The 115,566-nt window shown below is 33.8% G+C and overlaps 5 protein-coding genes, 1 long non-coding RNA gene, 2 other non-coding genes and 3 pseudogenes across 12 annotated transcripts; 9 read left to right on the top strand and 2 right to left on the bottom strand.

Annotated features, from left to right (window-relative positions):
* The first annotated feature begins 23,186 nt into the window (after positions 1–23,186).
* TRNAN-GUU (transfer RNA asparagine (anticodon GUU)) lies at positions 23,187–23,260 on the top strand. The gene has a single exon. It is a non-coding gene; the product is annotated as a tRNA-Asn (tRNA).
* Positions 23,261–25,203: 1,943 nt separating this feature from the next.
* On the top strand, positions 25,204–25,277 carry TRNAN-GUU (transfer RNA asparagine (anticodon GUU)). Its single transcript has one exon. It is a non-coding gene; the product is annotated as a tRNA-Asn (tRNA).
* A 7,726-nt stretch (positions 25,278–33,003) lies between these two features.
* Positions 33,004–36,114, bottom strand: LOC131610322 (DET1- and DDB1-associated protein 1). Of its 4 annotated transcripts, none has more exons than XM_058882235.1 (5): positions 35,960–36,114; positions 35,583–35,676; positions 33,834–33,888; positions 33,463–33,524; positions 33,004–33,292 (listed from the first exon to the last, which is right to left on the bottom strand). In XM_058882235.1, exons 2-5 carry the CDS (start codon positions 35,664–35,666, stop codon positions 33,218–33,220), a joined length of 276 nt encoding a protein of 91 aa, XP_058738218.1. In that variant the 5' UTR covers positions 35,667–35,676; positions 35,960–36,114; the 3' UTR covers positions 33,004–33,217. The 4 variants fall into 4 exon arrangements, with proteins under 4 accessions (XP_058738218.1, XP_058738216.1, XP_058738219.1 ...); XM_058882233.1 differs by having other exon boundaries at positions 33,834–33,891; positions 35,960–36,113; XM_058882236.1 differs by having other exon boundaries at positions 35,583–35,683; positions 35,960–36,111.
* A 9,209-nt stretch (positions 36,115–45,323) lies between these two features.
* Positions 45,324–46,257, top strand: LOC131614892 (uncharacterized). The gene is made up of 2 exons (XM_058886429.1): positions 45,324–45,556; positions 45,654–46,257. Exons 1-2 carry the CDS (start codon positions 45,324–45,326, stop codon positions 46,255–46,257), a joined length of 837 nt encoding a protein of 278 aa, XP_058742412.1.
* A 4,597-nt stretch (positions 46,258–50,854) lies between these two features.
* On the top strand, positions 50,855–54,415 carry LOC131610321 (transcription initiation factor IIB-2-like). Its single transcript, XM_058882232.1, has 7 exons — positions 50,855–51,455; positions 51,618–51,642; positions 52,548–52,677; positions 52,755–52,888; positions 53,019–53,107; positions 53,904–53,980; positions 54,164–54,415. Exons 1-7 carry the CDS (start codon positions 51,103–51,105, stop codon positions 54,295–54,297), a joined length of 942 nt encoding a protein of 313 aa, XP_058738215.1. The 5' UTR covers positions 50,855–51,102; the 3' UTR covers positions 54,298–54,415.
* Positions 54,416–58,899: 4,484 nt separating this feature from the next.
* Positions 58,900–62,329, top strand: LOC131612629 (disease resistance protein RGA2-like). Of its 2 annotated transcripts, none has more exons than XM_058884390.1 (2): positions 58,900–61,602; positions 61,721–62,329. In XM_058884390.1, exon 1 carries the CDS (start codon positions 59,001–59,003, stop codon positions 61,599–61,601), a length of 2,601 nt encoding a protein of 866 aa, XP_058740373.1. In that variant the 5' UTR covers positions 58,900–59,000; the 3' UTR covers position 61,602; positions 61,721–62,329. The 2 variants fall into 2 exon arrangements, with proteins under 2 accessions (XP_058740373.1, XP_058740372.1); XM_058884389.1 differs by having other exon boundaries at positions 58,900–61,621; positions 61,721–62,326.
* Positions 62,330–62,880: 551 nt separating this feature from the next.
* LOC131610320 (putative disease resistance protein RGA1) lies at positions 62,881–66,388 on the top strand (annotated as a pseudogene).
* Positions 66,389–73,060: 6,672 nt separating this feature from the next.
* LOC131612628 (putative disease resistance protein RGA3) lies at positions 73,061–77,027 on the top strand. The gene is made up of 2 exons (XM_058884388.1): positions 73,061–75,901; positions 76,034–77,027. Exon 1 carries the CDS (start codon positions 73,247–73,249, stop codon positions 75,881–75,883), a length of 2,637 nt encoding a protein of 878 aa, XP_058740371.1. The 5' UTR covers positions 73,061–73,246; the 3' UTR covers positions 75,884–75,901; positions 76,034–77,027.
* A 12,101-nt stretch (positions 77,028–89,128) lies between these two features.
* Positions 89,129–89,663, bottom strand: LOC131612626 (uncharacterized). The gene is made up of 3 exons (XR_009287443.1): positions 89,530–89,663; positions 89,353–89,432; positions 89,129–89,262 (listed from the first exon to the last, which is right to left on the bottom strand). It is a non-coding gene; the product is annotated as an uncharacterized LOC131612626 (long non-coding RNA).
* Positions 89,664–91,969: 2,306 nt separating this feature from the next.
* On the top strand, positions 91,970–96,038 carry LOC131612625 (putative disease resistance protein RGA1; annotated as a pseudogene).
* Positions 96,039–100,208: 4,170 nt separating this feature from the next.
* LOC131610319 (putative disease resistance protein RGA3) lies at positions 100,209–103,839 on the top strand (annotated as a pseudogene).
* The last annotated feature ends 11,727 nt before the right edge of the window (positions 103,840–115,566 follow it).

The raw sequence follows: 115,566 nt of genomic DNA, 5'->3' as shown, positions 1-115,566 counted from the left end.
CTTTACTTTAATCTTTTATTTAATAAATTTTCATTTTAAGTCTCTCATCACGCTATGTTAATTACATCGATCATTTTTATTAAATTTTGTCAAAAACGGTTAATTTAGACATACATGACACTCCAACTAATATTACTTTGGTTGATATGAAATTATTTTAATTGATTGGGAATATTTTGTCATAATATATGAAGCAACCTTCTTCTCTCTTTCCCAAAACTTAGTCGTCATCTCTCTCTCTCTCTCTCTCTCTCTCTCTCTCTCTCTCTCTCTCTCTCTCTCTCTCTCTCTCTCTCTCTCTCTCTCTCTCTCTCTCTCTCTCTCTCTCTCTCTCTCTGAAGAAGTGAAACATCACCATTAATAACATCAACAAAACCTTAACCTAGTTTTATGCTTTTGTTGTAGGAAATCACTGTCTCTCTAATTTATATTCAAAAATCAAACATCTTCATTCCAAACCTACTCTTATTTATAGCAAGCATCAAATCTATTATTTTGTGGAACTTACATTGTAATTTGTGTTAGGGTTTGTGCGGTCTTGTCTATTATGAACCTCTCTAATATCATCTTGATAGAAGAGTTTGGTGTTTCTATTGAGTTGTAAGTTTTGTGTTCATTCATAAGCTTTTAAACATTGAATGACTCTGTTTTAGAAGTGTGTCTTCTAATATTTGTAATTGATCATCACGATTGTGATTGAGGGGGATTGAGGAGGGTCTCATACCTAGGTGAGTCTTAGGTTGAAGTTAGCACGGGTAGTGATTAAGTGAGAAATTTGTAAACCAGGTGTAGTTTACGTGTGAATCAGAGTTTGTTTGCATAATACTTTGAATTGATACTATCATAGTGGATTTATCCCTGGCTTGGTAGCCCCCTGAGTAGGTATTGTTGATACCAAACTGGGTGAACAGTTACTTGTGTTCTTTAAAGTTTTTGCACTGCACTTTTATATACCTTGTCATTGTGTGTTGTTTAGAGATCATTGTCTTGACATCTCTTAGGACATCTAAGATCTAAACACCAAAATTTCAATTGGTACCAAAGTCGGCATCCTGCTCCAACTCTAGGTGAGATTCGGGGAAGATACTTTCTGGTACAATGGACAAGGAAGGAGGAGGGTTCTTGAATATACCACTTATCTTGATGGAACCAACTATGACTATTGGAAAGCTCGCATGGTGGCTTTCATTAAGTCCATAGACGGCAAGGCCGGGAGAGCTATTATCAAAGGCTGGAGTCCTCCTAAGGTTGAAGACAAAGACAATAAAGTGACTGTCAAGGATGAGGCAGACTGGGATGAAGAAGATGATACAAAATCCCTGGGAAACTCCAAATCATTGAATGCCTTATTCAATGTAGTGGACAAGAATATCTTTAGACTGATAAGTGGTTGTAGTGTTGCCAAAGATCTTGGGAAATCTTGAAGACTGCACATGAATGAACCTCCAAGGTAAAGATGTCAAAACTTCAACTTTTTACCACTAAGTTTGAAAACTTAAGAATGAAAGAAGATGAGAGTATTCAACTACTTTGGAAGTTTAATGTCAATTGGAAGATTAGGTTTTATGTACTGTCATTTTGGAAGTTTATGCTACTTGTAATGTCATTTTGGAGACTATGTATTATGCTAGATGTAATGTCATTTTGGAGACAATATTTTATGCTACTTGTAATGTCATTATGTTTTTATCCTGTTTTGATTCAAACTAATTCAACTCAACCATAATTCATGGTGAAGGTTAACATGGTGATGAAGTTAACTTTCTAGTCCATCATAATGAACAATTAAAATACATATTATAATAGGTTAGTAAGTTTTCTAATAATTTCTACAATTAGCCAATAGATTCAATAATTACATTTGCATTTTCTATAATTTACATAAACACCCCAAAAGTTATAAAATTATTTAATTGTCTAAATGAGTATTATAAAAAAAAAATTTACATTCATTCATTATTTTATCTATTCATAAATATGGTACTTTTTAATGAATAATCATGTTTTGTTGTTTTGATTGATTATTTTGTTGTGCATCTTAAAAGAGATAACTTACCTTTTTTTTTAATTATTCATAAAGTTACAATTTTTATTTTGCTGGACATCTGTTTAGATTGATAGATTGAGTTGACTTATTAATTAAATAGCAGTTACAACTTACAAGGGACTATTATCCTTGCATTAGCATTTGGATTTGCAAAAGAGTGATATATATGATATTTGTATCAATTAACTATTATCCTTAAAGAGAGTTAGAACTTACAAGGGACTATTATCCTTAAAATTTAAAAATTAACAATTTTACAAAACTTGTTTGTATCAATTAACTATATATGTATGATATTTGAAAAAAAAATTAATAGAATTTAAATATAATTTGTGATAAATATTAGGGTCTAGTTAAAAATATATGTTAATATGAAAGTGTAAATAGTTGTTTCTTTACTTGAATAGTAGGTCACCCATAACAAATCTTAACCATTGAATTTGTTTATTATTAAATCTATGGTTATTTTAGTTGTTCTCCATGATGGAGAAATAACTTAACTTCACCATATTATCCTTCACCATAATTCATTATGCATCAACATTACATGTTCATCTAATTGAGATAAACATCAACATTACAATACAACATTCATGCTAAAACTTTGACACCAAATCTTGTTGTTCTCATTCATTTCAAATCAAACATTTTGCTCACATAAGTACTACAACAATTCCAAAATAATACAACATTCATGCTAAAACTATGACAAAGTAAACCCAAGAACATAAGTACTACAACTAGAAGAGCTAATTTCTTCCTTGTGTTTTGCAACTTGTTCTTCAAATCTTCCATCTCCTTGGAACTAAATCTTGACCCAAATTCTTCCTGGATTTGCAGTAAATTTAGAAACGAACACCTTCATTGACAGATCGTGTCCATATTTAGGAGATATTCTAGCATTAGATGACATGCTATTCTTTGAACTTCCAGCCATTACACAGAGAAAGGAGCAAGAAGAGATAGCTATCTGAAGAAAAAAAGCGGCGGAGGATTGGAGTTTGAAGGAGGGAGAAGAAGACGATAATCCCAAATTAGGGTATTAAGGTTATGTTGGGTTAAACAATGAATTTAATGGAAAAATGTTTTTATAAAAATAAGTAAATCACAGATGGAATTAATATTATGTTACAACGTGTCAATGCCACGTATGCTGATTGGATGAGTTGGTTTAATGAAAGACCTAAATAGTTGAATCTTTAAATGATAAGGTGGGAATCTTTTTTTTTTGTTGCGGGTTTTTTTTTTCAAATATCGTCTAAATGGGAGGGACAAATTAGCTATTAACCATTTTTTTTTTGAAAGCAGAACTGTTGAAACACATCTTTACACTTAGTCTCACATCAGTAGATTTAGGATATGAACACCACATCAATACTTATAAAAGAAAATGCAAGCGTTCTTAAAATTTAATTTAAAATGTCTTCATTTAAGTTAGACGGGGCCTGCATTTACAAGGCCTAATTCACTCAAAAATGAAAATGACATTTTAAAAATATTATCTTATTAAACAAATAGGAGATTAAAGTAAATTTCGGTTCAACTTGTTTGGCCTGCCAAACCTCTACTTTTGATAGGTTGTTTCGATTGGATACCGGTTTTCTGGTCATTTTATCGGTTCAACTATAGTTCGGGTTTTATTGATGTTTGGGTCGTACATAGGTGCAGTTCTCAATTTAATCGGTTGAACTGGCCGATCAGATCCGATTTTTATTACCATGCTTATCACAATTCAAACTTAAATAATATTAGGGGTAAGTCTAGAAGAACGATCATAATCCATAGTCTTGTCTTTTTATTAACTATTAAATCTATTTTTAAATCTACATGAAACAAAACTTTTACGATCACCTTAGATAAGCATAGTTGCAGTAAGATTTGGTAATCACACTTCTCCATGTGGGATCGATACTTTTTACTACTTGACACAATCGTGCACTTGCAGTTCACACAAATCACTGAACTCGGGAACATACTTCGCATTGCGTAGAAGGAACTCATGATCATTGAATATTTTAAGTTTGGTCAAACCAACATTGTGAACCTTGCAAAACTAATTGTTACTAAGTCAAACGACTTCACCATATTCAAACTTCAAAGTCTTAAAGTATTCTTTCATTATGCACATGTGATAAGACCATTATGAGTCAAAGGCCCAACTCTTTTGAGTTTCCAAACTCGGACACTAGAAATGAACCAATACTCTCATAACTATTTTCATATGAAGAAACTATAATTTAATTAAAACATTCACTGTCCTATCTATTTGGAGAAAACTTATTGAAGTGACTAGTTTTCTTACAAATAAAGATTTTTAACCTCGACTTATCAAACCTATAGATTTAGACATCCCTTTATGCTTGTCGCACGCTCGCGAAAAATGAACAGAGTCGCCACCAATATATTTATCCCATAAGGGAAAGGAATATCAGGAAACCTAACAAAGGAAGGAACAGGGTCTTGCGACCAGAGAATCAAGGTACGGGAGTCGGTTACGCAAGGGGAAGGTATTAGCACCCCTCGCGCCCATCGTACTCGATGGTATCCACCTATGTCTGTTTCTATCTAAAGGGTGTATAACTATGTCTATGTCTAAATGCAAAATGAATGCAAAAGAAATACGGGGAAAAGAAGGAATTATTTACAAGTGTGCTCGTTCAAGCCCCGCGACTTGATGCCTACGTATCCTTTTCAGGAATCAGAGCGCCGTAGTTCGGCTCCATATTTTCTGTTTGTTTTTTGTGTTTTTTAGTTGGGCGGAGTTAACGTTCGCGCTCTTGCACAAGGGGACAGCCTAGGATGCAATGGAGCGGAAATAACGGTGCCCTTTAAGAAAGCGAGAGAAGAGAGAGAGAGTTTGAGTGTTTCGAGGAAATCCCTTAAGCAAGGGAAACTCGAGTTACTCTTTGGTTTGTGTTTTTTAGAGGTTGGGAACTTACGCCTGAATGGAACCCTTAAGCAAGGGAAACTCCAAGCACTCGAACATCCCTTAAGCAAGGGAAGTTACAAGTTTCCATTCCCTTTTTATTAGTCAAAATATTTATTAGTCATTTTTTATGCGTTTTCTTGGTATTTTTTAATGGGAGATTTATTCAAGTATTTTTAAATGGATTAAAGTTGAAAAAGAAAAAGAAACTAGCCTAAGTAAACTAGCCTAATATGAATGGGAATTTCTACCTAATATTATCATGGTCTCTACCTAAGGTTAGGGTTTAAAGAAAGCATGAAAAATAAAGCGGTAAGTAGAATATTGAAAATGGCATGAAAAGAACAAGTCAAAATATAGCACAAAAGTGAATTAAAAGTACTATTATTTTTATGGTGTTTTTATGAAGGAGAAATCAATTAAATGTCAAAATTAAACTAGCCTAAAACCTAATTAAGAAGCTAATATTTTTAGTGATCGTTTTTATATGACAAAATATGTATTAAAGGTCTAAAAAGATGGTAGAGAATTAGTTTTAATCACCAAAAAGAAATTGAGAAAAATCTAATTAACCTAAATAAAGATGATGGGAACAAGGGGTGTGAATAATATGTTGGTGCAGTTAGTAACATGGGTGCATGGCCCAGGAACTGGCCCAAGGATAGTTTTTGTTTGATTTTTCTATGGCAAAAAGAGTAACGATGGGTTTATGGGGGGTGCAGTTAGCAGTAATGGCCCAGAATGAATTATATTGATCCAGTTATTTGTTAGTATTCAGAACAAAAACAATTGAAAAGAAAAAAAAATAAAAATAAAAATAAAAAATAACGAAATTAAGTCTGAAAGGGAATTAGGGTTACCGGATGCGACGATTAACCTTCTCAAAACGGAATTCTCTTCTCAAGGGCGACGGCGGTGGCTACTCGTTTCTTCTCCGATGATCCCCTTCCGCCGCGACCTGCGAAACACAGCAAGCTCCGCTCCCTCTCACCTCTTCTCCGTCTCGGTTCTCAAACTCTCGCTCTCACTCGCTCCACCCTCGCCTCTCTCGTCTCTGATTCAGAGTCGCGTGGTGCTCGAATCGCGTGGATGACGATGATGAAGGCTCAATGATGATTGGTGCTCTTGTTGTTGTTACTAAGGTTGAAAACGCGTTGCGATGACGGAAGAGGTTGGACGCGGTTCTGATTGATGAGGATATACTGAGACGATACGAAGATGTGTTTGTTACTGCGTTGCGATGAAGATTGAAATTGATGACGAGGTTCTCTCATTCCTCTTCAGAATTGTGATTGAGGTTGGTGAATCGACCGAGAAAGATGAAGGCTGAGGTGTCGTTGGAGATGAATGATGGCTTCTGAGATGATGAAGATTGAATGCGAAGATTCGGAGAGTTTGTTACATCCTTTTCGGTGAGCTTCTTTCCCAATTTTCTCTTTCGTTTTTTTTCTGTTTTTGATAATTCTTCCTCTCTTCTGATTTTCTTGCTTCTTTTCTGTTGAGGATGATGATGGTGATGGGATTGAAGTGTGGCGAGGAGGATGATGAGTTTGAAGTAGAGATGAAGAGAATGAGAGATGGTTCTGAACGGTGGTCAATGGTGACGGAGGGGAAATTTTCTGAAGCGTGAAGGTTGAGGGATGAAGATGATGATGTGATGAAGAATGAAGGAGATGAGAAGAAGATGAGAGGAAGATGAGAGGAAGATGATGAAGAATGATGGTTGAGAGATGAATCGAGAATGGAGGGAATGGCCTGAACTTTTTACTATGCACTTCTTCTTTCAACGTTTGCAAGCGAAACGATGAGGAAGCTTGTGCTTTTTCTTCCGGTCCCTTGTAGGTAAGTGAAATTGTTCTTTTATATGTGTAATGATTGGATCATGATGACGAATCCTTGAGTGTGGGACTCGGAATTACAACTTCCACTAGATTTTCTAATTTCTTGAATGTGGGACTGTGTTAGACTATTAGTTAAAATTCTGTTATATGCTAGTTTGAAGTTAAAAACAGTTAGGAGAGGTTATAAACTGTTAGTAAGGGATGGTTCAGTTTGTAGTTGTATGTTAAAAGCTGTTAGCTACTTGCTGTTAGGGCATTCTTCTTATTTCAACTGTAGAATCACAACGTGAATGGGTCTGTACAAGTCGGGCAGCTAGTATGAATTATAGGTATGCCCTTTTGATATGTGGACTTGTATGAAGTGGTTTTGAATTGAATGCAGTAAGTATTTTTACACTGGAATGTATGTTGAATTGTATGTTTTTGGTTTTGACTAGTTTTTGGACTCTTGTATGTTTACAGGTTATGATTTTGGTGGACAAGGAGCATAGTGCAGAATTGCTGCAAGTATTTCAAGCTTTTGACACGGTTTGTGGATGTCGGTTTGAACTGAATGTATGACTGATGGTTTCAATGTGAACCGAATCTGATCCATTAGCACATGTGCAGGGCTGTAGCTTCCTTGGTGATGACGGGTGCTCGGAGTTGGAAATGGGACTGCAGATTAAAGGCCGAGACCGAAATTGTTGCGAGGTGAATGATAGTCTTTTTCGTTTATGGATTTGAATTTGATAGCCTTAATAGAATCCTGTTAGTTCCTGTACTAGATTGTTAGAATGTGGTTAAAGGTTAGTTATTTGCTGTTAGATGAAGTTATGGAATTCTGTTTGGGAATTGTTAAAAGGTCTAAGAGGTGAGTTATGGAAGATAAAAGGAGGTTAGGAAACAGTTAGAGATTATGGTTGAGGTTAATAAGTAAGAATGAGGACTGAATGTGTGGTTTTGGAATGAATTGGGATGTGTATTGAATGGTTAGTGATTCTGGTTATGTTAGTTTGAAACTGTTTTGAATGAATGGAACATTTATTCTTGGTTAATGATGCAGGTTTGATGTTGATATTTGAATGATGACTTGATGTAGGTTGGTTCCTTTTTCGAATGCAGGACAGACTGTTCATCAGAGTTTTTGGAGCACAGTGAGAGTGGAATATACGGAGTGTCTCGAACCGACTTTGTGGCTGCACCTGTTGGTTTCTCTTGGCTGCTGTTCATGCGTGTTATGTTGATTTTCAGGCAGTCCTGGTTCAAACAAACTTTACTTGGCACGCACAGCTTTGGTGCGTATTGTTCAAAGCAAACTGAAGGCAAAACAGAAACATGGTGGTATTGAAATCTCATTGGAAATAGGTTTTAGGATAGTGTACAACCTTGGTCAACTGCGGTCAAAATATGATTTCTTTTGTAATTTCCAATTTCGATCTTTTTGTAATGTATCTTAGAACTATATGATGGATCCTTAACCCTTGTAATGAAACTTGGTAAAGTAGCAGGATTTTGTTTGTAATGGAACACATTTTGCAAATGTTTTTTTTCATGAATGAGATTGTGATGACGTGGACCTTGGGGATGCATAAGTCAATTTAAATCTCTCCTCCAATGCTTCGATTTTGAATTTCAATTTTCTTTCACTGAAAGGAAACGTGTGAAATGATCCACCAAGTCCCAAATGAGTAGTGTATCAATTCATGAGTAGTGTATCAATTTAAACGAAACCACTTGATTGCCTTTAATGAACTCCACGATATTTGCAATACTTCTGCCAAAGTCTTTCATTGAGAAATCCAAGCAAACATTAATTGAACTCAGACAACCTGTACCACAAGTGAGCACAACAAAACCCTTATGAAGATAATGAGATTTTGGCTCAATAGCGTCTAATTGAGAAGAGGGAAACCCGACATCTTGTATAATAAGTAGCAATAGAGGATCCTTAATCAACAAGACTTTTGATCCCAAGCCAAATTTATTTATTAATGATGCATGATATGTTGATGTCCTAATGGGAGGTATGTACATGAGATTATGAAATGCATAAGCCTAAGCCAGATAAAAATAAAGGGGTAGGACAAATTTGGGGTATGACAGCTGCCCCTATTTAATCGTCTTAAACCTGAAGGTGAGATTGGCGTTAGCCTTTCGAACATTCAAGGTTTAAGAAGATTAAATACCAAAACCATAAATTTGTCCTAGAGAGAAGATGGGGTAAGTGTTATCCTTATTTTTGTTTTGATATCTGCTGGGGAAAGAGAAATTTTGTTTTTTCTGGTGGAATGATTTATGGATGTTATGGTTGAATGAGGAAAGAGGACAATGACTTGATGGGGATTGGGGATTGGTTTTATAGTAAGAAATTATGGATGAATTGGTGATTGTCAGGCGAGAACTGACTTCACCATAAAATATCAGACGAGGACTGAAAATGAAAGAAATGATTTGCCAGGGCGAGGACTGGACTTTGAAAAAGGGTTTGCCAAGGCGAGAATTGGACTTTGAAAAAAGTTTGCCAATGCGAGAATTGGACTTTGAAAAAAGTTTGCCAAGGCGAGAATTGGGCTTTGAAAAGAGTTTGCCAAGGCGAGAATTGGACTTTGAAGAATGATTGCCAATGCGAGAATGGGCTTTGAAAAAAGTTTGCCAAGGCGAGAATTGGACTTTGAAAAAGTTTGCCAGGGCGAGAACTAGACTTTAAAAAAAGTTTGCCAAGGCGAGAACTGGACTTTGAAAAAAGTTTGCCAAGGCGGGAATTGGGCTTTGAAAAAAGTTTGCCAAGGCGGGAATTGGGCTTTGAAAAAGTTTGCCAAGGCGGGAATTGGGGTTTGAGGAGATTTGTGATGTAGTAGCAGATATCAATCGGAGTTTGTAAGGACAACTTTTTATGTGGGGAAGTACCGCCGTCTTGATTGAGTGTTGATTTGTATTATCTGGCTTATGCTTTGTATGCATGTTTGAATTTTTCTGTGGCGTAATGCTCCATTTTGATGGATATGCTATGCTTTTGAGGATGCAATGTTATATGCAATGGAAACTATATGCAAAGTGCCAAATAAAGGCATTAGTGATAGAGAAGCAGGCTCATTGGGGTCCGCTGCTTATTTTCTTGAGACGCCGTTGTGAGTGGGCGTTGGAAACCTTACAGTACCAAAGATTATTGGCAACTACCTTGAGGGTTGGAATGTAGCTTTGTTGGGGAGGAAGTGACTTCATTTGACTTTCCCTACATCTTGAACTGCTTGGGGGTGGTGAGCTTGAGGAGATTCCCTCGATTCACCATACTAAGGGTGAGAAATCCAGATAAGGAGACCCGGTTGGGGAAGTGGAGCAACTCCCATGAGAAATAAACTCATGTGCTTGGGGAGAAACCATAATTCCAGGAGAAATAAACTCCTATGATTGGGGAGAGACAATACAACTCAAGATTGTGCCCCAAGCGCGGGCCATGAAGGAATTTGCCCCAAAGGATCCTTGGAGAGATTTATCAAATCTCGACGTAACTGCCCCAGATTGGTTGAACTTAAGAGAGATTCCTCGACTTGATTGCCCCAGATTGATGGAAGCTTGGATGGATGCCTCAGTTGACAGAGTCTTCACACAACTTGCCCCTTGGAGTAGTCAGCCTTTGAAGTGAATGGCTCATAGAATCGATCAACTCTTTCTGCAGTTGTTCATTGTTTGATCTTCCTTGATGTCAAGTATTTATTCACAAGTAAAAGATGGTTGTTTTGAAGATGATAATCCTAATGCAATGTTTATGCTAGCTTCAAAATCAAAATTATTGAAATGATGTTTTGACATTCAGTGTTTGAATTATTCGTCATATCGATATCGACATAAATGGTAAGCAAACATCTAGGAGTCAGTTTTACGCAACTTGGTATAGTATGCTCTTGAAACAAACCCTGCTTCAATTAGGTCTTTTAAGGGTTGTAACGCGGCCTGGTTCACGGTTTTAGAAAGAAAGGATTTAAGGCTCAAAGTCTAACCTAACCCACCCATTCTTCGTGATGTTCTCCAGTCCTAAGTTCAACTTAACCTGATACGAGCGTTCATCCTTCAAGAGGAGTTTGAGATGATTGAGGAACCAATGAAGTCTTCTCGGACATGGCAGTCACTCACTTTCTTTTTTGGTGTCTGATCACACAACTTTCTTCCTTTAATGAGGATATTTATGTTGTAATTCTCGTTTTTCGCTTCTGCTTTGCCTTTCTTTTTTGTTTCCCTAACTTTTGCCTGGACAAATTCTTTTGAATTTTATTTTGGAGTCCAGCGGGATGCCCTAATTTTGCCTAAGTCACTTGTTTTCAAGTTGTTGACTTAGCGGGCTCTTTTCTTTTCTCTTTTTCAATCCTTTCTTTTTGAATAAGTCGTGTGATCCTGAATCTCTGACTTGTGGGAGTGATTGTGACTGCCTTATTCTCTGATTGACGAGGGATTACTATTGTGGTATTGACTTTTCTAAACCTTTTGAAGGATAACCATTGTTGTATCCTTGGATGCAAACTCTTGATGAATTTTGATTGCTCGATCAGGTTAGTTGAACGCTACCCTGCCCCTGGGTTAAATGAGAGGTTTTTTTTTTTTGTATAGAAAAGAAACTCCTACTTCAAGGCTCAAAGGGGTTAACGAGGGTCTATCTCCCTTATATCTCCAGTGTTTGGGGATTTGGAACAATGCCTGTACATCCTCAGCGGGGTTTTATTCAAAAGCACGCAATTAGATATTTTTGCATTTTTATTTTTTCATCATTCTCCTTTTGATATTTTTTGCTTAAACCAGAGTTTGATATCGATAGACAGAAATATATGAGTGAACACGAATGGATTGATTCGAAACTAGCATATGCAGTGCCTTTTTATTTTCATTAAAAACAAACAAGTTTTACATGGAAGCAACATTTAACAAAACAAGGAAAATGACAGATGAAAATGCAGAAATGAATTGATGATTGCCATTGTTGAGGAGGCTTGACTCCGTCTGGGCTTGTTGATCTTGAATACTTCCTGTAGTTCCTTCCGAACACTTCAGATTACTTCAAAAGAAAATTCCAACAAAGTCACCCAGGAGTTGTAAATTTTGTGTTACTTTAGGGATTCGAGCAATGCGAGTGATGCAATGCTCAAGATAAGAGTACGTCTTGCTTATCCCTCGTGCGGGAGCCCCAAGCATAGATGTTGGAGAGATATTCACCATCAAACACGGAAGAACCTTGCAAGTTCATCAAACTTAGAAAAGCTATCTTTTGTAAGGAAAGCTCGAAACACCAACTGAAACACCAACCCTCAGGGATTCAACTGAGCACAAGAACCTTGGGAAGGAGAGGCGCTTTTATTATTATCATATCAACGAGTTTAAACAGGGAATTTGTTGATTTTTGAGACTTTCTAAAATCCAGGCTCTTACTCGGGCAAGGGAATTCCATTCACCCACATGTTTCCTTCCTGAAGGGTTATATGCCTCCCATCAATCAACTGTTGTACTTTGGCTTTGAAAGCGTTGCAGTCCTCAGTTGAGTGCCCTGCCGATCCAGCGTGATATCCACATTGCACATTAGGGTCATACCCAGGTGGAAACGGTTGTGGTGGAGGCTTTAGAGATTTGGGAACCACCAATGAGCTTTGAACTAGAAATGGAAGAAGTTTAGTGTATGTCATAGGAATCTGGTCCAAAGGAGCATTTCTTCGTTCCAAATTACTTCTAGGTTGGCGTTGATTCGGATGACCTTGTTGATGTGGGACACGTTGCTCTTGTGGCAAATACTGAATTGGTTGTTGTTGAACCATCTGAGGTTGTCGATTGATAGTGGTGGCAAAGGCTTGTGGAATATATTGGCCAGGAGAAACTAGTACCATCTGATAGTTAGGAACCTGAACTTGAGGATAAGTAGGGACTTCCTCTTCTTCAATCTCTGAAATTGCACATGCTTCGCTTTTCTCTTCTTCTGTGAATTCGGAAACATTAGCAATATCCTGAATTTTACCCATCTTTAAGGCGTTTTCAATTCGTTCCCCTACGACAACCAAACTTGAGAATTCGGAGGAAGCACATCCCACCATCATATTCAGATATGGATCTTTCAAAGTATTCATGAACATGTCTACAAGCTCTCGTTCCAAAAGAGGAGGTTGAACTCTGGAAGCTAATTCTCTCCATCTCTGTGCATACTCTTTAAAAGACTCATCAACCTTCTGAGTTAAACTTTGGAGTTGTAGTCTAGTAGGAGCCATGTCACTGTTGTACTTGTAATGCTTGAGAAAAGCCTCTGCTAATTCATCCCATGTGCGGACATGGATTCGTTCAAGTCGTGTATACCACTCAAGGGATGCCCCACTTAGGCTATCCTGAAAGAAGTGCATTAGAAGCTTATCATTTTCTGCGTACGGAGCCATCTTGTTGCAGAATGCCTTGATGTGACTCATCGGACAAGTGATACCTTTGTATTTCTCAAAATTGGGGACTTTGAATTTAGCAGGAATCTTGATATCAGGCACTAGGCACAAATCAATAGCATTCAAACCAGAGGAGCCTCGACATTCTAAAGCCTTCAGTCTTTCTTCCAAGAGATGAAATTTCCTCTCATTTTCCTCAATTGGGAACTTGAAAGCTTCGAGTTCAGAATCGTTCTCATGATGTGAATCCTCCTTGTTAGGAACTTCCACGGGCACAGGTTTTGATCCCCCATTAGCAACAGTAGTCGGAGTATCATTAGTCAACTTAGCAACACTTTGTCTTAGCTCTTCTTGCCCTTGAACAATAACATGGAGAGTCTCAAAGAGTTGGGTCATCCTTTCTCCCATAGTATCCAAGTCCTTACGAAGTTCTGCCTGATTTTGTTCAAGACGGTCCATGATTCTCCTCTGATCAATCCTCGTATGCTACAGATGTAGGGAAGTCAAACTTGTTGATGAAGCAGAAATCTGGATTGAAAGGGACCCCAATTAGCTTCTGATGCGGAACCATGAAATGTATGATGATATGAATGCAATGTTCCATTTCCGAGGAATCCTAAAGTCTTTTCACACATTCTTTCTTTTATCTTTTTTTGAAACCAAAGCTTTCTTTTTTATAAAATACCTTTTCTTTTCTTTTTTCCTTCTTTTCTATTTCCTTTTTCTTTTCATTTCTTTTTTTGGAAATAGACTTTAGAATTCCTCACAAATGAAGTGGATAAAACAATGATGTTATGCAATGCAAGCATGGGATCAAGGTCCACATGATCTGAGTAACCACCACACAATCCTCTGAATAACTGATGTGAAGCTTCTGTACAGGCCAAGTGTCACAGGATCAAAGGTTCGACGCCTTTTTGAATACCAGAATATCAAGCACCATGAGAACGGACCAAATAAAGGTCCGACCTCAAATATGAAGAAGCAATGGTATGTAGGAGCCAAGGTTTCCTGTCCCACCCCAATCTCACGGGTATGAAGTCTAGACACGGACAAGTGGTCCCTAATGGTCACCAGGGTCTACAGTTCCCATGGGGTACAAAGTGTTTGAGGCAACAAGCGTGCCAGACACAGTGTTCCATGAAAGAACCTCGCCCAGTTGTGGTACGTCATATTGAACTCATCCATAGCAAGCGCTACGGTAGTCAACATGAGCATCCACGCTAATCCTATGTGTCACTTGGCCTGGGTAGTGGGCCTTTTACCTCACACAAACCCCCCACCTGCAAAACAGAACAGAAGACCCCAAGGAACACAAAATATAATCCATATGCATGATGTGCAAGCAGAAATAAACATGATATGCAAGCAGAAAATAAACATGCAAACATATATACCAGATATAGACATAAAACAAATAAATACCCAGTAAATAAACAAACAAACGCAGGCTAGGATCGACTCACTAAGGATGGACCAGCAACAGGTCTAGCAACATCCCCAGCAGAGTCGCCAGCTGTCGCACGCTCGCGAAAAATGAACAGAGTCGCCACCAATATATTTATCCCATAAGGGAAAGGAATATCAGGAAACCTAACAAAGGAAGGAACAGGGTCTTGCGACCAGAGAATCAAGGTACGGGAGTCGGTTACGCAAGGGGAAGGTATTAGCACCCCTCGCGCCCATCGTACTCGATGGTATCCACCTATGTCTGTTTCTATCTAAAGGGTGTATAACTATGTCTATGTCTAAATGCAAAATGAATGCAAAAGAAATACGGGGAAAAGAAGGAATTATTTACAAGTGTGCTCGTTCAAGCCCCGCGACTTGATGCCTACGTATCCTTTTCAGGAATCAGAGCGCCGTAGTTCGGCTCCATATTTTCTGTTTGTTTTTTGTGTTTTTTAGTTGGGCGGAGTTAACGTTCGCGCTCTTGCACAAGGGGACAGCCTAGGATGCAATGGAGCGGAAATAACGGTGCCCTTTAAGAAAGCGAGAGAAGAGAGAGAGAGTTTGAGTGTTTCGAGGAAATCCCTTAAGCAAGGGAAACTCGAGTTACTCTTTGGTTTGTGTTTTTTAGAGGTTGGGAACTTACGCCTGAATGGAACCCTTAAGCAAGGGAAACTCCAAGCACTCGAACATCCCTTAAGCAAGGGAAGTTACAAGTTTCCATTCCCTTTTTATTAGTCAAAATATTTATTAGTCATTTTTTATGCGTTTTCTTGGTATTTTTTAATGGGAGATTTATTCAAGTATTTTTAAATGGATTAAAGTTGAAAAAGAAAAAGAAACTAGCCTAAGTAAACTAGCCTAATATGAATGGGAATTTCTACCTAATATTATCATGGTCTCTACCTAAGGTTAGGGTTTAAAGAAAGCATGAAAAATAAAGCGGTAAGTAGAATATTGAAAATGGCATGAAAAGAACAAGTCAAAATATAGCACAAAAGTGAATTAAAAGTACTATTATTTTTATGGTGTTTTTATGAAGGAGAAATCAATTAAATGTCAAAATTAAACTAGCCTAAAACCTAATTAAGAAGCTAATATTTTTAGTGATCGTTTTTATATGACAAAATATGTATTAAAGGTCTAAAAAGATGGTAGAGAATTAGTTTTAATCACCAAAAAGAAATTGAGAAAAATCTAATTAACCTAAATAAAGATGATGGGAACAAGGGGTGTGAATAATATGTTGGTGCAGTTAGTAACATGGGTGCATGGCCCAGGAACTGGCCCAAGGATAGTTTTTGTTTGATTTTTCTATGGCAAAAAGAGTAACGATGGGTTTATGGGGGGTGCAGTTAGCAGTAATGGCCCAGAATGAATTATATTGATCCAGTTATTTGTTAGTATTCAGAACAAAAACAATTGAAAAGAAAAAAAAATAAAAATAAAAATAAAAAATAACGAAATTAAGTCTGAAAGGGAATTAGGGTTACCGGATGCGACGATTAACCTTCTCAAAACGGAATTCTCTTCTCAAGGGCGACGGCGGTGGCTACTCGTTTCTTCTCCGATGATCCCCTTCCGCCGCGACCTGCGAAACACAGCAAGCTCCGCTCCCTCTCACCTCTTCTCCGTCTCGGTTCTCAAACTCTCGCTCTCACTCGCTCCACCCTCGCCTCTCTCGTCTCTGATTCAGAGTCGCGTGGTGCTCGAATCGCGTGGATGACGATGATGAAGGCTCAATGATGATTGGTGCTCTTGTTGTTGTTACTAAGGTTGAAAACGCGTTGCGATGACGGAAGAGGTTGGACGCGGTTCTGATTGATGAGGATATACTGAGACGATACGAAGATGTGTTTGTTACTGCGTTGCGATGAAGATTGAAATTGATGACGAGGTTCTCTCATTCCTCTTCAGAATTGTGATTGAGGTTGGTGAATCGACCGAGAAAGATGAAGGCTGAGGTGTCGTTGGAGATGAATGATGGCTTCTGAGATGATGAAGATTGAATGCGAAGATTCGGAGAGTTTGTTACATCCTTTTCGGTGAGCTTCTTTCCCAATTTTCTCTTTCGTTTTTTTTCTGTTTTTGATAATTCTTCCTCTCTTCTGATTTTCTTGCTTCTTTTCTGTTGAGGATGATGATGGTGATGGGATTGAAGTGTGGCGAGGAGGATGATGAGTTTGAAGTAGAGATGAAGAGAATGAGAGATGGTTCTGAACGGTGGTCAATGGTGACGGAGGGGAAATTTTCTGAAGCGTGAAGGTTGAGGGATGAAGATGATGATGTGATGAAGAATGAAGGAGATGAGAAGAAGATGAGAGGAAGATGAGAGGAAGATGATGAAGAATGATGGTTGAGAGATGAATCGAGAATGGAGGGAATGGCCTGAACTTTTTACTATGCACTTCTTCTTTCAACGTTTGCAAGCGAAACGATGAGGAAGCTTGTGCTTTTTCTTCCGGTCCCTTGTAGGTAAGTGAAATTGTTCTTTTATATGTGTAATGATTGGATCATGATGACGAATCCTTGAGTGTGGGACTCGGAATTACAACTTCCACTAGATTTTCTAATTTCTTGAATGTGGGACTGTGTTAGACTATTAGTTAAAATTCTGTTATATGCTAGTTTGAAGTTAAAAACAGTTAGGAGAGGTTATAAACTGTTAGTAAGGGATGGTTCAGTTTGTAGTTGTATGTTAAAAGCTGTTAGCTACTTGCTGTTAGGGCATTCTTCTTATTTCAACTGTAGAATCACAACGTGAATGGGTCTGTACAAGTCGGGCAGCTAGTATGAATTATAGGTATGCCCTTTTGATATGTGGACTTGTATGAAGTGGTTTTGAATTGAGTGCAGTAAGTATTTTTACACTGGAATGTATGTTGAATTGTATGTTTTTGGTTTTGACTAGTTTTTGGACTCTTGTATGTTTACAGGTTATGATTTTGGTGGACAAGGAGCATAGTGCAGAATTGCTGCAAGTATTTCAAGCTTTTGACACGGTTTGTGGATGTCGGTTTGAACTGAATGTATGACTGATGGTTTCAATGTGAACCGAATCTGATCCATTAGCACATGTGCAGGGCTGTAGCTTCCTTGGTGATGACGGGTGCTCGGAGTTGGAAATGGGACTGCAGATTAAAGGCCGAGACCGAAATTGTTGCGAGGTGAATGATAGTCTTTTTCGTTTATGGATTTGAATTTGATAGCCTTAATAGAATCCTGTTAGTTCCTGTACTAGATTGTTAGAATGTGGTTAAAGGTTAGTTATTTGCTGTTAGATGAAGTTATGGAATTCTGTTTGGGAATTGTTAAAAGGTCTAAGAGGTGAGTTATGGAAGATAAAAGGAGGTTAGGAAACAGTTAGAGATTATGGTTGAGGTTAATAAGTAAGAATGAGGACTGAATGTGTGGTTTTGGAATGAATTGGGATGTGTATTGAATGGTTAGTGATTCTGGTTATGTTAGTTTGAAACTGTTTTGAATGAATGGAACATTTATTCTTGGTTAATGATGCAGGTTTGATGTTGATATTTGAATGATGACTTGATGTAGGTTGGTTCCTTTTTCGAATGCAGGGCAGACTGTTCATCAGAGTTTTTGGAGCACAGTGAGAGTGGAATATACGGAGTGTCTCGAACCGACTTTGTGGCTGCACCTGTTGGTTTCTCTTGGCTGCTGTTCATGCGTGTTATGTTGATTTTCAGGCAGTCCTGGTTCAAACAAACTTTACTTGGCACGCACAGCTTTGGTGCGTATTGTTCAAAGCAAACTGAAGGCAAAACAGAAACATGGTGGTATTGAAATCTCATTGGAAATAGGTTTTAGGATAGTGTACAACCTTGGTCAACTGCGGTCAAAATATGATTTCTTTTGTAATTTCCAATTTCGATCTTTTTGTAATGTATCTTAGAACTATATGATGGATCCTTAACCCTTGTAATGAAACTTGGTAAAGTAGCAGGATTTTGTTTGTAATGGAACACATTTTGCAAATGTTTTTTTTCATGAATGAGATTGTGATGACGTGGACCTTGGGGATGCATAAGTCAATTTAAATCTCTCCTCCAATGCTTCGATTTTGAATTTCAATTTTCTTTCACTGAAAGGAAACGTGTGAAATGATCCACCAAGTCCCAAATGAGTAGTGTATCAATTCATGAGTAGTGTATCAATTTAAACGAAACCACTTGATTGCCTTTAATGAACTCCACGATATTTGCAATACTTCTGCCAAAGTCTTTCATTGAGAAATCCAAGCAAACATTAATTGAACTCAGACAACCTGTACCACAAGTGAGCACAACAAAACCCTTATGAAGATAATGAGATTTTGGCTCAATAGCGTCTAATTGAGAAGAGGGAAACCCGACATCTTGTATAATAAGTAGCAATAGAGGATCCTTAATCAACAAGACTTTTGATCCCAAGCCAAATTTATTTATTAATGATGCATGATATGTTGATGTCCTAATGGGAGGTATGTACATGAGATTATGAAATGCATAAGCCTAAGCCAGATAAAAATAAAGGGGTAGGACAAATTTGGGGTATGACAATGCTCACCTCCTCCCTCTTGAGATACTCAAGTATTCACCATTATCGTTAATCTTCAAATATTTCACCTTTAAACATTCCATGGATCTCATAGTTATTTGGACTTCATCTAGAGTAATAGTACATTTTTTACCATAAAAGAGCTAATCCTTGAAGTATGCAAAGTATTGAGGTAATGAGTTTAATAAGAGTAAAGTCTTGTCCTTATCGTCAATAATCAGTGATCTTGGGAAATTCTATTAATTTTTGCATTATGGATTTGTTCTCTACAACTCGGGATGAAAAGTGTTATTGTTACTCACATAGCCAGTGAGCCAAATAATTTGTCATATAAAATAATTCACGTTTTTCCCATATCAAAGCCGCAATACTTTCCCTTTAAGGCTTTCATATGAAATTTATCCTTGAAACACAAGATAATGGCACATATGGTCTTATCCATAATTTGATTCTTATTTACTTATTTTATGCATGCAAACATCAATGTATCACCCTTTAATGCTTCTACACACTTACGTTAATTTAATATTTCTTGCATATACACTTTCCACAATTCAAAATTGTTGTCTCCATAAAACTTCTTGGTATCCCATTTAGATCCCATGACGCTCACTTATAAACATAACCTCTTTGCCCATTGGTGGGTGCCACTTGTAAAATTGAAAATTTTAACCACACCAAGATCTTTGTCATGGTGCCTAGTGAAAAAAAATCATTTCTAACATAAGCAGACAACATGGACTTAAGACCTTATGCTGCAATAAGAAATTTATAAAAAGGAATATGTTCAAAGTGCCTCAGGAATCAACCCAAACAAAATTCACTAGTGGGATAAACATTAATCATCAACAAAGTTGATGTATAGCTAATGTATTTCTTAATCCACCTTATCTCCTTATATGAAAACAAAATATTAATCATAAATTGTTCAAAGTAACCCCATTTTAAGGAATCACAAGCCTTTTCAAAATCAATCTCAAACATATTTTTTATATTTTTAGTGTCATTCACAACCCCTTTAATGATAAAAAATTCCTTTAATATTTTGACAACCCTTCACAAAATCAAATTTATTATGTGGGATGATCTTATCAATGAAATAAGATGAAAATAAGATAAATTCTACAACTAGACCAGTAAGACCATATGTTGTATGTTAATGTTTAGAGATAGAGTTATGTTTGATATTTGCACGAATAACAATATTGGTGAAAGGGCGCATTGGTATCTCAGTGTTGAAACATAATGTTGTCGTATTGGTTAATAGGGCAAGAAATAGTATATTAGATAATACAATTGATCTCACTTCGTTGACTTGGAGATGAGTTACGATGACAATAACATGTGGAAATATTAATAGCTGAATAGAAGAATATATTAGTGATGAATGGTTATACATGAGGATAAGGATGATGCAATCTAACCCCCAACAAATTTTCTCACTGTTAACACTAAAATCTCAAATTATTTTCTCTTATTTCATTTTTGCAAACAAACAATCTAAAAAAACTCTTTACTTAGAGTCATAAAAACGGTTGAATTGTATTTAAAACAAAACAAGTATCAGTGGATACAATAATTTACGTACTCACTTTGGAGCTACAACAATCATCTAAGTTATAAGTGATGAATTCAACTAGTTGCAATTTAAGTAACTCACATAAATGGAGTTATCAATCATCATAGGCTAGGTTTCAAATTTTTATGTAGATTATTTGAATTATTTAGTAGAATTATTCACATAACATACATTAGTGTTCATATTTCATGAACCAATGTAATATGATTATAATACAATGCATCACTCATATGATATTTGATATGTTAAGAATAACTCAATGTGTCTAACCCTTGGTAAAATAATTTATGAAATTTTAATTAACCTTGAAAACATTATGATCTCTTTATAAAAATAGGTTAACCAGATGACTTAGTTAGTAACATAAATTTTGATTTTAATCAACTAATGTAGCTCTAAAATCCAAGATCCAATCACTCATGTAATTTGAATAAAAAGTACAAATTGAATCAAATCGTACAAGACAATTTGAAATTTATTTAGATGGAGAGTAATCCATCAAAATGCTATCTATTGTGTTTTTTGTGCATCTCTGATAGAATTTTTGAACCACTTGTTTACTACTTGGTTTTGCTTTAGATATTTTGTGTAGTACTTTTAGGTGGTTAGTGAGAGCTAAGCTTGTTTTGACTATGATGTGACATTCAATGATATGATTTATCTAAAAGGTCCATAACGACTTCATTTTTTAGAAAGGCCTCAATAGTTGAGCAATGGAGAAGGGTATGTTAGAACAAGATTTGTTCTGATCAATATTCTTAGTTTTGATGATAACAAGGATATGAATTTTGTGTGAGATAATGTGGTACTCTAATACATTGCAATTTCCATTTCAGGAAATATATAAAGAGTATGCACAAATCAGCGCTCAGAAGCTTTGTCTCAGAAGGTTCAGCATGCAACATCAGAACATGGTCTGGCAAGACATCAGAAGATGGTCAAGGCAGAATCAGAACATGGGTCTATGGAAGCATCAGAAGAACTTGAGATCAGAAGCAGAAGCACTGAAGTTCTCATGGTATCACGCTCAGAAGCACTTCAAGGTCAGAAGACAAGAAGATGCTATGCACCAAGCTGTTTTGACTCTGATGATATTCAAATATTATATTCAAACATCATATCAGAAGAAAGTACAGGTGGCAGGCTACGCTGACTGACAAAAGGAACGTTGGAAGCTATTAAAGGCAACGTCAGTAGACACAGCGTGAACAAGGCTCGAGGTAGTTGACAAAAGCGTGAAACATTAAATGCAAAGCTGTACGGAACACGCAAAGCATTAAATGCGCTCAACGGTCATCTTCTCAAGTGCCTATAAATATGAAGTTCTGATGAGAAGCAAGGTTGACGATTTGCTAACAATTAACTTGCTGAAACGCTGTTCAAATTAAAAGCTCAGAAACTTCATCTTCATCAAAGCTCACTACATTGCTATTGTAATATATTAGTGAGATTAAGCTTAAACGTTAAGAGAAATATCACTGTTATGATTATAGCTTTTAAGAAGCATTGTAAAACTCTTATTTGATTACATTAATTTGTAAGTAACTAGAGTGATCAAGTGTTGATCAGGATACTCTAGGAAGTCTTAGCTTGTGTCTAAGCAGTTGTAATTAGAGTGATCACGTGGTGGTCAAGATACTCTAAGAAAGTCTTAGCTTGTGTCTAAGCAATTGTTCCTGGAGTGATCAGGTTGTGATCAGGATACTCTAGAAGACTTAGTCGCGGACTAAGTGGAAAACCATTGTAATCTGTTGCGATTAGTGGATTAAATCCTCAGGTGAGGTAAATCACTCCGTGGGGGTGGACTGGAGTAGTTTAGTTAACAACGAACCAGGATAAAAATAACTGTGCAATTTATTTTTATCGTACAAGTTTTTAGACTACACTTATTCAAACCCCCCCTTTCTAAGTGTTTTTCTATCCTTCAGGGTAAGGGTTAAATTCTCCTGGTGGATGTGGGTATAGGGAAATTTCATGGGTAACTCTTACTCCAAAGGGACTGGGATGAGGGTCATCTGCTTTGTATGGACGAATATAGGGTGTGCGAGATTAACTTTTTTAGCTTGCTTTATGTGTAAGTATGTTATTCCTCATATTTCACTAACCTTTTTTTGGTGAAGGTGTTTTTTAGTTTACCTATTTTTTTCAATAGGTGCTTTTAAGATAATTTCTTGTGCGACTATTTTTACTTTTACTATTTAGTGTTTTTTTTTGTTTTCCTCTTATCTATTATGTGCTCTCAACACTTCGTGTTCATAGAATTTCCTTGTTGTTGAGTATGTCTAATGCTCTTTGTGTGTATGTGTATTTATTTCCTTAAAAAAAAGGAAGCCTTTCAAACTTTTTTTATAATGAACTTATATAATTATTATAATACATGAATTATTTTGATTTGTTACCCATAGCTGGAATAGCTCAGTTGGTTAGAGCGTGTGGCTGTTAACCACAAGGTCGGAGGTTCGACCCCTCCTTCTAGCGAAACTTTTAACTCTTGTAAAATATATCTTATTCAAAGTTAAATTTTACATTATATATTTCCATATTAAAGTCTAATTATTCCAAAAGTATCAATATGTATTATAATTTATAATATCTATATATTATTTTTATTGAAAAAAATTATTTTTTTTAGAGGAAATTAATATAGTAAATTTTTTGTGAAATAAAATAAGGATGAATCAATAAAAACAAATAAATTTAAGAAAAAATAAAAGGATTGGATGAAAAAATATAAACAAGTAGACAAAATAAAAAATATAAGGATTATCTAAACACAATATAAAACTCAAAGACAAGTCTTTAAAGAAAATGATTTTCTTTACAAAAATTGATTTTAAAAAAGGACAATGACTTTAATAACTCTTCTTCACATTCTAGAACATTAAAATAATCTTCATTCTTTTACAAATACGCAACGTCTTAGGTGATGATTGGTGTTGTGCCACCAAACAATGCATCACGTCACCTCACGTTATTGGTATGTTGATATCTTTAAAACATAACATGTTTATTTAAAAGAAAACTAAAAAGACATTAGATTTTTGGGCTGTCTCCAAATAGAACTTGATTTTAAGTCTTCAACCTGGTTTATCACACAACCATCAAGGTTCATCAAGATCAATGGTGATTTCCAGTATGGACACGTGATCCTTAAGATAATGCTTCACTATTTGATCATTTACTTTAAACTTATGAGTTGTCTACTCATTAAAGAGGTTCTTTGTTCCATAAATATATACTTTTAAAAGTTTAAATAGGCATGAGGGTAAGAATTAAGTATAGAGTAAAAGATGAGGACATCTTGTACCTCTTATAACTCTTTTTTTAGACATTTCTTGTCATTTCACTTATTTGTCTTGGCCTTATAAATTTTGACATTTTCATAAGAGAAGATTCTAAGTTCTTCCAATTCATTCATTTATAAAAGTCTTGTATTCCGAACAACATATAAATTGAAATTCAATTTCTTAGTGGACCAAAAGGCTCTATGTTACAATTAAGTGGAAAAATTACAAGTCTTTCCATAAATAAACATGAACGGGACACAGACTCTTCTAACAATGTTTTATAGCCATTTTTATATACCCAAAAAAACTTCATCACGGTGCTTGGATAATTCTTTTGTTGAAGGATTCACCACTTTTTTTAGGATTCTCTTCATTTTCCTATTTGACAATTCGTCTTGACCACTACATTATTGATGGTAGGTTATGGCAACCTTGTGATTCACATCATACTTGGAGAATAAATCCTCAAACAATTTGTTATATAAAGGTGTTCTTTCGTCACTAGTTATTTCTTTAGGGGTGTCAAATCTCGTGAAAACGTTTTTTTATTAAAATCTTAGATACCACTTTGACATCATTTTTTGGTGATATCATAACTTCTATCCACTTTAACACTTAACAAACAACTACAAAATTCAAATATTACCAAAAGATTGGGGGAAAGGGTCCCATGAAATCCATTTCTCACACATCAAAAACTTAATTTCTAAAATACTAGTTAATGATCCACGTTAATCTCTAAGATTAGCTTTTTTAGGTTGTTTTATATGTAAGTATGTTATTTCTCATCTTTCACTTAGCTCTTTTGGTGAAAGTGTTTTTTAGTCTACCTATTTTTTCAAGCTTTTAGGGTGATTTCTTGTGTGATTGCTTTTAGTGTTTTTTCCCTCTTATCTAGTATGTGCTTTCGACGCTTCGTGTTCATAGAATTTCCTTGTTGTTGAGTATGTCTAATGCTCTGTGTAATCATATATATATATATATATATATATATATATATATATATATATATATATATATATATATATTATGTGTGTGTATTTATTTCCTTAAAAAAAAGCCTTTCAAACTTTTTTTACAATGAATTTATATAATTATTATAATACATGGAATTATTTTAATTTGTTACCAATAGCTGGAATAGCTCAGTTGGTTAGAGCGTGTGGCTGTTAACCACAAGGTCGGAGGTTCAACCCCTCCTTCTAGCGATATTTTTAAACTTATGAGTTTTTTCTCATTAAAGAGGTTCATTGTTCCATAAATATATACCTTTAAAAGTTTAAATGGGCATGCGCATATGAATTAAATATAGAGTAAAAGATGAAGACATCTTGTCCCTTATAAATTTCAGCATTTTCATAAGAGAAGATTCTAAGTTCTTCCAATTCATTAAGCAATAAAAGTCTTGTATTCCCAACAACATTTAAATTGAAATTCAATTTTTTAGTGGCACAAAAGGCTCTATATTACAATTAAATGGAAAAATGACAAGTTTTTCCACAAATGAACATGAATGGGGACATTTCTAACAATATTTTATAGGCAGTTTTATATGCCCAAAAAAACTTCATCCCAGTGCTTGGATAATCGCTTCGTTGAAGGATTCACCACTTTTTTTTTAGGATTTTCTTTATTTTTCTATTTGACAATTTGGCTTGACCACTTTGTGGCAAAGTTGTGATTCACATCATACTCGGAGAATAAATCCTCAAACAATTTGTTATATAAAGGTGTTCCTTCGTCACTAATTATTTCTTTAGGGGTGTCAAATCTCGTGAAATTATTTTTTTATTAAAATCTTAGTTACCATTTTGACATCATTTGTTGCTGATACCATAACTTATATCCACTTTAACACTTAGCAAACAACTACAAGGATTCAAATATTACCAAAAGATTGGGGAAAGGGTCTCATGAAATCAATTTCTCACACATCAAACAGTTTAATTTCTAAAATACTAGTTAATGAAATTTATTGTTTCATAGATACATTATTTTCTATTTGGCATCTATGACACGTTCTTACAAATTCATTGACATATTTAAATAATTAAGGCCAAAAATATCCATATTGTAATACCTTGGCTCAAGTTCTAGTTCCCCTAAAATATCCATCATATGGTGAATAATGGTAAAATGACAGGATCTAACTTGTCTCTTCCTCCGCGGTGCACTTACTTATAAATTACTCCCTTCGTTCCTTTTTAAGTTTCATTTTAGAAGAAATTTTTTTGCTTCTATTTAAGTGTCGTTTTATAGTTTAATGTTTTACTTTGTCAATTATACTCTTACTTTCTCAATAACTCTACTTCACATTTCCATCAAATTAATTATTTTCTCAATTAGTTATTGAAAAAAGAAAGAGAGTGTATGATTGAAATTATTTGGAAATAGAAAATAAATGAGTGTATAATTGGAAAAATAACTGTAACAATCTACTATCTTGGTTGAAGAACTTTGTGTTAAAATGACACTTAAAAAGGAACGAAGGGAGTAGTGAGCATACTTAATGTATAGAACAAGCTCATCAGAGAAATATCTATTACAATTGTGGAAAAGTTTCTTCCTTTATTGTAAAATGAATTTTGGGGGCATGTTCCCATTAACTAGGTAATTGACAATGTCAGCATACCAAGGTGTCATGGCACCTGACAATACCAACAAGTATTCATCAAGAAATTTATCTATATCATGAATCTTTAATTTATCTAGGAGACGTGAAAAATAATTTTTCAATTGATTCTCAACACATTTCTCGTCTCGAATTTCCAAAATAAAAAACTTGCATAGTGATTAGTATATGCCACCATGTTGGTGCCCAACGAATAGGATATTACTTTATCAAATGCAAAAACAATAACTAACAACTCGTTTTCAGTAGTGGTATAGTTCACTTGGACATCAATCAAAGTCTTGCTTGCATAATAAATGATAAGGAATACTTTATTATGTCTTTGACCCAACATAACCCGTATTAAAAAGTCAGTTAAATCTAACCCAACTCAAAAAGTTTGTATCAATCATGTGTAATGATGATAATAGTAGAAGTTAATACCTTCTTGAGAGCTTCAAATGCTTTCATACATTCTTCATCGAAGTGATAAGTCATGTCATGTTGCAGCAGTTGACATTGAAGTTTTATAATTTTTGAAAAATCTTTGATGAAACTTCTATATAATCTAGTAAAACCAAGAAAACTTATGACATCCTTGATATTTGTAGGAAGGTAGCTTCTCAATTACTTCTATCTTGTATTGATCTACTTCTAATCCCTTTTTGGAAATACAATGCCTACACAATCCTTTTCTTTACCATGAAATGACATTTTTCCAAAGTTAAAACCAAATTTCTTTTCTCATACCCTATTAACACAAATTCTAGATTATCCATGAAGCCGTCCTTTGATATTTTAATAAGATATAAAAATAGAGTCATCATCACATCTTTGAAAAGTTGCAGATGCATTGCATAATTCAAATTGCATCCTTATGAAAGTAAATGTGACATAAAGGTAGATGAAAATTGTCTTTTCTTGATCATTTGGTGCAAAAGAAATTTAGTTATATCCATAATAACTATCAAAGAAACAATACTACTTTTTCCTAACATACACGTCAAACATTTTATCAATGAATATAAATGGAAAATGATCATTCCTTATAGATTTATTAAATATTATGATATCCATGCATATCATCCACCCTGCCACATCTCTAGTGGTAATAAAATTATTCTTTTTATTGATGATGATTTTCATGCCATCTTTCTTCGAGACACATTATACATAACTAACCCACACGCTATTAGATATGGGATATTTTATCCCAAAGCGAACCACTTTATGATTTCCTTCTTCACCCCTTTTTCACGATAGGATTCGGTATCCTTTGGATTTCTATGATATTTTAAACATTGTATTCCAAAAATATTTGATGCATACACATAGTAGGAATTATTCTCTTTGTTAGCCATTTTATCTCTTGTGTTTATGGAAAGTTAGGTATAATGATAACAAACCACTTCTATTCTGACTCCAAATATGTATATTAATTGCATGTGAGAAGATAGTTGATTTAACTTCAAGGCCAAAGTTTTTAATACGTTAGCTCTTGTCACATAACTAATTGTCTCCAACGTTTCAAAATTGTTTAGCCAACTTGCATTAGGTTTATTTGGTGGAAGTCCACTTAGGATCCCTTCTTCATATATATCTTCACCTTCCCAAATATCCAACTCTTTCTTTAACTCTTTATTATCTTGAATAAACTGCTTGTGAACTAAATTTCTCAACTCATAATTAATGAATTTACAACATCTTTTTTAGGGTACTTTACCCCATTAAACACATTAAACATAACTTGTAGACCATTAAACCTCATTTTAAGATCATTTTTCTCAACATCAATGAGAGTTATACCAGTTGTTAGGAATGACATTTCAAATAGAATGGGTGTCTCTTCACCCACCATGAAGTTCATTATGATGAAATAAGCATAGAAAACAAATCTATAAACTCTATCTAGCATTACTCAATCTTACCTTGAGGGTAACAAATTCTTAGGCTATCTAATTGTAAAGTGATAATGGTGGGTCTTGTAGCTTCAATGCTAACTTATTAATATATGTCAGGGTACAAGGTTGATGTTTGTGCATAAGTCACATAAGGCCCTTCACAACACATGCCTCCTATGGTGTAAGGGATTGTGAAGATCCATGGATCCTTGAGTTTCGGGGGGTAGCCTTCCTTGCACCATTTGACTACATTCTTGTGTCAATGCAACGGTCTTAATTTTTCCAACTCTCTTTATTTTTGTTACAACATATTAAGTATGACCTTGCAAATCTCTTTGTTTTTAAGCATCCAAAGTAAACACATGAATTTTAGTGGTGCTAGGTAGATAACCATTGCTTCTTGAACTAAGTGCAGTGGCAATTTCCCCATTTGAGTCTCTAAATTCTTGATACTCACTTATTGATTTTAAATTTGGGTCTTTTCCTCGTTTACAAAAACTTTTTCTCTTGCATGCATGTTTTTCGGTATATCTCCAAACTATTTTCTCCCATTATTGACAACATTATGATTAGGTGCGGAGAAACTAGATGTTACTTCAGGCTTCAATTGATTTGGCGTGTTTGACCACAAGAGTTTAGTGTGCTTCCTCCTTCCATCATGAGTTGTAGATGTTTCTATATGGGTAGTTAGTTGTACTTGAATTTGTTACCCACATAGTTTACCGAAACAAGTTTGCAAAGTAATCCTCAAACAAGTGTACACCCCCACGACCCACAATATACACATGTACAAGTAACTAGTAGGGCAAACCTTTAAGCTAAAGTGCTAGATATATAGTTATGTACAAGTAAATATTTCAAAAAGTTATTATAAAGTTACTTTCAACTGTTTTAGCTTTAGTATAAGCTCCTTAAATTGTATTTTTGTTGACTTATATTATATTTTAAAGGAGAAGCTCATTATAAAAAAAAGCGACTTTTATTTTCAGAATAAAAATATAATTTAAGGAGCTTCTATGAAAGCAGATGAAAGTAACTTTTTAATTTTGAGAATAAGAATATAAGTTAAGGAGCTTCTATCAAAGCAGTTGAAAATAACTTTATAATAACTTTTCGAAACATTTACTTGTTGATCGGTCACCAATTTCACTTATACTCCGCAATTTATTTGGTAAAAATCGGTCATTTCGGTAACACTGTGAATGGTTTGTTCTTTGTTTTAAGTAATTCTTTCATGTTTTGTTAATCTAATTGTTAGTGGTAATTTTTAGTAGAATAGTTACTTTTGATCACTTTGGTGGTAGTTATTGGTTATTTCAGGTGTATGGAAGAATCGCCGAAAAAATGGGACGAGAACAGAAGAAAACAAAGCCAAAATTGCAAGGAAAGAAGCTGACGCGGGCGCCAGCGTCATGGGACACGGCCGTGTCATCTGATACATGGAAAAGGAGCATTTTTAAGAGAAAACAGAGGCTGACGCGGGCGCCAGCGTCGTGTGACACGGCCGCGTCAACTGTTGCGGCCAGAAATTGTTATTTTTGGCTGTTTCATTATTTCAAGTCTCATTAAGGGCGTTTTCGACTTTTTACATGAATGGAATGTAACCTAACACTACTTAGTCCTAGTTTGAGAGTTTTTTGGATTATCTTGGATCATATTGAAGAATTTTACGGTGAAGGAGAGGAGCTAACAAGAGTTTCGAAGAACGGAGATCTTCAACGGCAATCGCAATTGAAGATCAAAGACTTCCATAATTTTTGTAATGTCTATCATCTTTATCTTTAGTTCTTCGAATATTATTATGAGAAGCTAAACCCCCCATTGCTAGGGGGGTGTCCCTGAATTGCCATTGTTATGAACCTTATTATCATTAATTTATGTTATTAAAGTTTTATGAGTTTATTTTTATTGTGCAAAATTCTTAATGCCTTTTCTATCGGACAAATAGTTTTCGGATTCACGGTTGAGATTTAGGTCGGACAAACCAACTCAACGCAATTTGCACAATAATATTTCGGTAAAATTGCTTAGGAATGAGGATTTAACCGTAGTAACCGTTTAATTCTTGATATTCATTACTATAGTACTTGTTGTTATCGTTAATAGCTAAGGAATTAGGATTAAAGATAAACACCAAAGGTTTTCCGTTAAGGAATTATGGAAAACAACTCTTGAGATTCGGTAGTAGCTCATTATAACTATATTTCATAAATTGGGGATTAAAGTTCATTACGCGGCAATTTAAACACCTAACCTAGCATGCTTTCTCATATTTTCAAGAACCGTTATTTTACTTTTGCTTTCATTAGCTATAATTAATATAATTTCTCTACAAACAAACAAATCCCATGATATTTTGTTCAATTGAATAATTGTGAAACTTATATTTCCTACGCAGTCCGCGAGTTCGATACTGGGTATAAACTTATTTTTAAAACTACATCGGTGAAAAATAGTACACTTGCTAATTTTCCGATCACTTGTTCATAATGATATATCTTCGAATCTTCAGTGAACACAATTTATACTATCACATTATTATAAATTATTTTTTAATTCTTCATTCCAACATACATTTTAATAATCCTTCCCATATTATTTTATTTTATCTAATTTAAAAATATATATTATTCATTCAAATGCCAACATTATCTTCACATATTTTTAAATATTTATAAAAAAATATTCATTTAATTTTCTTAACATATTTCATATCTTTTGGTAATACAATAGTATTTTATTTTAATTTGTATCCATTTTTGTGTATATATATATATATATATATATATATATATATATATATATATATATATATATATATATATATATATATATATATATATATATATATATATATATATATATATATATATATATATATATATATATATATATATATATATATATATAATATTTTATTATTTTTAAAAGTATTAACAAAAATCAATACTTTCACTAGCAAATATTTTATATCAAACACAATATTAAATTTAAATGAAAAATCATATTTTATTATTTTCTCTTTTTTCAAATTATTTTCATATATATATATATATATATATATATATATATATATATATATATATATATATATATATATATATATATATATATATATATATATATATATATATATATATATATATATATATATATATATATATATATATATATTAAATAAAATATTTTTTGAGCAAATAATAATTTTATTCTAAAAATAATCGATAATACAAATGCTTATCCAAAGATCCAGGCACAACAAAGGGACTAATGGACTAGCAAAACCTTACAAACAACCACACACATCAAGTCTCAGTTCAACTACAAAATCTAGCTAATTCTTTATTTGTTTCCGCTCGCTGAATCACATTTTGAATGATGTTCGTGCTCCAAAGCTCCTTTGTGTTACGATTTTGGAATATAGCTTGAATTCTAATCATCCATATCGATAAATAGTTTCAACTATGTCGCTCTTCAGCAGTCTACCTTACTACCTTTGGCTCTCAATTGAACACTACACCATTGTAGATCGGCTTCCCAACTTTGTGGGACATGGTTGTAATTCAGCCAAGCAAGGATTTAGCTCCAAATACTCTTTATTTCTTCACACTTAAAAAACAAATTATTGCAACTCTTAAGGCTCCCACAATACTTACATTTTTCCATCAGTCATTAAATAAAATATTTTCATATATAGATATATATCAAACGGTTTAGTTTAAAAATTTTTAAAAGTTAAAAAATTATAAATATTACTAAACAATTTTAACTTTATTAAAAAAGTTTTTATATTCAACTTCAACTTAAAAATAACTTTTATAGCTGAAAAAAGTTCGGCCAAATGGTAAGAAACTTTTTCTAAATATTGTTTGGTCCAATAACTTGTAACATTTGGATCATCATAGACTTGAGTTCAAATTAGACGATTGTGATATCTAGTCTTATGATACCAATATTCACGGCACTGGGATCAAAGATTTCATAGCATCTAATGTTTCATGCTTGGTCATTAACAATGTCAATGATATCTTTATTAGTCATGGCTTCTTTTTTCTTTCTCTTGGTTTTCAACTTCAATTTCTACTTCAACTTGCTCTAGTTCAGGAAGAGGGTTTCCAAACAAAAAGATGAGTTTGTTGAAATTTCCTCAAATTTTTTAATATTCTTTATCACTTTGGATCTCCTCTATATTATGGGAGAATCAACTTGGGCGTGCATGAAGAAGATGAAAGAAAAGAAAAGGAAAAAAGTATTATTGGTGTTTAATGTCAAATCAATGGTGAATCATTTAATGCCATGTTGACATCATTTGCCATGTCATATGCCACATGTACAAATTTAACACTTTTGTTAAAAATTTAAAAGAAATGATCAAAATAAAAGAAAACAAAGAAAATAGTAATATTTTTTTGGAAATCTCAATTAAAACATTTTCCTAACTTGTGTGGACAATGATAATTTCATTTGCTGTATATTTTGATTGGTGAGGGAGTTGTCCAATTTACACACACCAAGTATGTACCTGACTAATAATAGCTTACAACTTCAAACAAGCACCAAACTCTTAAACAAGTGTTTATCATTTGAGAGAAAAAGTAGCAGACAATTGCATGCAGTAGTTGGTCAATGAACACTCTCAAGTGGAAACCCTAGGTTGCTTGCATCCGTGCTCCGGTAAAAGGTTGCCAGCTGCAGCTCTTTTTGGTTTCAACTGCAATGAAAAATGGCCATATGCAACAGTTAGACCCTATATGGTCATGAGTTAAGTCTAACTCAATCCTACAAAATCGACTTATAAGGTGAGTATTGCTCCAACTTATAAACACATGTTCAGGTCATATAATATTCGATGTGAGACTCTTAACAACTTTCAAAACTAACCTTTTCCCGAGCATGCTGATAAATGTGCCTTAGAAGGATATTTTTGGCTTCAGTGTTTATCACTGTCAAGAATTTTCCACAAGTTAGCAAACCCTCAATTACAAAAACCTAAATAAATCAAAAGAATTAACCTGACAGAAAATTGGCAGAGCATACTGCAGTGAAAGAAAAAGAAGAAAACTACCATCGCAGCTAGCTAATAGGGTATGTTTGGTTTGAGGAAACATTTTATATTTTGAATTATTTTCCTCCAAATAATGATTTAGGGAAAAATGAATAACGAAAAATGCATATTTTCAAATAGATTATAAATCAAATAAGTAAAGCGAAACGTTACAGCAGAAGTGGAAGAAGAAGGTTCTTGTGACTACCTTGATCAGGCGGTGGAAGGGTCCTGCTGTGAGTAGGATGGTAAGTAGCTGGTGTCTTCTGCGTGAAAATAGAAGTTTCATTTCAACAAAGAAAATGAAAATGTATGAATAGGTGATCCCATTATTCGCGTCTTGGATTGAAAAAAAAGTAGGGAAAAACTGTGATCCATTTAGTATGTTTGACTTCAAGGTCAAATCTTTCATCTTTAAGTTTTCTAGGCAAATACAATTGATTAGAGGAGCATATTTTATATCCCTCAGCAAAGATATAAATGTATCCAAAGATCTCAATTTGCAAAAAGCTCACAGTTCATTATATGACTAATAATGTCATTTGCTAGTAATGTGTGAAGCAAATATTTAGAAAAGACAATGGCAACTATAATCATCAGATCATAAAATCTGAAAACAACCTATTTGTGGCAGGGTATCATGAAGATTGATATGACTGAAAGTCATGGGGAGATTTTTTTTAGATAGAAAAGAAAATTAAGTATAATTCTAGTTTGTCAACTAACTAGCCCAAAAGGAAGAATTAGAATTTTTTTCTAATAGGAGATCGGAATACTTTTCCTTGAAGATGGAAAATTTGTCTACCAGAAAATAGAAGCAAAACTCGTTATTGAAGAATTTGTCTAAGCAACAATGTTGGAAAAGAAAGCCAAATTTAATAGTATTATTTTTAGAATGAAACGAAAAGAAACTAAGGAAAGAAATATCATTCCATGCCGTGTGTTTGGTTATGCGGGTGAAGAAAATTGATTTTGATTGAAAGAATTTTGTAAAATTGATTATGGCTAAAAATGAGTTGAAGGTAAAGTGATTTATGTATGGATAAATTCTTGCAAAATTGAGTTGAACCAAATATTTCAGTGTAAAAATCACATTAAGCCTCAAAAGCTACAAATTCTAGCTTCAAGTAAAATCAATTTTGGAAAGCAGAATCAACTCTACTCGAGAGTAAACAAACATGTTCGAGTCGATTCTACACACCCAGGATCAATTCTAAATGCTCCAATGAAAAAGATATCTTCCTAGAGAGGATGATCTACATATATAACAATTATGCTAACGAGTTCAACCTCGGGCCAACAACAAACTGCACCACATTGTTATTCTGTTATGAATTTCAATCATCCAAGTAGCTTGGAAAAACAAATCAAACTTAAATTCCTAAAGACTGCAACTAAATTTTTTTTATCTCAATCTCTACCAAGTAAAGATTGAAGAAATGTTCTCAAAATTGAATGGTGTGATTCAATTATGTAGTATGTTCCACAAAGACAGCAATATTGTCTATTATGGATTGCAGAAAATAGTCGTTTGTTCAAATTCTGCTATGCAACAAAGCTATTAGCCGCTATTTAACAACATTTTATATTGAATAGTATATAGATAGACAATAGCAATTTGTTCAAATTCCATAATGTGTGAGCTATAGCCGCTATTTAACAACACGGAGCATAAGGGAGAAGAATAAGAGTATTACTATGCATGTGTATTACTAGGTTAATCCTAACTCTTAACAAACTAAAAGAAGATATGATCTAGACGATTAGCAACTAAATTTGTGCTAAAATAAGGCAAATCTCATTTCACTGAACTTTCAACCTAGGTAAATGTAAACATAAAGAAGAAATCTGAAAAACACAGGAACGGATCTACCTAATCGGAAAGATACAGTATAAATTTGAATACTTGAATAAACTCTATCATGATTTTCAGATGACTACAGTTTTATATACTTACAGAAGAACTAGAAGGATCTGAAGGTCGAATCTGACTGAAATTGTGAGGGTTATAAGATGGCAAATTACCAAGCACAGAATCCATATAGTGGTACCTATTTACTCCAAATTTCAAAAGGCACAAAACAAATCAAAAGAGTGAGAAAACAAAATGATAACAGTAACACACAGCAACTAAGAAAAAAAATTGAATTTTCATTGAATAATCTGAGTTGGAGAATTATTCATATTATAAAAAAAATAAGAATATAGAAAATCCCCTAAATTTAGAGAGAGATTGAACTAGAACATCACCAAGAAAATTCACAACAATAATCTACAAAGAGTAAATGTTCCAACAAATTGCAAAATGAAATCATGAATTTCAGATGAAATTACCTTTTTTTTATCTTTCTCCGATAGTAATTATCAGACTGGAAGTTTTCCAGAAATAAGAAAAAGATGAAAACTCTGAATTTGTCTGAGCCAGCTATGTTAGCTACTGGAATTACTAGTCTCGTTTTTAGATGGTAGATTATTCATACCACGCAATTCAAGAACAGAAAAACACTTGACTACATAAAGACTAAAATATCCCTCCTACGGTAGTACTCCCTCGGTCTTTTTATTAAATAAGAATTTTTGATGTATTTGGTCTATATATGTATTAGATACATTAATCATTGAATGAATTTAAAGAGTGAATTTTATCTTATAATAATGAATAGATGATTGATGTATTTGATCTATATATGTACTAAATTCATTAATCATTGAATAAATTTAAAAAGTGAATTTTTTCCTATAATAAGAGTAAGAGGGTGAGAGAGTAATAATAATAATGTAAAATGTTGTACAAAAGAATTATATATGTCTATTTGTAAAAGCTCCAAAATAGAAAACCTAATTTTTTTGGGTACTTAATAATTTTGTAAAGATTTTATGGAATTTTTTTGGGTACTTAATAACTAAGTATTTTAAGAAAATTAGTAAACTAGTCCTACTAATATTCCTATATAATCTATTCATGACTCAGTATCATTATAATTTTAATATTATAAAACTAAAAAAAATGTGGAACTTATTCTTGTATGAATACCTCTAGTGTGGTGGAATGGCGTAGACTTGCACGGTTAGCACTTCAATGGTCAAGTCACTGAAGTATTCGAGAAGTGATCTAAAGTAAAAGTGGAAAAGATATCTGAAATGGGCGCATATATAGCTTATATAGGGTAAGTGGTTAAAAATGCTTCTGTTTAACTTGGAGTGTTGTGAGGATCATTGTTCAATTGGATCTGACAACGAAAGATAGATTGTAGTCGGGATTGTGTGCTTCGTGCTTTGGTGAGGTCTTACTTGTTATTATTTGTTGTCTGCACTTTTCGTATTAGGTCTTGTGATTGGACCTTTATTCATAGGGTTTGTTAACGATCCAGGATGGTTGTCCTAAAAGCCCTTGTAACTACTTGTTGAAGTGAAGAATGTGTGGTTCGGACTACCGTTGATGTCTTTCGGCTTTTCGAGCAGTCTTTCGTTAAGGAAAGCATAAAAGTTTGAGAGGAAGATAGTTGGATTAAGAACACATGTATTAAATGCTCTTCCCATAACTGTCACATTTTTTTAGACGAACTTGACACATGGTTCTAGGCCAGACAATGATTATGGCCCATTTTTATAGGGTACCTAAGTGTTTGAGTAGATTGAGACGAGATCGTGATCGTTGGTTGCAAGGTTGTTGTTTTTGGCGCTATCCAACGTTGATCATGTGACAATTGTACCAAGAATGTATATTAGGGGTTAAAGGGTAACTTTTCCTCTTTTCGCCACTCTCGAGGCCTGAGATTCTTTCTTCACTTTTTTGCAGCTATTTATAGTTTTTGCAAATATTTCATGTCAATCATTGTTCTGACGCCTTTATGATACCTTTTTGATGGCTTTTACTCAATACTTCAAAAAAGTATATACAATGACGCCCATTTTACTGCGGTTCTTTGAAGGACCATGGTGAATTCTCTTAAATCAGGCGCCATCATTTTTATTTATTTATTAATTAAAAATAGTTTACATATTATCACGGTTGGATAAAGAAATTATGGTGAAAGTTCCTAAAGTTCATGGATTTGAATCTCAGCCCCAACAAACTTGTGATTCCTTTAGGCTATGTTTGGGAGTTTGGAGGGGAAGGGAGGGGAGGGCTTTGGAAAATAGGAAGAATTTGGTGAAAAAGATAAAAAGATTTTGAGTAGGAGGGTTTTGGAGGGTTTGAGTTTATTCATAATACCAAAAACCCCATATAATGGGGGAACTAAAAAATTGTATTGAATGAGGGTTTTGGAGGGTTTTGAAGGGCTTACATAAATTTTTCAAATATCTTTTAGGTTGTTATAGTATTCTGAAAATTAAAAATTTAGTAATAATAATGACTCTTTTATCATTCTAAACAAAATCATTTTTTCAAAAAATGTCAAACATTTTCCTATATTTTTTTAAAATTTTGTTTTTGGAAGTCTTCCCCTCCCATCCCCTCCAAACTCTCAAACATAGCCTTAATATTATACAGACGTCTTTCTTTTTAAATTAAATACAAATGTGGTTTCACTACGGTTGATTATTCCAAACGTGATGATGTCATTTACCTTTTTTTTATTTTTATAGTGGCGTGAATCTTTTTTATTTATCTCAAAATATCTCATATGTGATATATTTAAACCAACCACTGTGATATATTTTACTTTTTATTTTTAAATGGTTAAAACTGACGGTTTTTGTAAACTTTTATTAAATAAATTAGATATCATCGTGATTGGTTTAATCGACCATGGTGAAATGTTTTATTCAAAAATAAGAAACTCGGCTTAACTTGTCTATTTAATTGTCATTTTTTCATTTCATCGCTGAGAACTATTTGAACTCTAACACGTTTGGCGTGAGAAACCATTTGAACCCTAACAATGTTATCATCTCCATTAACGAAATGAAACACACACATCGTTATAGGCTTAACATATAAAGTCAGCATTATTGTTCTTGGCTTAACGTGGAAAAAAGTCATCACTATTGTTCTTGGCTTATCGTGCAAAGAAACAAAAAACACAAGAAACACAAAGGAGGAATATGAAGAATCTTACAAGAAAGGAGGACAAAACTCGCAATATTTAGCTCTTTTACGTATTCATCATGTTTCCTGTACGTAAACTTTTTACCATGCATGTACAGTAAAATATCGATCCTGAATGTTGTTGTTGTTGTTGTTAGTTTTTATGTTGTTGTTGTTTATGTTATTGATGTTAAATTTTTAAGTTCTTGTTGTTTATGTTTATGTTGTTGATGTTTGTAGCGGGGATAATCTGAGATCGAAGCCATTATATTGACTCGACTCAATATTTCAGTGAAAGTCGCCACCGCGCTTTATTGTTTCCAAAGGAAATGGGAAAAGAACGAAAAAACCCAAAGTTTGTTTTTAAAACAAAAGAGATCTTAGGTACGGGTGTTGATTATACAAGGGGAAGGTTTTAAGCACCCCTCATATCTGTGGTACTCCACAGGAACCTTTTTGAAAATCTGTGTCGTGTGTGCTAAAAAGAGTTTGTTTATTTTTAAAATAAGCTCGGCAAGACATTAAGTCTTGTGCCTACATACCTCCTCGGTGCAATGGAGAAGTCAGAGCTAATGTAGTTCCGCTTAAAAGGGAAAAACGTTTTAAAAACGAATAAACACTTTATCGTCGTCGGAGATAAATACTCAGCCATTGATCTTGAGCATGAGAACAAATGAATTCTTTGCATCGCAAATGAAAGAAGGGCTCCAACTCGGATAAAATCAACGAGTATGCCACTGGCTCTCTCACGCGGAAAAGATCTCATTATATCAATCAATTTCAAAATCGTGGGGTATCGCCACTCGTTTCAACAACTAGTCGTGTCTAAACTTTTGAAGAAAAGGCCACTAAGGGCAAAAGGTATTTTTAAAGAAAAGGTTTTGAAAAGGTTGCAAACATAAGAAGGTTTTGTAAAAAGAGAGAAGATTTTGAAAATTGAAGAAGGGGAGGAGATGAAGAGGCTATCCTATTGCGTAAAATAAAAGCTAAGGAAAAGAACGGTCTAACCGAAATAAGAAGCCAACACTTGACATTATGAGTCAAGGTAGATTTCCCATCCTTTGGAATATCGACACTAAACCAAAACATTATCACTTGGGGATCCAGATGAACTTATTGAGTTTAGCACAACTTTGCATTAAGCACATTAAAATTCTGACGAAAATCGGGCAGAGTAACGGCTGTTTTCGGGTAAAATCCTTATCTCAATGCCTTGGAATTAACCATCAAGGACTTTCAAGGAAATACCTGCATACACAAATAGACAACAATCCAATGCCAGACAGACAGAATAAGAGCAGAGTAACAACAGAATAAGGGTCCAGAGGTACTAAGTCCATAAGTCCAGATCTCCATAATGCTCGGGATAGTAACCAATAGTCCGAAAGAGAGCCTTAAGCGTTTTTTAGATTTTTGTTATTTATTAGTGTTTTAGCATAAAAGTAAAGTATGGTCCAAGTGGACAAAAGAAAAATAGCGGAAGCATAAACATATGTCCAAATGGACAAAGAGAAAATAGCGGAATATAAACGTCCAAATGGACAAAGAGAAAATAGCGGAATGTAAATATGATGAAATGATAAAATAAAGCGATAAAGCGAGAAATATAAAGAGCGACATAATAAATTGCGGAAATTAAAGTCAATTGTTAGATGTTAAAGATAACCATCTTGAAACTTGTCAAGTATGTTATCAAAGTTAGTAATAAAGATCGATGGTGAGTGAAGGATGTTCTCGGATTTAAATTCAATGGACATTTATCAGAAGCTTGATAAAATCATAGCAACTACACGATAAACTTCCATAAGTCATAAATCAACCGCATACAATTCTCTTCCATGTTTGATGTTTTTTTATTCGGGACACGAAATATTACGCTCTGTTAAGCAGATCGCCAAGTGATTTATGTAGAAATTACCCTACAACGAGGCCGGTCAAAACTTTATGTGCTAATGCATGCGAGAGAAGCGATATGTAGATCACTCTCCGAAAGCAATACCGCACGAAAAGAAAATAGGTAGCGATCTAGTCTTTACCAAGAATCCATAAGAATTCTCAAGGTATTAAGACTTTCATCGATCAAAAGAAAAAGAAGGAGAAGAAGAAGATAAAAATGCATAAAGATAATAAACTCACACTATCATTAATATCATTCATCTAATATTATGGATTTGGTCATTTCAAACCTATCAACATCCTAGATCCAATGATATTAATGAAGTGGAGGAAGAAGGAAGGTAAAACAAGCATAAAAAAGGCAAAAAAAAGCATTTTGCCTCACTGGAAATCGATTTACCTCTGTAGGAAATCGATTTCCTGAGTGCAGAGTTCAAAATTGGCATAAAAACAAGGTGGAAATCGATTTCCTACAGAGGGAAATCGATTTCCTGCATGCAACTTTCAAAAAATCAGCATTAGGAAGCATAAAACTTGACTTAAGCAAACATACAAACACCTTATGATCACATATCCATTGGAGCACGAATTTTCCATCAAATCACCATCAAATAGGACCAATATAGCATCAAAGATGCATTGAACACAAGCAACAAAGATCTACATCTTAGAGTTTAGGAATTTACCAATTTTTGAATCAAATTGTTGAAGTAGCTTCAAGAACAAGCACAAAGTGTATAGATCCTTCAAAATTTGAGATGAGCAAACAAAGAAAAGAGTGAAATGTAGGAGGTTTAGTTCAAAACTAGTGAGATTCAATGTAAATCTCACTAATTCTATGAGAATGAACTTTGGGTGAGGGTTTTGGAAAGGGTGAGAAATGAATTTGCAAGCACTTTTTTGGCTCTCCAAGCTTGAGAAATGAGGGAGTAGAGACCTCTATTTATAGGATGGGAGCAAGAGTAGTGGCAACTTGGTCTTTTTTCTTTTGGTTAATTAACTCGTGTTTAATTGGTGTTTAAATGGTATTTAAATGGTAAAAATGGTAAAATGGGGTTAAAAAAGGTTCAATGAAGGGAATTAATTTTGATGAGGTGGAAAATTGGTAAAATGACAAAAATGATCAAAGAAAATTGGTGCCAAAATGATGTCATGCTTCCCTCCTTATATTTTTTGAATTTCGCCCCAGGGAAATCGATTTCCCTCATGGGTAAATCGATTTCCATAGTGAAATCTTCAAAAATCTGTTTTCTTGCGCTGTTTTGATTTCTGCCCGATCTTTTACGTGTAAAATATGAACAAAAGAGACAAAATACATATTTTTGGATTTTGGTTAGTATAAAACAAATAAAAAACAAAAAGTTCTTGATGATTCCTCTCAAAGACAAACTGATACCTCAAGATTGTGATCTTGATTGATGATTGAAATGCAAATGATGTATGATCTTAAGGTCAAAAATTGGGGTATGACAATGTTGAATGTTTATGTTCTTGTTGTTTATGTTTATGTTGTTGATGTTGAACTTTTATGTTGTTGTTGTTCATGAATGTTTATGTTGTTGTTGTTGTTTTGTTGTTGTTCTTTATATTGTTGTTCTTTATATTGTTGTTATTGAATGTGTATTAGACACATTTATATTCATGGTTACATGGGGAAATAGTATTATAGGGCTAGATGAAAGAGTTGGATTCGATCAAGTGGTTATAGTTGAAGATGAAAGAGTTGTTGTTTATGATATTGTTGTTGAATGTATATGAGACATATTTGTATTCATAGTTGTGGAAATAGTATTATAAGATTATATGAAAGAGTTGGATTTAATCAAGTGGTTCTAGTTGAAGATGAAAGAGTTGTTGTTTATGTTGTTGTCATTTATGTTATTGTTGTTGAATGTGTATGAGACACATTTATATTCATGGGTGCGGAAATAGTATTATAAGGTTAGATGAAAGAGTTGGATTTGATCAAGTGGTTTTAGTTGAAGATGAAAAGTTGTTATTTATGTTATTGTTGTTGAATGTGCACGAGACATATTTGTTACGTTGTCGTATGCTTTTGTTAAGATTGGTTTAATCTTTTGCTGTTGTTTTTGAAAATATATGGACTATTCATCTAGCGATAAAACTCATACAAATGAAACTCGTACAAATGAATCTCAAACTATAGTGGAAAAAAAGAGGTGCTACAATGATAACTAAATTAACAAAAGTCTGTAACTCGGGTAACGGGTTGTTGATCGAGTGTAATGTCATAACTTGGATGTGTAATGGTGATAATTCTTCACTTTTTGGAAATTATGTTGCGTTCCTTGGATGTAGCAAAGTGAATATTTTGATAAATTATTGGACCCAAGTAACACAAAATATGAAAGAAAGCATATGGACAGACGTTAAGGTGTTAATTTTAATTTATATATGATTTGATAGTATATTTATAACTACTAATACATACTTATTAATGTAAGTGTAGTCGACTTTTGAGTTTATTGATGATGATAAGTTGAAGAAAAAATGGATCACTTATGCTAGTGAGCGTTGTAGGGGCTTTAAGTCACAACTCACGTGTGACTACATTACAAATCCTAAGGCTGATCTTGAACATCCTACTGTGAAATATAATTTTATTGGCAAGAAGGTTTGAGAAAAGTTTGTGAAGTTTCATAGTTCTGTTGATTTCTTGGTTAGTAGTAATATTCTTTTCTGATAATTTTATGCTTATGTTTTATAGATACAATCATGCAAATTAATATTCTCACTATGTTTATAACAGGTTAAAGTGAATCCGGAAAGTTAAATAAGGCAAAAAAACAAATACCCCCATAGATTATCTCGTACGGGTTACAGGAAACTTGAGGAAATGGATTAATGAAAAAAAGAGAACAAATGGGAGATAAGGACTCCACGAGTTGCGATCGCAGCCCATCTCCATCATCACAACATGATAACTACAAGAGGGCTCAACAAAGATCAACTGGAGATTTTACTTCAAATGCCTCATGAGCATAAAAACAATAGCAACAAATAGAAGAGAAAAAATGGCAACAATGTTTTAATAGCAACAAATGAAGACACTTGCATAAAAAATAATTATAAGAGAAAATAATTTGGGATGAATAAAAGGCGAGGAGTGTGTACCTTTATATAGCATTTTTCTAAGATATTTATGGCATTAAAATCAATTAAAATCATATTGATTTGCCCAAGAAGAGATTGATTTGCAAATATTTTCAAAACAAACTCTCTAATCGATTAGAACCTTGGTTAGTCCATTAGATCTTATAAAAATTTGAATTTCACCATTTTCAATTAGATGAATTGATTTGATAGAGTTTTGGAGAAGAAATAATCATTGGCCTGATTTATCTCTTCTTAAATTGATGAAGATTTGAGAGAGAAAAAAGATTTAATTGATTAGGTCTTTAGGGTTAATCGATAAGATGTCGCAAAATTTAAAGGCAAAATACCCATTTTGGTCCCTTAACTATATCCCAAGGTCCATTTTGGTCCCTTATCTCTAAAAAGTGTCAAAGTGGTACTTTAATTGTTTAAAAAGGATCACGTTTGTCCTTTTTGTCAGCTCCGTTAGTCAAAGTCAAAGGAATGGCACATGTGGCATACATGTGGCAGACACATGTTTATTTTAATTTCCAGGTGATTTATTTTAATTGCCAGATGGATAATTTTGTCTGAGAAATAAAATAGAAAGGGGAAATGAAATAGAAACTTCATTTTGTCTTTGTTGGTTCTTGGAGGAAACCCTATCACAGCTGCCATTGACGAATCTCCAAGCTCAAGTTGCTGCGAACGAAGACGAAGACGACATTCAAGGTGAAAGCGAAGACGAAGACGACATCAGAGGTAAGTTTATGCATCTGTATTAGTAACGTAGTTAGGTCTGATACTCTATTTTGTTTTTAATTTCATGTTTCTGAAATCTATGTTCTCCGCATCTATCTAGGGCATAGTCTGAAATGGATGAATATCTAAAAATTACAATTCACCATAGTGGTGAATTTGCTAGTGAGGACTTGAGTGTGTACGTAGGAGGTCAGATTGCTAAACTGAGAGTAGATGCTGATAAGTGGAGTTTTTTTGAGCTGTTAGGTAGTATCAAGGAACTAGGTTATCCATCCATAGAAAACATATATTATAAGGATCCAACTGTTGGGATGAATCTGTTGGTAGATGACAGAGGGGCATTAGAGATTGCTGATTTATATAGGGTTCATCTTAGTGTTGAAGTATTTATTAAGCACACATTGTCCCAGACTGTTTTTGTTGATGAGACTGAAGTTGTGTTGGATGAGATTCCACTTAATGAGATAATAGATGAGGCAGAAGCAGAGATTGAGGAGATGATGAAGGAATTTGATGTGAGGTCCAATGATGTAACACATGATGATGTGAGGAACAATGATGTAACATAAGATGATGTGAGGACCAATGATGTAACACAAGATAGAGTGAGGACCAATGATGTATCACAAGATGAGATGAGGAACAATGATGTAACACAAGATGATGTGAAGACCAATGATGATAATGCAGTAGGAGCTGATAATGGACCTGTGGGTGGTGAGGTTGATGATGATGTAAGTGACTGATGATGATAGTTCTGATGATAGCAACTTCGAGTATGATAGTGCAATGGAGATAGTATTTGATGATGACTCTGATGATTATGGTACTGAATTGGAAGAGGAAGAGGGAAACCTACTGGACTATGATATTAAAGATAATGAACAAATGAAAAGAAAAAAAGGTAAATAAATGTGTGATGAAAACAAAGAAGATAGTAAAGGAAGTGATAATGATATTGAGGATCTTGGAAGTGATTGTGATAGTGATGATAGCAGTAGGGCTAGGAGAAAGAAGTATCCAATTTTCAAGCTTTTAAAGGATATGTCCAATTACAAATGGGAAGTGGGAACCTATTTTACTACAAAGGAAGATTTCAAGGAGGCAATTGTTACTTATGCAGTCCATTCTGGCAGAGATTTAAGGTTCACTAAGAATGACAAGATAAAGGTTAGGGTTAGGTGTAAGGATGGATGTGAATGGGAATCTTACTGTGCTAAGAAAATTAGTTGACACTCATAGTTGCAGTAGAGAGTATCATGTAAAGTTATTGAAGACAAAATGGTTGAGCAAGAGGTTACAAAATTCACTTAAAACCAACCCTAGAATGAAGCTTAAGGACATTAAGGAAAAGGTTCAGAAGAGGTGGAATGTTGGGGTCAACAAAACCAAGGCTATAAGGGATAGGTTTGCAGCCAGAGACATGGTTGATGGGTCATTTCTAGGGGATTATACAAGGGTATATGACTATGCACATGAGTTACTAAGATCTAACCCAATCTCAACTTGTAAGGTGGGTGTTCAACCTGCACAAGAAGGTAGTGATGTTCAGAATTTACATTTCAAGAGGTTGTACATATGCTTGGCAGCTTGTAAGGAAAGCTTCAAGTTGAGCAGACATTTCATAGGACTTGATGGATGTTTTTTGAAAGGCCTTTGTGGAGGTCAAATACTTGCATCTATTGGCAGAGATCCCAATGATCAAATGCTACCAATAGCATTTGCAGTGGTTGAAAGTGAAAACAAGGATAGCTGGACATGGTTCTTGGAGCTGCTTATTGATGATCTTGGTGGGAGAGAAGAGTGCCTCACATACACTTTCATTTCTGATCAACAAAATGTATGACACTATAAATTTTTCATGTTATAAATTTGATATGTTGTAAATTTCTCATTTTATATTCATTTTTGATGACTTATGGGTTATTGCCTGCAATGGAGGAACTTCTTCATAGGGTTGAACAGAGATTTTGTGTTAGGCATCTCTACAACAATTTCAGGAAGAAGCATCCTGGAAAAAAACTAAATGAAATTATATGGAAAGCAGCCAAGTCAACTTACTACCAAGCTTGGCTGCTTTCCTGAGTATTACAGGAAATCAAGATATATGCAAGTGTACAAGCCAGTCATTTTTCCAGTCAATGGCTCAAACCTATGGGAGAGAACAGAGTATCCTGATGTTCTACCACCCAAATTTAAGAAAATGCCAGGAAGACAAAAAAAGGAGGAATTTAGAGCAAGGTGAACTGGATGGCACTGATAAAAAGATGAGAAAAACTGGATTCATTGTAAAGTGTAGTAGATGCAAGAAACAAGGACACAACAAACTTACTTGCAAGGTACCATCAACTACTGCACAATCATCTCAGGCTACCAATGCACAATCATCTCAGCCTATTAGTGCACAACCAACTCAATCAACTAGTGCACAAGCTTCTCATTTGGACAGAAAGGACAAACATGGTCCTTTTTGAACAATTAAAGGACCACTTTGACACTTTTTAAAGATAAGAGAGCAGAATGGACCTTGGGGTATAGTTAAGAGACCAAAAAGGGTATTTTGCCAAATTTTAATTTCAGTTGCGCCTAATTGATTAGCACTTTAGGATTAATCGATTATATAACCCTTTTTCAACTCCCTTGGTCTTTTGGGCCTTGGATGGTATTGGACATGCTTCATTTTTCTTTTTGCATCTCTGTGTCACCAAGATTGCACATCTTTGCTAAATTTTTATTTTTAGTTTGACAATCTTGTTTAAAATCAAATTCATCTCAAACAAAAAATGTTAGTGGTAAAATAAATCCACTAAGTACATAAAAGACCACTTTCTAGTGGATTAAATCAAAGTTTTCTGATTTAATCCCTACCAAGTGTTTTACCTCAAAATATCTTAATTTATCTTGAGAAACTCCCCTATTAAAAGGAATGACATCACATCGTAGAATCACGAAAGTTGGCTCACACTTATCAAGGGTGATAAGAAAAAATCTTTCACCTCAAACTTCCTAGAGGCTCGTAGACTGCCACTATAGAGCCGTTAAATTTTATAAAAAAAAAATCAAAGACCATAAAGACCACCACTTATTATCTTGATTATCATCAAATATATCTTTGGTGTACTCAAAGTATACTCATGCATTTCGCATCTTCTTTAAATTTTTAATTTGCTCATTTAAAGTTGCAAAATATTCCTGCAAAATAAATTAATTTTAGAACAAATTATCTTTGGTGCGTTAGTGACTTTAAGAGTTCTAGAGTTATTTCTTTTTGATCATCTTGATTCATTTAATTTTACATTACAATAAGGTTCCAAATGACTTAGTTTATTATAGAAATTGCTTGAAAGCAAGACAATTAGATTTCTTCGTGACATGGCAGATATTACTAAATTATCTATAAAATTTATAACTTAAGCCATTTTTATTGAACAAAGCTCTTTGATTAGACGAAATTAAATCTAACTTATTTTTACCCTCTAAATTTTTTTATAGAGTTATGATAGTATCAGAGTTATCTTTAATTCAACCAATTGGAGAAGGTTGTCACAACTCATCAAATAACCTTAGATGTTTGTTATAAATTTATTAAATAACATTTGAAGGTGCACTCAATTTTTTTAAGATTTAGTAGACTGAAACTTTTTATTTAAAATATGATTAAATATTATTGAAGACATTAGGTAGAACATATATATTATCAAAAAATAAAGAGTTGATTTCAAAATTTAAAGCTAACATTTAATGAAATATTATTTTGGGGAATAATTTTAATTTTTCTATTTAAAAAAAAAACTTTACATTTTTTCAGGTTTGGAAATAAAAAAGTTTAGAAATTTTTTTAGCTAATTTGTAAATTTATCATCCATATTGAATTATTTTACTCGAATAGAATAAAATTTTAATTTATTTAATTATATTATTTTAAAATTTCAATTCATAAAAGGTAAAATTAAATATAAATTTCATTTTTTTCCATAATTAATAGTTAATTAAAATAATTTTTAAAATATTCAATGAAACTTATTTTAAAAAACATACAAAGTCATACTTTAAATTTTATATTTTGGTTCATTCAATAAGTGTAATTTATAATTTTTTTAATAAATTGTGACTGGAAGAGTACTTTTAACTAAAGACAATCACATAATTTTCAGGACAAAAACACATTCAATTTAAAGATGAACATGGAAGATTTATAGCACTTGAATTAAGGTGGTGTGTTATGAGAAATTTCATAATTCAAGTGATGTAACCGGTTACAACAAGCGTATAACCGGTTACAGGTATGAAGAAAAAGTCAAATAAGCAAAAAAAAGTGATTTTGCTGTTGGTGTAACCGGTCATGCATTCGCAATAATCGATTACCACTATTTGTAATTTTCTAGTTTTAATAGCTGTAATCGGTTACAGGTTTTATGTAACTGGTTATAGGAACGCAAATTTAGTTTTTTCAATATATATATATATATATATATATATATATATATATATATATATATATATATATATATATATATATATATATATATATATTACCAATCAAGTGATTTCAAGTTCTAACAATTTCTACCCTACCTATAACCTTATAAAACCGATATACCCTATTAATCATGGTTTACCCAATCCGGCCGACCGTAACAGCTTGAGTTTTAAAATATTGTCTACTTCTTTTTAGAAAGATTTTTTTTAATAACCAAACTTTAAAAAAAAATCAAACAAACTCATATATCAAAAAAATTATCCCATTACATGTTTGATGTTTGAAAGACTCCCAACATGATTAGTAGAGTAATTTTTTTGAAATATGAATTTGTTTGATATTTTTTAAAAATATTTGGTTATTCAAATTTTTTCCTCTTCTAGATCCAAATAAAATTTGTTTTATATCATGAGATTAAAACTCCAATACAAAATAAGGAAAAAAAATATTAAATTTATATTTAATTCATGTAAATTCAATGCTTATGTTAAATGGAGTAGTATAGAATGACGATTTATAAGTATTTGACCATAAAACATAAATGTATATTAAATATTAAATAAAATAAATAATTTTCAAATTATACTTTATTTATAAAATATAAATGATAATTATTTTATTTTTGTATGAATTTGATTTTTTTTAATTTTGATAATTAATATAAAACTTTTCTTTGTTGCAAATACTAATAATTATGACAAAAAATATAATGCACTATTCATAAAATTTAAATATGTAGTTTGAATTTGAAGATATTTAAATTTTGTTGATTTTATATGTATTTTTAAATCGTTTAACAATATTAAAAGATAGAAAATATATTATTGGTGTCATTTGTATTTATGATAATGAATTCCAATCTTCAAATTATATTTTTAATTTACATTAATTTAATATAATTTTTTATTTTAATTTTTATCCTAATTTAATTTCTTGTATTAATTTTTTTTATTATAAATTTATTAAATAACATTTGAAGATGTACTCAATTTTTTATAGATTTAGTAGACTAAATTTTTTATTTAAAATATGATTAAATATTATTGAAGAAATTATGTAGAACATATTATATTATCAAACAATAAAGAGTTGATTTCAAAATTTAAAGCTAAAATTTAATGAAATATTATTTTGGGGAATACTTTTAATTTGTCATTAAATTTTTTTTTACATTTTTTCAAGTTTGGAAATAAAAAAGTTTAGAAAAAATTGTAGCTAATTTTTAAATTTATCATCCATATTGAATTACTTTACTCGAAAAGAATAAAATTTTAATCGATTTAATTATATTATTTAAAAATTTCATTTTTTAAAAGGTAAAATTAAATATAAATTGCATTTAGCTTTTATTTTTTATTTTTTCCCATAATTAATAGTCAATTAAAATAATTTTTAAAATTTTCAATAAAACTTATTTTAAAAAACACACAAAGTCATACTTTAAAATTTATATTTTGATTCATTTAATAAGAGTAATTTATACATTTTTTAATAAGTTGTTACTGGAAGAGTACTTTTAATTAAAGACAATCACATGATTTTCAGACAAAAACGCATTCAATCTATAGATAAAGTTAATTGTGATTTAATTAAGTTTTAAATTATTGATTATAATCCAACTAGCTCAATCTGTTTCAATTGTAATTTAATTTAGATCATATTTTAGATATCGAATTTGCAATTTTTTTTATTAATATAATAAATTTTTTCAAAACAACAGAATTAATATTAATATAATATAAATTAATCTTATAATTAGTACTAAATAAATAAATACCAATTAATAATAAAGTAACTTAACATTTTCTCTTATAGTAATAACAAGTAAATAAATATTAAAATGATATCCTAACACATATGATGAATAAAATAATAAATTTCTCCATAAATCCAAGATGTTCATCGAACCGAACCTGTCTTTTTTCTTTAAGCATGAAAACCGTATGACCTTCCCAAACCAACGAGTCTCACAAACCGAACCCATTTTTTTTTTCATTTCGATTTTTGGTTACTCCTCCTATAAATACCATCACACAACTCCAACCAAATCCTCCATTATTCTTTCTCCGTTTCAACCTGAGAAGAAGAAACATAACGCCTCCACAAAAAAAAAAAAAACGATATAAACATTAACAACAGAGAAGAAAATCTCATTTCTTAATCGATCTAACTACAACTGAAAATAAATAAAAATCAACCCTAGCAGCAATCATGTCTGATGCATTTTGCAGCGATTGCAAGCGCCAGACGGAGGTGGTGTTCGACCACTCGGCGGGGGACGCCGTCTGCTCGGAGTGTGGCCTTGTCTTGGAATCTCACTCCATCGACGAGACCTCCGAGTGGCGAACCTTCGCTAATGAGTCTGGCGATAACGATCCCGTACGTGTCGGAGGTCCTAACAACCCGCTCCTCACCGACGGCGGTCTCTCCACCGTCATTGCCAAACCTAACGGCGCCTCTGGTGATTTCCTTTCGTCCTCTCTTGGGCGCTGGCAGAATCGAGGTTCCAATCCCGATCGTGGCTTGATCCTTGCTTTCAAAACGATTGGCACCATGTGTGAGAGGTTAGTTAGTTAGGGTTTCATACAGAAATATATGATTGAATATTGAATTGAACTCTTGTAATTTGGTGTTTTTATTGATTGTAACGTGAAATTAGTTTCAATCTTATTACTTGATGAACTAGGCAATTATGAAATATGCTGACAAATCCGATTCAATTTCAGGTTGGGACTGGTTGGAACCGTTAAGGTATCATCTTTTGTTTCCGATTGTTATTTTCCCCTTCATGTTCATTTACCATCATTATAATGCAAGTTTGATCAACATATGTGAAATTAGATTAGATTGTATTGAACTATCATGCTGTTTAGTTTGTAGTGTGTATTATTCAAAACGATTTCAATGCTTCTTCTATTGTGGTTTACAATCTGTATCATTGGACTCGAACATTTTTCAACTTTTTTGTAAAATTCTTTGAGAATGCTGTAGAAGTTTAGGAAACAAAACATTGAAAAATTCTGAATGATTTGATTTGATTTTTTTGTTTGTTTGCGGAAGTTCACTTTGTTTTAAGTTGGCAAAGCACCTCTCTAGCAATTTTTAATTAAGCGAGTAATGAGGAGTGATGGCTGAATGCTATCTAATGAAGAGAAAATGCTAGAGAATGTTTCATGATATCCTCTCATGTGTCAAAGCTGATGAAACTGTTTTTAGATTGTTGGTATTGTACTAGTTGTACTCTGAAACAATTGTTGTAGTTTTTCAATCTTCAACTTCCAATTTACTGAGAGTGGTGTAAAAGTTTTTTATAAAATTCTTTGAGAATGATGTGTAGAAGTTTTGGAAACAGAACATTGGAAATTTCTGAATGGTTTATTTTTTTTCGTCATAAGTTGGCAAAGCATCTCTATCAATTTTTGTTAAGTGAGTAAGGAGGAGTGACAGCTGAATGTTATCTAACGAAGAGAAAGGGCCAGAGAATGTTTTTTGTGATATCCTCTCACGTGTCAAGGCTGATGAAACTGTTTTTAGATTTTTGGTATCGTAGTAGTTGCACTTTGAAACAATTGTTGTAATTTTCAATCTTCAACTTCCAATTTAGATGTGAAGTTTGTGTTTGCTTCTCTTATATTCCTTTTATTATCAATTTGAAGGACCGGGCGAATGAAATATACAAGCGGGTTGAAGATCAGAAATCTAGTAGGGGAAGAAATCAGGATGCATTGTTGGCTGCTTGCCTCTACATTGCTTGTCGACAAGAAGAAATACCGCGAACCGTGAAAGGTACATCCTATGAATTTTTTAATATATCAATGCTTCCCTGGAGACACGAGCCCCTGATCCTGATGAATCTCGAATAGAAATTTGCTCAATTGCCAATGGAGCCACCAAGAAGGAAATTGGCCGAGCAAAAGAATACATAGTGAAGCAACTGGGTTTGGAGAATGGTGGTCAAAGTGTAGAAATGGGAACAATACACGCTGGGGACTTCATGGTCAGTTTTCTTTAGTGTTGTGCACTTGTACAAAATAACTTTCTACTTCAATCATTGTGTAGCACTGTAACCTACTCCCCTAAGTCTTATAGTTGTATTACTAACATATTTTTTTTATCTCAATCTTTAGAGGCGATTTTGTTCCAATCTGGGTATGAATAATCAAGCTGTTAAAGCTGCTCAGGAATCTGTTACGAAATCTGAAGAATTTGATATAAGGTAAATTTTAGTTTGATTTATTTCTTCAGACTTTAAACTATGGAATATATGTTCACTGCTAGAGATTGGCAATGGTGAGAACTTTGGGCAAGGTTTCTGTGATAAGAACCTACATCCAACTGTATTAGCTTTAGATTAGGGCTAGCTTGTGCATATTAGGGTTACGTTTAGCCCCAAGACAATGTTGTCAAGATCAAGCTCCTATCTAAGATGGGGTGAGCGTTGTAAGATTGTAAAACATAAATTATAGTAATAAGCATCATAAGATGCTATCAAAATGAAAAATTTATGCTACAGACACAACTTTGGAAACAGGTCGGGTGGTGTTCTTGAATGGCTTTAGTACACTTACCGAGGAGCTTGAGTTTTCGTTGAAAATGACAGCTTTGTAATTTTGTTATATTTCAACTCAGCTATCTAATCAGTCTTGACTTAGAACCACTACTTTTTATATTTATTTTGGTGTTGTTTGGTTAGATCCGAGAACCATGGTTCGAATCCTTGCTGAGAGAGGTGTCACATTTAGTGTCCTTGACTGGTTAAATCTGAGAACCATGGTTTAAATCTGAGAACCATGCTGAGATAGGTGTTACATTTGGTGTCCGGCCTCTAATAGGATTAATTTCGGTGGAGAAAACTATGGAAACCCAAAAAAAACATATATTGTTCATGGTTCACCCTAAACTTGACTATATAGAGTCAATTGTATAAAACTAAGATTGTTTCACTGTACCTTAATTTTTATGGATTCTTGTTATATTATTGTATTTGATACTAATAACATCTAATTTGACAGGAGAAGTCCCATATCAATTGCTGCTGCAGTTATATACATCATTACTCAACTTTCAGATGACAAAAAACCTCTCAAAGGTCTGGGACAGTTACATATACTTATGCTAAAATCTGTATATATATTTTTATTAACTAAGAAAATAATTGGGGGAGCTATGGCTCCCACTTGCCATTGAGAAGCTCCACCTCTATATTGGGTTATGTAGGCAGCTCTCTGTTATGCTATAACTAATTGATAAAAGCTATTGCATATTGGTACAGATATATCACTAGCTACAGGAGTTGCAGAAGGGACCATTAGGAACTCGTACAAGGATCTTTATCCCCATGTTTCAAAGATAATACCAAATTGGTATGCAAAGGAGGAGAATTTGAAGAACCTTTCTAGCCCTTGAAACAAATCATTACCATCCATATTCAACAACCTAGATGTCATTGATTGAAACAGTTGCATTGGGTGCATTGAACTTTTGTATACTTTTTGTTTGAAATGAAAGCGTCTCTTTATTTTTATTTATTATTATCATTATTTTGAATTTCCCATTGTAGTTAAACTGCAACACCAATTGATTTGGTTCAGCTTACTCATTCGATTTGATATTCTTTAGATAAAATTTGCTAGACCTTGATGAAAGGAACAGATTATCCATTAAAGGGGCTGAACTCACAGGGCACCCATTGCTGTCCAATTTATTTAGGTGGCACTTGATATTGATGTTCTATTTTATTAGAACTACTTTAGTTGTTTACTTTTTTTTTTTTAATTAGAGGTGGTAAAATAGATGGATGAAAACAATCTATCAATTTATTAATTTGTTTAAAATTTAATCCGTTAAGTATGAAATTCATTCAAGCAGCTCATTAATATTTTTTCAATGGAGGAATATCCCTCATTCATAAAATAATTAAAATATTTCAATAATTTTTTTTGCAAGAAAAATTATTTTATTTTAAATTATTTGTTAAAGTGCTTTTTAAATTCTTTTTAAAAATACTTCTCTCTCTCAATTGGATGGATTTGAACAGATTCATTAATTATCATTTCTACAATTGAGTTTAATTACTATCATTTCTACTATTGAGTTTAATTACTATGCATTGTGAATGGAAAGAATTTTACACCATAAATAAATTGTAGTCATTCAAATGTATTATATAAAAAAAATTAAAATAGAAGCCAAAAATTTCAAAAAAAAAAAACGATTATGATTAATGATAAAATATTTTACACAGGTGATGTATATCAATTAAATTACTATGAATTTCACTTAATATTTTAGATGTGTGAATTTCATAGCATATAAATACATATTCTCATGTTTGACATCTTTATTTGAATTAATATTTTAAATGTAGCGTATAAATATATATTTTTTTGTATATTTTAGCGTCTAAGCAGACATTCTGTGCCCGTTTGTCTGCTTTTTTTTCAATGGCACACGCGTCAAAATATATAAAGGTATTTTTTATTTAATTTTGTTTTGAATATAAATTATCTATAACTATAAAAGAGATCCATGCTTTTAGGCTGACCTACTTTTATTCTAATAATGCCCTTTAAAAATGTAATTCATGAAAAAACTATAACTGCCACTTAAACGACATGTACATGCTTCAGTGGTACATAAATTCAAATGAGACTATTCCAAGAGTGCCTTGGTTTTAGAAGGGCAGTGGAGCTTACGTCATCCAATCACATTCATCTGTGTCACGGGCAGTGTTTTAAAAACCGGACCGGTCATCGAACCGGTGAGGGTATTGGGTCACTGGTCGAACCGCACGACCAAACCGGATTAAACCGGATAACTCGGTTAAATAGACCTGTCATTATATAGGTATAAAACCGGTGGAACCGGATGATTCAGTCTCTAAAAAAATATAACTACCTTTTAAATTTTTTAAAAATATCATATCATAAATTCACAATTTCATAACTTAAATTCAAATTTTAAACAAAGGTATCACACATAACAAAATAATAAAAAATTACAAATTCTAATTGCAAACAAAGTCTAATTACAACATAATCTAAACAAAGTCTAATTAGAACATAATCTAATTGAATAGTTTATAACAAAATAACTCTAATGTGTACCAAATTTAATTCAAAATAGGATCTTCCTAAAAAGAAAATCAAATAAAATTCAATATGTTTATGCTATTTAAGAAAATTTATTACCAAAGATAACAAATAGACAATAAAGTTTTTAATTTGTCACTAACGAAAAAAAACTATGTGAAAATGCTATTTAAGTAATACACTACTAAATATATTAAAAAAAAAGTTTAAAAGAAATGTTAAAAAAAAAACAAAAAAAAGAAGCAATTAAACCGCCGGTTTTCCCGGTTTTCCCGGTTTTCACCGGTTCCCACCGGTTTGATAGCATATCCGATCCAACTATTGAACCAGACCGGTTACCTGGCCGGTTCCCGGTTCGACCGGTCCGACCGGCCGGTCCGGTCCGGTTTTTAAAACACTGGTCACGGGTTTGCTCTTCCAAATGAAGTCAATGCCGCCAACCTTTGGAAACTTCAATCTTGTTGTGCTGTTTAATGCCCCACTTAGTGCATGTTTGGATTGACTTCTACAAACTTCAAAAGCACTTCTAATCCTCTTTAACTTGAAAATTGGTTTTTTTTTTTTTTTTTTATACTTTTCCAAAATCAATTCTCCTCCTCCAAAAACAATTCTAGTAGAAACTACAATTCCTAACTTTTGAGTTTAGTAGAATCAATTCTATATTTATTACATAGAGGAATGCTAGGATCACACTTTCTAACACACTCTTTAAACACTTACCAATAATAATTGGACACTTCATCTAATATTTTTACTATTTTATCCGTTAACCGGTTTCATTTTTTTTAACAATTTATTATTAGTTTTAATGTGATATAATCATTTATTCTATTAGTAATTAGAGTTGAATGTTTCGTCTTCCTTATTCAACTAACTGTCTCTTCATGTTTTCTGATAAAAAATTGTTACTTTCAACCCATTAACTTTCTCTGTATATAACTTATTCTAAAATTTATCTACAGAAAAACCTAATTTTTTAACCTGCAAATTATCCTAAAATCAAGTAGGCCCATCACTTCAATGTCTATTATCATATGATTCTAGAATTCAAATGTAGACTCTAACTTTTTTCAACAAAAATAGATCTCAACTCAGAAACCCAAAAACAAAAGCCATTTTAAAATGACAATAAAATACAATACCTATCCATGAAAACTATTTAGATTGTTTCAAAACTAAGACACAGACACCACACAAGCATGCACCAAAGACAATAGATATACAGAAAAGATCATTGAATCTAAAAAAAATGGTGCGAGATACATGTTAGAGCTGGGATGAGATAGATTTTCAGATCTAAAGAAGCCATTGGGAATGGAGTTTACAGAGATTAGAACAACAAAGTTGTAGAACTGCATTGCAAATGATTTTCTTTTAGTATTTTTTTTTTCAATTGAAAGAGATTATTGTTTCTTAATTTTTTTTGAAGCGATTGTTTTTCAACCGGTGGAACTGGTTAGCAGGTCAAAAAGTAAAGATAGTGGATGACTTGTCAAACTATTAGTGGTGTGTGTTAAAAGAGTGTGTTAGTGGGTTTGAAGCTAGCATTTCTCTTAGGGGTGTTCGCGGTGCGGTTTGGGCGGTTTTGACGAAAAAAATCATCCGAACCGCAAGAGAAAAAATCGTGCGGTTTGGTTTGGTTCGGTTGGCTTTTAAAAAAAATCCGAACCAAACCAAACCAACCTAATGCGGTTTGGTTCGGTGCGGTTGGTTCGGTTTTTTAGAAATATTTTATTGAACCATTCATATACATATAGATGATAACATAACTTTGTATTTAGACATTCATACACTATCAAATAACAACAAAACCCGTCATATATTTTGACAATAACTTTCTATTTAATATGTAAAAATTAAATTAGACAAAAGTGGAATAATAAACACAAAATAATAGTATAAAACAATATAAAAATTATTAGAATGAAACAAAAAAATAGAAGATACGAGAGATTAGTGAAGGTGAAAAAGAAAAAACAAAAGAGTTGAGAGATTAGAGAAGAAGATGTGTGATAAAGACGAAACTGAAATAGGGAACATTTGCATAAAAATGAGAAGGTGAAAAAGAAAGAATATAAGAGAGTAGAGATTATAGAAAAAGAGGGAAGATGTATGTGGCAAAGAAGACGCGATAATGCTATTAGAGATTTGAGAAGATCAGGACTAAAATCATGTGTAAGGATGATAAAATTGTTCGTAATCATAAGGTTAAGGTATTATAGATTTAAGTTTGGGTTGGATGTGAGTTAAGTAAAAGTTAGGTTGTAACGTAATGCGGTTTGATTCGGTTTGGTTCGGTTTATAAAATACAAACCGCAAACCAAACCGAACCATGCGGTTTTGTTAAAAGATGACCCAAACTAATCCGAACCAAATGCGGTTTTTTGCGGTTTCGGTTTGGTTTGGTTGGGTTTGCGGTTTTCTATTGGGTTGGTTTGGTTTTGATCACCCCTAATTTCTCTTATTACATATTATTTATTACAACTCTTTTAAATTTTCCTATTTTACCCTCTTTAATTTTCATTAATTACTTTTTTTTTTCTTTTTAATTTGTACTAGAATTCATTACCATTTTGGTATTTATACAATTCAAAATCAATTTTGTTAAAACTATTCAAACAACACTAATTGATAACAATCACTTCTATATCATTGTATCATAAATCAATTCTGTTAAAATCAATTCTACCAAACTCAATTATCTCAGAATCAATTCTGACCACCGCCAATCCAAACACACCCTTAACTGAGGTGAGCTTGTACTTTTCTTTTACTAAAAACCACTCATTTGGTTCTTACTTTCTTCTGACAATAACAACTTGTTAGTTACATTGCAATTTGCGAATAAACAAAATAACAACTAGTATTATTGCATTGGTTCCCCCATGAATAAAATAAGTTGGTAGACTAGGCAAGACTTACAACCTGTGTCAATTGACTATAACCAACCAAGTATGGATATGAAAGCACAATTGCATCCCAACTCCATTTTGCTATACTATTCTAGTTATCATTCACATGGCTGAAACATTTTTGTTTGATGTTGCTGGTTCACTATTAGGGAAGCTCGCTTCTTTTGCTTTTGAAGAGGTTGGTCGTGCCTGTTCTGTGTATGATGATCTTCAAGGGATCAAAGATACTCTGTCAATTATCAGAGGTCTTTTGTTGGATGCGGAGGAGAAGAAAAACCAACGACATGCTTTGCGTGAATGGCTAAGGCAGATTCAACACATTTGCTCTGATGCTGATGATGTTTTGGATGAATTTGGTTTGCAAGTCAAGCTAAAACAAGCTGTTGAAGATTCTGGCAGCACAAGGAGTAAGGTATGCCGCTATGTTTCTTCCTCTAACCCACTTGCTTTCCGTTTTAGAATGGCACATCAAATTAAAGATATTAGAGGCAGATTGGATAAGGCTGCAACCAATGGAGCCGGGTTTGCACTTGTGAAAATTGACGTTGAGCCTAGAGTTGCTGTGCAAAGTAGAGAAAAAACTCATTCATATGTTGATATTTCAAGTGTAATTGGGAGGGAGAAAGATAAGGACGCAATTATCAAGCTCTTGAAGCCACCTCATCCTCACACTGATGGTGATAAAAGCCTATGTGTTATTCCCATTGTGGGTATTGGAGGCATGGGAAAGACCACTCTTGCAAAATTCTTGTTCAATGATCCGAGGATCGATCAACTTTTCCAATTAAAGATGTGGGTGAGTGTCTCTGAATATTTTGACCTCAGGAAGATTGTTATTAAAGTCATCAACTCAGCTTCTGCTGCTTCTGCTTTCGATTCAGCTTCAAGTGTTGCTCACCAGGAGAATATAGACCATTTTGATATTGAGCGGCTACAAATTCATTTGAGGCGAAAACTTTCTGGTAAAAAGTTTTTACTTGTGTTAGATGATATATGGAATGGTGATCTTGTAAAATGGACTGAGTTGAAAGATTTGTTACAAGTTGGTACATCTGGAAGTAAAATCATGGTGACAACACGAAACAGATCAGTTGCTTCGATAATGGGTACCGTTCCCTCCTATGTTTTAGAAGGTCTTGATACAGAGAAATGTTTATCTCTGTTTGTCAAATGGGCTTTCAAGGAAGGAGAAAAAAAAAAGTATCCAAATCTAGTGGAGATCGGAAAAGAACTGGTGAAAAAATGTGCAGGGGTTCCACTAGCCGTGAGAACATTAGGAAGTTCTTTGTTTTTAAACTATGATTTGCACAAGTGGGAATATGTAAGAGACCATGGGTCATGGAATTCAGAAATGAAGAACGGTGATATCCTACCAGCATTACAATTAAGTTATGATCAAATGCCATCTTATTTGAAGCAATGTTTTGCTTTTCTTTCCCTTTATCCCAAAGATTTCACCTTCGATAGTGATGAAATTATAAATCTTTTTGCAGCCCTTGGGTTAGTTCAAACCCAAAATGGAAGTGAAAAGATAGATAGTATTGTAAGAGAATATATAGACGAGTTAAATTCACGATCATTTCTTGAGGATTTCAGAGACTATGGCTACTATTACAAGTTCAAAGTACATGATTTGATACATGATCTTGCAATACATGTGGCGAGAGACGACTTTGTATTGGTAAACTCGGACACTCAAAATATACCTGAGAAAGCAAGGCATTTATCAATTTTAGAAAATGTTTTACTTGACTATACTTTGATTCCAAAGTCCAAAAGAGTGAGAACTATATTATATCCTGTTCAAGGAGTGGGTCTTAAAAGTAAAAATCTTTTGCATACATGGATATTAAGATACAGATACGTACTATACTTAGATTTGAGTAGTTCTTCATTTCAGACTCTACCAACCTCGATTGCCAAATTGAAGCACCTGTGTGTTCTCTATATTCGAGATAACCTCCAAATCAAAACACTTCCCCGCTCTATTTTCAAACTCCAGAGTTTGCAAGTTTTGTCCCTCGTTGGATGCACGGAACTTGAAACATTGCCTGAGGGATTCGAGAAGTTGACAAGCCTTCGACAACTGTATATAACCACAAAACAGTTTTTTCTGTCACTGGATGAATTGGCAAGCTTGAATCATCTTCAAGCTTTGGGTTTATATCATTGTGACAATGTGAAGCTTTTGGTCAGCGGGGCACATGCACTATTCACTTCTCTTGAAGCATTGTATATTCAATCTTGTAAGAGCTTGGAGTCTTTCCCTCTTTATATTTTCCCGAAATTGCAAACTCTGGTAATTAAAGATTGTCCGATGTTCAACCTGTCGTTGAACTATGAAGGCCCAATCCAGAGGCAGAGATCGAGGTTGAAACATCTGCATCTTAAGAGTTTTCCAAAACTTTTGAAACTGCCTAGATGGATTGAAGATGCAGCAGAGACTTTAGAAACCTTGAAAATTCGAAAGTTTCCTAATCTCAAGATGCTTCCTGAATTTCCAACATTGATGACTCATCTCAAAAGCCTATATATTGAATCATGTCCCGAACTTTTGAGCCTTCCAAGTGACATGCATTGTCTCACTGCACTTGAAGAACTTCGCATTTATCGTTGTTCTGAGTTGTGCCAAAAATGTCGGCCCCCATCTGGAGAGTACTGGCCCATGATTGGCCACATCAAGCGAATTTCCATTGGAAAACATTAACGTAAGCATCAAACTTGAAGGTAAACATGTTAGGGTCTGTTTACATTCTAAAAACATTTCTAGTTTTCTTTAAATTGCCAACAAGGACAATTTTTCAGTAACATCTGCTTTATTTGCAGGATATGATTTGGGGGTTCAGTAGGTTGAGGATTCAGAATAAGCACCAATGGTTGAAAATGATTGCTCGCAAGAAGCTTTACATTCTCAGGATGTTTGTTTCCATCTGCATGTATAATTATTCTCTTCCATTCTACATTCTCAGTACTCACAATTATTTGTAAGAATTCAACATTTGTAATTTGTTCAATTTGTAATTTCAACATTTGTATATTACAGCTTGGTAACAAGTAACAACCATAAGACACATATGACAACTCTTCAAATTATAAAAACCGATAACATTTCTATTTAAAGAGACACATCGTCTGCCATTGATTCTTAGATTTGTTCATTTTGAAGGATTGTCTCAATATGTTACTAACTGCTTAGTAAGTTTGCAATTTCTCACTTTTTTAATTTGTTTTCTTTAAAGGATACATCATATGACCCTAATAATGTTTGTTGAACTTGTGTATCACCAGTTCTTACTGCTAGCTACACTAGTTGACCAAGTCTTTGTGGAAATTTTGTTTAATTTTTCTGTTATTTAATATTAGTTAATAAAGTAGTGAGGAAAGTTTAGGAGTTTCTTACTCTTAATTTCATATACAATGCATTTCAAGCAGATTGTTGTTCATTAAAACTATTGTTTTTCGCTTATGTTTTGTGAGTCATGCTTAACCAACAACAAATTGATATCTAGAGCCTTCTTCTTAAAAGGGACTTATGAGTGAACTTAGTGAAACTCACTACAAAGCCTATACACAGTTACACACTGCTTCAATTTATCAAATAGATTTATTCTCAGACACAACATTAGTAACACCTGCGTATGATGGTGAAATATCATATCAGAGCAGCATGAATTGAGGCACACTTAGAGAGAGGTAAGAGATCTCGGGAAAGCTATTGAGGAGGACCACAAAGTTCCTACTTTACCATACAATCCTACTACAAACTCTGATGAAAAAACACAAGGAAAAACGATAAGGAAGTCAAAGGAAAGAGCTTCTTTGTTAGGTGCTGTCTCACAAGACATTGTCAGTAGCTCATTTTCTACTTGCTCTTCTAGTTATGTTTTTTTCTCTTTTGCAGTAATAATGTTTTAACTGATAAATAAAATTTGTTTCCTCATTTCAACTGTTATGAGATAATTGGAGGTTCACTGAATAATGTTTTACAGTACATAGTGGAAGACAATAAAGAGAGTGAAAAAGACTTTGTCTATTATCAATGTTGACTTGACTATATGGTGTGAGGCATAGCCAGTAGCCACCATAACCACAAACTTAGATATAAACAGCATTTCTGCTCTTTCCTTAATACCATGGCAGAATTATTTCTTTTCGATATTGCTAATTCACTACTAGGGAAGCTTGTTTTTCATGCTTACGAAGAAGTTTCACGAGCATATGACGTGGATGACGATCTACAGCAATTCAAAGAAACTTTGTCAATCGTCACGGGCGTTCTGTTGGATGCTGAGTATAAGAAGGACCAAAAGCACGGGCTGCGTGAATGGATGAGACAGATTCAAAACATCTGCTATGATGCTGAAGATGTACTTGATGGATTCGACTTCCAACACAAGAGGAAACAAGTTGTCCAAGCTTCTAACAGCACTCGGACGAAGGTAGGCCATTTCCTTTCTTCCTCTAATCCAATTGTTTTACGTCATAGGATGTCACGCCAAAGCAAAGAGATTAGGGAAAGATTAGATAAGGTAGCAGCTGATGGGAACAAGTTTGGCCTTGCGAGACCCGATGTTGGTCCTCCACTTGTTATACAACGGAGAGACTTGACTCATTCCTATGTTGACGCTTCAAGTGTTATTGGGAGGGATAATGATAGGGAGGAAATTATCAGAATTTTGATGCAACCAATTGATGATGTGGGCTTGTATCTCTGACTCTGATGATTTTGACATGAAGCAAATAATTATTAAAATCATTAACTCTGCTTCTGTTTTGGCTCAAATTTCAGCTCCGCCGGGTGATGTTCTTGCTCACCAAGATAACATCAATAACTTAGATATTGAGCAACTTCAAAGTCTTCTTAGGCATAAACTTTTTGGTCAGAAGTTTCTGCTCGTGCTGGATGATATATGGAATGACGATCGTGCAAAGTGGATTGAGCTGATAGATTTGATAAAAGTTGGTGCAACAGGAAGCCAAATCATAGTGACGACACGTAGCAACTCAATCGCTTCAATGATAGGTACTCTTCCCTCGTATGTTTTAAAAGGCCTTTCTCAAGATGATTGTTTATCCTTGTTTATCAAATGGACATTTAAGGAAGGTGAAGTGATTAAATATCCAGATCTTGTGGAGATTGGTAAAGACATCGTGAAAAAATGTGCAGGAGTTCCTCTAGCTGTCAGAACATTAGGAAGTTCATTGTTCTCAAAATATGACTTAAACAAGTGGATATTTGTGAGAGATTCAGAACTATGGAACATAGAACAGAATAGAGATGATATTTTACCTGCACTAAAGTTAAGCTATGATCAAATGCCATCCTATTTGAAGCAGTGTTTTGTTTACTTTTCTCTTTATCCCAAAGATTATACCTTCTTTAGTTATGATATAACTCGGCTTTGGGTAGCTCTTGGATTAGTGCAATCTCAAGAGGGAAGTGGACAACTGAGTGATACCGGAAGAGAGTATATTGACGAGTTAAATGCCAAGTCATTTCTTCAAGATTTCAAAAACAGGGGCTATTATGACGCGTTCAAACTACATGATTTGATACATGATCTTGCTTTGTATGTTGCGAAAGAGGAGTGTGCAGTAGTAAACTCGCATACTAGGAATATACCTGAACATGTAAGACACTTATCAGTAGTAGAAAATAATTCAGCAGGTGAGACTTTGTTCACCAAGTCCACAAGATTGAGAACTATATTATCTCCCGTCAAGCGAGTGGGTCCTGACAACGGAAGTTTGTTATACACTTGGATATCAAGATACAAGTACTTGCGATATTTAGATCTAAGTAAGTCTTCCTTCCAGGCTCTTCCTAAGTCAATTGCTAAATTGGAGCACTTGCGAGTTCTTGACTTTTCTTATAATAGGAATATCAAAAGACTTCCCCATTCTATTTGCAAACTCTATAATTTGCAAGTCTTGAAACTCAGGGGGTGCAGGAAGCTTGAAACATTGCCTCAAGGGTTAGGGAGGTTGGTTAGCCTTCGGGAATTGCATATAACCACAAAGCAATCCGTTATGTCACTTACAGAACTTGCAAACTTGGACAATCTTCAAGTTTTAGTTTTTTATAGTTGTGACAAAATGAAGTTTCTATTCAATGAGGCTCACAAACTCACTTCCCTTGAAAGATTGACTGTTCAATCATGTGGTAGCCTAGAGTCCTTACCTCTCTTCATTTTTCCTAAATTACAGACTCTGTATATTTCAAACTGTAAGATGGTAAACTTAACGTCGCACAACGAAAGCCCAACTCATAGATTGGTGATTAACCATTTATATATTGAAGAACTTCTCACTCTTCTGACAATTCCTAGTTGGATTGAAGGTTCTGTAGATACTTTAGAGATCTTACACTTGTATAGCCTTCCCAATCTTAAGACACTTCCCGAGTGTATAACAACAATGACTCGTCTTAAGAGGCTTCAAATTCTTGACTGCCCTGAACTATTGAGTCTTCCAAGTGACCTCCAATGCCTCACCGCCCTAGAACTATTGTACATATATGATTGTCCTGCATTATACCGTAAATGTAAGTCTAAGTCTGGTGAATACTCGTCCATGATTGCTCGAATGAAAAACACTTCAATTAAAATTGTACCAAGAAAGGTGGAGAAATGAAGCCGTCTACCCTTGAAGGTAAATATATAATTTTGTCACTTCCATGATCCCTTTCTAAGTTTGGTCTAAAAATTCCTTTTAATCATATATCCACCCGCAAAACATTTTTTGATTCAAAAGGTTTTTTGTTTGTGCATGAGGATTGTTTCTATTTTCTTATTTAAAAACATAAAATTACAGCTGAAATTGGAAATTTATAGAGAATATAATTTGTACTTGATTCTAAGAACATTGAATTGGAGGTGACAAGACATGATTTTTTTGAGAGTAAAGTTCTCTTTATTTACAGGGCAAGGTTGACGCTGAGGCATAAATGGAAATGGAGATACATGCAAAGAAGAATTCAAGTCGTGGATTGCATTGGAGTAAATGAATGTCAGCAAAAGGATTTAGATTCTCAAAATGTTTGCATCTTTATGTTTCATGTAGCCGAAGACTTGAAAGTGATTGTTTATATTTCGAGTACTTAAAAATTTATGTTTCAAATAGCATTTGTGTTGAACTAAAGTACTTTCATAATGTATGTCGTTGAATATTTGGTGAAATAACCATCATTTAACTTTTTGAGTAGGGATGGCAATGGGCAGGGTATGGGTAGGGTACTATAATACCCATCCCCATATCCGCGGTTAGAAAAAATCCCCGTACCCGAGCCCATACCCGTTTGGATAGCAACTTTAGCACCCGTACCCGCGCCCTCTGGGTATGTATGTACCCATACCCGTACCCGTTACCCGCATTTCTAATAAAAAATAAGTATATTAACTATAAAATATCATATCATTTTAAGTTTTTAGTATCATTTAAATATTTTCAAAAAATTTATTATTAAACTATGAAATAAACAAACATTTATGTTACATATATAATGGTTTAACCTCGATGTATTTTTGAAAATTGATAGACATTTATTTTAATATAATAATATAAATCAAAATATATAAATATATATGTTGTGCGGGTATGGGGCGAACTGGGTACTAAGTTGCCCATACCCGCACCCATACCCGCTTATTTAAGTGGATAATTACCCGAGCCCGTGCCCATATCCATTTATGCGGGTTTTTACGCTACCCATTGTGGATATTTTTGTGGGTACCCACTGGGTATGGGCCAAATTGCCATCCCTATTTTTGAGTCACTACATTTATGATAGACCAACAATTTAATGGAGCATGAATTAACTATTTTCTCACTTGGGTAGTATATAACTAGATTGAGTCCCGAACATTGATGAATTTTTAAATTAATATTAAAGATTGTCTTTTTATTAAGATGGTGTGAATTAACCAATCGTTAGTTAGTTCAGTGATGATTGGCGCTGAACTTGGTAGGGAGAACCACGACTCGATCCCTCGCAATTGTGATCGGGAGGGGGCTGAAACCACTTGATGGCAGAAATGACCCCTGAACCGGACTAAACCGGTGGTGATAAACCAAAAAAAAGATGGTGTGAATTACATTTAGGGATGAAAAATAGACCAAAACCCGCGGGGCTCACTTGCACTCGAACCCGAGTGAACGGGTTGATTGGATTTAAATTCGGGTTCGGGTGCAGGTTTGGGTAGTGTGAAACCCGCACCCGAAATCCGAAACCACACCGCTTATATATTTAAATATAGGGTTAATAGTAATTCACCCCTGTAATAGTGAATTTTGCTTTTCTCCCTCCCTACCTTTTGGCAACGGTATTTTCAAAAAAGCCGTTGCCAAAACCTGCCTTTGCCAACGGTGGGGGTAAACCGAAACACGCTCATATTATAGAGGGATATTCTTACTCCAAGAGTAAGTTATCAAGACTTACTCCTCATCAAGACCATTGATTCTTTTCAATCTATGGTTAAAATTAATAACTAATTAAATGTGGAGAGAGAAAAATTATACTCATTAACTTTAACCATTAGATTGAGAAGAATCAATGGTCACGGTGAGGAGTAAGTCTTAATAACTTACTCTTGGAGTAGGAAAAGTGTATTTTGTTACGGGTTTGGGGGGAAAAACCCGAACCCAACGGGTGTGGACGTGAGTGTTATTTTGCACCCGAATAGCAATTGAGTTTGGGTTCAGATTCAGGTGCCGATTTCGGGTGCGGGTTTGGATAGTGTGAAGCCCGCACCCGACCCGATCCGTTGCTATCCCTAATTACATTATTGAAAGAGATGATCTTTTATCTTTTATTTTTGATGAATCTGTCTTCAACTAAATTTTATTTTATGAAAACAAAAGAATCTTAATTTTAGAGTAATTATGGATTTTGTGAATCAGATTGACGCGTTCTAATAATTATGGAAAAGCTGAGAGAAACAGCTACAACTTTCATGTTGGGGTCAAGGGCTGAATCGGAGTGCATAATTTCCAGAAGTTCGTTGAAGTTTGTGATTGTAGAAATTAAGTTGTTTTGGGTGATTTTTTATGGGCTTGGGTTATGTTTTCGATCCGGTTCAGATTGTAAGTGAAACCATTGGGTTGTTAAAAGAATTATGGCCATGCTACATGGATGTCATGTTTTTTACTATTCACAAAAACAATTGAAATTTGTATGAATCACGAGTAACTAATCCTCTAAGGCAAATTCTGCTAGTTACAATTTCCACATACCTTTGAGGTTTTTAATCTTTAATCAAATTTCTTTTTCCTTTGAATATTAATCTATATGTCTTGTTTGCTTAATTTGAGTTATATAGAATATTATTAATTTATTCCGATTGAATGATGTTCCTTGACTTTTATCGTTGCTTAATCGTTAAACTGTGTATGTTAAAATCACGTTTGCTTAATTCGTTGTTAATTGGCGTTGTAATCGGTAGGGAAATAGAATTCGTTTAAGGGATTGCAGTTTTATGAACCAGTGGTAAGTCGGTACCCGAATCAGTAGAATTGCTTGGGATACAAGTCATTAGAGTAGACTATAAGAAAAGAGGAGAGATTGTATGTTTTCGGTGTGGTCTTTTTTAGTTGTTTGAAGTAATTTGTTACTGTATTTAAATGTCTATTACAACTTACCATAGTATTCAACTATCAAATATATGATTATACCATAGTATTTGGTTGACCTTAAAAATACATTCTATTTTGTTAATTACAAACTTAAAATTTGTTAGATAAATGTGGTTGTTGGTGGATACGAGGCAGCCCTTGAACAAAGAAAGTGTTGATGAAGATCGAGCTTGAAAACTCAAAGCGTGTGAATTTCACACTAACATTTAGGAACAATTCGCCCCCACCAATTATTGTATATTGGATGCAATTGAGATTAACGGCGAATTCCCTTCATGATACTTTAAATTCCTTAATGTGAATTGCACAAACACACTAAACGTATCTTTTGATAATAGTTTACGGAAAAATGTTTTCTACACTTTACTCATGCATTAATAAAGTGAAAGAATGATTTTATTATAATTGAAATGGTGGAAAAATGAATGTGAATATTTCTATTTTCGTGTGTCTTTTCTAATTCACAAGTGTCTCTATTTATAGAGAAAATGATACTACTATCACTTAGTGAAAGGAAGCACCCTTTGAATAACTAGTGTGATACCCGTGCGTTCGCACGGGTACCCGTCGTTTTCGCGCATTTGGATTGAGGAAAGTAAAAGGTATTAATAAAAAATTAAATTTGGGTTAAAATAAAAAAAGTTATAAAAATTCTCATATTAAAAAAGTTAATATTGAAAATAAAAAGTAATTAATAAAATAAAGTTTATATTATAATAGATTGAATAATACATCTAAGGATGCATTTAAGAAATGTAACTTTATGTTCCCGTTAATATTTAATATTTTGATCAATAATTCATGTTCTCGTTAGTATCAATATTTTATTCAGTAATTTCATGTTACCGTTAATATTTAATATTTTGATCAGTAATTTCATGTTCCCGCTAATATTCATTATTTTAATCAGTAACTTCGTATTCCCGTTAATATTCCAAAGTTGTTCTTGTTAATATTTAATATTTTGATCAGCAACTTCATGTTCCCGTTAATATTCATTATTTTGATCAATAACTTCGTGTTTCCGTTAATATTCATTATATAAATCAATAACTTTGTGTTCCTGTTAATATTCCGAATTTGTTCCCGGTAAAATTGAAAAAATTTATCAGTTACTTAATGTTTTTGCTAATATTCAAAAAATTACCAGTTACTTCGTCTTCTCATTAATATTCAATATTTTGTCAATAACTTCGTGTTCCCCTAATATTTATTATTTTAATTAGTAACTTTGTGTTCCCGTTAATCTTCAAATTTTAGATAAGTGAGTTAATGTTTTCGATAATATTCAAAATTTTGATAAATAACTTCGTAGTGTCCTTAATATTTAATATTTTAATGAATAACTTCGTACTCCCGTTAACATTCAATATTTTGAATATTAACGGAATACTCGTGCATTCGCACGATTACCAGTGTGATAATATTTTTATAAAGTTAAATGTTAGTAAAAAGTATTGACGAAGAAAATAAAAAGTATTAGTAAAAAGTATTAACCTGAATTACCAAAAAGTATTAATGATTTTCTTTTTTTATAGCATGCTCTTTTCTAAAAAATAGTTGCATTGTTACCAAGCTCTAATTTTTATTTATTTATTATGAGAACAAAATTCACCATATTTACTGATATCGTTAATTTGTAGACCGTTTTCATTGGTTTAGTTTTATGTTTTATTATCACATGTATATACACTCTTATCATCTAAAATTAAGAAGGTTCACACCTTTTCATATAATAAAGTTGGAAGAGATATAAGAGCATCCACATCCATACAATCCAATTTGGTGGTATAAATAGACCCCACTTAATATAATATATTATTTCACACTTATCAATTATTTAAACCACCTAATTAAAATTTGTAAATATCCATACTACCCATCTAAAACTTTAAAATGAGTCCCACTAATCACACAATATACACTAACTTAACATTTAATATAATAAAAAATTGAAAAGCACCGTAGCATTATTTGGATAATGTGGTTATGTAATACTACACCATTTGCATTCAATTATCCATACTATTCTGACACAAGTGATACATGTGGCAAATACCACCCCCCAATATTTATGCTCTAAGAGTTAATAATCAAAAAAGGATATAAAAATTCAACTATAAGCACAGTAAAAAATTCTAAGAGGATAAAAGAGAAATTAAACTGAAACTTACTTCTCTTTCAAACTTATATAAAGACCTTGAGGACGAATGAAGATGGATCGAAGAGCACCCTGATTAAACATTAGTTAGGGCAAGAAAAACTAAGTTAATTTGGAATCGTGTCAACAAAAGAGTCAAGTCAGTGTTATATAAACCTAGCCAAAACAGTCATAAACTCGCATTACAATTCATACACAATCTTCACACATTTTCGCTAACCTACTGCACGTTGCATTCAAATACTACACAACCATGTATCATTTTCAAACTAATCATCCATCATGAACATAACTGACAGTTAGCATACACCCTGCTATATTTACCTACATTAACACAAAAAATCACACCAAAAGCTCCATAACCTTCTAATTCTTTAACAAGTTCAAGTACAAACCAAATTATCAAGTGTCCACTTACAGTTTCAGTTAAAAGAAAGCAGCTTCGAAACGCAAATCACAAGTCAGTTTCAAACCTTGAATCTCACACCTACAAATGAAATTGTTGATGATATTAATCACCACATTTTTGAATAACTTGGCAGGAGAAGAAATTAAATTTATTATGATTTACTATTTTGTTTTTAAGTTTGTATCCAAGCTGAAACAATTAAGTGTAACTCGTAAAACTGAAGAAATCATTCGAAAGACCGTTAGCCCCAATAAAAGTGTATGTATACCTCTTCAAGTCGCTTTCTCAGAGCATTATGTCCGCTGCATCATTAGGAGCATAAGTTTTTGTTTGGAGTATAGAGCTTATGTTATCGAAAGTCGACATATATGTTATCGGCACAACAATGTTTATATAAATTCCCTATCACAGAAAGAAAGTTATACACCCTATCATAAACAAAGTTATTAACACCAAAATCATTGTTCCAACCAGAAAACTAAAATATTGGAAGGAGAAAATAAAAATGCAAGGGAGAAAACACAACAATCAATTCATCAATAATCTCCACCTTCACCATTGAAGGCCAAATGCATAAAAACCTGATAAACAAAAACAAAAACAGAATACAAAAATAAGGGCAGAGTTAAAAATAGATCATCAACAACATAAACTTAGTTTCGTAGATCTAAGGTGAGATGGATAAAAGTATCATTCTTGTCACACAAATTGAAAATTAAATCACACAGACTTCAAATAATTTATGAACTACAAAACCAACAACTTGAACATACCTTTCTTTAAGTTGAGCAGTAGATGAATCAACTATGGATTGTTGCGATTGAACGGTTACAGATCTGAAAATGGTAAAACTGAAGGATATGGAGATTTTGAAATGAATGTAAAACAATAAAGTAAAAAGCAAACCATTAAAATCTGAGGAGAATCAGTGTCTTCTTCGTCGTATGCGATTCAATTCCGACCACCACAGACAACGAAATCAAAACCCTACCATAGAAGCGTTGATCTGAAAAAAAATAGTCATGTTAATAAACAACATAGAAGTTACAAATTTCATAGGTTGAGAAAACAAACCATCAACATCACGATATCATTAGCAACGTGTTCATCGTCACCATCAACATCATATTCATCTGCACAAAAATCTGAAGAAGAACAATATCAGAGAAAAAAAGACAAAAGAAAGAGGAAGAGGAAGAGAGGGGTGAAGGAAGAGAGAGCGTGATGTTTTTCAAAATAGAAGCAACCCTAGGGTTGGTAGTAGAAGCAAAAGAAAAGAAAGATGGTTAAGGCATCCACGTGGCAGTATTTGGTAACAGAATGACAATATGGTATTTTCCAGATAAGTGAACTTTCTTATATTGTAGATATTCAGCACCAGAATTAATGAACCAATAATTACTTTAACGTTCATCACTTTTCATAAACATTACAATGGTTCAGTGGATGGGGCGCTACTCTGCCAACCAGCAGTTGTGCGGGTTTGATTCCTGTAACGTTACATTTTGAATGTTTATTTTATTACCGTTAATAATAGCTTTAACGTCCAAATAATATTTTGGAAATCTCTAACAAAATTTATAAATTCTACCGAATTTATATGGATCTTCGTGTTTTCATGTGACATAAATTTTAACAAATAAAATATAATGTATAGAAAACTATATTTCAAAATTGTATTATAGCATTCTTTGATGGATACTTATATGTAGACACCATTTAATTTCTAAACACCAAATTGACACTCCATTCACGAGGCATGTTAGTGTGACTCATCCAACAAAAATCAAATTCAATTAATTTAAGAGGTGTCTAAAGCATTTCCCTTCTTTAACCGGATATACTTCTGAGATCATCAAACCGATGCAGTAGACCTTGATAGAATTAGCCTTCACCATATATGAACCTAAAACATATAACCTACTACAAAGCCCCCATTTAACAACTAAATTCAACCAAGCTTTCATAATCAACACAGCAAAGCAAATAAATTACAACTAGTATTGTTGCATCGGTTCCTCATGAATAAAATAAGTTGGTGTCACTGTCTAGCTGAATGTATATATGAAAAGGAGTATTGTATCTCAAAGCACTATTACCACAACTACATACTACATACATATATTTCTGCTTTTCTTCCGTTTTCATTAACATGGCTGAATCATTTGTTTTTGATATTGCTAATTCACTCCTAGGAAAGCTTGCTTCTTATGCTTACGAAGAAGTTTCACGAGCCTATGGTGTGTACGACGATCTACAGCAATTCAAAGACACTTTGTCAATTGTCAAAGGTATTCTGTTGGATGCTGAGTATAAGAAGGACAAAATGCATGGGCTGCGTGAATGGATGAGACAGATTCAAAACATCTGTTCTGATGCTGAAGATTTATTTGATGGATTTGAGTTCCAACACAACAAGAAGCAAGTTGTCCAGGCTTCTAACAGCACTCGGACAAAGGTACGCCACTTCTTTTCATTCTCTAATCCAATTGTTTTCCGTTCTAGGATGGCATACCAAATCAAAGAGATTAGGGACAGATTAGATAAGGTAGCAGCTGATGGGAACAAGTTTGGCCTAACAAATATTGATATTGGTCCTGAACTTGTTTTACAAAGGAGAGAATTGACTCATTCCCATGTTGATGCTTCCGATGTAATTGGGAGAGAGAACGATAGGGAAGAAATTATCAAGCTTTTGATGCAACCATATCCTAAAGATGATGATGGTGATAAAAGTTTGTGTGTTATTCCCATAGTAGGAATTGGAGGCTTGGGAAAGACCACACTTGCAAAGTTTGTGTTTAATGATAAGAGAATGGATGATCAACTTTTCCAATTGAAGATGTGGGTTTGTATCTCTGACTACGATGACTTTGACATCAAGCAAATAATTATTAAAATCATCAACGCTGCTTCTGCTTCCATTTTCAATCCAAATTCAGATCCACCGAGCGTTACTCTTGATCACCAAGAAAACATCAACAACTTGGATATTGAGCAACTACAAAGTCGCCTTAGGCATAAACTTTTTGGTCAGAAGTTTTTGCTTGTGCTAGATGATATATGGAATGATGACCGTGGAAAGTGGATTGAGTTGATAAATTTAATCAAAGTTGGCGCAACAGGAAGTCAAATCATAGTGACAACGCGTAGCAACTCAATTGCTTCAATGACAGGTACAATTCCCTCCTCGTATGTTTTAAAAGGTCTTTCTCGAGATGATTGTTTATCCTTGTTTGTCAAATGGGCATTTAAGGAAGGTGAACAAGATAAATATCCAAATCTAGTGGAAATCGGAAAAGAAATTGTGAAAAAATGTGCAGGGGTTCCACTTGCTGTCAGAACATTAGGAAGCTCATTGTTCTCAAAATATGATTTAAATAAGTGGATATTTGTGAAAGATTCTGAGTTATGGGACATAGTACAAAAGAAAGATGGTATTTTACCTGCACTGAAGTTAAGCTATGATCAAATGCCATCCTATTTGAAGCAATGTTTTGTTTACTTTTCTCTTTATCCCAAAGATTATACCTTCAATAGTAATGATATAGCTAGGCTTTGGGTAGCTCTGAGACTAGTACAATCTCGAAATGGAGGTGAAAATCTAATGGATATTGCAAGAGAATATATAGACGAGTTAAATTCTAGATCATTTATTCAAGATTTTAAAAGCTTAGGCTATTTTGTCACGTTTAAAGTACATGCCTTGATACATGATCTTGCTCGGTATGTTGCGAAAGAGGAGTGTGTGGCAGTGGACTCGCGTACTATGAACATACCTGAACACGTAAGACACTTATCCGTTGTTGAAAATAATTCAGTAGACAATGTTTTGTTCCCCAAGTCCAAAAGTTTGAGAACAATATTATTTCCCATCAAGGTTGAGGGCCTTGACCAGGGAACTTTGTTGGATACATGGATATCAAGATACAAATACTTGCGATATTTAGATTTAAGATACTCTTCCTTTGAGACTCTGCCTAATTCATTTTCTAAACTGAAGCATTTGCGATATCTCGACCTTTGTTATAATAAAAAAATCAGAAGACTTTCTTATTCTATTTGCAAACTCCATAATTTGCAAGTCTTAAAACTCATTGGATGTATGGGGCTTGAAACATTGCCTCAATGGCTAGGGAGTTTGATTAGTCTTCGGGAATTGTTTATAACAACAAAGCAATCAATTATGCCACTCGCATTATTTACAAACTTGAACCACCTTCAACTTTTGGTTTTTTATAAGTGTCATAATATGAAGTTTCTATTCAGCGAGACACAACGACTCACTTCGGTCGAAACATTGATTGTTGAATTATGTGGTAGTCTAGTGTCCTTGCCTCTCTTTATTTTTCCTAAATTAAAAACTCTGGTAGTTTCAAAGTGTCAGATGGTAGATTTGTCATTGTACAATGAGAATCCAATCCAAAGATTCATGATGAACCATTTATATATCGCAAGACTTACCGGGCTTCTGACAATTCCTAGTTGGATTGAAGGTGTTGTAGATACTTTAGAGACCTTACAAGTTTATGAACTTCCCAATCTTACAACACTCCCCGAGTGTCTAACAACAATGACTCGTCTTAAGAGACTTTGGATTTCTTGTTGCCCTCAGTTGTCGAGTCTTCCAAGTGACTTCCATTGCCTCGCCGCCCTTGAACATTTGTACATATATGATTGTCCTGAATTATACCTAAAATGTCAGCCTAAGTCTGGTGAGTACTGGCCGATGATTGCTCGCATGGAAATCACTTCAATTGAAATTCTACAAAGAGAGGTGAAGGAATGAAGTCGTCTACCCTAGAAGGTAAACAAAACATTTTGTGAGTTTTAATTTGGCTTGTTGTGTAGTTACCTGTTAGTTATTTCAATGAGTTGTTGCGATTGATGTTTGTTATTTCCATAATTTGTTTGAGAGTAAAGTTTTCTTTACTTGCAGGGTAAGGCAAGGTTGATGATAAGGAGCGTGGAAAATGAATGTCAGCAAGACCATTTGGATTTTCAAAATGTTTATATGTATGTTTGATGTAGCCATGTAGGCAAAGAATTGAAAGTGACTGTTTTATACTTCTAGTACTCCAAACATTTATGTTTGAAATAGCATTTGTGTTTAACTACAGTACATCTTTCATAATATTTATTGTATATATGGTGAAATAATCGACCAGGATCATAGACAACAAGTTCATGGTGCATGGATTCACTATAATTATACATGTTTTCTTAAGAAAAGTATGTTCTTTCCAATAGTCCGATCTAGACGACTAGGCCATCGCGACCTTTTCGCAATAGTCAAAGTGAATGTCATCGCGACTGCTTTGATCAAGACGACTAGGCTATCGCGGACCTTTTCGCAATAGTCAAAGTGAACGTCATCGTGGCTGCTTTGATCAAGACGGAAATACCATCACGAATCTTGTCGCAATAGTCAAAGCGAACATCATTGCGACTGCTTTGATCAAAACGTCTAGGCCACCACGGACCTCGTCGCACCAATCGATACAACGTCACCATGACCTCTTTTCTGACCAGATTGATCAAAACCCCTAAGCAAGCTGGTCAACCATATTCGACATCACGGTCACACATTCCATACAGTATAAAATCTGGAACATCCCGACATGTTACGCGGGCTTCCCGCATAAGAGAAATCTTACAATACATAAATCCTTACGAAAATACATTTAATTGTTACGACATAACGTTCGGGGCTCACGAAGAGTTCTCATCTGATTTCAAAATCGGAGAGCTGTATATATCACTATAACGAAAGCAACAAAGAGGAATAAAATTCTTTATTAATGATTAACAGAACAAGTACAAAATGCAAGTACAAGAATAACATTGTTTCTAGTTAGCGGATTTATGGCCTTCCAAGCGAAGGTATTCAAGTCAATCCTCGTCCCAATCTTCGTCAGCTTTGGAGTCAAAATCATGTTCCATAGCCGCCTTCTTGGTCTTCAAAGATTATGACCTAGTCTTCAGGGACTGATTTTTCTCAGAGAAAGAAACAATCTAAGTGGAATGCTTTGGCTTCCTAGAGGAGTCCGCAACGACCCCCTTCTTCCTTCTCGTATCACGGGACTTCGAGACTTCAGAGGTTTTTTCGTCTTTGATCTTATCCATAACTAAGAGGCAAGAAAGATCTAGGGATCAGAAGTTCCCTAGCCTCCCCTTATACAAGAAGTTTGAAAACATAGATAATATTGAAAAACATTTAATACCTAGGTGTAATATAGTGAGAGAACTGACTTTTGTTTTGTTTTTCGTAAAACATGTTACGGTTAGCAAGAGTCGCCACCGACTTTTACTTTATCCAATTTAAGAAAGGTATAAAAGAACAGGAAAGACCTTGATAGATTTTAAGTTCGGGGGTAAATTATACAAAGGGAAGGCACTAGCATCCTTTGTATCCATGGGCTCTTAATTGTTTAACTCATTTTACTTGCTTTTTGATAAATGGTGTGTGTATAGAAAAAAGTGTAACTTTGTAATGATTCTCGTATGAATGTATATAAAGTGTTTATTTTTTAAAGTATTTGTGAAAGAATGATGTTTGAAAATATTTTGTAAAAAAAGTTTGACTTTGTAATGATTCGTGTAAGAATGTATACAAAGTATTTTCTTTTGAAAATAATTTTGAAAGTGTGAGGTGTGAAAAGTAATTTGAATTTTGAGTTATGAGCAAGCATTTAAGAGCGTCTTACCCACTCAAGGCCGTTCTTGTTATTTTCTTTCTCCTTTGTGGATAGGACTATCCTTACCATTAGTTAGTAAGTAGTATTATCTTTTGGATGTGAAGGGACAGGCGTAGGGTCATCGCATGGTCATAGAAGGCAGCATTGTAAGGATACCTTAGCAATTCGAAGGGACTATAATCATTTTTCCGTAGGGTCATCAAGGGACAAGTAGGCAACTCGGAGGGTCATCGAGGGACTATGATCTTTATACCAAAGAGACTACGATGATATTATTCGTAAGCTTCTTTTGTTAAAGTATCCCTACGTTCGAGGGACATGACCAATTTAATCGTAAGGAAACAAGAGAGATTACCCTAGAGGTGAAGTGTGCAAAGTGTGTTTGATTCAATTATTTAATCTTGAGTTAGGTTTTCTAGCATTCATTGATTAGTCATGCTATACAATCCTATTAAACTATCAGTTAAATATATACAAGAGATAAAAATATAAAATGCGAGAAAGTAAAACCTACGCTATTACATAGCTTAGGGAGAGATACATAAGTGTAAACAATGCGAGAATATAAACCCTAAATTATTACATCTTGTGAGCAGTTACAATATTTAGAAAAATGCAAAGAAAATTAAAGCTACGTTATTACAAGACTTCGCGATGAGAAATGTACAAAAATGATAAATGTACAAAAATAATATGTAACTCGCTAAAATATCCATAACAGCCCAAAGCCTCAAGATAGTACCTCACAATCAAAATAAAAATGTTAGTAATGACATGAGAAAATAGCAAAGTTATAAACAATTATCAGAAAAAATAATTAACTAACAAAAAATCTAAATAAAAACTAAATTAAATTTTAAAGAGAAAATAAGCATTTAATAAAAAATATATTTTTTGAATTTTAATATTTAATAAAGAAACTAACCAAAATATTTTTGTGTTTTATTTGTTTGAACCTAATTATGTGGAGAGAAATACTTTTTTGTAATTTATAATATTTGATTCTTTGTGTTTTCGGAATAATGATTATCAAGATAGAGACAATTCAAGTAAATCTATAATTAAATAACAAACATTCAAATAAATCTAAATAATTAATTAAAACTAAACAATATAGTAAAAACTAAGAAAAAGTAAAAAGTGAGGTTAGAGATAATCAAATTTCATACGTACCAGTACAATACAATGGTATCTTTCCCTTTTTTTTTTGGTTGTATTTGGAACCAATATAATATGAGTATTCACTTTGATAAAACCACATACCAAGAAATTTTATTTGACTTTTCAAACTTGAAGGTTCCTCTTCCTCTTCTCTTGCGAGGCTGATGGAGCCCGACAGCAGCGGATGTGTGGGAATTTTTATATGGGCAATATGTACATGTGAAATGTGTGTAAGGATTATGTACCATGGATGAAATGAAATAAGAGTTTGGGAGAAGAACTATTGTAAGTGTACCTATGTACTTGACAAGTTAGTGAATGAATGACTTTTTTATACGTGAGAGAGTGGTTGGAGGAGAGAGAGTTTTTGGGTTAATTATTATATAGTTAAAAGTGTAGGAATTTGTTTGAGGGACTATTTATATCTGAAAATTAGGGTTTGACAATAAAGGTGATTCATCTAATTTGAAATGATTTTTGAAAATTGAGATTGATTGAGATTTGATTCATAATTTGGTGAATAAGATTACGAATCTGTACATTTTTGTAAATTTGTGCAAAATTCGATTGGAAAAGAAATTGATTTGAAAAGATTTCATTTATTTTTTGGATTTTTAACTATTTTTTTTACCTAAAATAAAGATTTTAATGAAAAAAATAATGTTTTAAAAATGCATAATAAATAAATACGAAAATAAAAATTAAATGATTAAATTTTTTTTTTTGATGATTTTTGATTAAAAAGTGCTTAAAAATGAAAATTTGACTATTTTAAAAAAATGCATATTTAATTAGTACGAAAATTAATTAATAAAATGAGAAAAATATATTTTATTTTTGAATATAAATGAAAATAAAGTTAGAACTAAAGTTAGAAACAAATAAAAGGGAAAAAAATGTCAAAAATGAGATTTGAACCCGGGACCTTGTACTTCGTAAGCCTTACACTCGAATTCTTACCAACTGGCCTATGTCACTTATTTGAAATAAAATGACATTTGCAAATATATGAGGGCAAATTTTGGGGTACAACACTAAGGTTTCTCAAAGGCACGATAGCCCAAAGCCAAGCCGGCTTGAGAGCACGACTATTAACTACTCGGATGAAACGTGAACTATAAAATACTGAGGCAATTAATTTGGCAAAATCACAAAAACATGAAACAAAAGGCTACAAGGGCCAGGATCATTGTACACGCCGCCAGAGGCTTCAAAAATTTACAAACAAAGGAATAGAAATGTAACAACAATAAACAAAAACATCACTGGCAAGGCTGGTCTGCACGATCATCATTGATATGTCTGACCGGGAACTCCTTGTCGAGCATTCCCTCGACCTCAGAGGCGTCGGATTCTGGATCCACCAACTGACCCTCACGGATAACCTTGAAGAAGTCCATTTCATCAACATTAAGGCCAGGTTACAAAACCAGAGCCTGCGTCTTCACCCTATCGAAAGCCTCATCGCCAGCAAATAGGGCTTCGAGCTTAGCTTCCTTTAACAAAGCCCTAAGTTCTTTGTTGTCCTTGTTCAAACACTCGTTGTCCTTCTTCAACTGCTTAACTTCTTCCCCTGCCTTCCTAAGCTTCTCGACCTCCTGAGCAAGCTGCCGATTTGCTTCATCAAGCTTCTCGGTCTGGGCTTTCAGGGCCTCCTCCAACTTAGTTACCTCTTGGGACAGATGACGCTCGACCTTATCATAATCATCACCGGCCTCAAATAGGACACGTACCATCACGGTGCTCCGCATTAAATGGGCTCCCAATTTGGCAGTCAATTGTTGAGGGCCGATCGATTTCGCTATAGCAATATCCCCTTCGGCGTTCAGATGGTCATAGAGGAACTTCAATCCATTGAAGCTATTTTCCCAAAACTTGAACTCGGGGCTCGACCAAGATTGATGACTATTCTTCCCGGTACCCTGCATCACATTAGTCATGGCCTGATCAATACTGCTAGTCGGATTAAGTTATGAGGTGAACGAATAATCCACAAGGCACAGTGAGTATAAAAAACAATACCTAAGAAAGACCAGAGCGTCACTTGGTCATCCGAATTCTCCATAATGTCTTTAGTTTTCATCAAGGAAAAGGAGTCCAAAAAAGAAAGAGCTTGAATCTCGTCGGCATTCAATTTGTCAAAGTCATAGCCAACCATAGGAACAGGGTCCTCGGTCCAATAAAGAGAAAAGCACCGGCTCCCATCAGATGGGCATAGAACTTCCGGACACTTCTCACCCCTTTATCCGAATAAATTGGTTCTTAAAGTCTTTATAGTTTGAGGTGAAAGCCCCGAGGAAATTCCTCCCGGCGATCCGTTGATGCTTATCCAACCTCCTTTATCAGCCCCTTTTGACTCAAAAAGGAAAAAGAAGATACCCAGAGATGGGTCAGTGAGCAGAGCATCACATATGAATTCAAAAGCTTTGATAAAGCCCCACCTGTTAGGCCAGATCTGGACTGGGGACACGTTCAGGGAGGCTAACAACTCGACTTCAAAGTCGGTAAAGGGAAATTAAATTCGAAAATCGTCCAAAATACTCAAATAGAAATAGAAAAACTCATCACTAACACCCTTCGAACGGAAGAGGCATACAACTTCCCCTTCCTCACACAACTCCAAGACCACGTCTTCTTCATTGCCAGTAGACGAAATATCTCTCTTGGCCCGAAGCTTACGCATATCATCTCGAGTCGTCGAGCTTTTCTTATACTTTAGCACCTCAGCATCAATAAAAGACCCTCCCATTTTTGTAAAAACTTCTACCGAACATGACGACCCAGAATATGAGTCAGTGTCCTTGAGGATTCATAGAGGTCTCCATACACCTCATGTATAATTTGACTAAAGTCAACCTTACTCATATGATCTTTACATGACTTCATACATTGCTTCTAGAGAGCTTTCCTCTCTTTAGCAGTATGGGGAACAATGAAATTCCACGACTCATCACATTACCTAATAATAGCCATGGTAAAGAACAGAAGAATAAGAAAAGGGAAGTTACCTGATGAAGAGAGTCGGAGACGAAGAAAAATGTTCCTGAGCGAATCTTACGTGAGGAAAATTTGAAATCTTAAAAGGTGGAAGAGAAGAAGAGCGAACGTTTACTTTTTTGAAATAATCAGACTAAGGGCTAATATAGTAGGTTTATGATCCGTAAATGCTCATCATTAGTGGCACATTTGTGGAATTAAAAGTGGCAATCAGTAGGAGAAACTTACTGACACACGGAAGATCAGGAGTTTTTGGCCATTGGATGAACAAGAAGATCTGACATGCCTAACCGACCCAAAGTAAACTCTCCGAACCAAACTATTCATCCCAACGGAATTTTAGCTCGGGGGCTTGTACATACTTGGAATATTTAGGCCGACTAGGCAAGCTGGTACCAAAGCAGAAGGATATGATCGGTCATGATCCACAGCCCGAAATGGAATCTCGACCCAGTTTGAGATCCCTAGCCGACCAAGACAGTTATCGCAGACCGACAGATGTAATCATAAATGAGCTCGGGGATGTTCAACCCAGGATACCCGTAACCGTCGTTTGCACATCAATAGTCTTCACCAGTATGGAAGTTTCATCTCTTTAAGAGCCAGACGGCGGAAGTTTCGACAGTTCACTCATTTATGGAGGGAACCCAATGTTCCTCCATTTATGAGGGTGATTATGGCTCCAACAGCTTTAAATAGGGCATCCATATGAGGAATAAGCTAGAGGTATCTTTTCTTTAGCTCGCATCAGCTGTGCAACTCAAATTCCTAAAGCTAAACACCACAAACTCCAGTGTGACCTCGCCAGAATCTTCTTCCGGGAGGTAATCAAAAGTGTTCTACATGAACAAATTTCTTTTATTTAATTTTTATTAACAGCTAATGATAAAAATCTATGATTAAAAATCTGAAATAGATAGTAATAAAATCTGATGGATCCAAGCCTTGGGCCTGCCCAACAAATTGCTAGTTCACTCCCATCTAGACCCACGTACATATCATTTTGGTTGGGCAAAATCTGTACAAGAAACAATTACAAGTGGGCCTTCTATGCCAGATTTAGCGCTACACACTCGTATTTCCAGCACTCACCCTCTGTTCTTTTTTTGATACAACAAAACTCTGTTGGGCTAATATTTTGGGCCTGCGCCAATATCCCTTGACCAAATCCCCATAATCTCAATTGAACCCGCTAACTCCTTTAAAATTGTTAGATTTAGGTTTTTACATAGTTTTTTCTCTATTCTTTTTAAGTAATAAAACCTTAATAAAAAACAAAAATATCTTGGTCTTCTTAATAGATTTTAGGATAATTGTTGTTTTTAATTGGTAATTTTTTGTATAAAAAATGCTCATAAAAATAGTAATCTTTTTAGGTCAATTCTTGTACAAATTTTTGAATTGTTTTCTTCATGTTCTATGCCAATTTCAATACAATTGTGTTTCTTGTTTTTTGGTTGATTTGTGACGTACTCTTGATGCATGCTCCCCTTAGGTTTATCGCCTTTGTTTATTGTTGGATGATGAGTCACTCAATCATATTTGAGTACAACGACTTTTTTCTTATTCACATGCTCCCCCTAAGTTTTATTACCTTTGTTTATTGTTGGACGATGAGTCACTCGATTAGAATTGAGTATCACGACTTCGTTTTTATCTGCATGACCACCTTAGGTTTATTGCCTTTGTTCATTGTTGGACGGTGAGTCACTCAATTAGAATTGAGTATCACGAATTCGTTCTTTGTTACAGGTTCTCTTAGGAATAGTCTTGTAAATTTTAGGAACTAATTGGCATTTGTATAGTTTCTTTAGCCTTCAATTGCATGTTCCCATTTTGTGGCCTATTTGCTTGTCTAGCTTTGATGCATGTTCCTTTCAATCCTAACTATAAGACTACCATTGTATGATAACATTAGGAATGTAATTTCCCTTAGATTCTTCATTCCCTTTTGCATTCCCTTTCTTTTTCTTTTCAACTTTCATAACACTTAACAAATACTCAAATTCAAAACCCCTAAAAGACACAATCCAATTCTTTCGCCTCATCGGTGACTCCTTTTCATTAAGGGTAAAGTTATTTCCGCTCGATTGCATCGAAGGTCGTTCCTATTGCGAGAGCTCGAACGTTAATTCCACCCATTAAAAAACACAAACAAACAGAAATTGTTGAGCCGAACTACGACACTCTGATTCCTACAAAATGATACGTAGGCATTAGGTGGTGGGACCTAAGCGAGCACAACTATTTAAAAACTTTTTTCCCCGTATTTTCTTTTCTTCCTTTTTGCATGCATTACCTTTTAGCAAGTAAGTAGTTAAGTAGACACACCCTTTGATTAGAAACGAACAAGAGCGAATCCCGTCGAGTACGACAGATGTGAGGGGTGCTAATACCTCCCCCTTGTGTAATCGACTCCCCTACCATTCTCTTGGTCGTAAGACCTTCCTTTCCCCGTTTGAGGATTGCTGTGCATTTCCTTTCCCTTATTGGGATTAATAAAGTTCAATGGTGACTCGGTTGTTTTTTCGCGGTAGCGACAACAAGTATCTTGAATCTCTTAAAGATTTCAAATACTTCGTTATTTCTCTTGATCACATAGATTCACAGCTTTCGACTAAACTCATCTATAAATAAAACAAAGTATTTGTTTCCACCAATGGTATGTTCTTCGAATGGACCACATACAGTAGAGTGTACCACTTCGAGTATGCATGATGATCTCATTGGCATAGTCAAAGCGAAAGAATTTATGGATTACTTTCCGACTAAACAACCTTCACAGAAATTTCCAGGAATCTCAAGACTTGGAATTCCAGTAACCATATCTTGAGTAATCATTTGATTGAGTGATCAAAAATTCAAATGTCCAAACCTCAAATGCCACAACCAACTATCCTTGTGGTCGACGAAAGTTTTAGAAATTATACTTCATTCAAACTAACATGGTCTTAAATGTTCCATTCTTCGACATAAGTGATTTCAAGACCAAATTATTATGGGTGTCAAACAATTTTAAAACTCCATCTTTCATGACAACTAAGAAACTTTTCTCGACTAGTTGTTCAGCACTTAGCAGGTTGCACTTTATTCTAGGTACATAGAGCACATCTTTGATCATAGATTTCTCTCCATTACTCATTTGAAAATCTATGTTGCTAGTACCTTTTGATTATAACGAACTATTATTAGCAAGTTTTATCTTGCTCTTCTTCGACTCGTCGAAATTTACCAACCACGCCTTTTGACCAGTCATGTGATTCGAGCAGCCTGAGTCAAGGAACCAGATCTTGGATTCGACGTGGTTATCCGTAGTTGTAGCCATAACCACCATACCATAAGAATCATCTGATTCTTGGCATGCAAGGTTCGCTCCTTTGTCCTTGCCTTTTGTCGATCCATTGTCTTTCTTGTACGGATAATGTTTAGACAAGTGACCCCATTTCTCACAATGATAACATTGCACACCCTTCTTCTCTTCTTTGTCCTTTCGATGGTTTCCTCCTCATCTTTTCGAGAATTCAGAAGTTCTATCTTCGACCTGCTGCTTCTGAAGGTTCAACCAAGGCTTCTTGCTTGACTTTGCCTTTGATTTTTTTGGAACCACCATTCTTTTTCCACGACTGAGCCTACAAAGCTTATAACTAATCTTGAACTCTTTTCCTTTAAACAATCTTAATCTCATTCGCTTCCAACGAACCAACCAAATCTTCCAGTTTTAGGGATTCAAGTTGATTGTATTCTTGAATAATTACGATAACGTGATCAAAGTGAGAGGTCAACATACACATTACCTTCTCAACTATCACAACCCTTCATGAGATGGACGAGTTTCTGCACCTTCGACACATACTCTGCAATCTTTTCGATTTCTTCCATCGATAACAATTAATATTGTCAACGCAAGGTCTGCAATTTTACAACCTTGACTTTCTCACCCCCTTCATAATATTTGACAAGAATATATCATGCCTCATTCGCCGATTCAGCATGAAAGATTCCGTCAAAATTTGCAGCATCAGCCGCCGTTTGAATGCAATACGCAACCTTGTCATCCTTCCTCTTGGATTCGTTGTGGGCTGTTTTCTGTGCGCCAGATGCATTTGTAACCAGCGCAGGAACACCACTAGTAACCACTTCTAGGGTTTCATGGAAGCCAAACAGAGATTGCATCTGTTTTCTCCATCGAATCCAATTCTTGTTGTAAAGCATTGGAAGATAATTCATAATGCCATTAGTATCATTCATCTTTGCAGCGATTGATTCACGTTTCCTAGAAACACGATCTCTGACGCGAAGTTCTTGAAAACATGATCAAGAACATTAACCGGAAGCTCTGGATATCAATTTGTTAGTGCGTGAGACACTTTTAGTGACGAGAGAATATAGAGAGAATAAAGAAATAAGAATTATATTATTGACTTGAATTATACAATGAATGATACAAACTATGACTATTTATATACACCTAACTTATACACTAAGTAGGCAAACAAACCCTAATTGTGCTTGGGCTTAAGTTACACAACTTGGATTAGATCGAATATCTCAACAAGGGAATATCTTAATACACTCATATGTCTTCTTAGAGACCTATGGCGAAAATAAGAAAATACTCCCAACTTTGGATGTGCACATCCGAACGCACCATATTTTGTTTTGTTAGAGGTATTTTCAGATATGCATATCCAAATTCATCAAATTCACATTTTTTTTTGCGAAAATGGGTGTTTTTCGGAGATGTATATCCGAAATATCCCAATATTTAGTGTTGAGATTTTTCGAAGATGCATTTTTGAAATAACTCAATATTTGTTAAAAAAATTAAAATCAATGTGAATCAATTGTATTTGTAAATACCGATGATCAACCTATTAAATATTTAAATCAACACATTATTCTCATATAAAATTAATTAAAAAAAAGTTAATATAAATTAAAAGTTATAATACTAATAGGAGAATAATTTTAACATGATAATTTCATTAACTAGATATATGGCCCGTGCGTTGCACGGGTATTCATATAATTATTACTTCAAATATTATTTTTCAAAAATTTAATTGGAGAATAATTCAATAAAAATTTGTATTTCCACATACAAAAGTGAATAAAAATATAAAATATATATTTATTTTTTACTAATGATATTTATTTTTGTCTATTAGAATAATTAAATTTTTGTAATAATAAGTAATATGATTTGTTTATCTTATTATCAATTATAATAATTATTATTAATAAATAAGTAATCCATCTTAATTAAGAATAAAAATGTTTATTTTTTAAAATGAATGAATAATAATGTCTCATTTATAAAAGCAATCACAAACTTGTTAAGTTAAATTTAAAAATAAAATAAAAGTGCATAGAAAATAATATTTATAGATTTCAAGTATTTGTTGTAAAATTTTATCAACTTTTTTTTTTCAAATAATTTGTTTATCCAATACAATAAATTAATTTCGTGTGATAGGTATTTTAATCTAAACTGTATATAAGTTAAAGAATATAATCATTTTCAATACAATCAACTTAAAAAGTGAATAAATATTTTAATATAATTTAATATAAACATCTTCAAGACTATAAATTAATTATAGTAATATAATTTTTTATTTATTAAATTGATTACACCATATCAATATTTTCGTAAACAATTTATATTTAAATTGATAATAAACTCAAATACATCTTATCAACAAAACTTATAATGTTGTTTGGTTTATTATAAATTTAATATAAATTAATAAAAAGAAAAGAAAATTTCAATAGTGAGAGGGCATGACAATTACAATTAGAATTACAATTAAAATATAGGACTATTAATAATAATAACAATAATTTATAAATTATTTAAATTAATTTGTATAAAATATAGAGTTGTATAACATATTTATTATTATTATTATAACTATTATTATTATTATTATTATTATTATTATTATTATTATTTTATTACTTATAGTAGTGGTATGTGAACTTAAATTATTAATATTATTACTAATTTTAAAATTAAAAAAAGTAATCTATTTTTTTTTTTATATTCAATGATAATTGGAGTTATAAAGATAGTAATATGCCTTTATGAATGATAATTGTGATATTAATTATAAAAAGTAATATTGTAGGAGTTTTTTTAAGTTAATGAAGATAAATATCACAATCACTATTATAAGTTAAATAAAATAAAATCAAACAAAGATATTATTGAATAAAATTCGTGCAACGAACGGGTAGTTTACCTAGACAATTATTATTATTATTATTATTATTATTATTATTATTATTATCATTATTATTATTATTATTATTATTATTATTATTATTATTATTATTCATAGTAGTGGTATCTGAAATTAAATTAATACTATTATTGCTAATTTTAAAATAAAATAAAGTAATTTAAAATTTTATAATATTCGATGATAATTGGAGTTTTAAAGGTAGTAATATGCTTTTATGAATGTTAATTGTGATATAAGTTATAAAAAGTAATTTTAAATTTCTTTGAAAGTTTTTTTTTGTTGCAGGAGTTTTTTTAAATTACATATTAAATTGTATAAAATATTAAAAGGAATTGGAAGTTGAATATGAAATGTATAAAATATAAAATTAAGTAAAATATTATTATTATTATTATTATTATTATTATTATTATATAGTTAGTTGTGTTAATATAATTTATAGAATTCCAGAGGTCTTACTGTATAAATATAAAAAATTGTTATATTAATGTTAATTTGTATTTAAAATTTGAGTATTATTATATAATATGAAAAGAATTTTTCTTAACTATTTATTAAAAACAAAAAAATTACATAATATTCATATTTTTAAAAATATAAATTGCAAATGATTTTTATTTTTATGAGTTTTTATTTTATTAATTTGCTAAAAAAAGTAAATTAAATTTATGGATTTTTAAATTTAAAATGTCTTAATTAAAGTCAAATATATTATTATTATTATTATTATTATTATTGTTATTATTATTTAAGAGTGTTAGCAAAATATTATAAGGTTATTATTATTATTAAATAAAAATAATAATTAACAACAATAGTTATATTCAAATAAACAATAGAAAAGAAGAAGAAATTATAAAAGTAAATTCTTAAAATAAATTATTACTTAACACTATTGATAAAATATTTAAATAATTGATAAATAGATTAAGTTGAGTCAATGACAGTTAAAAATTCATTTGTTCAAACTTCTTCCTCCAAATTTCATTTGATCCTTCACCATAAAATTCTGCACAAATATTCCTCCATAATTTGACCTTCCATTAGAGTACCATCCATAGAACCTGGAAATTCAGCTTCAGTAACCTTAAACTCATTGAACCCACACCTTCAAATCAACACAAAACCATACACAAAAACTTCCTCAACCTTACCTTCAAATTCTGCATAACCCGACAATTCCTTCAAAATAACCTATCACACATGTTCATCATCTTCACCAAACTAAATTCACCTGCAGATTTTAGAAAGAACAACACTAAATTCACCTGCAGATTTTAGAAAGAACAACACGCATCAGTTTCAAACCGAATCATAAAAACAAAACTCACCTGTGAATTTCAAAGTTTCACACAGCTTCAACGATTCGGCTTCAACTTTGCAATCCTTCTGCAATCAAAAGACAGTTAAAATATAAGTGAGAACTAAGAAAAAAATAATAAAAATATCAACACAATAGAAAAAGAAGATCTCATTTCCATATGGATTGTGAAGGTAAATAAGACCTATTTATGTTGAATATTTTTTTAATAATTAAAGAAATTGAAAACAAATTGATGAGTTAACATTTTATCATCAAGAACATTTAATGAATTACCGCTTTATTATCAATATAATTTATTAGAAGAGTTACAAATAATATTTAAGAATAGTTTTAATTTTGTAATCATTATAATTAAAATATATTTATTGTTCAATATTTCTAATTTGAACACTTGTTTTTAATTTTTTTATTATAGAAACAAAAGATGAAAATTAACAAAAGAATTATTTGTGAATAGCATAACATGTCTTTTTTATTTTTTATTTTAAACTTTTATTGAGTAGTAATTAAAAATGCATTTATTTTTTTTCATGTATAATATATTATTATCAACATATTTTATTAGTTGCAATTTTAAATAAAGAACTAAATAATTTATTATTGTAATTATCAAATTTAATTCATAATAATAATTTTGTTTTAATATTAATTGTTAATTATAATGGTTTTAATCAATTACATATACAAATTTTCATTTTAAATATAATAATGAACATGTGAGAGGTCATGAGTGTTACTAAAAATCCATAAAAATAATAAAAATAAAAAGTTTTTTAAAATATTAAAAATTAGAGCTATTAATAAGAGAAATGCAGATTTTATATGAAAATAATTGAGAATTAAAATAATAGGATTTAAAAAGGTGAGAATTTAAATAATATTGTAGAAGGATTATTTAAAAGGGACTTTTTTGGGCTAAAATTTTATATAGACATTTTGTTTTAAAAATTAAAATAAGAGCTATTAATAGAAAAATTAAAGATTTTATATTAAAACAATTGAGAATTATAATAATGGGAGTTACATAATAAAAATATAATTTAAATATTTATGTGGTATTATTATTTATAGTAATAGGTGTTACAGTCTTACAAAATAGAAAAAGATGTAATTTAAGTATTTATGTGATATTATTATTTATATTTTATAAATTACATATTTTAATTAGTATTTTTTGTAAAGATTCTATTTATAATGCCACATCAGCATTAGGGTTAGAATTGTGTCTAGGGTTGTCACAACCTTAGATTTATATTAAGTAGATTAACAACAATACTCTAATAACATATAAGATTAAACACATGATATAATAAACTAATAATGTGTAATGAGAATTTATGGAATGTTGATTTGTTATTGATTAAAATACGTTTTAGTATCTATTTTTCATCACATAAAAAACAGAGAAAACTTTCAAAAATATAAAAAGTTCTTTTAAAATAAAAAATTCACGTACAAAAGTGTCATGAAAGAAATAATTTCACTTGTACTACTATAAAAATAATTTTGGGTTAAAAATCTCAAATTGTTATGAATAATTTGATAATTATTTTTTAATAATTTTATTCATTATTTATAACAATTTATATTTATTACATTATTTGTCGTCTAAATTAAATTTTACTTTTAAAGTTAGAATTAAAAAGTACTTCTTATATATTTTATCCAAAAATTATTCATAATTTTAAATAAATAAAAAAACAATTAGATTTCATCATTGCAATTCAAAATTTAATTATTGTATTCATTATTTAATTTCATATATTAATATTTAATTATCATAAATTTACTTTAATATTTAATATTTAATTATAAATTTAAGTTATTCTATATTAATAATAACTTATTTTAATTATATTGTAAATAAATATTTTTTTAAAATAAAATAAAAAAAATTTGAGTAGGATATGCATATCCGAAAACCCTAAAAATGAAATATTGAGATATTTCGAATATGTATATCCGAAAACTCGTGAAAATAAAATATTAGAATACTTCGATACGCATATCCAAAAATAATTGAAACAAAAAATTTGACTGCGTTTGAATATGAAGATCCGAAGAGGGGTGCAATTACCGTGCATAGATAAAAATCTATGCACCATATATAGATTATTATGGACTCTTGGATCATTGGTTCAAATTCTAAACGTCAATTGTTATTACTCAATACTCACCACTCAATACTGAATTAAAAGCATGATCCAATAACTTGTGTAGGCTTATGCATGGTGCATAAGTAAAATCCTTATGCATATTAGTCAAAGTCTCCGAGTATTTTCGAGTTTTGAGAGGTGTTTTTTAATGTATAAGGGTGTATCAAGGGATTCCTTCCCAACAATAGGATCGCTCAATAATGTTCTATACAGTAATCAACAATAATGAACCAACATTGACTTTCATTATATATAAACAGCAAACGAGTATGGATATGAAGAAGACACAGCCACCACAAACTTTGATACAAACAGAACTTCTGATCTTTCCTCATTAACATGGCTGAATCATTTGTTTTCAATATTGCTGATTCACTCCTAGGGAAGCTTGTTTCTCATGCTTATCAAGAAGTTTCTCGAGCCTATGGTGTGTATGATGATCTACAACAATTCAAAGACACTTTGTCCATTGTTAGAGGCGTTCTGTTGGATGCTGAGTATAAGAAGGACCAAAAGCATGGGCTGCGTGAATGGCTGAGACAGATTCAAAACATCTGCTATGATGCTGAAGATGTACTTGATGGATTTGAGTTCCAACACAAGAAGAAGCAAGTTGTTCAAGCTTCTAACAGCACTCGAACGAAGGTATGCCACTTCTTTTCTTCGTCTAATCCATTTGTTTTACGTCCTAGGATGGCACACCAAATCAAAGAGATTAGGGAAAGATTGGATAAGGTAGCAGCTGATGGGAACAAGTTTGGTCTAACAAATAATGATGTTGGTCCTGAACTTGTTTTGCAAAGGAGAGAATTGACTCACTCCCATGTTGATGCTTCAAGTGTAATTGGTAGAGAGAATGATAGGGAAGAAATTATCAAGCTTTTGATGCAACCATATCCTAAAGGTGACGGTGATAAAAGTTTGTGCGTTATTCCCGTAGTGGGAATTGGAGGCTTGGGAAAGACCACACTTGCCAAGTTGGTGTTTAATGATAAGAGGATGGATGAACTTTTCCAGTTGAAGATGTGGGCTTGTATCTCTGACTCTGATTATTTTAACATCAAGCAAATAATTATTAAGATCATCAACTCTGCTTCTTCTTTTGCTCAAGTTTCAGCTCCACCGAGTGATGCTCTTGCTCGCCAAGAAAACATCGACAACTTAGATATTGAGCAGCTACAAAATCGTCTTAGACATAAACTTTCTGGGCAGAAGTTTTTGCTTGTGTTAGATGATATATGGAATAATGATCGTGCAAAATGGATTGAGTTGATAAAAGTTGGTGCAACAGGAAGTCAAATCATAGTGACGACACGCAGTAAATCAATTGCTAAAATGACAGGTACTCTTCCCTCGTATGTTTTAAGCGGTCTTTCTCAAGATGATTGTTTATCTTTGTTTGTCAAATGGGCATTTACGGAAGGTGAAGAAATTAAATATCCAGACCTTGTAGAGATTGGAAAAGAAATCGTGAAAAAATGTGCAGGAGTTCCACTTGCTGTCAGAACATTAGGAAGCTCATTGTTCTCAAAATATGATTCAAAAAAGTGGATTTCTCTGAGAGATTGTGAGATATGGAACTTTGAACAAAAGAAAGATGATATTTTGCCTGCACTAAAGTTAAGCTATGATCAAATGCCGTCCTATTTGAGGCAATGTTTTGCATACTTTTCCCTTTATTCCAAAGATCATCTCTTCATTGTTGATGATATTACCCGTCTTTGGATAGCACTTGGATTAGTACAATCTCAAAATAGAAGTGAACAACTGAATGATACTGCAAGAGAAGATTTTTTTACTCATGTGCCACAAAAATGAAACAAAAATACCAATATGTCATGAAATGAAAAAAAAATACCAGTTTGCCACACTTTCCTTTGGGGTCCGTCCAGGGGTTGGCCGGACTGATGAAACACTTTTTTCTCCTGTTGGGGTCCGGCCAGGGGTTGGTTGGACTCTAACTAGTCCTTTTTTTTTAATTGATTTAAATGTTTTATTAATTATAATAAATGTTTTTTATTAGTTATAATTATTAAAATATAATTAAAAATATAAAAAATATTATAATAAATAAAAAATAATTTTTTTTATTATAAATAATGATTAAAATACAATAAAATATAATAAAAAACATTATAATATAATAAAAAAAATTATTTGCCAATAAATTTTTTTTAATTGAATTTAAGGATTTATTAATTATAAAAATTGTTTTTTTATTATAATTAATGATTAAAATATAATAAAAAAGTCAATATTTATTTTATTCAATACATAAACTTGTAAAAGGAAAAAAAAGCCTATTTTTTCTTCTTTGGTTGGACCATGTGTCCCCCAGTGAGACATTTTTTGGGTATCTTTGGTCTCGTACCCCTACGTAACGGTTGATCATTGTTTGGTGGAGATTGCCTTTGTGTAGAATCGTCGCTTGAAAGATCTTACTTATAGGCAATGTGGTTGTACAATCTTACTTATAGGCAAAAAAATAATAATAAAATATATGTCCTCGTCCATCTATTGGCCGAACCTACACATGCTCGTCCATCTATGGGCAATGTGTCTGTACAATCTTATTTTTTTATTTATTATAATATTTTTTACATTTTTAATTATATTTTAATCATTATAACTAATAAAAATCATTTATTATAATTAATAAAACATTTAAATCAATTAAAAAAACAAAAAAACGGACTAGTTAGAGTCCAACCAACCCCTGGCCGGACCCCAACAGGAGAAAAAAGTGCTTCATCAGTCCGGCCAACCCCTGGACGGACCCTAAGGCTTTGTTTGGATTGATGGAATTGGATGGAGCGGAGCGGAATGGAATGGAATAAAATGATATTCCGTTGTTTGGATAATTTAAAAACGGATGGAGCGGAGCGGAAAGGAGTGGTATGGATTCCATTCCATTCCATCACTTACCACCATATTCCTTCCCCTCCGAATTGGGCGGAATGAACAATTTGTCTTATTCCGTCCTAAAATTTCCAAACAATGGAATGGTACATTCGTTCCACTCCGTTCCATTCCGCTCCATTCCACTCCGCTCCGCTCCGTTCATTTTGTGATATCCAAACATAGCCTAAAGGAAAGTGTGGCAAACTGGTATTTTTTTTTTCATTTCATGGCATATTGGTATTTTTGTTTCATTTTTGTGGCACATGAGTAAAAAAATCGCAAGAGAATATATAGAAGAGTTAAATTCTAGATCATTTCTTCAAGATTTCAAAAACTTTGGGTTCTTTGTAACATTCACAGTACATGATTTGATTCATGATCTTGCTATGTATGTTGCAAAAGAGGAGTGTGTAGCAGTTGACTCACATACTAGGAATATACCTTAACACGTAAGACACTTAGACACTTATCAGTTGTTGAAAATAATTCTACAGATAAAGCTTTGTTCCCCAAGTCCAGAAGTTTGAGAACTATATTATTTCCGATCAAAGGAATGGTCCTTGACAAAAGAACTTTGTTGGATACATGGATATCAAAATACAAATGTTTACGATATTTAGATCTAAGATTTTCTTCCTTTGAGAGTCTGCCTTATTCAATTGCTAAATTGGAGCACTTGCGAGTTCTTGACCTTTCTTATAATTGGAATATTAGAAGACTTCCCCCTTCTATTTGCAAAATCCATAATTTGCAAGTCTTGAATCTCATGGGATGCACAGAGCTTGAAACATTGCCTCAAGGGTTAGGATGGTTGATTAGCCTTCGAGAGTTGTATATAACCACAAAGCAATCAGTTATATCACTAACAGAACTTGCAAACATGAACCATCTTCAAGTTTTGTACTTTTTTAAGTGTGACAATATGAAGTTTATATTCAAGGAGGCGCAACAACTCACTTCCCTTAAAACATTGAATATTAAATCATGTGGTAGCCTAGAGTTCTTACCTCTCTTTATTTTTCCTAAACTACAAGATCTTGCAATTTCAGAGTGTCAGTTGATAAACTTGTCGTTGTACAATGACAGCCCAATCCGAAAATTGATGATAAAAAATTTATATATTGGAATACTTACAGGACTTCTGACAATTCCTAGTTGGATTGAAGGTGTTGTAGATACTTTAGAGACCTTACAACTTTGTGATCTTCGCGACCTTAAAACCCTTCCCGTGTGTCTAACAACAATGACTCGTCTTAAGAAACTTCGGATTTCATACTGCCGTCAACTGTTGAGTCTTCCAAATGACTTCCATCACCTCACTTCCCTTGATGATTTGTTCATATATAATTGTCCTAAGTTGTTCCAAAAATATCAGCCTGAGTCTGGTGAGTATTGGCCCATGATTGCTGGCATGAAAATCACTTCAGTTGCAATTCTACAATGAGTGATGGAGGAATGAAGGTAAATCTAAGATTTTGTTTCTTCCATGTTCCCTTTTTAAGTTTGGGCAAAATATCATTCCTTTTAATTTGATATCTCATTCTTACCACTAAAACCTAATTTTCAAATGTTTTTTATGTTGTGCACAAGCACTAGCTGTTCGTTGGTTTCACATCCTAAACTTTTTTCTTGTTTGAAGACATAAAGTTAAACTGCAATTAATTGAAAACCTTAAGAATACTGAAATGGGGGTAATAAGCATTAGCAACCATGATGACACCTTATAATGGCATCACCTAGTTTACTATGTTGTATGGTTAGTTACCTATTAGTTATTTCCATGAGTTTTTGTGTTTGTTATTTTCATGATTTGTTTGAGAGTAAAGTTTCCTTTATTTACAGGGCAGGGGCAAGGTTGATAGTGAGGCGAGCATGAAAAATGGAGACACATGCAAAGAAGCCAAGTTGCATTTCATTGGAGAAAATGAATCTCAGCGAGAGGTTTCAGATTCTCAAAATGTTTTCAGCTTTATGTTTGTAGCCAAAGAATAAAAAGTGATTATTTTATATTTCTAGTACTTCATGATTTATGTTTGAAATAGCATTTGTGTTGAACTAAAGCACTTGTTTCACATTGTATGTTGTTGAATATTTGGTGAAATAATCAAACCAGCATCTTAGACAAAAAGTTCATGAAGCACGAATATATTCACTATAAGTATTCATGCTAATCTTGTCAATTGGGTATACAATTTGTGGTTATTGTTGCTAATGTTTTAAATACTTGTTCTTACATATGCTGAGAATAACTACTTGCATGTGAGATAAAAACCATAAGAATTAGTGTCGGAAGGTCAACTTCAACACATTCTGATAACCGCAACAGTGATAATCAGTGTTAGAACTTATTTTCAGCTACTGTGTTTATTACACTCAGTTGGATCCTCACGGCTCATAGTAATTTATATTTGGAGCATAAGTGAGTAAGTGACTCGTTTTGTTTATCTGGTTGCAACTAAAGCTCTATATCAATAACGTTCTACATATTTAAAGACCAACAGCATGGACTTCGTTAATGGCTGAGACATAATTAATATCCAAGCTATATTAAGACCTGCAAGATGCACGGACGTACCTTAGTTGCTCGTGCCTGTTGTGTGTATGATGATCTTCAAGGGATAAAAAGTACCCTGTCAATAATCAGTCGTCTTTTGTTGGATGCGGAGGAGAAGAAAAAGTAGAAACATGTTTTGGGTGAATGGCTAAGGCAGATTCAAAACATTTGCTCTGGTTCTGAAGACGTTTTGGACGAATTTGGTTTGCAAGTCAAGCTAAAGCAAGTTGTTGAAGATTTAATTGACTTGTACATGTTAAAATTAATGTGTTATAACCACCACTATCTTTAGTAAGCATTATGAGAGAATTGTAACTATCACATTATAATTATTGTCTTTATTTAGATTTATGGTAGATTGTATCATTAAGATTAGAGAACCAAAGAGTCTTCATCTTAGATTACCAACCTATTGTATTCTCTGTCAGTTTCTTTCAAGTCTATATAAAGGCTTTGTAATGCTAAGTTGTATGCAAGGAGTGTGTTGTGAATTCAATAAAATCAGAGTATTTCAATGTTCATCCATCAGTGGAAGTATAGTGCAAAACATGACTCAAAATAATTTATCACATACCACCTCTAGAATACCATCAACAAACATGATAGAATTATTTCTCTTCGATATTGTTAATTCACTGCTTGGGAAGTTTTCTTCTTATGTTTGTCAAGAAGCTTATCTAGCCTATGGTGTGAAAAACGATCTACAATGTTTTAGAGACTCTTTGTTAATTGTGAGAGGTTATCTAATGGATGTTGAGTCCAGGAAGGACCAAAGTCATGCTTTGCAAGAATGGCTGAAGAAGATTCAAAATATTTGCTTTAATGCTGAAGACTTATTTGATAGATTTGAGTTCTAACAAAAGAGGAAGCAAATTGTCAAATCATATAGAAGCATCCGTATTAAGGTAAGCCGCTTGTTTTCTAAATATAATTCTATTGTATTCCTTCATAGGATTGGACGTCAAATCAAAGAGATAAGTGACTAATTGGATAAGAAAGCAGCTGAGCTGAGGGGGAAACATTTGGGTCTTTCTTCAAAGGATTGTTTATCTCTATTTGTCAAATGTGCATTCAAGGATGATGAAGAAAAAAGATATCTAAATTTAGTGGAGATTGGAAAAGAAGTTGTGAAAAAATGTCGCGGGGTTCTACTAGCTGTCAAAATATTAGGAAGTTCTCTCTTCTTAAAGTTTAATATAAATAAGTGGAAATTTGTCAGGGACTATGAGATGTGGAATTTAGAACAAAAAAAAAATGGTATTTTACCGGCCCTTCAATTAAGTTATGATCAAATGCCAACCATCCTAAAATAATGTTTTGTTTGTTTTTCCCTTTATTTCACACATTATTTATGATTTCTTTCGTAGACTTGAACATTACAGTGCTAACTTTACATGATAACCCTCTTTTTACTGCATCAAAAATACAAATTTGCTGCAGCAAGACACAACTTCGTTACCTCACTTTTTATTTCTAATTCATAACCGAATAATATGTATGAGAATTAGTTATGGTTGATTTAATTTTGAAACAATAATAAAACAAAATTCAATTTGAAAAGTTTTTAGGAATTTGAGGCGTTTACAATTTTTTTAAAATTTACAAATGACTTTAAATTTCATCGAAAGTTTTTATAAAAAAAAAAATTAATCACCTAATATATTGATAGTAGTAAAAGCTTAGAAGAAAAAAGCCATGAGCTAATGCTTAGAGTGTGTTTGGATGGAGCATTTTAATGAGGGAAAGTAATGTTTTGAGGGAATTTAAAATGATTTGACCAAAATCCATTATTTGGATACAAAAATGAAGAATTGTTAAAATGATGGAAATTTATGGAGTATTTCATCTAAGTTAAATTTAATCATTTTAAAATGACACCAAAAACTAAAGAATTTGAAATTCCTCTCATGTTCCATAGAATGTATTTGTTATTATTATTTCTTCAAATTTTACAAATTGGTACTCATATTTTCTAAAATTATAAAATTGACCCCAAAAATTTAAAAAAATTGCAAATTGGTCCTTAATAATTTTTAAAATTTACAATTTGGTCCTTCAAATTTTTAAAAATTGCAATTTGGTCCCTACTTTTCAATTTTTTAATTTGGTCCAAAATTTTTATATTTTATAAAAAAATACCCAAAAAATCTAACAATGAATTACCTTAATACTTCATCTAAACAAAATAATTTAAAATGAATGGATTTCAATTGAATCATTTGAATTGCTTTGAATTTTAAATTCCCTTAAAATTTCTAATTACCTCATTCAAACACACTCTTAGAGCACAATGTCAACAATTTGGGCAAGTTGGATTATAACAATCGCCGGCTAAAAATAGCATGCGGAAATACTTCCGGAAAACCCACAAACAACATATTACATGACAAATACATCATTTCAATACAAGGTTCTTGACCCTTTCATTTAATTGTTATATCTTTTGTTGTAAAATTGGAACCTCCACCCCATTGTCTACTTGTGTGTTTTAATAACGAGAAATATCATAATCCATAATAATCTATATATGCATGTGAAAGTAACATCAATTATTGAAAATTCTTATTCTCTATCTCTAACAATTATTTGGAATGAGACACATTTGAATTTTTTTTGAAGAATAAAATTAAAAAAAAATTAATCAATATTTTCCTTGAAAATTAAAAAAAAATTATTTTTTTAAATTTTTAAAAAAATCGATTTTAAAAAAGTTGAAAATATAAAATCTATTTAAAAATGTAAATTGATTATAGATTGATTCTAAATCAATGTTAAGTATTAAATCAGTCATTAATGTGACTTTGTTCACGGACACCCTTATAATCAATAATCTAATATAGTAAGTAATATGTAATACCCTATAAAAATGAAGCGTGAAAGACATGAAAAAGAGTCAAGAAAACTTTGTCTATCATAATTTTAGTTAAAAATTAATTTAAAATGTCTAACTAATTGTTTTAATAAAAAATTATTTAAGATTATTTTAAAACTTAACGATAAAAATTTAGTGTAGATCATAAACCAAAAAAATGGTCAATAATATATTATATAGTTCTTCTGTACAGGATAAAACCGTTGTCTATCAACACCACAACCACAAACTTTGAAATGCAAGTTTATGCTATTTCCTCATTACTATGGCAGAATCATTTCTCTTCGATATTGCTAATTCACTGCTTGGGAAGCTTGCTTCTTTAGCTTGTCAAGAAGCATATCTAGCCTATGGTGTGAAGGACGATCTACAACGGTTCAGAGACTCTTTGTTAATTGTCAGAGGTTATCTGCTGGATGCTGAGTCCAGAAAGGACCAAAGTCATGCTTTGAGTGAATGGCTGAGGCAGATTCAAAACATTTGCTTTGATGCTGAAGACATATTTGATATATTTGAGTTGCAAGACAAGAGGAAGCAAATTGTCAAATCCTCTCGAAGCATCACAAACAAGGTAAGCCACCTGTTTTCTTCCTCTAATCCAATTGTATTCCGTCCTAGGATGGGACATCAAATCAAAGAGATTACTGACAAATTGGAGAAGAAAGCAGCCGAGGGGAAAACGTATGGGCTTACAACTATTCCCGAACTTGTTGTGCAAGAAAGAGAATTGACTTATCCTGATGTTAATGTTTCAAGTGTAATCGGAAGGAATAATGATAAAGATGAAATTATCAAGCTTTTGATGCAACCTTTTCCTCAGGGTGGAAATGATGGTGATAAAAGCATGTGTGTCATTCCCATTGTTGGAATGGGAGGATTAGGGAAGACCACACTTGCAAAGTTGGTGTTCAATGATAAAAGACTGGATCAGCTTTTCCAATTGAAGATATGGGTGTGTGTCTCTCTTAATTTTGACATCAAGCAGATAATCATTAAAATCATCAATTCTGCCAGTACTGCAGATTCTAAAACAGCTTCAGCTCCATTGACCAGTCTCGCTCCACAAGAAAACATCAACAACTTAGATATTGTCCAACTAACACATCGTATGAAACAAAAACTTTTGGGCCAAAAGTTTTTACTTGTGTTAGATGACATATGGAACGAAGATCGTGAAAAGTGGATTGAATTGGAAGATTTGATCAAAGTTGGCGCACCAGGAAGCAAAATTATGGTGACAACACGTAGTACATCTATTGCTTGGATGATGGGTAATGTTTCCTCATATGAATTAAAAGGTCTTTCTTCAAAGGAATGTTTATCACTATTTGTCAAATGGGCATTCAAGGAAGGTGAAGAAAAAAGATATCTAAATCTAATGGAGATCGGAAAAGAAATTGTGAAAAAGTGTCACGGGGTTCCACTAGCCGTGAAAACATTAGGAAGTTCTCTCTTCTCAAACTTTGATATAAATAAGTGGGAATTTGTCAGAGACTCTGAGATGTGGAATTTAGAACAAAAAAAAGATGGTATTTTACCGGCCCTGAAAGTAAGTTATGATCAAATGCCATCCATCCTAAGACAATGTTTTGCTTATTTTTCCCTTTATCCCAAGGATCGTAACTTTTGTAGTGATGTATTGTGTCGTCTTTGGATATCCCTTGGATTAGTTCAATCCCGAAATGGAAGTGAAAAGCTAGAGGATGCAGCAAGAAAATATATTGATGAGTTACATTCAAGATCATTTCTTCAGGATTTCCATGACTTTGGCTCCGAATGCAGTTTCAAAGTACATCATTTGATACATGATCTTGCATTGCATGTTGCAGGAGAGGACTTTGTAGTGATAAACTCACAAACTCAAAATATATCTCAGCAAACAAGGCATTTATCATTCACTGGAGATGAATCATATGACCTTCCATTGTTCCCAGAGTCTAAAAATGTGAGAAGCATACAATTTCCCATCCACGGAATGGGTCTTGGTAGTAGAAGTTCTCTTAGTACATGGGTGTCAAGGTGCAAATACTTGCGTTATTTAAATTTAAGTGACTCTTCTTTTGAAACTATACCCAATTCAATTGCAAAATTAGAGCACCTGCGTTTTCTCGACCTTAGTCGTAATGACAAAATCAGAACACTACCAAATTCTATTTGCGAACTCCTAAATTTGCAAGTTTTGTGGCTCTCTGGATGCAAAGAGCTTGAAAAATTGCCTAAAGGATTAGGAAATTTGATTAGCCTTCGAAGTCTAAGCGTCACTACAAAACAACATACTCTACCATATCATGAATTCGTTAGCTTGAACAATCTTCTAACTTTGACTTTTACTCATTGTGACAATTTGAAGTTTTTGTTCAAACAACCACTCCCTTCTATTGAAGAACTGTATTGTGTAACATGTGGGAGCCTGGAGTGCTTACCTCTTAATAATTTTCCTAAATTGCATTCTCTGTCAATTAGTGATTGTCGAATGTTAAACTTGTCATTGGACAACGAAAACTCAGTCCAAAAGTTGAGGATGAAACATTTGGTTCTCGTTGATTTTCCAAAGCTTTATAACACTCCCTCAATGGATTGTATGTGCCGTGGACACTTTAGAGACTTTTGGTATAATCAGTTTTCCTAATCTTCAAACGCTTCCTGAGTATTTTACTAAAATGACTTGTCTGAAGAGGATCTATATTGGTAGTTGTTCTCAATTGTTGAGTGTTCCAACAAGTGGTTGGGATCGCCTCACTGCACTTGAATATTTAACCATATTTGATTGTCCTGAATTGTACCGAAAATGTCAGCCTCATTCTGGTGAGTACTGGCCCATGATTTGTCATATGAAAAACATTGACATTCAAGAACTGAAAAAGGAGGAGGAGGAATGAAGCCATCATCAACCTTGTAAGGTAAACATTATTTAGTATTATCAAATAAGTGTTGGTTGCACCTTCTAAACTATTTTCCTATTGAAAAAAATAAGGTTAGAGCTGAAAATGCATGAACTGTCAAATTGATATAGTTTCATATAAAAAATATGTACTGAACAATGTGAGCAAAACAAGGTTTAGTGTTTTAAAAGTAATGTTTTCTTTGTGTAGTGACATGATAGATAATGAGATTGGAGTGCAAAGGGGATATGCAGCTTGAAGTGGAAGACACAAAAAGATCAGCAGAATTAGAAAATAGTTGTTTTATTTTAACTTAGTTCTATGGTTCACAGATGAGATATGTCTTGCATAAGACATAAGTTAATTTCTAACATTTGATCAAATAAGATTCTGAGACTTATTGATCTAATGGTACAAAAATAGGTGTGTTGTGGTATAAGACTGTCTTACTTGTGCACATTAGACAAAGTCTTTATTATAATGTTTGATGTATCTTAAGATTTCTAAATGTTTATTTTCTTTCATGTTTGATGTATTTTAAGATTTTAAAATGTTTGTTTCTTTTATGTTATATTCACAATTCTCAAAACCGTATCTATGAGAATATTTGTTCTGATTTAACAGGCCAAAGCTTTTTCATTGCAATCAATTCTTTCCTACTGAAGCAACCAAGGAATGGTTAATCTCCCCCATGTTTTTAGAAAAGGACTTAATTTTCTTCTTAAAACACTTTGGCGGACTTAATTTTCTTCTTAAAACACTTTGGCTTGGCACTTAACTAATATACACTTACAGTTTAAAATTTTCTACTAAAATATCTATATTTGGTTATTTCGGTATATTATCAACTAACACATTAAGTGTGCGTGTGTGTGTGGTCTTGTGATGAAAGTTTGGGTCTTGAGGTTATACTTCCCTCAAGGTCATAAACTATTTTCAAGCTTAGTGTCTAATCAACATGGGATTTAGGATATTCTTAACAATCCTCAATAGTTGTGTAATGTGTAGTCTATTGATTAGTTCAATCTCTAAATGAAAGTGAAAAGCTAGAGCATGTTGCAAGAAAATATAAAGCTAGAGCATGTTGCAAGAAAATATATTGATGAATTACATTCAAGATCCTTTCTTCAGGATGAGGACTAATTTAACCGTCACCTACATTTTGGGCCTTGGAATCGCGTCCAGCCCAAAACATCGTGACGAATAGCCACGCGCTAAGGAAAACATTATAAATAGTCCTCACCTCCGAGAGGGCAAGGTATTGAATCTCTCTCCCGCTCACCTATACTTTATGTTGTACCTTTGCTCATCTTCTTACTTTACTATCGGAGTGTCTTACAGGTACAACCCCCTTTTTTCCTCAACCATCACCGAAGATCACACCGTTGCAGGTGGTCCACCGATTCTAACCTGTAAAGATCAGTAATAATCAAAAAAGAAATGTTAGTATAACTCTATTAGGCTCAAATAAACAGTGATGGGAAGCAACTCTAAGTGTCGTGTATAGCATAGTCAACACCGTCACTATCCAAGTCCAGTTTGGAGTGTCTAGGCTACTAAACAACCAAAGGTAGCGAACATCTCTATAAACACTAGACTTGTCCACAAAGAGAGTACATGTCATTAGATGTAGCATGTACTTCCTAGCGGCATCCTCATACCTCTCAACCGCCACAAGATCATCGTGCCTATCCCTCAACCAAGACATTTGAAGGTGCAAGCCTTTGTTAGTGGCAAACTCCTCAAGCACCACACTCCCATCAACCTCCAGATCCTCTACAACCTATGTCAGCACCGTCCATTGGTTAATATGAGGACCAGTGAAGAATGTACTAGGGATAGGAATTTGAAACAACAATGAGACATCACCCAATGTGATAGTCATCTCCTCAAATGGAAGATGAAAGGATGATGTCTTGGGGTGCCGCCGCTCAACAAAAGCTGACAGGAGAGAGGCGCCGAACATGGTAAGTGAGCACTCGGCGAACTCTATTAGGCTAAAGTCTATAAAAATACGCTTGACCTACTTAGGTATCTCCCCTTCTGGGAAGTTCTTCAACTTCGAGTTATGGGATGCGACATTCAGCGTCAGACGCTCCAGTAGAAAAACAAAATTAAAAAATAATGAATAAACTTTCAGATAGGCAATCGAGTCATAATGAATAATTTGTAATAAAAACATAACATATATACCTCGCTCTGCCATATACGGAATGCGACATGGTCAACATTTCCTGTGAGCATGGACCTGTCAGTAGGTCCTCTTGGAAAGGCTCCATCAGTGTGAACTGATGACGCTCAGTAGGTCCTCTTGGAAAGGCTCCATCAGTGTGAACTGATGGCGCTGTAGACGCATGCGCCGTGGCATCTGTATTAACATGAGACACATCATCAACTGTCGTAGGAGCCTCCTCAACAACCACCTCTACAGCGAGTACCTGCTCCTCCACATCGGGTACCTCCTCCACCACAGTAGGCACCACCACAGCTGCCTCATCCATAGCTGTGGAGCTGGCTCCACGACAACCGGTACAGGCACATGTGGCTCCTCCATAGGTACCTGCTCAGCCACAGGCGCAGGTACAGGTGACTCCTCTGTAGCAGTAACTTTAGCAGTTTAGCGTCAGGGTGCAGGGAACTGCGCATGCTCATTCATCCGTTTCCGGTGAGAGCTGGTCGGAGGATGTCTTCCCTGTCATGAATTCTGGCTTAATGCCTTTCTCATTGCATTTGATACTATATATAATAGTGTCGGTAATTACAATTCATAATGACTAATTACAACTCATAATAACTAATTACAACTTATAATCGCTAATTTCCTATTCTATGAATGTAAATTATTCACAATAAATGTGTTTGATTATTTCCTGATTAACATCTGTTAGAATCCAAAATGTGAATATTTGTTGATAACTTTTGTGGTATTTTGATAACTTTTCTCACACTCTTTCCATTTAATTTTGGTATGATATAGTGTAAATAAATAACATTTAGTTTGGTAGTAAATCTCTTAATTATAAGCTTTTCTTTTGCTTTTTATAGGTTTTATGCACTTTGGGAAGTATATGGAGGTTTTGAGACATGTTGGAGCAAGTTTGGAGACCAAAGGAAGAATTTTGGTTCAGCAAGGGCCGCTTAGCGGCCACTAAGCGCGCTTTCCAGTGGCGAGGGAAGATTTTGTGCTCAGCAAGTTCCGCTAAGCGGCCTAATCCCGCTTAGCGGCCTCCAGCGTGGAACCAGATATTTTTTGAGGACCGCTTAGCGGCCGCCTTGGCGCTAAGCGGCGGTACTTTTTCAAGTGGCTACTTTTAGGCACTTGGAGATATTTTTGTGATCTTATCTTGTTACTTTTTCATTCCAACAACAACAACATACTCTAGGGCAAGAGAAGAAAGAAGAAAAACTCATCCATATTCAAGATTTCTCAAGCATATTTCTTCATCATCTTTGGATTTCTATGCTAGGAGATCTTGTATTGATGTTTGTTGTTGAAGCTATGGATAGCTAAACTTCTCATGTGTCAAGATTAGAGGTAGTTAGCTTGTAAAGTATGTATTTAGCTTGATCTTTTGTATATGAACCTTGTTGGTGATTAATATATGGTGAATATCTTTGTATTCATGTTTATATGTTGTTTTGATACACTATTGAGAGATATGTTTCAAATCTTGACCAAAAGGGTATTCATCTATCAACAATCAAACTCTAGAGATAGATTTGTGAGTTGATAATCACTTGTATCAAACTTTAAAGGTTATTATGTCAACTGTCGGTATGAGAGATCATCTGACGGTTAATATAATAACAATCACGACACTGCTTTAGAGATAAACAGTATCGAGAGGATACGTGATTGTATTAATCATTGATATGTTCATATACATGATCATCAGAGTATATACAAAAGCAAGCTGACGAAAACTAATCTTGACACAGTTTTACTAAACCGTTTTTAAAACCTAAGTTATTGTCTTTCATTTCTTTTCATGCTATTTATCTTTCATGAAACTAAAAACATACCGAATCCTAACTCAAAATACACTAAGCTGTAGAACGGCGATAATGTCGCATCAATCCCTGAGGAGACGATACTAAAAATACTTATCCTATACTTTCTAACAAAATGGCGCCGTTGCCGGGGATTGGCGTTAAGATATTATAAGCATAGCAATAGTTTTTGTGTGTTTTGAGTATAAATATTATTATTATTACCTAGTCTTTGCTCACTTTTTGGTTAGTGTTTCAGCTCTGGTTTATGCGTGGGAGTGTCCCAGCAGATCAGCTTCTTTTTGATCCAGAAATTGAAAGAACTGCAAGGAGATTGAACAGTAAAACCAGAAGAAGAAGGAAACTAGCCAAAGAACGAAGATTAGTCCAAGAAGCAACTACTTCATCAACACCACAAGTTATAGAAGAAGAGATGGCAGGGAATGGAGATCATGATCCACCACCACCACCACCTCCAAGAGCACCATGTGCTAATAGTCCAAGAAGAGCAGCCCAGTTTGCACGAAATGACAACAATGCAAGAAATTCTGAAATGAAGACTGGCATTCTTCAGCTACTTTATGCTAGTCCTTTTTCAGGACTTGATCATGAGGACCCATATACACACTTGACAAAGTTCTATGAAATTGCCGGAGCAGTCGGAGCACCTGAAAGAGAGGAAGAGCAAGTGTTTAAAAGACTATTCCCTCACTCATTGATTGGTAAAGCAAAGGATTGGTACCTTGATCAACCTACTCAAACCATGACAAATTGGAATGAGTTAGAAGAAAAGTTTCTGGATAGGTTCTTTCCTCAGTCAAGGTTGCTTGAAGCAAAAACAGCAATTTCAGTGTTCTCTCAAGGTGTGAATGAAACTCTTAATGAAGCATGGGAAAGGTATAAGTCAATGTTGAGAAAATGTCCGAGTCATGGCTTTGATGAACTCACCCAGATTCATATTTTTCGTAATGGCTTACAACCTCAACCGAAGCTTCTTTTGGATGCTACTGCTGGAGGTTCTTTGATGGCTAAGACAGCAGAGGAGGCAATAGAGATAATTGAGAAAATGGCCAGGAATGATCATCAGGTGCAACATAACCGAGGAGTTGTTCAAAAGAAACCGGGACTTATTGAATTAGGAACCAATGATGCTATTCTTGCTCAGAATAAGCTTCTTTCTCAACAAGTGGAGGAGCTTACAAAACAAATGGCAAGGTTACCTCAACAACTCAAGGAATTAAATGATCCTAACAAGAACAAACAAGTTGCTTCGTGTGAGCTTTGTAGTGGAGACCACCCTACCGGATATTGTCCACCGGTGAATGAAGTGAATTACATGGCGAATCTAAACCAAGGAGGCTATCAACAAAGACAAGCTCCTTACCAAAACCAAGGTGGATACCAACAAAGGCCTAATGCACCGCAATATGGTCAAGGGTGGAGACAAGATAATTATCAACAAAGACAAAGTCCTTATCAACAACAACAACCTTCTCAAGACAAGCCTTCAAAGTTGGAGGAGACTCTAAATCAATTTATGCAAGCATCAATGGCGAATCAAAAGAGTAATGAAGCGGCAATAAAGAATTTAGAGACTCAAGTCGGCCAACTTGCAAAACAATTAGCCGAGAAGCAACCCGGACCATCATTCACGGCAAACACTCAAACCAATCCTAAGGAGCATTGCAAAGCGGTTGTAACTAGGAGTGGGAGGGTGCTTGAAAGTGAAGTGGAGAAGGAGGTCGAGGAGGAGGAAGTTAGGATAGAAAAGGAGAAAGAGGTGGAAAGTGAAGTAGAACCAAAGAAAAATGAGGGAGTCTTAGTTGAAAATGAGAGTGAAGAAAAAAGTGAGGAAGAAGAAGAAAAAAATAGAGAGAAAAAGAGAAAGATTAAAGAGGGAAAGAAGAAAGTTACGAGTCCTCCCGTTCGTAATTTACCGTACCCTCGTGCGCCTTCGAAGAAAGATAATGAGAAGCAATATGCTCGTTTTCTTGACATATTTAGGCAATTGCAAATTAATATTCCTTTTGGTGAAGCTTTAGAGCAAATGCCAAAATATGCCAAGTTTATGAAGGACATCCTCACGAAGAAAAGAAGTTACACTGAGCCCGAAACGGTTGTCCTAGATGCTAAATGTAGTGCCATCATTCAAAGTACTCTACCAAGGAAGGAAAGAGATCCAGGAAGAGTTACTTTGCCGGTTACTATTGGTGACATTCATATTGGAAGAGGTTTGGTTGACACGGGTTCAAGTATCAATTTGATTCCTTTATCCATGGTCAAGAGGTTAGGCATTGTGGATATGAAAAATACAAGAATGACACTTCAATTAGCCGATAAGTCTACAACTATGCCTTTTGGGATAGCGGAAGATTTACTTGTGAAAGTTGACAAGTTCTTCTTTCCGGTTGATTTTGTTGTCATTGATATGGAGGAGGATGTTGATACCCCGTTGATTCTAGGAAGACCTTTTATGAAGACGGCAAGGATGATGATAGACATTGATGATGGTTTAATGAAATTGAGGTTCCAAGATGAGGAAGTGTGTTTTGATCTTTCGGAAGCAATGAAACATCCAAATGATACAAGTGATTGTTTTAGAATTGATGCTATGGAGGAAGTTATCATGCAAGTTGAAAGTAGAGCTCATATGTTCAATCCTCTTGAGAAAACATTAACCAAAGCTCTTGATGTTCTCAATGAAGAAGAAGAAAAAGAGATTGAAGAGTGTTTGCGAGATCTTGATGTTTTTGAAGAGATAAGTCCTTTTGAAGCAAAGATGGAGGAGTTGAAAGATGAGCCAAAGGTGGAAGAAACCAAATTAGAATTGAAGATGTTACCGCCCCATTTAAAATATGTTTTTCTTGAAGAAGGTGGTAAGAAGCCGGTGATAATTAGTGGTTCATTGTCTAAAAAGGAGGAAGAGAAATTAATTCATGTGTTGAAAGCTAACAAGGAGGCGATAGGATGGGTTCTTTCCGATCTAAAAGGAATTAGTCCGGCCTATTGTATGCATAGAATTATGATGGAGGAGGATTTTAAACCGGTAGCTCAACCTCAACGCCGGTTGAATCCTACAATGAAAGAAGTGGTAAGAAAGGAAGTGGTGAAACTATTGGAAGCCGGAATGATTTATCCCATTTCCGATAGTGCATGGGTGAGTCCAGTCCAAGTGGTACCAAAGAAAGGAGGAATGACCGTGATCACAAATGAAAAGAATGAGTTGATTCCGACAAGGACCGTGACGGGTTGGAGGATGTGTATTGATTACCGAAAGCTTAACCAAGCTACTAGGAAAGATCACTTCCCTTTACCTTTTATGGACCAAATGTTGGAAAGGTTATCGGGTCAAGAGTTCTATTGTTTTTTGGATGGCTACTCCGGGTACAACCAAATTTCGGTCAATCCGGAAGATCAAGAGAAAACGGCGTTCACTTGTCCCTTTGGAATTTTTGCTTATAGACGAATGCCGTTTGGATTGTGTAATGCACCGGCCACTTTCCAAAGATGTATGCAAGCTATCTTCTCGGACTTCATAGAAAAGACAATGGAAGTTTTCATGGATGACTTCTCCGTTTTTGGAGCCTCATTTGATCTTTGCTTGAAGAATTTGGATGCCGTGTTGAAAAGATGTGTTGAAACCAACTTGGTCCTCAATTGGGAAAAATGCAATTTCATGGTTACCGAAGGCATAGTTCTTGGTCACAAAGTTTCTTCCAAAGGAATTGAAGTCGATCGAGCAAAAGTGGAGGTTATTGAGAAGTTACCACCGCCAACAAATGTCAAAGGAATTCGAAGCTTCTTAGGCCATGCGGGATTCTATAGGAGATTCATCAAAGACTTCTCAAAGATTGCAAAGCCTTTGAGCAACTTGCTCAACAAAGATAAGTCTTTTGTTTTTGATAATGCATGCCTTTTAGCTTTTAATGAATTGAAACAAAGATTGACCACCGCTCCCATAATCATAGCACCCGATTGGAAACTTGATTTTGAACTAATGTGTGATGCTAGTGATTATGCGGTAGGAGCGGTGTTGGGTCAAAGAAAAGGAAAATTTTTTCATGCTATACATTATGCTAGTAAGGTTCTTAATGAAGCACAAATTAATTATGCAACAACGGAAAAAGAACTGCTAGCTATTGTATATGCATTAGAAAAATTTAGGTCCTATCTAATTGGTTCGAAAGTTGTTGTTTACACTGACCATGCAGCGATAAAGTATTTGCTTACCAAGCCGGACTCAAAGCAAAGGCTCATTAGGTGGATATTGTTGCTACAAGAATTCCACTTAGAGATTAGAGACAAGAAGGGAGCGGAAAACTTGGTGGCGGACCATTTATCAAGGTTGGTGAATGAAGAGGTAACAAACAAAGAAGAAGAGGTTTTGGAATCATTCCCGGATGAAAAGTTGTTCATGGTGGAAGAAAGGCCGTGGTTTGCTGACATGGCCAATCATAAGGCATCGGGTTGGATGCCGGAAGATTGGAGTAAAAGTGCAATAAAGAAGTTTCTCCATGATGCCAAATTCTATGTGTGGGATGATCCATACTTGTTCAAAATTGGTGTAGATGGTGTGCTAAGAAGATGTGTGACGAGAGAGGAAGCAATGAGAATCTTGTGGCATTGTCATAATTCACCTTATGGTGGGCATTATGGTGGGCAAAGAACGGCGGCAAAAGTTCTTCAATCTGGGTTCTATTGGCCGACGTTGTTCAAAGATGCTTACTTGCATGCACAAAGTTGTAATAATTGTCAAAGAAGTGGTGGAGTGAGTAAAAGGAATGAAATGCCATTGACAAATATGTTAGAAGTGGAAGTGTTTGATTGTTGGGGAATAGACTTTGTAGGACCATTTCCTTCATCTTTTGGTTGTGAGTATATTTTGGTTGCGGTTGATTATGTCTCAAAATGGGTGGAAGCAATAGCATGTCCGAAGGCGGATGGAAAGACCGTAATCAAGTTCTTGAAGAAAAACATTTTCACAAGGTTTGGAACACCAAGAATTCTCATTAGTGATGGTGGCTCACATTTTTGCAACACACAACTAGAAAAAGTTTTACAACAATATGGTGTGAAGCACAAAGTAACCACGGCCTATCATCCACAAGCTAATGGTCAAGCCGAAGTTTCCAACCGAGAAATCAAAAGAATCTTGGAAAAAACAGTTTCGTCGTCAAGAAAGGATTGGTCACAGAAGTTGGATGATGCTTTATGGGCTTACCGTACGGCATACAAGGCACCGATTGGTTTTACTCCGTTTCAAATGGTTTACGGGAAAAGTTGTCATCTACCCGTAGAATTGGAGCATAAGGCATTTTGGGCCTTGAAGTTGCTTAACTTTGATTCTAAGGCAAGTGGTGAAATGAGGAAATTGCAATTGCTTGAGATGGAAGAATTGCGATTACAAGCCTATGAATCCAACAAAATTTACAAGGAGAAAGTGAAAGGATATCATGATAAAAAGATTGTGGAGAAGGATTTCAAAGAAGGTCAAATGGTTCTACTGTTTAATTCAAGATTGAAGTTGTTTCCGGGTAAATTAAAGTCGAAGTGGTCGGGTCCGTTCCGAATCAAAGAAGTAAAAGACTATGGAGCGGTTGTGCTTGAAAATCCGACGACAAATGAAAGTTGGACTGTGAATGGTCAAAGACTCAAGCCGTATCTTGGTGGTGAAGTCGATCGAAGTTCGGAAGCCGTTCCGATTTTTGATCCGTAAAGCCGCCTCGGACCGTCGAGCTAACCGACGTTAAACAAAGCGCTAGTTGGGAGGCACCCCAACATTGTAAGTATTTCTTGTTTTGTGTGTGTTATGACTGTTAGGAAAGTCGGGAAAAATCGGGGCTTGGGGGACTGCTGTGTTTGCTGCTGAAAAACAGTTTTTTACTGATACCGCTAAGCGGCCATCACGCCGCTAAGCGGCCACACAAAAATGCAGAAAAAAAAAAAGTGGGCCAAAGGGGTCTGACCCGGCCCAGTTCAATGGGGAAGCAAGTTATGAGGGGCTGAGCGGCCAGAAACCCTAGCCACCTCATTTCTTCCAAAACTTTCAAGTCTCCAAGTTCCCTCCTTTCCCCTTTCAACCTTAGCATTCATTGTTTGAAGGAATTTCTTGTGTTCATCTTATCTCCCTCAATTCTCTTTGTTCATTTGGTTGTGCAAGGTAAATGTTGTTCTTTTCTTTGAAATAGTTTGTGTAAATTGATAGTAGTAGTAGGTGATGTTTAGAATTGTTTATGTTTGTAGATTTTAGGTTTAGATTGTAATTAGATTGTTGTTCTTGTGAATGAATTTCTGAAAAATGTGTGTTAAACCCCCCTAGTTTGTGTAAATTAGGTTAGATTTGTGATTAGGAGTAGAGGTAATAGTGCATTCATCACTGGTTGCCATTGTTGATGTAGAAGAAGTGAAGAAATTGTAGGAGAAGCATGCTTTAGCAGACTGCATTTCTGCAGAATTTTTTCTGAGAAATCGCAGGGCCGCTAAGCGGCCGTGACCCCGCTAAGCGGCGGATGCTGATGACAGAAAAATAATTCTGTTTCTGGTTCAGTCTTGTTCAAGCATTCAAAGTCGGGTCCAGCACCACTAGTTAGCTATGTTTAACTGCAATATTATGTGTTTAACAGTGTGGTGTGCTTTTTGTTGTAATTTGCAGATGGCTTCTCGACAAAACCGAAGCAAAAGAGGACGGTTTCCAGGCTCTAGTTCTGGACAAGCTCCCGTTCCTGAAGCACCTCAATTCGACAGTGCAAGATTTTTGAGTGCTGAACATCAAGAGTGGTTTGGACGGCTGTGTGGTAGAAAAATTTTAACTGAGAAAATATTTGACCTTAAGCCCAATGGGGAGTACAGGCAATTTATGGAAAACATGCACCATCGTAGGTGGGATGTTCTTTTGCAGCCAAGTACTCGTATCAATGTGGATATTGTAAGGGAATTTTATGCTAATGCGATGCCCACAGAAGATACGAAGTATGTGAGAAAAACCGTTGTTAGGGGGAGAGTGATTTCATTCAACCGGGCTGCCATTAGCTCTTATCTTGGTGATCCTTTAGACCTTCCTGAAAATGGGTGTGAATATGCAAGGATACATAGAGCAAGGCAGTGGAACATGGATGAAGTAGCAGAGACTCTTTCTTTTGAGAGTCGTGGTTTTTCTCTTAACCCATCTGGCATACCAGTGAAGATGGATCGAGGGAATATGAATCAGATGGCTCAGCTCTACCTCACCCTGCTTCTGAACAACTTGAAGCCGAAGAGCCACAACAGTGATCTTACTTTAGCTAACTCCTGTTTATTATTTGCTATGATGACAGGTGTAGAGATTGACATTGCTCAGCTCATTTCTGATGAGATGCGAGAGGTGGCTTCTAGTGGGCACTCTTTAGGGAGTCGACTTGCGGGTCAACTTCCTTATCCTGCTTTGATTATGGGATTGTGCAGGAGAGCTAGAGTGGAGATCCCAGATGAGGTTCACATGACTATCACTAGCAAGGTGGATGACAGTTATGTTGCTCGGTTTTGTTCTCCACGGGCAAGGGGTCGTCAACCACAACCTGAGGCTGTAGCTCCTCCTGCCGGCCAAGCAAGGTATAATCAGCAAATGGCTTGCAGGTATAGTTGGGATTATATGGATGCTTTGCGCAGGTCGGAGGCTACCATTCACGACTCCTTGCACCGCTTGTACTTGAAGATGAGCGATCCTTCCAGTGTAACATCTTTTACTACAAATGAGCAGTATGAGGCCATTTGTAACTATCCGGAGGATAGGCCATTTTTTAGGAATGGGGGAGGAGAAAATGAAGAAGAGGGTGAAGAAGGAAATCATGAAGAAGAGGACAATGATGATGAGTGATGATGCATATCATTTGGTGATGTTGTTATGTTTATTGTGTTTGTTTACTAATACTTTAATTTTCTGTTGAATAGTTAGTTGTTGGATTATTTTGTTACCATCCTTAGGGATGTATTTTGTTTTGTTGTAATGAAGTAGCAAATGATGCTACTAAGACATCTTTGAGGCATTTGCCATTGGCAATTTGTCTCTAATATATTATATTATATTAGGTGTGTGTTATATTTTGTGTTTTTACTATAGTGTTAAGTTTGTGTAGTTATATAATATAGTTATAGTAAATATAATAATAGTACTAATAATATAATAGTAGTAATTGTGTTTGATCATAATATTAGTAATTATAAGAAAATTTTTGTTGTTTGTCCTTGTGATGAATAGAAAAAAACTCAAGCAAGCAAAGTCTTATCAAAGAGTGGTAACATCAAAGTTTGATGGTGATGATAATGCTCTTGATGTGGTGCATGCTAAGGTAACGATTTTCTTGCTTTGTAGATATTAGTGTGAATATGATTTAGGTGCTTTATACAAAAACTTGTCATCACTTTGCATGTGAAAGATTTTGTTCATATTTGAATCTAGTTAGGACATAACTACATAAGTGAGAGGACTTTCCATTGTGTACTATAGACTTTTGTGTGTGCTAGCAATTGATGTTAACTGGGACGATTCATGCTTAATTTGCTTTGTTTAAAGTGTTAGAACTTAGAAGTGATCGAGGCAATTATTTTTTTTTGTGTAATACGAGAAAAACCACCTTCCAAAAGGCCACATGTGAGAGTGTGATCAATTGAAACCAATTTTGAGCCGTAAATTTTGATTTTGCCAAGTGAGTTG

The sequence above is a fragment of the Vicia villosa genome, linkage group LG6, assembly GCF_029867415.1.
Source record: "Vicia villosa cultivar HV-30 ecotype Madison, WI linkage group LG6, Vvil1.0, whole genome shotgun sequence".
Lineage (NCBI taxonomy): Eukaryota > Viridiplantae > Streptophyta > Magnoliopsida > Fabales > Fabaceae > Vicia > Vicia villosa.
Note: the sequence above shows the minus strand (reverse complement) of the source record. Positions and strands in the feature narration are given on the sequence as shown.

Coding starts and splice junctions, on each gene's coding strand:
- LOC131610322 (XM_058882233.1), bottom strand. CDS start 35,666: ATGGATTCTGTGCTTGGTAATTTGCCATCTTATAACCCTCACAATTTC. Junction 33,525..33,833: donor CCTTCCACCGCCTGATCAAG/GTAGTCACAAGA, acceptor AATTCTTGACAG/TGATAAACACTGAAGCCAAA. Junction 33,293..33,462: donor ATCAGCATGCTCGGGAAAAG/GTTAGTTTTGAA, acceptor TTTTCATTGCAG/TTGAAACCAAAAAGAGCTGC.
- LOC131614892 (XM_058886429.1), top strand. CDS start 45,324: ATGTGTGATGAAAACAAAGAAGATAGTAAAGGAAGTGATAATGATATT. Junction 45,557..45,653: donor CATTCTGGCAGAGATTTAAG/GTTCACTAAGAA, acceptor TGACACTCATAG/TTGCAGTAGAGAGTATCATG.
- LOC131610321 (XM_058882232.1), top strand. CDS start 51,103: ATGTCTGATGCATTTTGCAGCGATTGCAAGCGCCAGACGGAGGTGGTG. Junction 52,678..52,754: donor AATACCGCGAACCGTGAAAG/GTACATCCTATG, acceptor AATCTCGAATAG/AAATTTGCTCAATTGCCAAT. Junction 52,889..53,018: donor TACACGCTGGGGACTTCATG/GTCAGTTTTCTT, acceptor CTCAATCTTTAG/AGGCGATTTTGTTCCAATCT.
- LOC131612629 (XM_058884390.1), top strand. CDS start 59,001: ATGGCTGAAACATTTTTGTTTGATGTTGCTGGTTCACTATTAGGGAAG.
- LOC131612628 (XM_058884388.1), top strand. CDS start 73,247: ATGGCTGAATCATTTGTTTTTGATATTGCTAATTCACTCCTAGGAAAG.